The 112545-nt window shown below is 33.9% G+C and overlaps 23 protein-coding genes across 26 annotated transcripts; 9 read left to right on the forward strand and 14 right to left on the reverse strand.

Moving 5' to 3' along the window:
• Positions 1–2208: 2208 nt before the first annotated feature.
• On the reverse strand, positions 2209–5615 carry BCIN_04g06740 (hypothetical protein). Its single transcript, XM_001549238.2, has 4 exons — positions 5346–5615; positions 5136–5293; positions 2550–5058; positions 2209–2499 (listed from the first exon to the last, which is right to left on the reverse strand). The coding sequence occupies exons 1-4, from the start codon at positions 5362–5364 to the stop codon at positions 2456–2458; spliced, it is 2730 nt and encodes a 909-aa protein (XP_001549288.1). The 5' UTR covers positions 5365–5615; the 3' UTR covers positions 2209–2455.
• Positions 5616–5673: 58 nt separating this feature from the next.
• Positions 5674–7263, reverse strand: BCIN_04g06750 (hypothetical protein). The gene has a single exon (XM_001549237.2). The coding sequence runs from the start codon at positions 7187–7189 to the stop codon at positions 6212–6214; it is 978 nt and encodes a 325-aa protein (XP_001549287.1). The 5' UTR covers positions 7190–7263; the 3' UTR covers positions 5674–6211.
• Positions 7264–7450: 187 nt separating this feature from the next.
• Bcalg11 lies at positions 7451–9437 on the forward strand. Its single transcript, XM_024692744.1, has 4 exons — positions 7451–7818; positions 7874–8009; positions 8063–9047; positions 9121–9437. Exons 1-4 carry the CDS (start codon positions 7463–7465, stop codon positions 9327–9329), a joined length of 1686 nt encoding a protein of 561 aa, XP_024548525.1. The 5' UTR covers positions 7451–7462; the 3' UTR covers positions 9330–9437.
• Positions 9438–9525: 88 nt separating this feature from the next.
• On the reverse strand, positions 9526–12477 carry BCIN_04g06770 (hypothetical protein). Its single transcript, XM_024692745.1, has 9 exons — positions 12127–12477; positions 11889–12064; positions 11781–11832; positions 11644–11718; positions 11455–11591; positions 11338–11398; positions 10555–11289; positions 10338–10434; positions 9526–10281 (listed from the first exon to the last, which is right to left on the reverse strand). Exons 1-9 carry the CDS (start codon positions 12128–12130, stop codon positions 9870–9872), a joined length of 1749 nt encoding a protein of 582 aa, XP_024548526.1. The 5' UTR covers positions 12131–12477; the 3' UTR covers positions 9526–9869.
• Positions 12478–14725: 2248 nt separating this feature from the next.
• BCIN_04g06780 (hypothetical protein) lies at positions 14726–18174 on the forward strand. Its single transcript, XM_001549234.2, has 2 exons — positions 14726–14900; positions 14981–18174. Exons 1-2 carry the CDS (start codon positions 14804–14806, stop codon positions 17737–17739), a joined length of 2856 nt encoding a protein of 951 aa, XP_001549284.2. The 5' UTR covers positions 14726–14803; the 3' UTR covers positions 17740–18174.
• Positions 18175–19576: 1402 nt separating this feature from the next.
• On the reverse strand, positions 19577–21843 carry BCIN_04g06790 (hypothetical protein). The gene is made up of 2 exons (XM_024692746.1): positions 21186–21843; positions 19577–20507 (listed from the first exon to the last, which is right to left on the reverse strand). The coding sequence occupies exons 1-2, from the start codon at positions 21439–21441 to the stop codon at positions 19972–19974; spliced, it is 792 nt and encodes a 263-aa protein (XP_024548527.1). The 5' UTR covers positions 21442–21843; the 3' UTR covers positions 19577–19971.
• Positions 21844–22921: 1078 nt separating this feature from the next.
• Positions 22922–27046, reverse strand: BCIN_04g06800 (hypothetical protein). 2 transcript variants are annotated; one of them, XM_024692747.1, is made up of 6 exons: positions 26823–27046; positions 26361–26654; positions 24912–26306; positions 24529–24848; positions 23913–24483; positions 22922–23854 (listed from the first exon to the last, which is right to left on the reverse strand). In XM_024692747.1, coding segments are annotated over exons 1-6 (3075 nt in total). In that variant the 5' UTR covers positions 26824–27046; the 3' UTR covers positions 22922–23360. The 2 variants fall into 2 exon arrangements, with proteins under 2 accessions (XP_024548529.1, XP_024548528.1); XM_024692748.1 differs by having other exon boundaries at positions 26361–27046.
• Positions 27047–28324: 1278 nt separating this feature from the next.
• On the forward strand, positions 28325–30222 carry BCIN_04g06810 (hypothetical protein). Its single transcript, XM_024692749.1, has one exon. The coding sequence runs from the start codon at positions 28451–28453 to the stop codon at positions 29996–29998; it is 1548 nt and encodes a 515-aa protein (XP_024548530.1). The 5' UTR covers positions 28325–28450; the 3' UTR covers positions 29999–30222.
• A 114-nt stretch (positions 30223–30336) lies between these two features.
• On the reverse strand, positions 30337–31698 carry BCIN_04g06820 (hypothetical protein). Its single transcript, XM_001549228.2, has 3 exons — positions 31520–31698; positions 31269–31446; positions 30337–31195 (listed from the first exon to the last, which is right to left on the reverse strand). Exons 1-3 carry the CDS (start codon positions 31679–31681, stop codon positions 30417–30419), a joined length of 1119 nt encoding a protein of 372 aa, XP_001549278.2. The 5' UTR covers positions 31682–31698; the 3' UTR covers positions 30337–30416.
• A 405-nt stretch (positions 31699–32103) lies between these two features.
• Positions 32104–36814, reverse strand: BCIN_04g06830 (hypothetical protein). Of its 2 annotated transcripts, XM_024692750.1 has the most exons (2): positions 33327–36814; positions 32104–33259 (listed from the first exon to the last, which is right to left on the reverse strand). In XM_024692750.1, the coding sequence occupies exons 1-2, from the start codon at positions 36439–36441 to the stop codon at positions 33132–33134; spliced, it is 3243 nt and encodes a 1080-aa protein (XP_024548531.1). In that variant the 5' UTR covers positions 36442–36814; the 3' UTR covers positions 32104–33131. The 2 variants fall into 2 exon arrangements, with proteins under 2 accessions (XP_024548531.1, XP_001549277.1); XM_001549227.2 differs by having other exon boundaries at positions 32104–36814.
• A 3429-nt stretch (positions 36815–40243) lies between these two features.
• Positions 40244–42304, reverse strand: BCIN_04g06840 (hypothetical protein). Its single transcript, XM_001549224.2, has 2 exons — positions 40768–42304; positions 40244–40711 (listed from the first exon to the last, which is right to left on the reverse strand). Exons 1-2 carry the CDS (start codon positions 42175–42177, stop codon positions 40340–40342), a joined length of 1782 nt encoding a protein of 593 aa, XP_001549274.2. The 5' UTR covers positions 42178–42304; the 3' UTR covers positions 40244–40339.
• Positions 42305–45202: 2898 nt separating this feature from the next.
• Positions 45203–46689, forward strand: BCIN_04g06850 (hypothetical protein). The gene is made up of 2 exons (XM_024692751.1): positions 45203–45533; positions 45607–46689. The coding sequence occupies exons 1-2, from the start codon at positions 45440–45442 to the stop codon at positions 46476–46478; spliced, it is 966 nt and encodes a 321-aa protein (XP_024548532.1). The 5' UTR covers positions 45203–45439; the 3' UTR covers positions 46479–46689.
• A 390-nt stretch (positions 46690–47079) lies between these two features.
• On the forward strand, positions 47080–49334 carry BCIN_04g06860 (hypothetical protein). Its single transcript, XM_024692752.1, has one exon. It carries the CDS (start codon positions 47192–47194, stop codon positions 48899–48901), a length of 1710 nt encoding a protein of 569 aa, XP_024548533.1. The 5' UTR covers positions 47080–47191; the 3' UTR covers positions 48902–49334.
• A 293-nt stretch (positions 49335–49627) lies between these two features.
• BCIN_04g06870 (hypothetical protein) lies at positions 49628–51307 on the forward strand. The gene is made up of 3 exons (XM_024692753.1): positions 49628–50195; positions 50269–50900; positions 50951–51307. Exons 1-3 carry the CDS (start codon positions 49722–49724, stop codon positions 51003–51005), a joined length of 1161 nt encoding a protein of 386 aa, XP_024548534.1. The 5' UTR covers positions 49628–49721; the 3' UTR covers positions 51006–51307.
• A 569-nt stretch (positions 51308–51876) lies between these two features.
• Positions 51877–55337, forward strand: BCIN_04g06880 (hypothetical protein). Of its 2 annotated transcripts, XM_024692755.1 has the most exons (5): positions 51877–51899; positions 52146–52370; positions 52452–52929; positions 53009–54355; positions 54409–55337. In XM_024692755.1, exons 2-5 carry the CDS (start codon positions 52368–52370, stop codon positions 55179–55181), a joined length of 2601 nt encoding a protein of 866 aa, XP_024548536.1. In that variant the 5' UTR covers positions 51877–51899; positions 52146–52367; the 3' UTR covers positions 55182–55337. The 2 variants fall into 2 exon arrangements, with proteins under 2 accessions (XP_024548536.1, XP_024548535.1); XM_024692754.1 differs by having other exon boundaries at positions 51877–52370.
• A 24-nt stretch (positions 55338–55361) lies between these two features.
• BCIN_04g06890 (hypothetical protein) lies at positions 55362–56360 on the reverse strand. Its single transcript, XM_001549217.2, has 3 exons — positions 55947–56360; positions 55812–55891; positions 55362–55689 (listed from the first exon to the last, which is right to left on the reverse strand). The coding sequence occupies exons 1-3, from the start codon at positions 56253–56255 to the stop codon at positions 55455–55457; spliced, it is 624 nt and encodes a 207-aa protein (XP_001549267.1). The 5' UTR covers positions 56256–56360; the 3' UTR covers positions 55362–55454.
• Positions 56361–57482: 1122 nt separating this feature from the next.
• On the forward strand, positions 57483–59242 carry BCIN_04g06900 (hypothetical protein). Its single transcript, XM_001549216.2, has 2 exons — positions 57483–57988; positions 58040–59242. The coding sequence occupies exons 1-2, from the start codon at positions 57773–57775 to the stop codon at positions 58850–58852; spliced, it is 1029 nt and encodes a 342-aa protein (XP_001549266.1). The 5' UTR covers positions 57483–57772; the 3' UTR covers positions 58853–59242.
• An 894-nt stretch (positions 59243–60136) lies between these two features.
• Positions 60137–61194, reverse strand: BCIN_04g06910 (hypothetical protein). Its single transcript, XM_024692756.1, has 5 exons — positions 60846–61194; positions 60648–60780; positions 60492–60598; positions 60292–60433; positions 60137–60229 (listed from the first exon to the last, which is right to left on the reverse strand). The coding sequence occupies exons 1-4, from the start codon at positions 60992–60994 to the stop codon at positions 60307–60309; spliced, it is 516 nt and encodes a 171-aa protein (XP_024548537.1). The 5' UTR covers positions 60995–61194; the 3' UTR covers positions 60137–60229; positions 60292–60306.
• Positions 61195–62827: 1633 nt separating this feature from the next.
• Positions 62828–65076, reverse strand: BCIN_04g06920 (hypothetical protein). Its single transcript, XM_024692757.1, has 3 exons — positions 64281–65076; positions 63282–64145; positions 62828–63223 (listed from the first exon to the last, which is right to left on the reverse strand). Exons 1-3 carry the CDS (start codon positions 64741–64743, stop codon positions 62889–62891), a joined length of 1662 nt encoding a protein of 553 aa, XP_024548538.1. The 5' UTR covers positions 64744–65076; the 3' UTR covers positions 62828–62888.
• Positions 65077–79138: 14062 nt separating this feature from the next.
• On the reverse strand, positions 79139–80030 carry Bclot6. Its single transcript, XM_001545324.2, has one exon. The coding sequence runs from the start codon at positions 79845–79847 to the stop codon at positions 79203–79205; it is 645 nt and encodes a 214-aa protein (XP_001545374.1). The 5' UTR covers positions 79848–80030; the 3' UTR covers positions 79139–79202.
• A 2660-nt stretch (positions 80031–82690) lies between these two features.
• Positions 82691–84899, reverse strand: BCIN_04g06970 (hypothetical protein). The gene is made up of 7 exons (XM_024692758.1): positions 84829–84899; positions 84493–84768; positions 83828–84431; positions 83482–83775; positions 83310–83435; positions 83099–83262; positions 82691–83037 (listed from the first exon to the last, which is right to left on the reverse strand). The coding sequence occupies exons 3-7, from the start codon at positions 83828–83830 to the stop codon at positions 82872–82874; spliced, it is 753 nt and encodes a 250-aa protein (XP_024548539.1). The 5' UTR covers positions 83831–84431; positions 84493–84768; positions 84829–84899; the 3' UTR covers positions 82691–82871.
• A 201-nt stretch (positions 84900–85100) lies between these two features.
• Positions 85101–86957, forward strand: BCIN_04g06980 (hypothetical protein). Its single transcript, XM_024692759.1, has 3 exons — positions 85101–85803; positions 85857–86490; positions 86541–86957. The coding sequence occupies exons 1-2, from the start codon at positions 85273–85275 to the stop codon at positions 85968–85970; spliced, it is 645 nt and encodes a 214-aa protein (XP_024548540.1). The 5' UTR covers positions 85101–85272; the 3' UTR covers positions 85971–86490; positions 86541–86957.
• A 1913-nt stretch (positions 86958–88870) lies between these two features.
• On the reverse strand, positions 88871–90261 carry BCIN_04g06990 (hypothetical protein). The gene is made up of 3 exons (XM_024692760.1): positions 89908–90261; positions 89374–89850; positions 88871–89315 (listed from the first exon to the last, which is right to left on the reverse strand). The coding sequence occupies exons 1-3, from the start codon at positions 90169–90171 to the stop codon at positions 89091–89093; spliced, it is 966 nt and encodes a 321-aa protein (XP_024548541.1). The 5' UTR covers positions 90172–90261; the 3' UTR covers positions 88871–89090.
• Between the last annotated feature and the right edge of the window lie 22284 nt (positions 90262–112545).

Genomic DNA, 112545 nt, shown 5'->3' on the forward strand with positions numbered 1-112545 from the left:
GGTTTCCTCGCTCTCACGGGCTTCTACGTTAATCAACTCTGGGCTTTCAAATGCGCCTAAATTTGACGCCAAGTCTATGTCCGCTGAATCATTTGGACGAAAGCAATTGAAGCAGCATATGGAAGATTTTTATATTTTGGTCGCGAAAGTCGAGGGGGAGCATCCTAAGCCCCGAATGCTCGAAGTGGATGAGGAACAGCTTGAACGGGGAGACTGTGCCGCAAGAACATAGGTTTTGATGGAAGTGAGAGATAGAACTTCTGATAATTTATTGGGGATTGTAATTTGATCATTATATATATTTGAATGTTGAATACAATTAGGATATTCAAATCGCCCTCGGATAATGAATGTGATTGAGATATTCCAATCATTTCAAGCATTGAAAACAACTAGGGTATACAAAGTATTTCAATCAATGAACACAATTGGAATACTCAAACCACTTCAAATACCGAATGCATTTGAAAGTTTACATCTATCCTATTCTATTCTATTCAACTCACCATCCCATTTAATCATTCACAACCAATGAGTAAAGTAACACTCATCTATTTGACTTTATATCTCAGATTCATACACGAAGCTTGTAGCCGGGCTTTAAAAACACAACAGTAACCGTGTGAACGAAGTGAATGACTTCAATTCAATTACCACTGTAATTTAGCTACTGTAATAAAGCCCTAAGCGAATGCGAAAGAGACTAGCTCTTTCAGTAAGTCTTCATAAGACTTACTACTTTCAATACGTAGCTAGCTCTTTAGACAGAATACAATTATTAGACATACAGGACCTACGCAATTCGTGGGTGCTATGTCTTCCGTATCCTTCTCGTACCAACAGTAACCCACTTTATTTCAACACCGCTTATAATACCAAGTCCCTTTTAATCAATTATTTTTGCACAGGGCCAAAATTCGTAACAAAATTGGTTTCTATAAGAGTATACGCAATATACTATACTATATATATATATATATATATATAGTGTCAACAAATTTTATCCATCTTTTCTTTACCCTTACCCATAGCAAATTTTGGTCACAACTAAAATCTCTGGTGTGGATTTCCACTCGATATATAAAATTGAAAGTCTAGACTTTTCCGATCAAGCTGTTTTCATTTCCATGGCTAATAATGGCAGTAAGTGTATATATATATGTATACTTTATACTTTGAGATTGAGATTGAATCTCGTGTCGATTCCTGCGCTACCTGACTGCACTCGTCGATGGTTTCTCAGTTGATGATATCTGACGTGATCAAATCTTTGCTTGTCAATGTATACTTCGCTGGACCTTTAACAATAAGCCAGTACAGTAAGTAGCCTTTAGGCGTACCCTCCCCCCTCCCCCCTCCTCGATTCTGTATGAATCTTTTTGCCCTCTGAATCAATACCCTCCCAGTACTTTCCCCAAATGAAAATTCATCGCCGCCATCACTTTCTCCAGCTACTGACTCATTTGCTTCATCATGATCGCTCTCGCCCGCTGAGTCACCGACAGTAGAATCCTTCCCCTTCTCAGCTTGATCGTTCACAACCGCTGATGCTGCATCAGTTTGACCCAACTCATCGTTGCGCCTTTGGCAATAAGCGCTCGATCACCTCGCACTAGCAACCCTGGCATCTTGCGTATCTTCACTACATTTGCTCAAAATGCTGAAAAGAGCATCCAATCCATTAAAAATTACCCTTGCAAATCTTAAGTTGCTAAACAGCTGGGTATAATTGACATGACTTTCGGAAGAGGCTGCGAAGTGTATATGTAAAGGTCCAAAAAAACATATGGTGATAACATATATATCAAAGGGCCAAATAGTAGCGATGAATTGGCAGGGGGATCAAGGCTTCTGATGCTATTTGCTGGATTCACAGAAGAATGAGTTCGATTACCTCGAATACCGAGGAAAGTCTGTTATTGTGTGAGAAAACTTGGAGACTGAGAGCAGAGCAGAGCAGGGCGGGGTATGGGAGTGGGAGTATAAGGGGAAGCGAATCAGGTGAATAAGAAGTTTTGAGAGAGAAGAGTGTGATAAGTCAGAGATGGGAGACGAGTGGAAGCGGGATGGCGGGGTAGCTGAATTCACATCTCTGTTAAATTGTTCTTGGAGGGTGTCCCCAAAGACAAAATATAATTGCACCATATCTTCACCACGTACACAAGCAATTCATAAAACAATCATAGCAATGAACTATCTCGACTAAAGTACTAAGTAACCTCTCATAATTGCATATGTTCCTCAAGACTAATTTCTTCCCGTAGTATCCCCAATTATTCATACAACATCGACATCGTACCTACATAATAACCATATTGTTTATCCATCCATCCATCCTGCCATTCCCATAAAAATGACAATCAATCAATAAATCAACGCCTTATTACCCCCTTCCCCCCAAAAACAAAAGCACCAAAGCGTGAGCTTTACTCATCTCTCATCTAGCATATCTATTCTATCCACTGCACATCATGCACTCCTCTTTGTTATCAATGCTACCTATGGGTTTATTAGTATGTGAAATACTTGAGAGAACATAGAAAACTTACATTGCAACTTGGCATCAGCATAGATATCATACTCTCTATCGGTACTGTCCTTGCCTTGATCCTCATCCTGGGTCTTCTTCTCAACGCTTGACTCAAGCAATTCTTCCTCCTTGGGAACTGCATCAGTGGGCTCAGTAGCGAGTGCCTTTGGACTATCACCCTCCTCTACATCAGCCTTAAAAGGAGTCTTAGCAACTGGAGTGTGAGTTTCCTTGCTTGACGCAGGTGGAGGTGTAATGCTTGGTGTTGGTACATCCTTTGGTGCGCCAATGGATTGTGCGGACGATTTACCTGCATACATAGGTCTTGGGCCACCGCCGTTGATTGACGAAGCGCTTGAGACGTAACCAGAAGATGGTAGAGTGCGCTTCTTCAAGGTACGTTCACGAGCAACGTTGGTGTCAGCTACAAGAAGAGCTTCTTGATCGACGGTGAATTGAATAGGTGCTGAAGCAGCCATAGTACGTAAATAGTACATTCCGGTCTTCAAGCCCAATTTCCAACCAGCAAAGTGCATAGAGGTGATCTTGCCCATTGTAGGATCCTTCATGTGAATGTTCATTGATTGAGATTGATCGATAAACGCACCACGATCAGCAGCCATCTGAACGATTGTTCGTTGAGAAATTTCCCAAACGGTCTTGTAAAGGGCCTTGATGTCAGCTGGAATGTTGGGGATGTTTTGAATAGATCCACCATCAGCGATGATACGGTTCTTCATGTTGTCAGACCAGAGACCCATATCGACAAGGTCCTTGAGGAGCCATGGGTTGACAACTTGGAACTCTCCAGCAAGAACACGACGGGAATAGATGTTCGAAGTGTATGGCTCGAAACATTCATTGAAGCCAAGAATTTGGGATGTACTGGCAGTTGGCATAGGTGCAACGAGGAGTGAGTTGCGAACTCCGTGTTGCTTGATGGATTGCTTCAAAGAATCCCAATCCCACAAGTCAGTAGGTGTAACACCCCACATATCATATTGGAGTTCACCCTTGGAGACTGGGGAGCCTTGGTAAGTTTCGTATGGGCCAAGTTCCTTTGCAATCTCGACAGACGAGGTCAAGGCAGCGTGGTAGATGGTCTCAAAAATTTGAATGTTGAGGTGCTTGGCTTCTGGGGAGTCAAATGGAAGACGAAGAGCCAAGAAAGCATCAGCAAGACCTTGAACACCGACAGCGATAGGTCGGTGACGGAAGTTGCTTTTTCTGGCTTCTGGAACGGGATAGTAGTTGATGTCAATAATCTTGTTCAAATTTCTAACAACAACTTGAACAACCTCATGAAGTTTCTGGAAGTCGTAAGTTCCCTCATTCATGTTGACAAAGGTTGGTAAAGCAATGGAAGCCAAGTTACAACAAGCAACCTCATCTGGAGCAGAGTACTCGACAATCTCTGTGCACAAGTTGGAACTGCGAATAGTACCAAGGTTCTTCTGGTTGCTCTTTTTGTTGCATGCATCTTTGTAAAGCATGAAAGGGTTTCCGGTCTCGGTCTGGGCCTCAAGAATAGAGTACCAAAGCTTTTGTGCCTTGATAGTCTTGCGACCCTTGCCTGCCTTCTCATAACTTTCGTAGAGAGCCTCGAACTCGTCGCCATAAACATCTGCCAAACCAGGGCACTCATTCGGGCACATCAAAGTCCACTCTCCGTTCTTTTCAACACGCTTCATGAACAAATCAGGAATCCACAAGGCATAGAAGAGATCGCGTGCACGAACTTCCTCCTTACCATGGTTTTTGCGTAGATCAAGGAACTCGAAAACATCCGCATGCCATGGCTCAAGGTAGACAGCAAAAGCACCAGGGCGCTTGTTACCACCTTGGTCAACATATCTGGCAGTGTTGTTGAAAACTCGGAGCATGGGAACAATACCGTTGGAGTTTCCGTTGGTACCAGCGATATATGCACCAGTAGCACGAATTCTGTGAATGTTAAGACCAATACCACCAGCATTCTTTGAGATCATGGCACAGATCTTCAAAGTATCGTAGATGCCATCAATACTGTCCTCCTTCATATCGATGAGGAAGCATGATGAAAGTTGTGCTTGTGGAGTACCTGCAGAGAAGAGTGTTGGGGAAGCGTGCGTAAAGTACTTGTTGGACATCAAGTTATAAGTTTCGATTGCACTTTCGATGTCATCACCGTGAATACCAACGGCAACACGCATGATCATCTGTTGTGGACGCTCTGCAACTTTGCCATCAAGACGTAAGAGATATGATCGCTCGAGGGTCTTGAACCCGAAGTATTGGTAGTTGAAATCTCGGTCATAGACTATAGCGGAGTTGAGTTCCTCTTCATGTCTCATAACACATTCGTAAGTTTGCTTGCTAATCATAGGAGATGCTGTGCCGTTTCTTGGGTTTGTGTATTGGTATAAATCGCGAATAACATGGGAAAATTGTTTCTTGGTTTGTTTGTGAAGGTTTGAAACTGCAATACGAGCAGCTAGAATGGCATAATCGGGATGGGTGACTGTCATATATGCAGCAGTTTCTGCGGCCTTTAGATAGAGTCAGCAGACTTCCTTGGGAAGAGAACTAGTTTCAATGTGTTGCTGCGAGGGAGGGGTCAACTCACGAGGTTGTCAAGCTCAATAGTATTAACACCCTGGTAGACACCAGAAATGACCTTTTGGGTAATGGCAGCAGCATCTATGTGATCAGGATCAAGACCGTAACACAATCTTGACACACGAGCTGTGATTTTATCAAATTGAACGCGTTCCTTGCGTCCATCTAAATGTAATGAGTACAGACCAAAGGAGGGGCATTTAAGCAGTGTACATACCTCTCTTATAAACATACATGATGGCGACGGGTTTGCTCGTAGATGCCGTTGTAAATTTTGGAGGGGTTGATCAAACCGGACGGTGAAGAAAAAAGATGAGTGGGAAGCAAACCACTATTAAATTAGAAATAATGAATAAACTTGATTACTGTCAAGTCTACAATCAATCAACCTTTGAATAGAAAAAGAGAGGATGTATTGTAGGTTGAAGTGTAGGAGGAAATCGTTCTTGAGGAAAAAACAAAGGAAGAGTTTATGAGAATGGATCCCAAGTGTTTTTAAGAGGGAACACTTTACGCGACTTTTCCACACTTTCGCAGGGACGCGTTGAAAATAAATGCTAATTGGTAATCTAGCGTGCACAATACTATGCTAGCGTGTTTTTATTGGAACAAGGATGAGCAGTAACTGGTTGGAACTCTGACTAAAAGGCTGAAAGGTTACATGAGTGAATCCAGTTGATTCATTATCGAGCTGTAATGGATGTCTATGGGAAGATGGGGGCAAGATACATTATACGTCGCAAATTGTCTAGATGTTGTAGATGTTGCTGAGGTACGTACTTTGACAGTTGTCCGGACCTGCTGTGAAAAAGCATAGCTATCTAATCGTAGCTTTTGCACTACTGATTTGCGTCCCCCAGTCGACGATTAGATTCGTCTCAAATTGTCCATTTGCCCGCACCAATGTTCCACTCCTTTTTGGCCGCCAATATGGGTTACGTTTCGCTGCTCAATCCCTCACGTCCGAAATCGCATGCTCCATTCCTTTCTTGACTCTTACGCCGATCATTATTCATCTCTCACAGGGTATATCAGTTGTTCAGATCATTACTGCCTATTGTCCATAGCAACCATACTATAGCTTCAACTCCTCTCCCTGGTACCTGCATATCTAACAGGCTGACCCCCTTTACATGGTACTACAGGTTTTCTAATCGGCATAAAAACATCCAACATCTTGGCTTGTCCAAAAGCAAGCAAAGAGGAAGATGTCCAATACACCAACATTGCACTCGGCATCTGCAATGTAAGTGGAATAATTGCAAGAGCAACTACCTTCAACGAATTCATCAATCTCTTCATGAATACACTCTTAGGTTTTCCCTGGCCTGTGAGATTCAATAGAATGGACCCAGAGAGCATGAAAGGTAGTATCAACATTGGATCCGAAATGAGAAGATTGGGAAACCACAATGCCCCTTCTGTCGCGAAGGTGGGCTCTAATAGTAGAGAGCCCAGGTCCAGATCCGTGGTAGCCGCCGCCTCATTTGCTTTACTCGATATGAACAGCGATTCGATCCATTTCAATAATCCATCGTGTGCGCCGCACATTTTTCGAATCGTCTCTACAGCGATCATCCAAACGGGCAATTGCAAAAATGGCAGATAATGTTTCCAAGTACCACAACTGTATCTTGAATAGAGTTCCCTCTTCTTCTTATTCATTTTGTCCTTAACAAACTGATTTGCTGCATCCGGCCCCAAATGGCCAACTTCTTGTATTGATTGTTTTCTAAATTGATGTTGCCATGCATTCATGAGGGGCATTAAGTCGATTTGTTTTTGCGCAGCTCGTCGTGAATTGATACCGAGTGGGAAGATAAGGACGGTCCGAATAGCTAAAGCAGTGAGAGGTAGTGTAAAAGCCCATGGCAGACCAGTAAAAGAGTGAAGTCCTTCTAGAACTCCATGTGTAGCTATCAATACAGAATCGAGAGACTGAGTTCGTGGGGAGGCATGGAATGATCGATAGGTCGGAGGAAGTTGTGAAAATACTCTGGGAATTTTGGAGCCGGTACAAGGGCGCATCAACGTGCGGGCCGGCTGAAACAATGTAGACATTGTGATTTGACTTCTATTCTCTACGCCGTAAAGAGACAATCAAGTCAAGAGCAACGGCCAATTTCTCAATATTCTTGTTAACATGGCTTGAACATTTGATTTTCTCAAGTCAGAAGTTCCGTTCACATGTCATCCTTGAACAGAGGTCCCGCATCGGTACAAGCGGCCGCACGCTCCACCGCCTGCGCGTCACAGCTAAAGTGACACAGTAACCCTGGAAACTCGAGATAAAATCCCCCTCCCCTCTCTTCTTACTTAAACGTGCAAAAAGTTATGGCGGAATCATGCAAAGCTCCAGACGGTAGCGATATGTGGACATTTGGGCTGGACACCAAATGGACAATTCTAGTAGCCTTACTTCTTGGTGCGACACCTCTGATTGTTCTTCTAGGAGGCCCGAAGCTTGTAGGTTATGTCGGACGCACGGTGGGGTTCTACTTGAGGCAAAAGACAGCTGGGAGGAAAGCTCAAGTTTTGGAAAGGGTGGAGATTGATCAGAAGGAGTATAAGGAGAATAAGGAAAAGAGTCGGGATAGTGATGATTGGGAGAATATAGAATCTTCGAGTGGAATGAGAGGGAAAGAGGATAAGGAGTGGAATGGCATCGTTGGATTCTTTCACCCCTTCTGGTATGAAGATACTCTCTTGCTTGAACTTATATTGGCTTGACTAACATTAACTTAGTAATGCTGGAGGTGGTGGTGAACGTGTTTTATGGGCTGCAGTTTTAGCAACTCAAAAACGATGGCCGAATGCGAAATGTATTGTCTATACTGGAGATCATGATGTGGATAAGTCGCAAATCATTGCTAGAGTGAAGGTATGGAATGGCTACTTTTCTTACAGAATGCGCCGGCTGATTAAAGCTAATAGGATCGTTTCAATATTCAACTCCATCCACCAACGATTACCTTCTTATACCTCACAACTAGACATTGGGTTTTAGCTTCTACATGGCCCCATTTCACACTTCTAGGTCAATCAATTGGATCTCTCATACTTGCATGGGATGCATTCTCTCTGGTTGTCCCCGATATCTTTGTGGATACAATGGGCTATGCTTTTGCGCTTGGATTCTGCAAGATTTTGTTCCCTGAAGTACCGACTGGAGCATACGTACATTATCCAACTATTTCGACAGATATGCTGGGCTCTTTGGATCCTACATCTGCCACTGGGAAGCAAGGTGTGAATGCCGGAAAGGGAACAGGATTGAGAGGAGAGGCAAAGAAGCTTTATTGGAAGATATTTGCGAAATTTTATACCTGGGTCGGAGCATCAATCGATGTAGTTCTCACAAATTCCAATTGGACACTCGATCATATAACATCATTATGGGGAGAATGGCGACGCGAATTAAAGAAACCCATCGCAACAGCAGTTTTCCCTCCCGTGGCCGTCGAAGAACTCGAAGAGAAGATCTCTGTTACCCCCGAATCCGAAGCAATACGTCAACCAGCTCTTCTTTACATTGCGCAATTCCGCCCAGAAAAAAACCATACACTCATTTTAACCGCTTTCGCGGCGTTCAAAGCCACTAAATCCCCCGCAACCAAAGGCGCAAAACTTATTCTTATTGGTAGTGTTCGCGATGACTCTGATTCAAAGCGGGTATATCAATTGCGCCTTCTAGCAAATGAACTGCAGGTCAAAGACGATGTTGAATTCCATTTGGATGCTCCTTGGCCGGATATTCTGAAATGGCTAGGCAAAGCCAGTGTTGGAGTCAACGGGATGTGGAATGAGCATTTTGGAATTGGAGTTGTGGAGTACCAGGCGGCAGGATTGATTAGTGTTGTTCATGACAGTGGTGGTCCAAAGAGAGATATTGTTACAAAGATTGATGGTTTGCCTACAGGTATGTTTTTACCTCTTTCTTCTTACCCCTTTCCATCTCGCTTGTTTAGAGCATAACTAATCCCTTAATGTAGGCTTTCATGCATCAACGGCAGAACAATTTGCTGAAGGTTTCGAGAGCGCACTAGCGCTCCCACGAGAAGATAAGATAGCAATGAGATTGAGAGCGAGGAAATCGGCTCAAAGATTTACAGAAGCGGAGTTTGCAAAGAAGTGGATTGTAGGTATGGAAGAGTTAGTGACGTTGAGGAGAAAATGGGAAGGGATTAGGAGAACCCAATAGAAATTCTAGATTGAATTTCATTTATATTATTCCATGTTATGACTTTTATTGGTAGTCGGGAATTGATAGAATACATATGCAAATAAATATATAGCAAATACCAAAACATATAAGAAACTGTTCACGTTATAGTTCAGACGATACTGTAACATTGTAGGCTTTATATATAGGAAAATAAAAACACCAGATCAACAACTCTCTCGTCTAAGATATATAAATGACTGATTGTATCTGTTCTATGGTTTCGCTGATGTGGTACCGATGCGAGACCGTCTGTCTTTCTAGGCAAATCTAGAGGTTGATCTGAATAATACCAGCTCTATTACCTATATCCATATTCTCTCCATATACCTCATCCAAGATTCTATCAGTGTCCCTGCAAAGAAAAGAAATTCTAGTGATCTTCGTTCTAGATCATGAGCTTCATATGATGAAGCTCAACCAAGGTTAACGGTCGTAAAAGAGGGGGTTCGTGCAATTTAACCGCGTGGAGCGCAGCTTCCTCCATCCGCCTCCACCAACTCAACTTCTTCAAGACACTCACACACCAGCTCCCCCACTCGCCTTCTGTCTCGGCTCCCCAATAGCCTCCAACCATCCTTCTCCAGTCAACCCTTCTCCCTCAATCGAGAGATCACCCCAAACTCTCACACCCTGTACAGCACTCTCTCTTCCACTTGCTCGCTCAACTTTGTGTCCTCTTTCCCTCAAAGATTCTTGTAATTCTTCATCAAACCCCGGCTCTACTGTTGTTTTTTCGGGTAGCAATTGATCGTGCATTCTAGGCTGTTTTAGTGCCTCTTCGAGAGACATGCCGTGATCGATTATGTTGATAATGGCCTGGATTGTTGACGTGGGGATTCGTGATCCACCGGCAGCGCCGATGGAAAGAAAGTGGGAGCCATTGGGGTGGGATATGTGAATGGGGGAGATGGAACTCATGGGGCGGGCACTGGTGTTATGGTCAATGAATGGTAGATCTGCATGCAAAGGGAGACTTGGACTTACCCAGGACGAACGTAGTTCATAGGTGAAGGGACGAAGCCAAAGAAATTGGGAACGCCAGGGATGGAGAAATCGTCCATTTCGTTATTAAGAATTACCCCTGTGAGATTGTTAGCAAAATTATTGAATCAACATGTTTCGAAACGTCGGTGAAGAGAGTCGGATTAGTTCTTCAAGTCATAAATTGAACACAAGAGAAGAATTGTTCAGGATAGCATACCAGTCTCAGGAACCATGACGGCAGAGCCGAAAAGTAAATTGACGGTTGATGTTGAGGTTATTGAAAGGCCAGAAGCATCGGTAGCAACCATATGCGATGTCCCATGGTTTTCCATGATATCCCACCTTTCTGGATTGTATTTTCCAACGTCTTGTGTCTTATCGTCTAAAATCTTTCGTCTATTAGAGTCTGCAGTCTCAGCTGAAACGATTCCTTCTTCAAATCTAGTCATCTCGTCAAAGAATGACGGATCTCCTAGCTCGGAATGAGCGGCATATGAAAAACGCATAGCTTCATCGAGTCGATGTGTATTCAGAGATAATTCGGATTCTGCATACATGTCATATCCTTCAATAGTCTTAAGAATGCTCAAGGCTATGGAACCACCCGAGGGAGTGCCAGTTGAATGGATAGTGTAGCCACGATAAGTGATGTTGATGGGATTACGAATCTTGATTTCGTAATCTTTGAGATCGGCCAGAGTCATGGTTCCATTTGTGGCCTTTATAGTTGCAATAGTTGCTTCTGCAATTTCCCCTTCGTAGAATGCCGAAGCCCCTTTGTTGGCAATCGTCTCTAGCGTATTGGCATATCGCTCTCTTTTCATTATATCACCCAACTCAAGGAGTGTACCATTCGGAGCGAAGTCTATAGCCCAGTTTGGATCCTCTTCAAGAAAATTCCAAGCAACTTGATTCTTAACTGCTTGCATGTAGTAAACTGTATCTTCCGTCACTAGCCCAAATTAGTGACGTACTTAAAAAAAATGTGAAAGCTACATACCAGGAAACCCATTTCTAGCAATATGTACAGCTGGATTGCAAACGATTTGCCAAGGTAGTTGCTGGAGAATATCAACATCAGTTAAGCGTCATCATCTCAAAGTGAAAAAGAGCTTACCCCATATTTATTATGAAGATATTCAAGTCCTCGAAGGTCACCTGGAACAGCAACTGCATCTCCGCCGACCACGGCTCTTCTGCGATCCTTTTTGAACATATCTCGATATGCAGCGGCTGGAGCTGTCTCTCTATAGTCTGCTGGGGTGTAAGGTAGGTGAAAACAAATGGAACCTTCCGTGGATCTTACCTATGGTTTCGTACTCCCCTTCTGAGCTACGTACTAGCATAAAGCCCCCTCCACCAATACCACTATGATACATTCCTTAAGAGAATTTGTAAGCGTAATACTGGGGGAGGTTTCTTAATAGTAAGAAACTGCCTTACCAATGACACCAACGCATAGAGTGGTGCCAACCATAGCATCTGCGGCATTCCCCTATACCACCCACGTGATAAGTCTCGGGTCAATCATCAATAAGGGAAGTCACTTACACCTCTCTCTATGAGTTCCGCTCCAACCTCACTGCATATCTTGCTTTCACTCGCCACTGCTCCACGATTGCCAGTGTTTGTGACGGCAGAAGAGCTAACACCATGTAAGATCCAGAGCACAAAGACCCAGCAAAGACGGCCTAAGCTTCTTCCACTCATGTTGAACGACTGTAAACCTAGATTGATTGTATCAGCAGATGGTAGGAATATTTACCTCATGCCAAAATAATTTGCATACCCATCGAACTTGTACTTCTCTAGATGATTTATTCCCTTGACCGCATGGGACGGACAAACAATGACTAAGACAAGACCGCTAGTTACTTCAAAGTGCCATAAACCCTTGAGATTATGTGACAAGAGTGGGGCTCTGGTGTTCTTTGGTCTAATATTGTTGAAACACTTCGAAAGTGATATGAGTGTAATTCACAAGCTTGAGATTTTAGCTTGGAGAAGAAGTTATGGAATGATAAAGAAACAAAGTCCGACATGATTGCGAAGTTTTGTCTTATCTCAGTCATGAGCTTATTTTGCTAGTGCCGCACAAGTCAGTCAAGTTCAAAGCATTACCTAGTAGTTATCGTTCCGCGAAACAATTATGGATCAGACTAGAGTTGAAGCCAGATAGCGGTTAACGCGTAAGATAGCGCTTGTGATTGGTTTTAAAATTGATGATTGGCCAAGTCTTTGATGCCAAATCTTAATCATGTGATCACGTGTCGCCACTTTCTTTCTTTTTTGATGCACTATCACTTTCAGACATATCTAAATACCACCATCACCCTCACCATCACAATCCCCGATGTGAGATGCTACACTCACTCATCCATCCACTTGATAACGCTCTCAACTCTGATATTAAGAAATTATAGATCAAGGCTTTTGGGAACCTTGGGCAAAGCCTGGAATATTCTTAGGCTGAAGTGCTTCAACCAGAAACCGTGTCACTTGCCAACAGTCACATCAAATCTCACCACATCATTTTTCTGCTCGTCACATTTTTGGCATGAGTAGGGCCACGGTCCGATTACCTATTAAATGGATATATATCACGCAGAAGATTCCGATTTCCTCGACCTCGAGTAGGACAAGACGTTCTCAGTGGCTTCCAAGGCGCAATTCTCATGATCACTGACACCCACGGGCAATTCCAATATCATATGAAGAGCATAAGATCATGTGGCTGTCGGATATTTACTGACATGCGTAGATGATCAATAGCTTTCTCAAGATAAGGCTGAAAATTGTATATTTGAAACAATGGAACAACACGTTCCGTGAAATGCGACACTTTCGAGGACACAGCATAGATTTTGATTCGGCTGCAAGGGCACGATAAGCTGAATAACCCGAATTTCAGCCTAGAACGTTATGGCGTCGCATAAAGAAAGCCCGGCCAGCAAGTATCCGTCAGCTTCATTTCGACAGTGGCTTTTTGCTGATGCTTACTCAACACAATCACAAGTCACAAGTCACGAGACTCGAAATTTGGGCTTAGAAGTAGATATCTGTGATTGATATGATGCTCTGACTGCTGGTAACAAACCTCTAAAAAGCGGGAGTGAAGGTCATGAAAGCTTCGAATGATTCGTGCCGCGCTTGCAGTGGAGATCAAACAGATAACAAAAATATTGAGTACAGAAGAAGAAACGATAGCCGGCTGGATCGTCAGAATCAGCCTGATTCAAGTTTTTTCTTACTCCCCAGATACTTGATGGCATGAATAGCTATTGTAAAGACTCACCTTACAGAGTGGTTGTGCGCAAATTATCAATGTTTTGTCCCTTGGTCGTTTTACGACCCAAACAAAATTGCTACTTTGCTTCAGCTTGAACGATGCCCCAATTTCTTGATTTCCCATGTCTATAAAATCATCTTCGAGAACAGTTTTGTGTTTTTTTATCTGTTCTAATGATTGACTAAACTTTTTTTCATACTTACTATTATACGTGCCTTGACTGTTCAAATAATGGAAGAATTAGTACTCAACCTGCAGAACTATCTAAGATTTGAAAATGGATCCAAGACGCTCTCATACAGCTTCTTTGCATTGATAATTATCTGGTTCACTTCATCTCCTTACACCTCTTGAATGGACTTTCAAAATATCCTTACATTCTGCAGTAAGCCAACACTTGATGAACTGCACACAGGCTGGCCGGCTTCATCAAAATTCCCTTCAGAATTAGTGTGTTGAATGGTTTGTAAGTGCAGGACCGTTAGTAGATTGTATGTACAAAAGAAGCACATCATAAAGAAATCTTCTCTTTTCTTGCGCCGTGTGCATTATCTTCTGACGTCCTGTACTATATGCCTGCGCGGTCATCATGTCTATAAAAAAACCTTTGAATTGGTCAACCTCTATGGAGCAGCAAGAAATTGGCCTACTAAACCTTATAAGATACACTGAACATCCTGTACAAGTCTTTCTATTCACAATGTGAAAAACAACTGAACTTTACCTTTAGAGTTCCTCCAATTATCTCGTCAGAGAAAAATGACTTATGTTTGGGTGGTCTATTCTTGGCAGATAATTCACGGATTGAAGTTGAATGTTTCCTTTACGTCTCCAAACTGCCGTAATGTTAACCTCGCTAAGCAAGCGCCAAACAAGTGCTGTAAGTATTTCCATTTAAGATAGCAACTAGGCCAGTTCTCTCAACTCGAATCAACTCAAAGGAATATTTTCAGAGATATCCAGACCTTGAAACAGTTGTCGAGAAACAATTCTAACTGTTTCCTTCCCATCATCAAACTACCTTGAAAAAGCAGTCGACTCTTGACTCTTGAGAAACATTCATCACCACTTACCTAATTAAGACTAAGACGCATCCTATGATGATAGCTCCCCTCCTTCTATTTATATCAAGAACATTGTGAAAATCACCACTGAGCTCCACGAAACTATCAGCAGAATGTCTTACAACCACAACGGAGAAGATGACCTCTCTTGGTACACCAACCAGCAAGTCTCTCACCCGATTGCTGCTTCGACTAGCAATGACGTAAATTGTAAGTTTACGAGTCTGTTGATGTTTCTTTAGCTTGCTCTCTTCGCATCGGGACTTCTAGTTGCTAATTGTGTCTTATAGCAGGAGTAAAAGTCGCCGCGAGCACCGACACAACCTCTTCGAGTCCGAACCCCACTAAGTTTCAAGCAGAGTGGCCCTATGAAAACAGCCAGCATGTAGATGGCTCATCTCAAGACTGGTATTCGACCTCGGATTCCAGCCAGAATACACATGCTTCCGCATTTCTACCTCAAATGCCACGATCGCCTGGTCAGCACAGCTCAGATGTAAACAACTTTGATACACAGGGAAGTGGAGAACTCCCAAACGTGACGGGTCTTGGGATCTATTCAACTCCTGACGAGATTCTCTACAACCCGAGCCTCCAGAACGCTTTCGGTAGTGATAGTTATTCTGTCCCGCAGCAGGATACTTTAGTAGGCGAGTTCTTAGACGACTGTAACGTGGATGCCACAGCTACTGGTTTTGGAACACCAGTTCCATCAAGATATCAGACAGACAATAATTTATCTGTTGGCAGTGATAATCCTGCAGATATACAATCTTCGGCTCAGGCTGAAAATTCTCTCTTTGGCACGTCCACTCAGTTTGCTAGCAGCACCCAAAGCGTTGAAGTTTCACAACAGGAGTCAATGCCTCAGGGTGAACAATATCAAGCTGGATTCTCCAATGGAGCAACAATAGCTCACCCTAACCGCCCACTGAGCGCGCCACCTGCAGGCAACTGGGTATTGGAGCAAGGGGTCTCATACACTGCTACTGGTCTTGGCATACAGTTACCTTTGAACTCTTTGCCCACAGCAACGCTGCAAAATGTTCCTCTCGCATATCCCGGTAACTGGCAATACGATGGCCAATCAACGGGCCCAGCTATTGACAGCGATGTCCCGTTAGCACAACAGTCCAATGGCACTCAAAATGCTTCTTCCGATACATTAGGTGACAATTTGTGCCAAGATCCTGGAACTATCCAAGAAGCGCAACTCCAACAGCAATTATCGCAAATTGATGGCTCGGGTCAGAATACTTTACCAGGTGCACGCCAACAGAGTGATGTATCGAGTACACGCTCGCCGATACGTTCAGATAGACGTAGACACAGCGATCCACCATCTGTTCCAATTCGAGATACGATGGAGTTACAACAAGGAGTACAGATTCAAAGCCAGTTTTCGGAGCAAGCTGCACAGTGTCAAACGACTTTTATCGATGCGTCACGCGCACATCAACAAGGCGGTGCATTAAATGAGGGCACACTGGGAGATGTACGTAGCCGCAGACTCGGCGAGACTTACCCCGTTCCAGCTCAAGAGCTCCACACTACCGATCCACCTCCTACTGGTGTCCGTACTGAGCCTCGGCAAATAAGTCAGAATCAAGCTGCAAGCCAGCCTGATCGTGTTGTACAGCAGATAAATGCACACCCTACAACTGTCCCTGAATTTCATGGCAGTCAGCCTGGCGTCGGGCCTCACACGACGTTTGCATATCCCGAGCGCTCACACCAAAACACCTTTCAGCAGCCAACTACACAATATACACAGGCAGCCATTACGAGCGGCAGCGCTAAACTGACGGAAATTGCAAGACCTTCATTGCAACTTGTTACAACTGCTCCACCAGCTATGACACCACAGCAGCCCACACAGGGAGAAAAGCAGCCAAGACAGCCAGGCCGACAATCTGATCAATCAAGTACTTCATCCGTACCACAGAGCCAACGTGTACCTCAACGGGGACCACCTCGAGTTCAGATTAGTCCACAGGCAAACTCTCCACAGGCTCAGGGTAACGACTCACAGCCGAGAATCCCAAAAAGCCGCTTTGATTGCACACTTCCAAGTAGATTGGAACACAAAACGGCTGCTTTTGCCAATGTCGAGCCAGCAGAAGACTTCGTGAAAACGGTCTCCAAGATGCCTTTTCTAGATAGAGTGGCGTGTATTGATCGATTGATGCGCGAAGACCTCTTCAAAGATTACTTGAAACCACATCTCTTCCGTGTATACAATACAGGTCGTGAGGATGGTTTGAAGTTTGCACTAGAGAGGCGTAGCAAGGGACCTTTGCATGGTATTATCGAAACCACAGAGATAAACCATGAGCGCCAGAGTATCAAGTGGAAGACCAAGTTTGATAACATGCAGATCAAGAACGAGCGCCGCAAGAGGGAACTTGCCGCTTGTAAAACTTCCGGTGGTATGACGACCGATACATCTGAAAACCTTGGAGTGGCTCCCTCCGGCATCAAGCGCAGTCATCAAACACTAGCATCGGCTCAGGATTCTCACTATGAGATTGATGACGACGAAATGATTGAGTCCGTCAATGGCTCCGATGACCAATCATTTGTCCACCTTCGAAATTCGCCAAAGAAGCCTCGAACTTCCGGGCCAGCATCTTCAGGACTTAGGCCTTCAAATATCACGGACAAATTCTGTTCGCATGCTGTCGAGAATATTCCATTCCTTCCTGATCCTATCCACAGCCAATTGCGCAGTCTCAGCATTGAGCAACTCATCATTCCAGTACAGAAATACATCAATCAAAATGGTGAGATCGCCGACACCAATGTTGAGCACTGGCGTGCTTGTGCAGGACAGGCTGCTGGTACCGAAATGGAGCAAGAAATGGCTTGCACACATTGCGCTGACCACGTGCAGGATGGATCTGTACCCTTTGCAAGCTGTGTCATTATTGGCGCCACCATCCCAGCTGGAAAGCACTTCAAAGGTGCTTGCATGAATTGTGTCTATCTTGGTAAGGATCAAGATTGCAGCCTTCGACGTGGCGAGAGTGAGGAAACTGAAGCTCAATGAATTTGAGATCAATAGGGCTAGGGAGCTGGGGGGCTGGAGAGAGCCGGGGAGGATCTTCTTTTTGTAGTCGATGAAGTTGAAATGTGGTCGGCTTGATTTCCATGGAGCTGGGCAAGTTCTTTGTTCAAACTGTTTCAGATTTTTTGAGGTGTAAGATTTTGCCGTATTCACTTTCATTATCGTGATCGGTTGATTGTTTTCGAGGGAAGACCTCGGGTCTCGGGACTATCACACCGACGAGAAAAGGGTATGCAGTGAAGAGGATTCTATGGGAACTAGGTACGAGGACTTCTACCGTCTATTTCAAGGCGACGGGGGAAAAAAGACAATATGAGACTGCCTATTGAACTATCCTAGCTTTCTCATAAGTATTGTCACGGAAGGATATTGACGTACTGATTTATTCTATAAATATCAATAAAAAGTTTCTGTCCAGACAAATGTGCAAGTGAGAAAGACATGACAATTTCGGTACCCATGCTTTCCTTAGCCACCTGTCGCTTTGTCATTGAGAACTTTGCAGTTGTGTTACCAGAGTGACGTCGAAGATCAGAATACTTCCACCTTCGAGGTGGTTGAGCTAGAACTAGTGTAGGACTGCCTGCGGTGAATCGGGAAACCCTTTGCAATTGACTTGGTAATATTGATTCTTCGACTTTGTTTCTGCTTTCATTTCTTGTTTCCCTTCATGATACTGTCCTGACTAGAACATTTTTCGTCCTACCCGTAGCCTCGAAATGCATTTCCGCTCGCATTGTTTGGAGTAAACACACAAGCCGAGGAGGTCAACAACGAGCGACATCCGTCATACCCATTATCAATTTCCTCCATATTGCACCAAATGTAACTTTAATACAAAAAGTGTAGCTTTTGTTTTCAATTCATTTCTCTAGGTTTTGGCGTTCATTCGTGGGGGATTGCATTCGACGACCATGAACATCCGAGAGGTTTCCGTGTGAATCGCCTTTCCACGATGCATTATAATCCCAATTTTCCTATCCAGAAGAGAGTCCAAAGCTTTCACCGGTATCTCACATGCGGTGCGCGAATCTCTCGTCCCGATTCTTCCCATCCCATCATCCATTGCACTTTGTTTTCACCACACTCCTACGTCCAGAACTTCCCAATTCAACACCCAAGCAAACATCATAAAAAGTCTCTAGAATCCACTTCACCTACTCAACACATGGAAATGACAAGATCAACCCGAATACCAGCGTTCATAACATCATTTCCTTGCCGTCAGCTGCACCGGTTGTCAGCCGGCAATTCATAATTGATACAACAGCAGTTCGTTCGTCCTTCAAACCATAATAAAACAATTACTTCACGGCGCCCACCAAAACTAAGAGCCTCTCTTCAAGTGCACACAAAAGTTTTTACCCAAAAATAACCATCGTAGTCAAAATAAACTCATCAATCATATCACCGGTTCCCACACCTCACCGGCAAAAAATTAGCCGGAGCCCCTTGTAATAATCGGCTAATTTTCATTTCCCCATGGCAATCCACAACTCCATACCGGCTAATCCCCCACAAACCCCCATCAAAAACGTCATCTCCTATCCGGTACGCGTAGATTTTTTGATTGATCAGAAATGCCGGAGCGGGTGGTATTTTGGAGGGGAGTTTTGAATTCCCACGCACGCAATCTGGAGGGGTTATGATGTTTTTCTATTCAACGGGGAATTTGGGGGTTCGGATCACCATTTTTTACGGCTATGGTTAGATGCGGTGGATTAAAGCTGTCACTGTAATGGCGTGCTCAAGTGCATGCAAGACTAAATATGAATAGTTATCTCACAATAATGTGTTTGTACGAATTAGGTAGGTAAGTTGTTATATGTTTGTTTAATTTCATTTCGTTTAGATGAGCTAACTGTCTAGTAAGCCGAGTTACACACCATGCCGTCGTAGCAGTGGTTGTGAATCTCAGCTGTAAATCTACCAGTAGACTTGAGAGATGAGAACAGGAGGAATTTCACTATCCGGAACTCCAGTTATGCTTTCATTCAATCATCCATCATCGACCACATGCCATCGTACTATCGTCTTCCGCCAACACATTCAAATATGTACCAATTCCAAACTGTGATATGTGTGAAAATTACCTCCCAGAAACAACCATGGCGCGAATTCAATCAAGCGCAAACTGGCGCAAACGCAAAACGCAAGAATAAACAAGAAACGTATGAGCACAAATGAACTAGAAAATCATCTTTGGAAGACAATTTAAGCTTCTGTGCCCACACCATCTTTGCGTTCAGCGCCTTTCCTGTCACCAGCATCCTTGTTGTACTTTTTCCATAATGCGGCGATGTCCTCCTTACTCTCATTCTTCTCCGTGATCAGATTCTTCAGCCATTTGTTCTCAGTTTCTAACTGGTTGATGCGTCCTTCCAAAGCTGCAACTTTATCGCTCATAGCTTTCGCTGATTGTTCAAGAGCTTGCTCGCGTTGCTTCTTCTTAACTCGGAAGCGAGCTGAAGCGGCCGTATTTCTTCGACGTTTGTCTTCTTCCGCAGCCATACGTGATGCATCTTCAAAGTCGGGGGATCGTCCATCGGATAAAGACTCAGCTTTTCGCTTTTCTCCAACTTGAGGGGAGACAAGAGCAGATGTAGGAGAACCGGCGGATGAGGGAGGAGGATTATAGATTTGATGATTGGTTTGAATTGGATGAATTACCGAAGGCATGCCGTCATGATTACCGAAATTGGTAGAGTGGTTGTTGGTGAAGGTGTTGAAGTCTGAAAAATTGAAATCACCTGAATGGAGCATCATGATGTTAGCTTTGCCTGCTTTTTTTGAAGAAGATGCTTCAGAAGGGAAATAAATGTGGAATTATATTATAGATCTGCAGGTAGACTGCAACAAGCGACGGCAAACGGGTAAGAGACGAGGATTAGACCGGATTTACACTAATGACTTTTGGGAAGACAAAAGAGTGGAGTAATCATCAACCACCCTAGTCATTGTTGTATGACTACACGTGATATGTCGCCATTACTCGGTAATTGTGTGCGCTTACCAAGCAGCACAATAAAAGGGTTACAAAGCATGTAAGAAGAAGGCAGGAGGGAAAGGTTCGAGGAACGTCGCAGAAAAGTAATGCAAGAGGATAAGAGCTATACTCATCCTATGCAATCTAGGTGCACGTGGATATGTGCAAGTAAAGGTATTGGCCAACAGCTGGCCAGTGGAATTTCTCCAATAGAGAATTGATCACAGCAATCCATGTGAAAGGGTCCTATCCCGATCATTTTGACATGATATACACGCTTGTGCTTAGAAAGTGTGTCTGATCTTCATCCACAAGATAGGGAGGAAACATATTGTCCCAAAGATACCGTGTAAAGGAAACACAAAGAGAAAGGAGAGAGCCGATATGATAGAAGTACAGAAATTCAACAGCAAAACAGTGGAGACATGGGGGTATCTCTAACCTGGAAGACTGAAATCTATGTCCTTTAAATCCAAATCAACACTATCCGCAGTGGATTGTGCTCCAACTCCATCAAAGTTTGGTGCCTGCAAGACTGAGTCGATGTCGTAGAATTCGGTATTCGTAAACATAGCCAATTCATCGTCTACATTGTATGTGTCCTGATTGGAATTGTGTAAATCTTGTGGTGTTGGGATTGCGTTGAGATTCGCGATGTATTCCGACACATTCGGACCCCGCCGACCATTGTATGCCATCTTGAACTATGTATTCTTCGAGGATATGGAGTGACTTTCGTAGGCTTTTCGTCTCTATGATATTGATGCTGCAGATGAAATCATTCGAAGGAGGTTTTTGGAAAGGTTGTAAGGTGGGAGGTGATGAGAAAGTTATTCGAATTCTCTTCTTTGTTCTCCGAATTGCGCCCGATTTTTTTAAAAGGGACCAAATTGAATTGATTGTCTCGTAGATCCGCGGATTCGAAGCGAATGATCGTGTGTATGACTCCCTTGGAAACAAAATGTATGATAAATCTCTTCGGTTAGTATGATCTGGGGAGAAGAATTGAGGATTGAGGATTGGGGATTGAGTTGTCGAGTTGTTAAGTGGAAGAGACAAATTCCGGAGTGATTACGGATTGTGGATTGTGGATTGTGGGCTTTGGTGGGTTTTCGAGATGTTTAGACTATTGCCCCACTCTGGATTGATTGATTGATGACAAATTTCAAAGAGTAAGAAAACATCTGCTGCTATTATTCAGCAAGATGCCTAGCGCAACTATAACAAGAGAGCTATCACGGAAAATGGGTTTTGTGAGGTATGTACGAAGTATAGCACTGGATTCTCTATCAGATTAACTGCCCTCTGCCATGGGAATTACTTTCCAGATTCAATACAAGTTGAAGGTCTCGTGAAGGTGCACCGGTGGGGGGTTTTCCACACACCTCTTGTTGTATTGGTGCTACATAAGGCGTGATTACCATTCACCTCTTTCTCTTTCTCTTTCTCCTTTTCTCCTTCTCTCCCTCTCTCTTTCTTACAGATTAGAGAGAAAGAGAAATCATTGAATATCAAAAGGTATCACAGTGCTTGATTAGTGATTGGCTAAGGCAATTGATTCTTATTTCATTGTGATTTCACAATTCCATTCACAAAGCTTCACAAGATCAAGTTTTCTTTCACTCCATCTTTCCGCCAAGTACGAGTATTGAGCAGTAAATTAGCAATAGTAGGCTTGAAATCATGACGAGTCCATTTTAGGTTGATCGTTTCTTTGAATCCCTCTCGCCTCTCTTTATTGTTGGTACGTACCGGTCGAGCCTCTCTCGCCTCGCCTCTTTGATGTCCTCTCCTACATCGTACACCTATAACAGACCTACCACAGCCTACTTCCCACATGTTGATGCCTTAAAATATCCTCGGGGTTTGAAGAAATCGGAGCTTTTGTGGATATTCCCAAGATATCTCCATCCAATTACATTACCTCTCGCATTCCTATATCGGGGTGAGGAATAATTTCATGCCGAGTTTATGACTTTGAAGATGCTGCTTTGATCAGTATTGTGAATCTTTGCCCAGGAAGTGGATTTTTTGGCCCAGATATATCCTCTTCACTATCAAGCGGCGCTGCCATTTCAGACGCTCTCAAGCTCAGAGAGGTTACATCTTCATGTAATAAAGAGGTCTGAGAGGCCGTAGCTAAAGCTCCGGAGTTATCCGTGTAGTGGGTCTAGATCTTGAGGCGGGTGATGATGAGATCTATTTTGGTCAAAATTCATGTTGGCAACTTTCATGCATCTTGTCGTCCAAAGCGGAGGTAAATCATCAGGTTGTAAATGGCATTTGGATTCATTGTTGCTAAAATTTAAAATATAGAAAGTAGAAAGTAGAAAGTAGAAAGTAGGCAATAATAACTCAGCTTGATGCTCCTATCTACTCGTCTCCGCATAAGATGTTGTTCCCGCTGCCCAACAAAGATTTCCCTTGATAAATAAAAAACAAAAATAATGGGAATAAAATCAACGCCGTAAGTGTCAGAATATGGATTTGACGAGCTTTGAAATGTAACGAAATGTCAATAAATGCGAGAAAGAAGCTTGCAGACGTGTTCATCTCCTTAAATCGATGATCCAGCTCTGATGGCGCACAATTCCAATGGTAAGACCACGATGTTAAATTACGAGTCTTCCATACCGTCACCGGTACTTTCGGCTTCTTCACTACCATCACTGTTATCGCCGACATCACTGTTGTCGCTGCTGTCACTATCATCACTAATATCATCATCCTCGTCGTTGTCCTCACTGCTGTCGTCATCTGGCTTTGTCTCTGTCCTCACCGAGAGAAAGCGATCCGTGGGCTTAGAAGTGCCTCTACCCAATGCCACTTCCAAGGTATCCAACTGTATAGTTAGCTCTTTGCGTATAGTCTTCCTGACATTCTCTCTGGTCTCATCGTCTTTCGCGATTGCCCACATTATCATATTTCTGATTTCTGTTCTGAGGTAGTGGGATGTTTGAGAATGCGCCTCTTTTAATAATTCCTCAAGATTGGTCGTCATTTTGTTCAATCTAGTATTGAGCAAATCTGACGAGTCATTATACATGACTTTATTGTTTTTCTTGATGTGGTCGAGGAGATGCTCTTTCATTCGGCCCAGAGCTCCTATTTCTAGAAAATTCATTTATCAGCGGCTATACAATGGCTCCGGGGATCGATTAATGCTTACTGGATTCCTGGCTACACTTTTCATATACGGGGCGCATATGATGCTGAATGCGTGGCTCAATTAGTCGATGAATTTCTTGTGCTTGACGTTGAGCCGAGCTCAAAGAACCGGATACTGCAGTCCTAGTCCTCTTCTCCAGGTAAGGTATCTTAGCCAAGAAATCTATTGGCGATTTAGATGCGGAGGCTTCCGACATACTTTGGAGGAGGGGTCTTATATCGGTTGAAAACACTCTAATTGCTCTAACCAAGTTCCAAGCATACCTGTCGTGTACACTCTGCATTTGTGAGTTGAATACTTTATCCCAAGGCTGGGCGAGTTCCCCCCAGAACGGCTGTAAGAATACGCCGATCCAGTCATACGTGGCGTTCTTCTTATTGTTAAATTTGCCAAATCTACGACAGATAGCTTTCCATGTTTGATAAGAAGTGTCTGCGTTCATGAGTTCCTTACAAGCCTCCTCGGCCTTTTCTGTACTCACGCGAATGCAGCTTCGTAAAGTTGGGAGGATCTCGGTCATGATGATCTCGCGGATACGCGATATTGCCACGGTCAAAGCATGACTGAAGGTCTGCACTAAATTAGATATTAAAACCATTATTGAAACAGGCCATACCTTGTGAAGAGTTTCTAACTTTTCCCCCAACATTTCATTGAGTTTGTCTGTTTGAGACGCGGACAAAGAGTTAGGCGAAACGTTTTCGGCCCATGATTTAATACTTAACTTGAGGAGATTGGACTCGGTTAAGAAGGAGTCGGCTATCTTTCCGCGGACTGTCAGAGTAGATGCTGCTGCATACTCTTGTAGTTTGGGAATACATGTATCTTTGATGGTTCCAAATCCGTTTGGCAACGGGTCTCTCTTGAAGCGACCACAAAGTCTCTGGTACCCTTTAGAGGATACACAAAAGATTTGGAGCTGTTCAGTGAGGCCTCCTGAATGGCAAACTTGCATTAGTTTCAAACAATCACTGCGAGTATTGGAATTGGAATACATACTCCGGTACACCAGATGTTTACTTTCTGCTTCATCCTCATTTCCAAGCTGCTTTTCATCATTGGCATCATCAGAAATATCCTGTTTCAACTCTCGCAGCCCATTCTCGAAATCCATCCTAAGATGCTCTTGAGTGTACCTGCTACGAGCTTGTGTACAGGCAGCTTTAATATCGTTTCTGATCGACTTGAGTATAAGTTTCAACCCAGTGAGCCTCTTTCCAAGCATCTTAATGGCCTTGGCATTATGGGCTTTCTTCTTAGTCAAGAGTCTTTTACTGGGTACGTCCATGTCCATGGGCTTTGAGTCACCTGATGGTTGATCTCCATCTCCTCTCCTGTCTTCCTTGGAATGTTTGCGTTTGCGTGGTGCGGAACTATCAGCTTTTGTCGATTCAGCATTACTCGAGAGTAACTTCAGTGCCCGTTTGATCTTTTTGAGTTTCAAGGATTTTCGAGCCAATGCTTGCTGGCCATCTTGTATGTCCTTCAAAATATCTGCTTCTCGGCCCAGAATATCCTTCAAATTCTTCTCACGGAGCTGCAATGACTCTATAACCTCTTCATTATTGATAATATCGGTCTTCGTCATGATGAAGGTGACATATTTATCATCGTACTTACCGTCCATGAGTAGTTGTCTTCTGAAGGATTTCCCCATTAGATCCTTCGCGACCTGATCATCGATTGCACGAACAATATCAGCCACGATCCATACGTAAGTAAGTCTCTTGGAATAATTCTCCGCGACCTGCGTTCGACCCGTGTTAGAGTCTCCTAGGCCAGGCAAATCGACTAATACGAGCCCATGTCGAAGGATCTCAGCTTTTGTGTATATGCGAACACAACGCACCAAAGGCCAGTAGGATATCTCATTCGAGGATTTTTGCTTGTTATTTGAATCGATGTACTTGCTGATCTCTCGTGAAAAGGGCTTGGCTTTGGGCTTTGCGATTTCCAAATGGCAATCCAATATATTAGAAACGCCATCGATTTGGTCAAAAAGTTCCTGCGAAGTCATACCCTTAAGTTTGGAAAGAGTGACGCCGGGCCAAACTGCAGATATCTTGGCAAAGGCGGTGCTCGCCTGGCTACCAGATTTAACAGAAACATCTTCTCCTTTAGTGGCATTCTTTAGATCATCTAACAAGACATCCATTTCTTCCTTCCATTCTGTTTCACTGATGAACTCTATTTCAGCGCGAAAGGCCTTTTCGGGATCATCAGAGTCATTCCATGAAATCTCTGTAACCACGGACGTGCTGGCGCGCATGGCATTCGCGGGAACTACCATTTCCTCATCGATGAGCGCATTGATTAGTGATGATTTGCCACTACCAGTATATCCAAGAACCCCGACAAGCACACGAGGGCTCTTGATGCCATTGAGAATTTGTTCTGCGAGTATGCCAAGTTAGTTGGATTCAATCACTCTAGTCAGGCAAAAAATACTCGTTTGATCTTGCCATGTTTTGAACTCAGGAAACATAGCCGTGTGTCCTGCCACGATACCTTCGACTTTTCCCAAGAAGAGAATGCTGTCGTTGACGGCGTTTTCTTTCCTCACAACCGTGATCGACTCGTACTGGGCGGTAGCAAGATCTGCTCCCTCGCTCACTGATGACGCAGAATCATCAATAATTTCAGGTTTGACCCCACTTTCTCTTAGTGAGGCCGCTGCATCAGCATCTGGTTCACCTTTTTGACTTGTAGATGGTTGACTCATGGTCGTGTAAGATTGGCCCACTTTGAAGTTAGTAGATCCAGCTTAACAACAATATATGAATTATTCTGTAGAAGATGAGCAAGGACTGTAAAATAGTGGTTTGAAGATCGCGGATGGTAATTAAAGAAAGAAAGAAAAGCGCGTGATGAACAATGATGCAAGATGATAATATGGTGATTTTCACTTACTGTGATGAGAAAAGATTACAAATTATGAGAAAACAAAGAGCGAAGGACCAGAAGACGTTTAGAGATCTGTATGTCGATCTTTAGGAAGACTGAGCAGGAAGCTGTACCTTCGAAGGTGAGAATACTGCGTTTGGGACCACTCCTCAAATTGAAGCTGTAGGCCAAACCCTAAGAACCAATATGGTTCCTTAGGAACTTGCGAAGGTTGAACAAGGGTTGATACCTTTGTGATAGAAATTAAAGAAACTAGAAAACTGTAACTGGAACGCTGTCGTGAGAGTTTCCTTGAGAGTAACAGGAGTAAGAGAGTGGGAAGTTGGGAACTCGAAGCGTAAACAGCTCGCTAGCGTGATTTTCAAAGGGGAAGGAGCTCCTCATTCATTATTGTAGGTAGATTAAAGCTGGTGCTGAAGTTACTCATAGGAAGGCGTTTGATATTTGACTTGTAAAAAGAGATCCTAACTCAGGGGCTTGCTGTGTTTATCGCACAAAGACATTGAAGCTCAAATTTCATGACGAAACTTTTTGATGTTATATTCATACATTGGTCTAGAATCTGTCATCTCTTAAAATTGGATTATCTGGAACGAGATATACAATTGTCCGCCTACCTTCTTGGGACAAACGTCTGATGGTGCAATCTGTACAGCGATTCAGTGTTGTCTGGTAACCTTTTAATGGGTGCTTTTTGCGGAGGGAATTACATGATCTTGGAATGACGACAGATTTGACATCGAGCAATGATCTGGGAAGTGCTATGTTCCGAGAATATATGGAGGATGCAAGTTTTATGCAGCTAATCAGTTTCAATAGATAGAGCTTGGTTCATTTTCCGTATGCTGCCGCCATCTCTGGTTCATAGATGACACCACCATCCGTTTGGGGCCCCCCAAATCTGGTTTTCACGAATGACTTCGCACTCTAGAGCTGCCAAATAAGAATAGATAGCCAAGACACAATATCTGGAACACTTGCGCTAAGAGGGAGAGATTTATACGACAACCCTAGTGTCATCGCCGTCTCAAAAAAAAAACAAGGGAAAGTGTTGTTGTCCAGTGCTTTGCACATATTCATATCATTTTGTCTTTGGCAATTTCTCTGGGGCCCAAATAAGAGGTGGTCCTAGTACTGTCTATGGGCTTATCCCACATACAAGTATGGAAAAGCCTGGCTAGTCACAGAATTCGACATAGATACTTATCATAATAGTGTTTGTTCTCACAAGATGTTTGAAGCCACTTCCTCGAACGTCGTTCCAAATCATCTAGGGTTCTCCTGACCGTTCTAGGACTACCTAGCAGTCTTGAGACTTTACGATAAATTCAGCCCATGAATGCCGGCTGTTGTGAGGAGGTTTGTTGTGGCCAATTCATGATTGCGCAGTTAATTTTATCTTGTGTGGAGATATTAGCTGATTGACTACTAGGTACAGGCTTGAATTTAGGGTCCGGCGCTAGTTCCACTGCATCAGCTGATCGTGATGATTTCGCGACATACAACGCGATAAACAAAACCAAATCGCAACATCAAAGAAAATACCCTGGAAAGTAACGAAACCGATGATGAAGGTGTCATCCAATTCCGAGATTTCTACCGCTTGATTAGTATCCACTCTATTTTCGTCGATCATGGCCGCAGTATCTATACCAACTACCTCTGCGCTTCCTCCCTCCCAACTTGTTCCTTCAACGCACCCCTCTGTACATAAACTTCTATCCCGCCTCTCGCGCCCTTCACTACTAACCTTAGCCCTCGACTGGCTCGACGAACGTAACCAAATTAATACCGCGCCATATCTTCTCGAAACCGACGATTCTGCCTCAGATTATGCGCAGGATCTCTATCCACCTCATGCTACTCTCGACTCTCTCAGTGAACTCTATACCTCTTTTACAACACAAAAAGGCAGTAAGCGCGATGTTCTTGATCGAATCCTAGAGGGAGACTGGAGACATGGAATCACACTATATCAATTGGCTATGGCAGATATGCAATATCTTTATGATCATCCTACATCACAGAAATGGACTGCCCTGAAAATTGTGCGGATGTCATCTTCATCTCCCGACCATGAAGTCCCAGAGGAGGAAAAGAAAGATACAGCAATACCCCGATTCCATCCGTCGACATTCTTACAAAATTTACAAAGAGAGGTGTTACCAGATGTAAAAGCTCATTACAATCTCGATCGTCATGCTACTTTACCGTTACTACTTCTAAGAATCTATATACTGGATTCGCCATATAACACATCACTTGCGCTTTCATCGGGCTCTAACAAACTGAGCATGGCATTTGACTCCAGTAAGACGTTTTACATTGCTTTCCCAGATGCCTCGCCTTATATTTATGTTTCCTTGAGTTCCACAGCAGGGAGCGCCAACGGAGCAACCGACACAAAGAGTCTACGGAAACTGACACTGGATGGAATCCCGAAAGCATTTAGCAGACCAAGAGAAAGGTACAAGTTAGAGGGTACTGGATTTTCCACGAAGAATTTGGAGGCATTATGCGAGAGGAGGGGAGACGGAAGACACAACGCAGCAGGAGGTGCTTGGGAAGTTTATGCAGGAGAAAATAAAAAGGACAATCCATTGAATCCGATATTACCAATACCAGAGGACTCTCCGACTGGAGAACAGTTAGAGAGCGCCGACAAAGAGAAATCAACACCGAGAAATATGAAAAGACCCAGAGAAGACGATGCGCCAGAATTGGCAAAGAGACGAAAGAATCTAGCAAAAGCTCGCTTTGGAAACTCCGCAAAACCTAATGACGGAAAGGGTATTGAAAGACTCGATATTCGTGTCGAAGACCCTTTTCCTTCTTTCGCTTCCACAACACCCGAACCAGAAAATGAGCCAATTACTGAGCGACAACGAGGGAAGAATAAAGGTCGAAGAAGTACCATCGAAGCAGAGTTTGATAGAATGAATAGAGAGGATAGTGAGGGAAGAAATGAAAGAGAAAAGGACCAAAGGGGGAGAGATGCATGGAAGCCAGATATCAGGATAACATTTCATGGAACTCATGTATTTGCAGGGATCCGAGAATTGGTTGAGGCAGGAATAGTGGATGGAGAGAAAATGCCAGGATGGATGACTGGTGAAGAGGGCGTTACTTTGGGAGTTGTAAGGAGGGGAAGGGTTAGGGGGTTCAAGGGAACTGGCGTCTGAGCATTACTCGCATTGAGTAATTGTGATTGTGTTGGGAGATTTCGGACTTTGGTGTTTGGCTGTTTGGTTTTGCTGTGATACCTGGAGTTGGAGGTTTCTTCTTCCCATTGAGGCATTACATGGCTCGAGATGTTTTGACACGATTTTGTACATCATTGTATTATTTGGATCATGAGAAGAACAACAATGTCAAATGTGGAACTAAATCAAAAGATATTGTGGCAATAACTCATCCTTTGTTACCATATGAATACATCCGGTTGATAGCTGTTTTAGTACGACGTAAAACCAGCTAATATCATAGCTCTCATTCACAGAAGCCTGATCGAACTATGAAGTGATTTCGTAAACAAATCTAGATTCTAGCCATCTAATAAAATGTACACAGTTATACTTTAGTCAAGCACACAAATGCTGTTCACGCTCTTAAGTCGAACATCTTGCAGCTATTATTCCATGCCGCCTCTCTCAGTTCTTTCACACTCACCCCTTTAACCCCTGCAACGACCCATGCTACCCGTCCAATCATACAAGGTTCATTTCTACCTTTAATCATGGCCCCATCTACCCATTTCTCCTTCTTCACACTCTTCCAACCCTTCCCACCCTCGAGAGATTTTTCGCCCTCAGTCATTCCTTCAGCCCCTTTCCCTTCTTCGAACCCCTTTAGCCATTTCGAACTTGCATGACTAGGTCTAATCTCACACCAAGGCCCGTCAGTCTCAATTTGGAGTCTCTCAATAGGTATTGCTTTCACCACTTCCAAGTTCTCTTCTGTTTTCAATGAACATCCATTTACCCCAATATCAAATCCTAAACTAACCAATTCCTCCATCTCCTCTTTCGTCCCAGTGAAACTATGAACCACTCCTCTCTTTGGTAACTCTTCCAATCTGGCCTTTAAGATTCGTACAAAATCCTCATGAGCAGCGCGTGAATGTAGAAAGAGTGGTAGATGTAGACGGGTCGCTATATCGAGTTGCTTTTCAAAGTATTCTAACTGGACATCTTTTGGGCATAGAGTAAGACGATCGTAGTCAAGACCAAACTCTCCAAATGCTACGCAGTGATTTGTATCCTTTGCTTCTAACGCCAATGACTCGAGTTCTTGAAGATATTTATCTGGAGTATTTGGGGCTTTGGTAAATTGGAGGCAGGAACAGGGGTGGACGCCAACGGTTGCGAAGAGTACCCCGGCTATGAGAATCAGCTGTCAGCTTCTGTTACTTCCCACTTTCTAATTTTAAATGTTTGAACTGAATATGCCTACAGTATTCCTTAGATAATTCAACAGCCTTCCGAGACTCTTCTAGATCGGATCCGGTAACGATAAGTTTCTGACACCCTGCAGTAAGAGCTCGGGAAATAACAGAGGGCAGATCGGCTGGATGACGTTGTGTATCATAGTAGATCCCAGAGTAGACGGGATCAGTAAGATTTATACCTATCTACTGCGAAAAAATGATCAGCTATGATGTCTGCGGTCGAATAGATGCTAAAGTCTTGGGCAGGAGAATGTACATCTACATAACGGGGTCTATCGCCTTGCCGAGCTTCGAGAACACCGTTGGTAGCTGTAGACATATTTAATCTGTGTTTGTGAATGCTTAGCAACGCTGCACGGTTCAATCGTGGTTTTAAAAGAGAGTTTGTGAGCCTGCCAAGTGGGCGAAGGCGATTCATGGAGTGAAATGAAGTACTGAATGTTAAGGAGGTGAAGAAGGCTGTGATGAAATTTGCGGGGTGATAGCCTTGCGCTAAGAAATACTAGCGGGGAACATCTCCCTCATCTTTTTTGATGAACAAGCCATGGCTGGCACGAATGCAGAGGTGTAAGGCTGAGCTCCTTCCCAATAACCTTGTGCATGCACTCTTCTATGTCGTAACGCAGTGTCTAATCTGCTGCTTTATGCCATGCCATTTTGCTCTTTGCACATGCATGGTTGTTAAAACCTCACTCCTTACATCAACGGAAAGAATCACTATTAATTGTAACCTCACTTTCCTTGGATTCTCGCATTGAAGAAAAGTGACAGGTTAGAGAACGGGGTCTTCACAACTAGTTCCCATTGCCATCCACGAACATTCATAGACCACAGGGAGTTTGAGACCAGATATCTTGTGCAAAACAATTTGGCATGCAACAAGCAAAGGGTATAGCTATACATAAGAAAAAATGCATCTAGTATCTAAACATTCTGGACCTTTTAGGTCATCATTAACCATCCTTCATTCCATTCATGTGCGCATATCATAATATCCATCCCAATTCATATTGAATGTAACCATGCCCAACCTGTACACCATTCAAATGCAAATATCATGCTCTTGCTCGCTCATTTTCATATGCTCATGCAACCATATCATGTCATGAAAAATAATAAGAAAAACAGTAAAAAAGTCCTCCGCAAAAAGAAAACGCCAACCAACTGATATCAATCCCCCCATAATGATCATGATAGACTTGAATGTCCTTGCGTGAAAGCCTGCAATCTCAAACCGCTCAAGGCAGGACCGTCCTTGGTACTACTGGCGTTGCTTCCACCCCTACTCCTCCTTGTCCCAAGTATACGGTGTTCACCAGGAATCTTTCCATTACCACCGACCAAAGTTTTACTATGAGTCAGATGATCCAAATCATCACTCGAATGAACAGCATCAACTAGATCATCAAATTTTCTAGAAGTTCCCGCGATTTTAGCGCCTATAACGGCCAAAGAGTCGCGCGTTCGTCTTAATCCATCAATGTTGTTGTGTGTTAATCGCTCGAGAGTAGTATGGATACCTCTCATCTCAGTTTCAATCTTTGGAAAAGTATAATCGGAAATTCCACGGATTCGTGTACCGTTATCATGAGCCAATTCGTCGAGTTGTGAAACTGCTTTGTCTAGTTCCTTGGTAAGTCGTTTGTTTCCTTCAAGAACAACGGATTTTACTTGTGCACCGGTTTCGAGTACACGATTGTCGATTCGGGCTAGCGCTGCCCCGTTAATGCGAACTGCGGTTGTGGTCTGGCCCACTGTTGAATCGAGGTTTAGAATATTCGAAGATAAGGTATGGATCGTTGAAGAGTTTATTTCAGCCGATGAAATCAAGTCGCTCTTGATGTTTGAGAGTAGCGAGGCGTTGTCGTTTATTTTTGTAGAGATATGTTCAATGGAGTCACGGATGGATCCAGTGGCGTTGTCATAGTTCTGCAATTTTTCCAAGGTTTGAGCATTGGACTCTCTTTGGAATGTTTGGAGGCTCGAGAGGGAATAGCTGATACCAGGAATGTCAGTATGGTTCAATGTATCCACGGTAGTATAAGTATTTAAAACTGTCTCACGGATGTTTGAAAGCCTCGCTGCGTTGCCTTCTACGGCACTAATGGTCTCCATAGCGGCCTTTGAAAGAGCTTGGTCCACGGCCTCAATTGCTTTTCCAATCTTTGCAATATCTCCTGAGATAAGGTACTTCATTTTGTAGTCCAGTTGAGACAAGGCCGATGCATGATCATTAGCGATTTGAATTATCTGGGGAACGGCCTTCTCGATAGAATCAACGGAGGCTTGGTTCTTGGCCGCAGCAGACTCGAGTTCACTGAAATCGATGGCCTGGATATCCTGGCGAATCAGGGGAACTTGTTTATCTAGAAGGAACCTAATGTCATTGGTACTTGTAGCAACACTTGACTTGATGTTTGTCAACATCTCAGTATTACCTTGAACGTCTCTCCCAGTCTCCTTGATTGCCTCATCAATCGAAGCTACAAATTTGGATATAGAATCTATTGACATGTTCATTGAAACGTTCTCGGATGATACATGTGATCTGATGTTAGTAAATGCTTCAGGGAGGGCGGCCAGATTTCCCGCGGTTTCTACAGAGGTCTTGTAGGTTGATTGAACATCTCTGCTCAATGCATCAATAGATGTGTTTGTTGGGCCAAGGTCGATGTTTTTAATATCCGATTTCAATTCGCTCGTAGTAGATGTCAATCTTGAGCCGAGATTTTTCATTTCACTCTCAAGTTCAGTAGCTACATCATTGATTGAAGCAACAAGCGCGGATTTGTTGTCGTTGAGGTTGGTTCCGATTGCCGAATGGAGGTTTTGGATGGCAGTAGTGACTGATTCTTCGCTATCCTTGATCTTTGTGTTGACGGAAAGGATTCCATCGTAAGCCGAAGCAAGAGATGTTGAGTTATTGTTAAGAAGTTCTCTAATTGCGAGTATTTCAACCAACGTTTTCTCGATGCTGGCATCCTTGATTTCCAAAACGTCGCTATGAACAGCTCCGATTGATTGGCTGTTAGAATCAGCAACCTTCATGATAGCTTCCAAAGCTTTCAAAACCTCTCCTTCTTGAGAGCCCGAGCCTGCTGTACTCGAAGAGGTATCGAGGTTCTTAATTGCCTCCATGATTTCTTCATCCTTGCTTCCGTCTTTAATGGTATCGAGAATGTTCTTCAAGGTAGCGATGTCTTGAATCATTTCGCTCTTTCTGTTGTCAGCTTTGACGGAGTCAACGAATTCCTTCATGATCATGAGTTGCCCAAGAATCTCATCGCTTCGTTTGTCCTGCTCCATTGAAGATTTGACATGCTCGATAGCGCCTAGGATCTCGTGGTTGGCGCCGCTCTGCTTGATGTCCCTCAAGACAACATCTTGATTGTCTAGAGATGTACCGCATCTTTCGAGTTGGGTATGCAAGCCTTGAATGCCTTCACGTCCAGTAGCTGTTCCATTTTCAACGTGCTGATCGATAGTCTCTAAGCTGATTGTGATTGTCTTGAGGGTTGTTTCAGTACCGGAATGGAAAGCAGAGAGATCATGAGAGATAGTATCGAGTTTAGTGGAGTTAGATGCCAAGAGTGTAGCGAGAGAATCATTGTATGACGCGGATTGAAGGTTGTTGAGTAAAATGGCAATGTCGTCCAGCTTCTTTGTATCTATGGGCAGAACAGTTTGCCTGTGAATATCCTCAAGAGAGTTGCTTTGAGTTTCAAGTCTTGCATCCAATTCTGCCCGCATATCTGATAGTCGATTGACCAAGTCATCAAATTTGGCCACTTCATTGTCTGGGAGAAGAGCTGAAGTTGTCTTCGATACACCATCTTGGATGCCAGCCATAGATTCAGCGAAACTAGTCATCATTGATGCGATCATTGTGAGCTTGTCTCTATGAGCATCGAATTGAGATGTATTCAAAGTTTTCACGTGTTGCTCAATTCGATCGATAGTGTCTTTCACGGTTGTTGTTGTAGAAGTAAGAGTATCCAATTTCTCCGAGTTCGAGGTATGTATAGATTGGTCATTCGCGGAGATATGCTCATTAACAGATCCGACCACTTCGTTGATCTTGGTGACTTGCTCAATGATGTTGCTGAGGCGTGATGTGTTGGTCGACAACAATTTCGAGTCAATGGATGCCAGCTGTCCCTGGCCTTCCAATTCCTTTCGAACAGTGATAATGCTTCTCTCGATATCGTCTAACCTCTTTGAATGGTGTTCCAGTGATGACGTGTTAAGGGAAGAGACGATATCACGGACTTCTTGGATGTTGCGAGCCAATCCTTTCTCTGTGCTTTGGATGGTCTTTTGGGAGTCTTCCAATTTTGAGACACTCTTCTTCAAACTTTCCATTCTATCAACCATTTGAGAGTTTTCATTCAACATCTCATCAAGCTTACTAGAGTTCGAGGACGATGAATCAAATTCCATAGAGGAAACCTTATTGATGACGTTTCGACTGGATTTCCCGAGATCCTCAACCATTCCAATCAATTTTCGGTGACTGCCATCAATCTTCTTACCCAAATCGCCTTCGACGGACCACAGTCTTTCTCCAAGCATCTTGTTTCGGTCCTGGAGTTCATTGGATAATTCGCCGAACCGGATGGCAGATCTTAAATCTGCGTTTACGATCTCTCCATCAAGGCTTGTTATTTTCTCCTCAAACTCATCAAATTTCGTGCCCATTCCAGTCAGGCGCTCATCAAGTGACTTTAAGTATTCTAAAATCTTCTTTTGGCCTTCAACGAGGGACTCAATGTCGTCCTCGGTGTCTGGAACATCGTCAATCAATTGACTGATTGGCTTTAAAGCAGGATCCAAGGTAGCTTTAATGTTTGAGGTGCTGAATGATGACTCGAGGTTCAATGTTGTAGCTTTCAAAGCATTCAACTTTTCTTGCTGTCGAGAAAGAGCAGCGGTCACGGGATCAATCTGAGACGCAATGACATTTCTGAAGGCATCACTATTGAGAGCATTTAAGACAGCTTCCTCGACAGCTTTCTGAAATGGTTCTTCTGAGCTTGGAGTGTATTCCGTCCAAGAGTTTAATCCGCCGGACGTGGTTGGTCTAGTCGCACCGGCCGTTCCAGGTGGTGCGGAAGCGGTGGACGAGGTACGTTTGTTCTTCCATCGGTTAAGAACCGATCGACTACCGTTCAACGACATATTGAGCGCCGAAGGTGTTTAGGATTTGGGTTAATTGAAGAGGAAATTGATATTGATCGCGAGAGAGGTGTTTGCTTGGGTTTTGATGATGGGTTTTACGTCTGGTGGATCTTTATCTTAAAGTTGTATGATTATCGACCGACTTTCTGGCTTGGTGTGATGGTCATGATGTTGGAAAGTTTTCCGTGAGGATGAAGGAGGTGAGGATATTGAGAGAATGTATAATAAAAATGAAGGGGGTTGGTGGAATGGATATCAATAAAAGGCCAATTTCGATAAGGAGGATGGATGAACTGTATACGAAGGATTAATGAAATGAAATAATTAATGCTCTTTCTCTTTTTTTTTTCTCTTTTTCTCTTCCCTCGTCTCCTCTATCTACATGTATATGTTTATGCTGTTTATGCTGCCATGCAAGCAAAGACCATGTGGCGCTGGGGAGTGGAGTTCGAGGTAAGACGTGTCAGATTGAATTTGGTTAGCATATCCCGTGATAATCCGTTGAAACTCATCTCTTTTTACGATATAAAGAATAATTCGTTGTCATTCATGCCTAAAAGTAACTAAAACAACACACAAATGATACTATTCGCCTCCGACTTGCACCTTGATTGCCTTGCTTGCAGTCGTGTTGTTGGATTTGTGGATTTGGATTCGAAGAATTCCCTGGTACTGCGGCCCCATCCATTATCCACTTGGAAGCAACTAAATACCAGCCAAAGTAACCAACCAATCCACTAAAGCCCATTGAACCCATCAAAGCAAGACACAGCATCCAATTAACAACTTGAGTTTGGGAAGAAATGAGCGCGAGAAACGAGTTGGAGTTATTGGTGAGCTAGAAATCTCGATCAGGACCAACGGCATACAGGGGCGAGGAGGGCAGGAAGGGCAGGAAGGGCAAGAAGGGCAAGAAGGGCAAAGAGAGGTAAGAGAAGGGTATCTCGGATATCGGTTTATGTGGGCGGCTACCCGTACATATACATGAGCACTGTACATGTTGATGCATTGCCTTGCATTTCCAGAATTTTGCCGATGTATTACTCCGTACTGTTACTCCATACCGTACAGCTGTACTCCATAAAAAGATGGCATGACTCCAAGTGATATCATTCAAATCCCATCTTTCGGGTTGAAAATGTCTGAGAAAGCTGGGTGTATACCTTTGGCAGAGTTTCAACGAGAATTGGGCCAAGTTCTTCCGAGATACTCAATTGCTTATCATCTAATTTCAGCATCCCCATTGATTTCGAACGGCTTGTACGTAGCAAGTAGGAAGGTTAAACGCTCGTCGCTCACGGTCAGGACTCAGTACCCTTGACATTACTAGTACACCGCTCCTCTTACCTATCCCTATCGATATATTCCCCTCACACTTCCAGCCTCATCTTTTCATTCGTTGGTAATTTATTGATTTCCTCAAGTATTTTTCACAACCTATCATGCTCTTTCAATACTGCATACCCAAGTACCTAGTCATTCTCAATTTTTACAAACAAGGCGACAAGGCGACAAGGCGAAGGTTGCACGTCAGGATCGACTGATCTTTTTCCTTGAACCCCAAGAAGTTCTGAAACATTCACGATTTAGAACCCTGAAGACCGCTCATCCACTTGTCGATTTTTGATTTGAGTAACAAATAAGTTTATGGAATTTATGAATCATTCTTATCTGTTCGACTTAGTGTACACTCCTCTCGCTCCTCTAGTTCATGTATCTGGAAAATTTTATCGCCTATCGTCTGTGCTTACCCCAGTTCTCAAGAGAGTTCGCAGTTAAGACTCAGTCTTAACAATTGAGACTCACTATGCCCTTGTTGTTACTCGATTGAGCTGGCAGAGTTTTTGTATGGAACGGCTGTTGCGGAAGAGCAACAAACTTCCATAAGGATTTTATTCAACGGATGGGCCAGCACACAAGAGTGTGACCGTCTTGAGTTTCAAACATTGGTATCTAAGTTAATTTTTTCAGAAATGAAGCATTAACTAGGTGGGATCCGCAGCGACAAAGGCTATCGCCCCACACCTGATTTTGGAAATGATACATTAGCTGGCTTGAAGACAAACGCTGTTGCTAGGTCGTCGTCAATGTATTTATGGCTCTGAGCGAATAAAGGATGGGGGTGCCGATGCTAAGGCTAAATATTGTATAGTGACAGAAGAATTTATAATTACATTAGGTAGAAACTGCTACTATCGCATTCCGGCCACTGAGGCTAACATAAATCGTTAGACCTGCGGTTTTCTGCTTGCCATAAGGATGCTCGACTTATGACAATCATTGGCTACATTTTCCTTTCACGTCCCCTATTTGTATGATCATAAACGTCTTTTCTCGCTAGAGGAACATCGGGAAATTTCCTACTCCATTCTCTTATGTGGTGGCCATCGAAGGGTCTGAGTGCTTGGTCGATTGCATGAGATGATGTGGGTACTTTGTCTATTGCATTTTTCATGTATGTGGTTCTCCACTATCGTCGAGTTATGTGACCAAGGTTGCAGCATAGGGTAGCTTTAAGTCTATGTACATGCGCACTGTTCATGTGATGTTCATCAAAAAGTTCTCACTGAGAATTTCACAGCCTTGCAAATACCTTCAAATCAGACATGGAACCAAATTCAGACATCCAGTCCGCACTTGCAATCATGGTAGAGACTCACTCGCCGGATACTCGAGGCGCTAGTTTGACATTCCATTTTTCCAGATTTATAAGTTAGTCAGGAACTACAGAGAACTGCAACCACTCACACTAATGACCCATTTGACGAAGATGATAGCTCCTGAATAGCTCAGCTGCCGATACTTATTGCGGCTGAACGGACTAAGTGACGCTTCTCTGAGGGTGATTGCCGCCGTAGAATAAGTTAGCCAGGCTGCCAACAGCACTGTGATTGCTCGCATGGCATGATGGTATACAAAGCCGCAAAGTTTCCTAGATAACGCCAGGTTAATTCATATTTGAAATTCATGTGTCTGACGTTTAGACGAACATTGAGATTTGCTAGGCCTCAGCGATAAGCAGAACTCTGTGCCTCGTATTAGCTAGATTATACCATCAAATACATTATACTTGCGGTCTATTCAATCTATATAAAGGTTCTCATCTCATGCGTAGACCCTATTGGCAATTCAAAGCCAGCAATCGTTGCCGGATGGAACACAGTTGTTACATCAGGAATCTAACGTCAGACAAAGTGGGATGGCCTCAGAAATTTAATTTCATCCAACTTCTTTGCATTCTACCTACTCGCATCCGTTGTGGAATAGATCAGAATGAGGCATCTACGTTGAATGAGACGGGGCATGACTTGGCTTGTATCAAATATGCGGTCGAGATATACAGACCTTGTGAAGTTGGGAAGCAAGGCAAAGTGAAGTTTGCATTAGCCTTCACCTTTCTATAGGATCTTCACTACCCCGAATTCCTTGAGCAATATGGCCCGGATGATCATGTTTTCTGCATTTCCTGACCCTCGACTTTGCGACGCGGGGATACATAGTTATCATATAAATATACCAGTAGAGCCAGCTCTGTCGTCACACTTCACTTCAATTTTCTCACTCCATGGAAAATTTGATATACCGCTTATTTCGGCGCTTCTCGTGTATGTTTGACAACACTTCTTCAACGCAGTCACAGATCATCCCTTACTCACTCGTTTGAAGAGCTTGGCAAATTTGTCAATTCAAAGTTACTAAATTCCATGCTCCCTAAACAAAACCAACCTAACTGGGTATCCGTGTAGACATACTTTTTGATCAATGTCAATCTGCCCCCCCCCCCCCCCCCCCCCCCCCAAAATGCAATATCCCATACGCCTCAGACAACTCCGATGCTCTACCAATGCCGAAGATATAGGAAAAGTTAATGATCCAATATTTCATCGCGCCACAAAGCCTACGGAAGTAATTTAGATTTACTTTCTTTCTCCACACCCTCTCCCACCTCATTTCCTCTACCTCCTATTCTTTTCCGTAATTTAATGCATAGACTCGAACGTGCCAAGGCCATTGAAATCAACATTATAGCAGCCCACATAAAAGGAAAAACTCTCATGGCTGTCAAATACTCTTCTGGGATACGAAGAAGTGTAGGAGAGGAGAGGCGATACATTTCGAGGATTTCCGTTGAATCTAATTCATTTCCGTCTTTGTCTAAAGCAATGGCTTGATAGAAAGCGGAGGAATTGGATGGTCGCACTCCAGTTTCGAATCCAGTCTTGGGCATGGTGAGAAGATGATGCATAGTGGTCGGAGAACTTCCTCCGTACTATAGAGATTTGTTAGCTTTAAGGGATAGAGGTCATATGAAAGCAAGGTACTTACTAAAGCCCAAGAATCAACCTCGGTAGCTCCATTCCAACTGATATATAAAATCTGCCTAACTTCAACCATGACTGGCTTCCATGAGGGTTGGGCAACCCAATCAAATTTATACACGCGGTACAAGTCGGTACCTCTACCAGAGGCGACATACCAGGGCCTGGTCTGAATTTCCATGGCAATTTCACCCGTTTCTGTGAATTCAACAAAACTAGGAACAACTCCATACCCAACTAAGAAATTCCCATTATCCAATGCGTGAATGCCACCCTCCGCCCATGCCTGTACGCTTTTCGGATGATAGAATTGATGTACAAGCTTCACCGTCATGTTGTGGTAATTAAGCTTGATCTTCATACCCCGAGAGCAATCCGTTGTGCAATTGGGTGTCGGCGAATTTATGTACATGTTGTGGTTATCAAAAAATGTAATTTCTGTCAGATCATCATTGACGAATCGTGCATGATGTTGGAATGCGAAATTCGTAGCGTTTCCATCACTCAAATCCGTAAAATCGTTGTTGTATCCGCCAACCTGCCATATTTTACTTCCATCGGTCCCGTTGATATATGCAATCATTCTTAAATGACGACTTGAAATCAAATAATGCCCTTCTCGGGTTTTCTGCAGACTGTTCATGTGAAACCAATCCCATCCCCACTCCTCGTCGACATAGGCTGTGAAGGATTCGTTTAAGCCGAAATGATCAAGTGCGTTCCAGGTATGCCGTACCCACCCCGTCTCGATATCAACCTCTTGAAATGACCCTGTCAAGACTTTCCCACCATTAGGACCGCCTACTGGTCTACAATCGGCAATAGTAGTATGGTAGTTATTCATCATCGCCCCTCCATCTTCGGTCAGTTGAAACTCGTGACCATCCGCACCCCCAGCTAACGAATTCACACTGATATTGTAGACCTTGTCATACGAGCTATTCAGCATTACCCCTCCACCAGACCCATGGCCTTGAAAGTCGATGCCAGACCAAAAGGTTAAATGCGGTTTTCCGTTGTAGAATTGTAACTTGGTATCTGAACCACCATGCCATGTCGGATCAGCGTAAACTAGACTCAAATCTTTCGCAGAAAATATCATGGGTGATTTTTCTTCTCCGTCCAACGTAGGCGACATGAAAATATGAGAATGATTGCTGGTAGCACTCTCATTCCATTTGTTGACAAGAAAACGGGGTGATGTTAAATCGGATGAATGATAATGCTGTTTTGGCCAATCGCCAAAACCTCCAATATTAAAGGTATCATAATTTACACTGGTGATCAAACCAGCATCAGCTCGAACTTGATAATGAGGGGTATTGCTTAGAAGAAATAACAATATCGTTATAGTGATAGCGATGTTGAATCCCATGAAAGAATACATATTTGTTGATCGATCATGAGTCTCGAACATAAAAGAACGACGATGGTGACATCGGAAAGAAAAGTTTCGTGATTTTGAAATCAGATTTGATCAAACTCGAATAGTTTTCCGCAATTTACAGAAACGATTGATAGACATGTAACCTTCCTGGGCCTCCATAGAAAATTCCCCAGAACGCGTAGTTCCATGATTGATAACCGCCCCTGTTTGAGTAAATAAGGGGCTTAGAGGGGTTTATGGAGCAATCAACCTTTGATGTGCGGGAAAGCAAATTTGATATTCCCCATCAAACCCCATCAAAACCCCCGATTGGCAAGACAGTCTATGTCTATTGCGTACATCAAAACGCGTAACAGGATCAATGCTAGCAATATATTATTCATGAACCTAGCAACTTGATTAAGTTGATTAAATTGATTTTATGAGAAACAACGAAGCGAAGAAAGTTTAGATCAATTCCATAAATAGATAGGAAATGGAACGTCAATCGTAGAAAAATGAAGAAATGTCAAAATTATATATGAAACAATGAAAGGACATTTTTCCGTTGTCAGATTAATTGCTTTGTACAGTGTACTTCGCGTACCACTTGGCGATGATAACCATTCGGGTATTTCGGTGCTTAAATGCTAATCTCATGAGGTTTCTGAGAAAACAATGAACTTTGAAGATTCTAGAAGCCCCGCAAAGCATGAAGCATTTGTATCTTTAATCGCCTACATCTCCAAGACCACGGCGGGCTGATAAAACCAACCCAAATTCTCGAGAAGTCTGCCGCTAGGCAACATTGATAGAAAAGCGACGATATCACAACAAGCAAGGACAGCATGAATGGAAACTCAACAACAGCCTCCCACAATCGCAGACGCGACAAAGCTAATAGATATCTCATCCGAAGCGTATAGAGCCCATTTGATTGACGCCAAACACCGCGGTATCTGCTCCAGATTCGAAAAATATAGAAGAACAATCAGTACATTGCTGATATCTAGGGAACGGCTTTTGTGGAAGGATATTGTCTCAGACTCTCTAATGCGTTGGGATTCTTATTTGTCTCGAAACAAGGAATCAACTACCATCCGAATACCATTGTGCCTATGATTATCAATGGTAATCTGCTTGATCTGAATCGGATACGGAATTCCTCAAAATGATTTCGCCATTATCTTAAAACAAGTTCAGTGGTGAACTATGTTGAAACTCTGCTAGGAATTCCTCGTTAAGAATGCATCTGGAAAGAAAACACTATTTGCCGTTTTACGCCGCTTCCTTCGTGCTCGCTTATACGCACTACATCCTAATATATACTTCACCAATTGTTTAACGAGGCTGCCCTCATGCTCTACTTGTATCGAGCGAGACAAACTAGTGATCATACGAGAACAGTTCGAGGATCACAGGATACATAGGTATGGAAGGAGAGATATTGAATCATGGGATTGTAATAGTGAGAGTTCTGATCACCATTATGATCTACTCTTGCGATTTGCCTTTCGTAAGAGGAATTTCAGCAATTGTTAGCGAGGGTTGGGGTGAATGGTAATGGCGCCATTCCATCTCGAATGGTTGAACGAGGACTCGGCCATGATTGCGAAGACACCAGGGTGTACACGAATACCCTGTCTGACCTACCCAAACCGACCAACTCACAAAGTCTAATCAGGAGGAGTTCAGACTCAAAAAACCGTGAGGTCTTCTTCACATCCTAATATGACACGAACGAGGTGAGAGGGGTGACGTACATGGAAGATGTTGATATTTTCACTTCTATTAATCATTCACATTCCTCTTCGCTTTTCATTCACTTTATCTAGTCTTATTAGGTATGCAATATAAAGTCATCAAACGAACTTTACGAGAAAGAAACAGTGAATCTTTGGGACTTAAAATCACGCCAAAGGAAAAGAATATGTTGCATTGAAGTTCAAGAACTTTCACGCATATTAAGGGAGAATTTTTATTCACCGCTTATACTGCGGGGAATGTTTAGCTACCTTCAATGCCGTTGTGTTTGCTGGTACGGACCTTGGACAGATTACTTTCGCAACTAAATCCTCTATCCGTCTACTTGATGATTCGACTCGAATTCAGGGTAACCGATCAGTGAATCGCTACAGTCTGAATCAGCGTTCAAGTCAGTAATTTCAACTACCATAGGGTTTCTGTCCAATATACTTGGCCGCTCGCTGCATTAAAAAAAAAGGTGATCTGCGAATGTTGCTTTCTATTGAGATCGTTCTCATAAATTCTTTGGCTCTTTGTACTCTGCATTTGAAAGCTGACTTTGATAGTACTGGTCCGTGCCGGTGGTGGAAGTTATTGCAGTGAGGTAGAAGCTTTTTCCTTCATCGATGGCAAGGTAGTTGCGCGCGAGAGATGGTGGTCTTTGGCTTGATTGACTTCAAGTCGATGGAAGTCAATTTAATCTGAAATATTTACAAATGAAGTAGCTTGGAAGAAGCAGCGAGTTTTGAACAGCTATACTGTGGCAGGACGCGATTCCTCAAAAGCAAGCCCGATTGAAGACTTCAAGGATTGATGAAGCGAACTATCGCGATGACTATCATTCCCGTAGATATTGATATAGTTGAATGCTGCTAATCCTCAACTATCAGCCGTAGTTCAAACGTAAGTCGTTAAGTGTAGAAAAGTGCGTGTAAATATCTCGCTCCCACATTCAAGCCAGTACTAGCAGATCACAGAGTGAAGGGCTTTCAGAGAATTGGAATGGCTGCAATAATCACAAAGCCGCAGAATAACCCTATTTTCCTCCCCGCAAATAGCAATGAACTTTCGGGAATGGCAAGAAAGATATTGTTTCGGTAGTTATAAATTAGTAGGCATTTGAGTAACTAGATGATCAAGATAATCACTTGAATTAATGAACGCTGAGACAACATCAATTCCATCTATCTTTTTGGTCTTTGTCACATAACCGAGATAACTTACATAAACAAACTGTTAGTGAATTAACAAACAGCTTGGGTAAGGTTTAATTTTTATACAAATGAATTATTTCTGACATTAGAAAGTATTTTTCATTCCACACTACTCAGCTACTACATAGATCGCGTCGCACCTGGCAAGTCTTGATGCTCAAGTCTAATGTTTCTTTCCATACTCTTTCAATGTCAAGAGAATGAACGTGAAAGTGCCTCGGTAAAGCGAGATGGCTCAGACTATTATTTGAGCTATCTTGGTATCTCAGATGGACGTCAAGCTTACAAGCTAGGCAATGCCATAATTTAGTGATTCTCCTCCATCCTCAATTGCTCCAAACAAAACTTTCAATATGCTCTATGGTTTCTTCGGCTTAGGAGGTGTACCCTTCAAACCTGAAAAAGATATCCCTGACCTTTCTGGAAAAGTCATTCTTGTTACAGGCGGTAAATTATCTCCCGATCCCACACAAGGATCAATCGTCTCCTCCCTTCACTCAGTGCTAACTGATCATCATAGGAAACGTTGGTTTGGGCTTTGAAACTATCCTCCAGCTTTCCAAGCACAATCCATCGCACATATATCTGGCCGCGCGATCTGAACCTAAAGCTACCGCCGCCATCAAAGAGATACAGTCCAAAGTACCAAGTGCTCCGATTACATTCATTCAATGCGATCTTACCTCCCTCCCATCAGTTCAGGAGTGTGCCAAACAATTCAATGCCAAAGAGTCCCGTCTCGACTTATTGTTCCTAAATGCGGGAATTATGGCGGTACCAGCGGCAACTACAGAACAAGGTTATGAAGTACAATTTGGCACAAACCATGTTGGACATGCTCTTTTGACGAAACTACTCCTGCCCACATTGTTGAAAACGGCAGAGCAAAAAGATGCAGATGTGAGAGTTATCTCCTTGAGTAGTTTGGGTCATACAATGGGTCCTGTTGGGGGTATCAAATTCGACGATCTCAAAACGGATATGAATGGGTACACAACAACTTCACGATATGGACAATCCAAGCTGTCAAACATTCTTTTCGCCAAAGGATTGAACAAGAGATATGGCGATAAGGGTATCACAGCTGTATCGGTTCATCCGGGAGTAGTCAACACAAATTTGTATGCAACCGCTTTGGAGAAGTATGGAGTGTTTGGAAAAGTCGGTGGATTAGTAAGAGATTTGGCTTTTACAAGTATGGCTGACGGAGCAAAGAATCAACTCTGGGCTGCTGTAGCAAACAAGGGAAATGCAAAAGGCGAAGTTTTGAAAGGCGAGTATTACACACCTGTTGGAATTTTTGGCAATGGAAATAAGTATGCAGGAGATGAAAAGCTGGCGGACGAACTGTGGGAGTGGACAGAGAAAGAGCTGGAGGCGTACAATGCTTGACTGTATTTTTACTGATCATGACATCCACTTGCGGCTTGTCTCGACTTTTGTTCATATGCCAACGTGGCTCATTTACTATATACTATGATTTTTTGTTGCTGTTTCCTAAACTCATTTTTCTACACGGATGCACTTCCTGAGTGATTACTAGCTTCAAGAATTCTCCCCAAAGATATGATAGGGATGAGATGGTAATTTTTATTATTGAACAAAAAAGTACCTCTAAAATTGATGCTAGTAATACTTCCCAATTTCAGAAGATTCAGGTATTGCCAGTGCAAATATCCCGCTGGAGTCGTCTATCTTCGCGTTGGTGATTGAATTAAATACTTACAAGTCTCGGGCTTAAGTAGGAACCATTATGAATAAACCTATAATGCGGTCCCGGGATACATAATTGAAGCTCACATCATGGGAGTCGATATTCTTGCTTTGATTGTAGCACAACATCTCGGGCCCCCGGTATTTAATCTTCAAAATAGGCAAATGGCTCGTTCCAATCATATCAAAATCCGTGGTGTGCTTACTCACCTTCCGAAAGAATTTATATGCAACGCTGCATGATGACAACTCAAGAATGATGCGGAGAGCGTGGGCGAAAGTGGATAGGACAGAAATGTAGTATGTTTCTGGAAAGATCTTTGAGACTCAATTGATCTTTCATTATCGTGTCGGAATTGTCCATTGAAGGACCCCCAAAATCTGTCTGGAAAATGTGTTCACATATAGGCCGAATTCAATTCTTCCTCTTCATCCTCATTCACGGAACGAGGTGCGATAGCATCTGGACATCCCTTAATCAAACACTGAATGGCCGATTACATGCTTCACGACCTTTTTCATATCCATGTTTTTCAATCTATGAAGGCCAGCAAGTTACTCCTAATCAATCACAATGTGCGGAAATTCAGCATAACTATACATTTTCAGAGTATCGAACTCAATTCTACAACGGATTCATGAACAACCAAGACGAGATTTGTTTTACTAATGTTACTGACCAATGTGTTCTTAATAACATCCTCCCAGCTGATGCAAATGCGTTCACAAATGTCAGCTGTAATCAAGGAATTGTTTCAGAGTACTATGTGCAAGTTGAGGAGGCTTCTGACGTTGTAGCCGCTCTTGACTTCTCTAGGAAGACTGGGTTAAGATTGTCCATAAAGAACAGTGGCCATGATTATCTTAGTCGAAGTAGTCGCAAGGGATCTTTGGCTCTTTGGATGAGAAAAGTATCAGGGATGAGCCATGAAACATCTTTTGTACCCAAAGATTGTGATTCTACTCCAGTCAATGTCATCACGACAACGGCAGGAGTAAACACAAATGATGTTTATGAGTTTGCAGAAACTCAGAACGTTACATTCATCGGAGGTTATGCAACAACAATTGGTGTAGCCGGAGGCTGGGTACAAGCAGGTGGTCATTCCGTTCTCTCGCCGGTCTATGGACTAGGAATTGACCGAGTTGTTCAATACAAGATCATTACCACCGATGGTGTCCTAAGAGTCGCCAATGAATGCAAAAACTCAGACCTTTTCTGGGCCTTGAGGGGTGGTGGTGGTGGAACTTTTGGGATCGTGATGGAAGTTACCCATCGCGTTGAGCCAAAAATTCAGCTGGCTGTGGCGTCCATTTCATATAATCGTACATCATCTAATGTTTTGGAATGGCTATCTATCTTAGTCAACAATTCTTTACCATGGGCGAACCAAGGCTGGGGTGGACATTATCAAGCTGCCAATTTGATAAGTGTGACACCACTTCTCAATCTCTCCGAAGCAGTTGAATCAATGGCCCCAGCTATTAAATTTGCGACGAAGAACGATGGCAATGTAGTCATTGAAATCCTTTCTTCCTGGTATGAATTTTATACAAAATATGTGACACCCAATGAGGCCGTCGTTGGCGGTCTTCACCCACTCGCTCCTCGACTTATACCGGCATCTATATTCAATAGTACAGAGGGCAGAGCGAAGATGATGGGGTTCCTTGAACGTCTAATTTCTCTTGGGTACTCGCCTTACATTCCCAACACTACGCCATGGCTCTATCGGTGGGATCCTGCCTCAACATCCTCTACGCCAGCGTGGCGAGATTCCATTTGGGAACTTTCATATGGTGGACCATGGGCATTTAACGAAACTCTGGAGCAACGAAAAATCCAGATTGATCTGGTTAATAATCTGACCGCAATGGTAGAGGAGTTTACACCGACAGGAGGTGCATATTTTAACGAAGCCCATCCATGGACCAGCGATTGGAAAGAAGCTTGGTGGGGTCTTCAAAACTACGAGAGGTTGGTTGAGATCAAGAAGAAATATGATCCTGACAATCTGTTGAGTTGTTGGAAATGCGTCGGATTCGATGAGGGGAACGCAGCAACAGATTTCCCTTGTTTGGATGTATCAGCCGGACCTTGAATGGATCTAGATATAGAGACCTTATAATGTTTGGGTATGATTCTAGATGTACAAAAGGTGATGGATCTGACAAGACCGTTTTAAATACAGAGAACTTGATGGGAACAAGCTTTTAAGTAATCTCATGAGAATAGTGACAATTAGACCCTGTTAGCTTTGAACAATAACGTGACTGAGACTGAAGCTGAGACTGGGCAAGCTTTCGGTACATTATGATAGAAAAATAGATCGACGAATTGTTTGAATTATACTAAAAGAGACGATAACTTAATCTATTTCGTTTCTAATAGGTTACCCCGAGAACACAGGAACTTGGTCTATGTAGGCCCTACTGAACAAAGAGAGAAATAGGTATACCTAAGTAGCAGGTGGGGTGGGTAGTAAGCTCACCCAGGACAGAAAACCGGGACATCAGAAAATAGTATTGTCTTCAATATTCTTTTATAAATCAATGAATAAATATTTTCGATATTTAATTGAACAAAAAACATCAGAAGCTCACAATTAATGATATATTTCTGTTCCGTCCAATTCTTGATATCCTTTTGAATTTTGATTTAATTTTAAAATAATAGTGTTGTAAAAAGAGTCTTGATTTTGGCGGCTTTGGCGTTCTTGTTTTTCCGTCCAGGGGTGAGGTAAGGCAAGGAAGCCAAGCCAACAACCCCGCATTTCCGAGGGTCACACTAATAAACTAACTCCCCCGCATAGCATTATCTCAGCTTTGATGCTGTCGAAGCCCTTGGAGCTCCACATTCATTTGAATCTCACCTACCCAGTAACTTACCAATAACAACTCAATTCAAAAAATTTAACCATTATGACACAAAAATTACGTTTAGCAGTTTCGCAATCTCATACACTCTCTACAACATCTGCCACTCTTGCTGCCCTCTCTACAACAACAGAACAAGCTGCAGCAAAATCGATTGATTTGATCTTATTCCCGGAAGCATATTTAGGAGGTTACCCTCGCACAGCAACATTTGGCGCAGTAGTCGGAGCTCGAGATTCAAAGGGTCGGGAACAGTTCCTACATTACTACAAAGATGCTGTTGATTTAGGGGATACACCAGAAGGCGCAGGAAGGAAATGGGTGAACAAAGAACTCGAGGCTAGAGATGATGGAAAACGCGGAGATGGCACAAGAGAGGAGCTGGAAAGAATCGCAAGAGATACTGGTGTATTCATTGTGACGGGATTAGTTGAGAGATGCGGTGGAAGTTTGTATTGTGGTGTTGTGTATGTTTGTCCCAAGTTTGGAATGATTGGAAAAAGGAGAAAGGTGATGCCGGTATGACTTCTCCCATTTGTTTTCATTATTTGAAGGGATTGGTCCTCTGCAACTAATTCTAATGGTGGCGTAGACTGGTAGCGAAAGGCTCATATGGGGTCAAGGACAACCTTCATCATTAAGAGCGGTTACAACTACGATCAGAGGTGTGAAACTTACGCTTGCGGCTGCGATATGCTGGGAAAACTACATGCCTTTGTTACGACAATCCCTCTATAGCCAAAATGTCAATTTATATTTGGCGCCCACAGCAGATGCAAAGGATACCTGGCTACCATTGATGCGGACGATTGCGTGTGAGGGTAGATGTGTAGTATTAAGTGCGAATCAATGTATGAAACGATCGGATCTTCCAAGCTGGATTACCGGAAACACTAAAGAAGACGGTGCTATTGAAGATGGTCATACGGATGGTTATGGACATGTTCAATCTAATAAGTCGAGGAGAAAATCTATATTGACGGATGATGGATGTGAAATTGCACTTCCACAGAGGATAGAAGGAATACCAGAAACCGCAGAAGCTCCAAAAAAGAATGCATCTGATTTCGTATGCGGAGGTGGTTCGTGTGTTATTTCGCCTTTAGGTGATGTTCTTGCTGGTCCGATATGGGATGATGATAATGGTTTACTCTCCGTTGACATTGATTTCGAAGATTGTTTGAGGGGCAGATTGGATTTGGACGTCGGTGGAAGTTATTCTAGGTGTGTCGAAACCTTTAAGTTCTGCCATCGGGCCTGCTAACAAGTTCAAGGAATGATGCTTTCAAACTTACAGTAGAAGGATTGGATCTGAGCCCTCCACCTTGATATTGGCCGTAGATGGCATCAACGAGATGTATTAACCTAGCAATGATGATGTATTGGCAGATATTTACATGTTGCATGTGGTATGATTTTCGGGGTAGGCTAATCACATTGATCTGATCCTAGGGTAGTGGATCTATCCAGACATCCACCTACCGCTTTATCAATCTACGTGGCTCGAACTTGGTTCACCAGCCACCCTAAGACTCTTTCCCAGAGCTCAACGTTGACGATTTAGAGGATGCAAGTTATGGGTAGTCCATTTCGAGAGAATCTTTTATTGCGTTAATTATTCCTGACCGTCACACAGTGTTAAATTAACAATGATGCTCCGTATACTTGTTTGTGCAATTGACCAATCAAAGGTAAGAAATAGTATTTGAAGAGCTATTATCGCACGTCTGACGCCCAAAATCCCAAATTAGGCGAGGATCGAGCTCTCTTAGATGTGTTTATCCTTGTATGATTTGCAAACAGGGTTCGGCACATCGAAATTATTGGCATGTTAAAGCTGATCTTCGTAAGCTAGTCAATTATTGGGAAGATTGCCGAATGTGGAAGCCAGGTCTTGGTGTTTTCCAGACATGATATACCATTTGGCGTCCACTTACGTAGTAACGTACCCGTCGTGCCTGCCACTTCTTCCTTCTTCAATTTTCACAAAGCATTCTTTCCCAAACTAAAACCTAGCTGGGTTGTCAAATTATCTTGGACCTTTTCATTGCCTGGATAATCGTACGTCAGCCTCGAAGTCAATTCTGCGAAAATCAAGTACTTTGATCAAGCGTTTGAAGTTTGGCTACGTCATATGAAATCATGTGTAGCTGAATATCTAGTACGGAGTATCTACCCAGGGTGTGATGTTTGATGTAGCGATGTGGCTAACACATGTTTAATGTAAGTTAATTGTTCTCTATCTTCTCGACGTAGTACTTTGACAGAGCACAAAGTACATGCGGAGTAAGTAGGTGGGTGATATGTATGCACATCCAGTTAAATTATTTTCAATCTGAAATTAACTATTGATTATCATACTGCACTTGTGCCATCCGAGCTCAATCAGCTAGCCAACTGCAGAACTTATTCTATCTAAAGAAGTTGATTTGGTCCTTTCTTTCCGTCCAACTAACCTCAAGCTTGAAGTTAATCAATCAAATCGTGCAAGTGCGAGTGCGGGGGTGACGAAGCTCGGTATTGTTGTCATTGAATTGAGAAAAAATTTGGTCTAGTTATTTATTTCAATTCACATCGATATCACATCACAATTAAAAATCTCCACGAGAAATTATTCATTCATAGAAAGAAAGATATTGGCATTGCGAAAAAGACTCTTGTTTCTCTTTTGCTTTTGCAATTATTTCCAAGATGGTCAGTATAATTATATTCCTATTCAACTCTACATTATGCATCTGGGTCGAACATGCAATTGCTAACTCAACACCCTTCTAGTCTTCTTCTCAGACTGCAGGGTCTGGAACATCTACTACCACATCAAGTTCTGCATCCAGTCTTGTTTCCACTTTGATACCTGTTGCCGCTCTTGCTGCGGTATATATCATTGCTTTCTTGGTCCTTCGCGCGAAATATTTACGCGTCTACCAACCTCGAACCTTCCTACCAACACTTCGTGAGGATGAAAGGACGTCGCGGTTATCTGACAGCAAATTCGGCTGGCTTGCTCCTTTCAGGAGTATTCCTGATGAACATGTTCTGGACCATCAATCTCTTGATGGTTACTTTTACCTTCGATTCTTCGGATTGTTGACCAAGATATGTTTTGTTGGTTGTTGTATAACTTTCCCCATCCTATTTCCGGTCAACGCGACTGGTGGTGGTGGCCAGAAGGAGCTTGATATACTATCTTTCAGTAATGTAATTGATAAGAATAGATACTATGCCCATACATTTGTTGCATGGATATTCCTCAGTCAGTATCTCTCGTACTAGTCTTTCGTTCTTGTCCAGATCTCTCCCACGTTTGTTCGAAAATCTGCTGACAACTCTAGGTTTCGTCATATTCATGATCACCAAAGAAACCATGTTCTTTATCAATGTTCGACACAACTACATGCTAGCCCCATTCAATGCTTCCAGAATTTCATCCAAGACTGTCCTTTTCACCTTTATCCCACAGGAACATTTGAATGAATCAGCATTGAAAGAGGCTCTTGGAGGAGATGCTGTTGTTGCCCGTATATGGATGGCTAAAGATTGCGAGAAGCTCACGGAAAAAGTAGAAGAGCGAGACACCGATGCAATGAAGCTGGAAAATGCCGAAATTAAACTGATCAAGGCCGCAAATGATAGGCGCCTTAAATGGGAAAAGAAATGGGCCAAGGCAGAAAAGAAAGGGAAGCCAAAGCCAGCGCGAAAGAATGTGGATACCGAGGCTGGACTTGTCTCCGAATGGATGAAGAAGACAGACCGACCATCACATCGTTTAGGGAAGATACCATTGATCGGAAAGAAAGTCGATACAATTGATTGGTCTCGAAACGAACTTCACAGACTCATTCCAGAAATCGAAAAGGAGCAAGAAACTGTAATGGGCCAAAATGGGACATCACTCCCTGCTGCCTTTGTCGAATTTAGATCCCAGTTTGAAGCCAATTATGCATTTCAAAGGTTAAGCGCAAAGAACTCCGCCAAGTTGGACCCTAGAGCTGTCGCAGTTAAACCCCAAGAAGTTATTTGGAAGAACCTTAAAATCAAGAAAATGCAGAGAAAGATGAGGGTGATCGCTACTGCAACATTCTTGACTGCTATGATTATCTTCTGGTCGATTCCTGTTGCTGTTGTCGGTGCTATCAGCAACATCAACTATTTGACTGAAAAGGTTCCTTTTTTGTCATTCATTAACGATATCCCAAGTGTTATTCTTGGTGTAGTCACCGGTTTGCTGCCTTCAGTCGCATTATCAATCCTGATGGCTTTGGTACCCATCGTCTGCAGGTGGATGGCCAAACTTAGTGGTGAAGTGACAACCCCGGCTGTGGAGCTCAAATGTCAGAATTGGTATTTTGCATTCCAAGTCATACAAGTATTCTTGGTTACCACATTTTCCTCTGGAGCGGCAGCTGTGGTGTCCGAAATTATTGAGGATCCTTCTTCAGCTACCACATTGCTTGCTCAAAGTTTACCAAAAGCTTCCAACTTTTTTATATCTTACATCATTGTTCAGGGTCTTGGAGTTGCAGCTGGAAATTTGATCAACATTGGCGCTCTAGTCATGTTGACCGTTGGTGGCAAATTCCTTGATAAGTCACCAAGAAAAATGTACAATCGATATATTACATTGGCTGGCCTCGGTTGGGGATCTTTGTATCCGAAGTTTGCTTGTTTGGGAGTTATTGGTATGTCCACGCAGTCCTGACAAACAGAATTTTCACTTCTAACAATAAATTAGCAATCTCTTATTCTTGCATCGCACCACTTGTTCTCGGATTTGCAACTATTGGGTTCGCAATTGTTTACCTTGCCGTCCGTTATAACATGTTTTTCGTTCTTTCCAACGATGTCGATACTCTAGGATCTTCGTATGCTAAAGCACTGCAACAATTGATGGTTGGAGTGTACATCTCCGAAGTCTGTCTACTCGGTCTATTCGCCATTAACACGTCCATAGGACCAATCGTTCTTATGGTGGTTTTCATTTTCTTGACAGCTGCTTATCATGCTGTGATGCGTCATGCTTTGAAGCCCTTAACCATCTACCTTCCAAGGTCCACCGATGGTGATGATCAAGTTGCTTTATTCGAAATGCCATCGAACAACACTCATGAATATACCAAGTCTGCACTTCCACCAACACAATCCGATGGCCGTGGAGACGATGCCAAAAAGTCTAAGAAGGCCGCGATGCTTGGAAAATTGTTTGATCCACGAAAATTCAAATCGCACGCGCGTGCAAAGAAGTTTGTGACTAGTCGTGAGGAGCTTCCATCGTATGAAGAAGCTGTTGAGAATGAGGCTTATCTCGACCCTGCCATTACAAGCCCCCCGCAAACCTTGTGGATTGTTAGGGATGAAATGGGAATTAGTCAACACGAGGTTGAGGCAACGATTGGGATAATCTCAATTAGCGATGAGCTTTCTACCTTCAATGAGAAGGGGAAGGTTGTTTGGAATCAAGATACAGTATTGCAGGCGCCAATTCGGGAAAAGAGAGTTGATTATTGATTGCCAAGTTCAATATCAAGTTTTGTATGATGTATGGTCGGAAACATGGAGATTACACAACGTATAATGACTGGTGGGTGAAGTGGTTTGGAAGAGTGTGACGATGAAGTTTTATGTTAGGAGAAGATGGACATACCCAAATGACTATTATTAGTACTTTTTTACTGCGCTATTTGCGTATGAATAACGTTTTGTAATTAATTATAATTTTATCCCTCGTCTGAATTTACAACTGTCTATACAACTTTGCATTTCCCATTCGGAGTGAATGCCTCATTTCATCTGACTCTCTGGTACCAATCTTACGCAGCTATTTTGATCCCGGTCATAGACAAAAGCATGAATCTGACAGTCCCATTCCTTCATTGCTTGCTGAACACTAGGTTGCTGTCTTAACCATTCTACTTCAGACAAAACGTAAAGTTCCGTGAAATGACGATTCCGTGACTGAGGTGATTGAGCAGCTGGTTCGAGTGCGTCAGACTCTTGATGAAGTTGGATGATATCACTGCATGTGTTAGTAGGATTCGTGTTGCCATAGGACTAGAAGTGAATGGAGAGTAGGTGATGAAGAGATTGAGGAAGAAAGGTGGCACGTGAGTGTATCTTGGCAATATTGGGGAGAATTACCGATACCAATTGTTACTGTCACTTTCTGATTCCTCAAGCAGATGACAATCATAGTGGCCGCATATTATGATATGTTGTACCTGATACCAATGACTTTAGCATTCGAGTTACACTACACAGCAGGCTTTAACATACCTTTAGAACATCTACGGCCCATTCAATTGCACTTCCACTGCTTGTATCTCCAACACTCACACGGTTTCCTAAGTTACGATGGACGAAAATCTCAGATCTCTTAACATTTGTGAGAGCATCAGTTTCTGATACGAGGGAGTCGGAACATCCTATCCAAAGTACATTCTCTTTTGGTTCTTGGGTATTGGTAGTTGAGTCCCGGGAAGGTGGAGGCGATGGTGGAGAAGAGGTTGATGGATTGTTGAATTGGAGTAGATTTGCTGGAACAGATTGAACAGAGTAACGGAGGGAGGGGAGTGGAATTGTCATTTTCACGAATTTCTTTGGTTAAAAGTTTGATTGGAAGATGTGTGTTCAATCAATGTTTATGAGAGAGAGAAAAGAACGTAAGATTGTTACTTTCATTCAATTCTCAATGTATATGCAATGGTAAGTGATCACAAGACAGTGGAGATTCACAATGCTTAGAAAAGGTTAGACCGTGAAAATGAGTCCCTAGCGCCTTAACGTGGGGTGACTTGTTACAAAAATCACGCCACATAGCATGCAGCATGGAGTTTAGTGAAAGCTTGTTTCCGTCTCTTCCAGTAGAATTGAAGGTGGATTTTGGAAAAATGGAATCTAGATGATTTATATAGTAGGATTGGGAAGGAATTCAAGAAACGATATCAGGCTGTGTAGATCTGTCTCGATAATGGTGGAAGAACAGAGTACAGTAGTACAGTCTCCAAAGTAGAGTGGGCTATTGGAAGCGATGTATGAGATGACAATATGTGCTGTCGATGCTTCAAGCTTTAATATGGGAATATAAAAACCTGAAATTCATGCAGACGGCAGATGAATGATTAACCTCCTTCCACCCTACTCCGCATATGAATAACTCGCTCTTAATGCATGGGGAAGTTGATCGCATCGCGACCTTGAAGCTCCACAATTACTGAGATCAAATTTTAGAAAGAACTGTATTCATGCAAATTTGATAGGAGAAAACCGGCCAAGAAAGTGACAGATACTGAGACTGTTGTGCTTCTAGCAGCATATAAGACGGCGATGTCATTGTCTATCACCACCAGACGCAATTCCATACCGGGGAGATATGATGCTCCTTTAAACAAAGACCTGTGAGGTTTTGCAGATTCATTCTCATATCCTCACTACTAGGTAAAGATAGAGATACTTATTATTGTTTGGACCGGCTTAATGTTTTCTAGAAGTTATTCAAGTAGAGAATTTGCGGACTTAGCCGACACCTGTGACAATTGGGGGCTAAATTCGCGGGGTAAAATAGTCTTGCCAGAATTACGCACCAAATGTCTAGAGATCATGGGAAAATTCTCATTTGCTCGGTGACTCCAAATTAAGATGGGTTTCCAAGTTTCTATCTACTCATGTTTGAAGATCTGGCTGAAGAAGAGAAGTATTCCATAATTACAGATGACGATGTGGTTGCTGGCGCGTCAGAGTCAGACTGTACACCGTATTCTGTACATTAAGAACAATGTGGGGTGGAGGTGTTAAACTAATTTCACCCTCACTGAAAATTGAAAAGGTTGCTACAAGAAGGTAGGCATTTCTTATCTGTGAAACCATCTCAACTCTTCACTATTCTCGATTTGCCTCATCGTCGCCAATTTGTTAGTCATCTTTCTTGTCCACTGTGATGTGAAGGATCTTCCAATGGATTGCCTTCTACATTGAAGGAACTAAGTCGCACTCCAGAAAGAAATTTGTCATGATGGGGGTTTCTCTACGCTATTGCGATATTATTCGCAAATCCAATCCAAACTTCAACTCCTTATTGCCACCACCTCTATCTTTTCACCGCGATGGCTTCTCCCTCTTCTGATGAGATTTTCGATAATTGGGCTGGAATAATAGAAGATGATTTCTCCAAAACAATACTCGAGACATTTGGACTATCCAGCGACGATAATTATGTGTATCGTGCCGAATCATTCGCGATGACATTGTCACAAATTCAAGAAACCACTAGTACGGGAAAATTGAAGTACCATTACCAAGATCATGGCAAGGTTGTTCAGGTAGGCTGCTTCTATTAACAACTTGTAGACTGATATTGACTGACTTTTAAGGTACCACTCGCAGACATCGATGCCTATACTTCGATATTCTCTTCCAAGACCGATACATCTAAAGCTCTAGTAGCATTCTCCTCCAACGCAAAGAAAGGCTCACCTCGAGAATGGGTTGCGAATTACCTCCAATCTCGTCGAATTCCTCCTTCATATAAGATACCGAAAGCAAAAGCACATACAAACCCATACTATGATATCTGGGCTCATACATGTCGGATGGTATCCTTCCTTGGACCACTTCCTGATGCACATTATGCAAATCCCGCGGCCGCAAAAATGACTCATCCGGTTCTTCCTGCTCTTTACCATCATTTTGGATGTGCCGTACCATCTCACGATTCTCTTTACATAATATCTCAGCTTGTGGAAGAGTCAAAAGCCGATGGAATTATTGATATGGCAAGTGGAAGTGGGTATTGGACATACATGTTACGTCGAATGAAGATGAAGGTCAACGCTGTTGATAATATGGCGAGTGAATATAGAAATATGTGGATATCTGATACTGAGAAGGCAGATGGGGTGGAATATTTGAGGAAGAATGCTGGAGGAAAGAAGAAAGTTTTGTTGATGGTATACATGATTACGGCTGGGACATTCACGAAACGGGTGTTGAACGCTTATAAAGGGGATATAATTGTGGCAGTCGGGACACAAAACGCGAATCGATACACGGGATTTAGCGACTGCAGTATGGAAGAGTGGTTCCAGAAGGAGATGAGTGATTGGGAGCTCACTTGTAGGATCTCAATGCCAAGTTTCGCAGGCAAGGATGAAGGGATGTTTGTATGGAAGAGAAAGAGTTTGTGAGGATTGTGAAAATTGACGAGAGCGTGGAATTGGACGGGACTAGAGGATTCTGATATATGATGGTTTATCTATGGATTCATGTCCCGGGGATGGGGAATTCCTTTGGTGCTAGCATCGATCCTGCCCTTAGAATGATAATCTGGGTGATGCGTAACCTTTTTTATCACTTCCAAATACCTTTTCTGACTTGTTGCCAAGATCCTTCCAATGATGACTTGAGCACCCTTCTTGGAGCTTCAGTAAATATCCATGTCAAGGTTGGACAGTCTTATGACCTGCGACAAGTGTTGATCATTACAGTGATAAGTTTGTGAGTGATACTTTGGGAAGTGATGAAGCGAGAAGGAATATCATGGTAAAGAATGAACTAAACAAAATGGAAGCCTTTCAGAATTTTGATTCAACAGCTATTGAGTGTTATCTTTCACCTCAGGATTTTGCAAGTAGTTCATGCAGTATAGCTAACCTGTAGAAAGCGCGAAAAGTTTCTTCCCTTAGCTAGTATCTCTAGCTCTAGACTACTATTAGATGTCACAAGAACCTACCAGTCAAGCATCACCAACCCTACACCTATCACCTATGTATGAAGGTTCTTTGGTATGGCCACCGAGTCGTGGTAGGCCACACCATACTAGTCTTAGCATAAAGAAGCTAGTACTCCTTACTTAGAATCAGTATCAATTAGTACTCTTTTACTACTTGATACTAAATACACGTCAAAGACGCTGAAGTCACTTAGGTATCATACTACTTGGCTAAAACTTTGCTTTCATGATTTAACGACTGATCTGCTTAACCCTTTTTCCGTTTCTTGTTAGATCTACTATCGATTCCTTAAAAGAAAGCCAGCCCAAATATAGTACTAGCTACGAATATTCTGCCAAAAATGCATGTTTTTTGTCATCAATCCTAAGTAGAGGATGTCTGAATATTCAAGATTCTAAGGATTTTATAGAATTCAAGCGATTGCTTGAGTACTAAACAATCTTAAAAGCTAAACGTGACTATAGCTAGTCGAGAAGGACAATCCAAATGATGATAGTATCTTTGAAATCGAAAATCTTAATAATACACTTACAGTTAACTTCATAGTTCCACCACTTCCTCGTGATCAATTCTCCTACTTCCCAAAACGCCATACGATATGAACTCTTCCAGTATATAAAGTACGAATAATCAAGCACCTCCAAAGAAAGAAACAACAAGCCTATACCCCTTCCACTAGCACATAGCCTCTGCAACCATTGCACTCCCCCTGAACCGCGCTCCCTCTCGCCCACCTGTTGACAAGACAAGTCTTAATCAATATAAATTTCTGCTGAAGATATTATATATAGGCAATATTCATTAATGACGCAGCTCCTTGGAGGCTTACTACTAAGCAAGTTTCAGCTCAGATTAAAGAGAGACGGCATTGATGATAAAGAATCTACACGTACAAACCTCCATATTGCCTAGAAAGTATCACAGGATTGGCTAGAAGCAGTCTGCTCTATGAGATTCAATGCAGTAAGGGAACCCGATCGTGGCTTTAGGTTTGCACGGCAATCAACATCCTGGATAGTAAATCTGGTCTCGTAACTGAATGGAAAAGTTAGGACCTCAGATGAGACACCTCATGAATAGCGAATCCACGGACCTGTCAACGCCGCAAGTTCCATTCTCATAGTACCCTTTTGTGAGACCAAAAATATCAAACACTGTATCAGTAGTGTCTTTGTTTGCAGTGACATTTACAGGGTAGTGCTGAGATTTATGTTAATCTTTGAAAGTAAAGATATTAATGAACACATACGATCCTGACGGTCAATCCATCAGTGACATCTTGAGCTGGGTTCCATCCTCCAAGATTGATGGTGGCATTACTGCTGAAGAATTCAGAGTATCCACATGCAGTGGTGTTGGTAGCTTCTGCAGCAGTATAAAATCTAATTCAATAATCGTGAGTAGTTGTAGTAGCAAGAATGGCTTTGGCTAAACATCTTTAACTTACTCATTAATCCAATTGGCGAAGGCTGGATCAACACCTGGTTGAGGAGAATAATATGTCAAATTGCTACCAGCGACGGAGCTGAAGAGCAAAAAGAGTCCTCCTAGAACGCTAAGTCCGGCTGAAGACGAAGTAGATGCGGAAGATGGCATTTTCGATGTTTGGTTTTACTGAAAGAGGACGAAGAATGTAAAGACGTGAATGGTCAGCCGGTTTGAGTTTAAGTTGCGTGCCATTGGATCTTTATAATACCAATAGGGGTATGACGGCGACGCTCTAGGCTGTACCAAAGTGGCTGTGTTAAAAACCTAGATTTCATTATTGAACTAGTTCCGGATTTAATAAAACAATCGAATTACCGAGCCCATGGTCAACCACGCCGATTTGCAAAGCCAGGATCTAGTAGTTGTTGTGGTACGCAAGTCTGGTGGTGATCAGAGGGCCGGGAGGAGGTTGGGGACTGCGATTTAGGTACAGTTACAGTAATACCGGTCAACCACGGAGAGAGAATTTCGTTGAAAATATAGTATCTCGGTTACGATTCGGCCGGGAGAGCACGGCGAAGCCCAAAGATTAAGTTTAAGTTTGCCCTCCACTTTCCGGAGACCCCACCTCTTCGGTGAAGAAACAACAGGCCGAAATTGAGTATTCAAAATACGCATTGTTGCAGTAGTCTGCACAATACTCATTTCTGGCCGCTTTTTTCTTCCCTGAAGAGTCCTATGGTCGTTTGCTACGCGCCCTAATTAGCGCCTTTAATTCCCTCGGCGTAAAGAATTTATAGGCATGTCTGCTCTAATGACATGCATCACAATACTCATCATGCGACTAAATGTTTTCTGAATTGATCTTATTCAGTCCTAAGAACTTGCTTTCACAAGAGAAATTGCTCGCCTGTTGACTTTCGTCTTTGCTCTTTTCTCCCAATCTCCCTCTTCTCTTTGTCGCTACCTTCTCAAAAAGAATTTTCCCATTTATTGTAAAATCTAAAACAAAACGCAAGGGATTCCTTCCAATTGAGAATACTAACCCTAACATCGATATCTCTGGAGATTAGAGCCTGCTGCAAGAATCCAAGACACGAGTATTGCTCCTGTTTGACGAACTTTCAGAACGGGCAAAGGATAATGAGTGCATTCTCTCTAATTGGAGACCTGAGACAAATTCCTATTGGGAATGATTCAAGAGTATGGAATATCTTCACGATGGATCAGGCAACATATACACTCATTTCTTCGCAGCGTTATGGATGATTATGCAACTCGTCTCCTTTGCTTGAAACTCGATTTCCTCGGAATCCTCATCTGACCAGCCTGTACAGATTAACCCATCGCTCAATTCTTTGCCGCCTTGGTTGCTCTTTTCTCGAAATCCTTCCAGGCTCCCAAGATGTGACCCTTCTGTGGATTAGTACTTTCTGTTATGGCATCTTCGGCATTTTACCCTATTATTATAAAGATCTCTCAAGTTGGCTGGTCTCAAGCGAACGCTGAGTGTGGAGCTTCGTTATATAGCTTTGATATTATCATCTGTTTGTGCTCTGTAACAATTTATGCTGTAAGTTTACTTTCTTCCCTAATTAGAGGCTTGTGATTTGTTAAAATCGCTCACAGCTGTGAATTACAGAGATTTGGAAACCTGTATATTCTGACATTTGGGATCATTCCTATCAGATATTCCATGCGGGTATAACGATTGGGCTTACAAGACATTTCCTGGCCTTTTTCAGGGCCGTTGATCAATTCTATATTGTTAAGCATGGCCAATGCCCGGATTAAAGATTTTGAGTAGTTGGCTGCGGCTGTTCATGTGTTTCTTTGGTCACATCTATACCTGTTACTTTTCTTGTGACTTCTATGGTGTTCACCAGCTCGAACTCCCGTTTAACAATTAAATTTCTTAAAATATTCAACACCTTGCAAAATTTTGAAATTGTTTCAGCAGTTGAGATGTACTCAATTATAGAATTGAGTTAAAATATTGAATGTAAGACGTTTTTTTTATGGCCGAACCACTTCATCTCAAGTCCGTGACCTGTCAAATTCTCTAGTAAGGAGTTTGTTGTCCAAAATAGCTCATAATTAGATCAACATTGGCAGTTGGAGAAACAGTGTGATTACCCCAACCATCACCCAGCTCCATAACGTAGTTGGATGTACCATCGTTAGGATACCAATGGGCCAAAGTACCATTAGTATACGCTCCGCCAGTGTTAGGGTCACCAGTTCTAATAAAGTTAACCCAGTAGCCAGTCATCAACTCGCCGATGTAGTAATCTTCATCAGTGAAAGGGTATTTGTCAGTATTGGCGTATAGCGCATTCAATGCGTACATGATTTCACTTTGGTGGAAAGCACCCTGGTCCTGTCCTGGTGGAGCATCTACGAAGGATAATTAGTACTGATTCTCTGTGATTATGGAGCAATGAAGAGCACTTACGGTCCCAGTAGTAGGTGTAGATTGGGCTTGTGGCAGACTCAATCCACTTGTTTGCATAAGCCCAAGAACTGACAAGCGAGACATCTCTTTGAGCAGCGTTCCAAGCCATGTTGGCCAGAGTAACATTACCATCTGCAGGGTAAAGTTTGAAGTATGTGTCAGAGAGATTGCCCCATCGAAGAGTGTTGTATTCTTTGTATTCAGTGAGATTGTATAAGGTAAGAGATGTAGAGGCACCGCTCTCGTCTTTAGTGTTTCCAGTGATAAGTGGAACATCGTTGGCAGGGCCTGCGATGAGTTGATCCAAGTATTTCATGGGTAGGACATAACCATCGAGAACAGGCTTGAAGATAAGGGGGTCGTTGCATAGCAAAGCGGTGATATACCAGACGCTACTGTCACGATCGGTGGATCCTTGGATGATATCTGAGAGAGGCAGTTTACGGAGTTCCGCAAGAGTACTGACGTTTTGAGAAGCTGTGTAGTTAACACCGAAGGACAAAGCTCTCTCCATAGTGACATAAGAAGTAGCTAGACCAGCAAGTAGTGTATCATATGGATATCTAATACCGGATTGTGAGATACCACGGTGGAAGTAACCAGTGAAAAGCGGACTATTGATTGCATGGTAAACTTGCGATGAACCGAAAGATTGACCCGCAATTGTAACACTGTCTGGGTCACCACCAAAGTTGGCGATGTTGTTTTGAATCCACTTCAAGACCTCAAGTTGATCAAGAATACCATAGTTACCGGAAGTATTGTAACCAGTGGAAGCGAGACCCTCTGCATTGAGTTCAGGAGTGGCGAGATAACCTAGAACATCATCACGACGGTTGAATGTGACCATGACAACATTTTTCACTAAAGTGGGGCATGTCAGTATTCATTCGATGCAAGCAATGCAAATAGAGCTCTACCACTATCTAGAAAAATTTCCAGGTGTAGAAAGTTTGCTCGAATTTGAACCTTAGTTGGTGGAAATCGTTGAAAACTTACTGGCCATTCCGCCACCATACCACCAAGAATTGTCACTCTCTTCCTCAGAGCCCTGGTTCCAAAGCAAGACTGGGAGCTTATCACTGGAAGAGTTTGCGTTCGTCCAGATGTTTAGACTTAGACAATCCTCACTCACATATCCAGTTGCACTACTAGTAGGACAAGCAGGGCCGAAGCTGGTAGCTTGTAAAGTTTCATTCCATGGCTCTCTAGGTTGAGCTGGCTTCCATCGGTTCTCGTAGCCAGTATCGGCAGCATAAGGAATACCCAAGAAAGCGGCAACATTGCTGGAAGAAACACCAAAGTATTCCTCACTGATGTTGGGAGTGAAGTATTTGTATCCTTGAACGGGACCCAAAGTGGTTTGGATTGTTTTGTTATAAAGCTGTGCATTCGTAGGTGTAGCTGCTAACAAAGCCGAGGAGGCCAGAGTCACGGCAAATTTGGAAGAAAAGAACGGCATGGTTGATTGAATCGTCTCGGAATGAGCGACACTTAGTAAAGACTGTCGTTATAGATGTCTGGCTGACCAGTTGTTGAATGTTTTGCTAACCCCTATTTATACCATAGATCGATTGCCTCATTGAAGGTGCCGCGTAATTTCGGATGAACGTACAACTAACTGCAAGTGGGCACTTACGCACAATGAATGAAGGACTCCGGGGACCTTTAGTTCCTGATGCCCCACAGACGTTGCAATAGTGCCACTTATGATTCTTAAATAGAATATCCATCTATTAATGGGCGATTTACCATTGTCCATTGTCTACAGACCGATGCATTTTGATTCTAGACCGAAATGATAATCGTTGCCTCCATGTATATATTTCGGCTTAGAGAGCTATAACAGGAAAGCCGCTCATGGTATTCTACAAAGGTAAATGCTACAGGAAAGAAGGTACTTGACTATTGTCTTTCATGAAAAGTATTATTTATGATGCCAATTCCTCTTGGCAAAGAATTTGGGATTTCGGGACCGTGTCGGAGGTTCCTTAACCACCGAACATGGATCTCCTCTTCCGCCAAGCCACAAACTCAATAAAAGCTACAACTGCCGTGTACTATGTCCAAGCACGGCAATGGAAAATAAATTTAGTGTCGAACAGGTCCTATCATTTGAATTGGAATGCCAAGCTTTTATCTCGAAAGAATACGCGTCATCTAATACATTCGGACCCGAAATCGAAAAATCTTGTTTCGACATACTCTATTTGAGCATCACATTAGTAATAGTAGCTAGAAAACATTGCAGTCTTGTAAACAATTTAATTCGGGTTTGTGTTTTCATAGGAAAAGAAAGTTCGGCGTTTCTCCAAGACCGTTCTTAATCTGATAGCAGTAGTATACATAATGCGCTTCTGTAATATCTATTAGATTCATCGCGTTCACCCCTGTGGTGGCAGAATCCGCGATTGACAAAGTGACCGCTTTGTTAGCCCTAGAAAATATTCAATATTTTTATAATATATTGAAAAAAGCATTTTTCAATTATTAATTAGAGAGCTTTTTCTTTCGTAAATGATTAAAAAACTTTACTTCAAAAGGACTTAATGAAATTCTTGAATTCTAATTTGAAATAATCAATATTTTATTCATATTGAATTCGATTAGTAATTGAATTGAATATGAATATATAGATTAGAGTTAAATAGAAAATGTATATAAATAGTATATTCTGTATAGTATGGTATAGTAATAAAACTTCTGATTGAAAAAGAAAATGAAAGTGAAATAAGTGAGTGATTTACCTTTCACTTCCTTTTCCCTTTAAGCTTTCGGCTAATGTCTTTCACCTACTTTATAACTCTTACACTTACTTCCCCCCTTCTCCTAACTCTTATATTTGCTTCCCTTCTATTTACCTTTCCTTCAACTTTTATATTCATTGAATTCTGAAAGCTTTAAAGCTTTTCAAAGCTTTTATTTTCTTTTTTTCTATTAAAAGTCAATATTAAACAGGTTCCATTTAGAGCAGCGAATATTCATTAATAATGAAAAAGCTATTTTGTTATTGATAAAGAGAATATATTATAAATGTAATGTATGTATTAAAATTTGTATGGGGATTTATATTGAATTTCTTTTCGTCGAAAGTATTAACTTGGCCACCACAGGGCACCTGTACAATTCAATTTTGACAAGTTGATTTCATTGTCGGCATTAACACCACGCTATGAAAAGTTCCGATGACGATATTTTGGCATGGGGAGAGAGGGTGCATGCACACAAATGGCTCGCGTCGGCATATAGCATACATCAGATGTTTTGCACTCGTAGAAAGGCGGTGAAGGAAGTTAACAACGTTCTTATCAAATTCAATAAGTACGCAGATTCTTAAATAGTCCTCAAGGAGGATAAGTTGAAATCATGCTCAAGTTCCCCGAATGGAGATATTTCCTATTTATGAAATTCCATAATAGGTAACGTAGTTTAACACCGAGTGGCCCATATCATCGAGTGGCCCACTTCAAAATACACCAATATTAAGCTTTTTCTAATATTTATATTTTAATAACCAAACATTATTTTTGTAAAAGAAAAAGATATTAAATAATAATAAAAAATTAGTTTTTTAAAAATCTAGTTTTTATATAAATATTTCTATTATATTTTAAAAAAAATCGAAATTGTTACGATTTTCGTTACAAAAATATTATTTCAATAATAACTCATATATCAATTTGAATTTTCCAAAACAAATTAGATTTTTATAATATTTATATAATCAAATATTCTAATTTCAATTTTTTAAAAATTCTATCGATAAATAAAGAAAGTGCACAATTATACACGAACGAATTTTGTATATATTTTGAAATGGGCCACTCGATAATATAAACCATTCGATGTTAAACTTATCAGGAAACAATCATTTGATTAAATATATATAATAGATTCACTATTTCAAAAGCATCTAGAATACTTTACACTTTTGTGAATCAATAAGAAAGTGGATTACTTCTAATATTATATTCCAAATACAAAGATGTCTTATTCTGAAATTCTTATTTGTATAAATTTGAGTAAGGATAATTGTATTTTGAATTCAATCTCAATAATTGATTCAATTACAACTATTGTATTTCTAGTATTCTATATTTATAGAATCCTGTATTTATAGCATTACTAGCTCCTTCCTAATTGACGTATATCGAATAGATCTATATAAGATGGAAATGAATATCAAGAAGCGATTATTTGATTAAGTATATATAATAGATTCATTATTCCAAAAGCATTTGGAATATTTTATGCTTTTGTGGGTCAATGGGAAAGTGGATCACTCCTGATAAAACTACATTATAGTAAATCAATTATTAATATATTACTAAGACGCTATATTATTATATAGTATATATATGAATAATATAATATTGCATTATATATTTATATAATAATATCATACTATAGTCATATCTCTTATGAGATTGATTTATAATGAAATAAAATGAAATAAAACTAAATGAAAGCATATAGAAAATTATCACTAAATTAATTAAATATAATTAATTACAATTTCCTTTTATTTTATAAAATGATTCTATAAGATTCGATTTAAATCAATCTTATTTATAAGTATAAAATATATTAGAATTTCATTATAAACTATATAATTTTAAAATATTCTTTAGAAAAAACCTAGAAAAATAAGCAAAATTCGTTTTTATTTTAATCTCAATATACAATTTGACTTCAATTTATTATATATTCGATTTGTTTTTTATAAGCTAAATTGAACTAAGTCTTTTATATTCATTTTTATTATAATATTTATTATTATATATTATAATATAAGATTTTATTTCCTTTAGATTATAAGTCTGGCTAGTTTTCACTAGTTTTAAAAAGGAATAAGCTCGATTTAAGGTTATATATTGATTATTGAACTATCGAATATCGAAATTTCGAATATAAATATATCAATTTTATATCGATTTTTCTTTCGAAATTATTTATAATATTAAACTCTATAGTCTGTATTCCTAAAGCTAAATTTAATTGAATAAATAAAATTAGATTTCTAGATGATATATTTATATTATAAACTATCTAAAGCAGGTGATATATCAACATCTTTTATATTAAGATGCCCTAATTTATTTAATCTTTATTTTATATGAAATAAAATAAAAAATTGATTTAAAAGGTGGTTGGCTTAATAATCTTTTTAATCAAATAATCAATGTAAATTTGATTTATTATTAAAATTCATTTATATTTTAATATTATTTTAAATATAAAATAACATTAAAATAATAATCAATTTATAAATCTAATTAATATATAAATCAAATACTTAAAATAATTTCTAATATTTCTTTTAAATTTAATCCTTTAAAAAACAAATCTAATTATATTGAATAATTAAAAAATATTAAGTTTTTTTTGTAAATTAATAATTTTATATAATATCTTAATAGAAAAGCAAGACTATTAAATAAGTCTTTATATATAAAAATATCAAAAAAAGCTATTTTTTTTGAATTAATAATTAAATATAACAAAAGGCTTATAGAATTTAAAGAAAATGAGGATAAAGTTTTCAAAGTTTTAAGATTTATAATTAATTATAAATTAATTGAAAGATTTAGTAATAAAATTATAATTAAAAACTTATAGGATTTTATTAATTTAATTTTTGAAATATCTTTTTTGAAATAATAAAAAAATATTTAAATCAATTAAATAAAGTTAATTATATTAATTCAAAAAGAATAAATAAATATATTAATTTTATCTAATTGGTTTATAATTATTTAAAATCAATAAATTGTATTCTTTTAAAATTAAAATAGTATAATATTTATTTAAAGGCTTATCTAATTTCTTCAATATTTTTAGTTTTAAAAAATTCGAAGGATTAATTAAGAATATAAATAATATTGATTTAAATAAATTATTTAATAAATTGATTTTTGAAAAAGCTAAAATACAATCGAATATTGATTTAAATATTGATAAAATAAATTTTAAAAATAAAAATAATAAAATTTCAAATTATAATTATTATAATAAAAAGAATTATTTAAAGTTTAAATATTTTTTAAATATTCTGAATTAAAAAGCAATAAAGGATTTAATAAAAAATAATTAAATAAAAGTCCGAATAATTTTATTTCAAGTAAGTAATTGATGATTATAAATTATAAAGGTTTAGTTAATTATATATATAAATTTAAATATAGATTTATATTAGATTCAAATATTATAAAGTATCATTTATTTAATAAAGAATAATTTATTAATTATAAATTATTAAATAATTATCTTATTATAATAATTAATAGTGAAAAGTTATAAATTAATGGAATAAATGATATTTTTATTTTAATAAATAAATTAGAAGTAATTTTATAGGGAATATATTATATATTAAAAATAATTTTAATTCTTATAAATTTTAATAAAATAATTCAAAAAGAATGAATTAATTATATTATCCTTTTAGAAAATAAAATCGATATTATTAATAAAAATGTTAATATTCGAGTTATTGTTTTTTGAATAAATAATATTTATTATTTGAATTTTAAAATTAATATTAAATATTTTAAAAATATGAATATTTTTGAAATCGAAAAAGAAATTAATTTAGAATTGAATTTATTATTGAATAAAATCGATTTAAATTTAGTTTATTAAAAATTAGATTATATAAATAAGGATTATATAATAAAATTCTCAAATATTTAATTGAATAAATTTAAATCCGATTTAGAAAGTTATGAATTTTATAAATTTGGAAAATTCTATTAGAAAATAAATAAGGATTTCTTGGAAATCTTTAATATAAATTATAAATTCGAAAAATTCAATTTGAATATAATTAAATCTTTTCGAATTATAAAAATTAAAAATGAAAAATATTTTTTAATTTTTATTGATTAGATTATTAAAATTATTTAAATATATTTTATTAAATTTAAATCCTAGATTTACAATATTCTAATAGATTTTTATAATTTAATTAAAAATCAATTCAATATTAATATCAAAAAATTGAAATTAAATAATGTTTTCGAATTTTTATTCAATAAATAAAATGATTTTATTAAAAGTTATAAAAATATATATAAATATATTAATTTATATATTTATTTTCAAAATAAAATAATCGAAATATCAAATAAATATATAATTGAAAGATTATTATATTTAATAAAAGAAAAAGAAATTTCATTATATTTATAATTATATTTAATATAGATTATAATTTATATTAAAAATAAAATATATAGTAGTTTTATTAATAAATCACTATTCAAATTGATATATAATAAAAAATCTGATTTAAATTATTTTAAAATTCTAAACTTTTTTATTTATATTATTAATAATAAAGAAATTTGTAATAGAAAAATAGATTTTCGAATTTGTAAAGGTATATTGATAGGATATGATATATTAAATAATTATTTTATTTATATTTTTATTAATAAAAGAATAATTAATATTAGAGATATTGAAATTCAGGAAAATCTAATATATTCAAATTAATATAAAAATTAAGATTTAAATCTTTTGAAAAAAGAAAACTTTGATTTTGAGTTTATTTAGAATAAAAGAAAGGATAATAATTTTAATAAAAAATAAATTAATCTCGAAATTATTAAAATTATTGAAATTAGTAAAAGTAATAAATTAGAAGATGAAATTTTAAATAATATAAAAATCAATATAAATAAGATAAATTTTATAAAATCTAATATATAATATTTTAAATAAATTAAAGAATTAATTTTAAAAAATAAGGATTTAATTGAAAATAGAAAAAATGTAGTATTTTATTATGAATTTGTTTTTTCTAAATATTTCAATTCAATCAATAAAAGAATGAATATCGAGATAAATTAAGATTTAGAATTTCAATTAGCTTTTGATATTAGATTTAATAATAATTATTGTTTATAATATTGTTTTTATAAATAAAAATAATAATATAATATAATATTGATATTTTTTAATTTATATATATATATTCAAGTAAGAATAAAGTAATTTTCATTATGAATTCGAATTATAATTTAATAATGAAAGATTGAAAGATATATAGATCGATTGGATAAAATCGATAAGATAATAATTAATTATTTAATTGTTATTTCGAAAAAATGAAAGAAAGATTAGATTTTTTATTTAAAAAATAATTAAATTGGGAAAAGGATTTTAAATAAAGAAAGCTGATTTTAAACGAATAAGTATAAAAAAGAATTTAATCTTTCAAATTGTAAAATAAGAAAGTTAATCTTATATAATTTTTCAATTAAAATCTGTTACGACGGATTGGTAACAGGTCAACAGAAGTCACGGAATAATAGATCAATTTTGGAATTAAAAGGAATATAACTTTGCAAACTTTTTATAAAGTTATATTTAGAATTAGAAATATTTTATAGAATTAATTTCAAGGATAAGAATAATAAATTAAGATATTGGAATTTATATAATTTGGGTATATAATAAAGTGTTAAAGAATGTTAGTGCTTTTGGAATGTAATATAATTTATTGTAATTTATTATATTGAGAGTATTTGGGGATTAGTATATTGAGGATAAAGATTTATATAAAAGAATGGGTTTCATTATAATATAAAGTTTTGTATTTAAGATAATAATTATTAATTTCATTATTATAATTATGAAAATTGTAATTAATTATAATCTTATTGAATTTCTATTTGAAGTTTAGTTTAAATTATTTTGAGAGATTTTTAGATATTTTTATATGACTTTAGAGGTAGTTCCTGTAATATTTTGAGTATTATTTTTGTTTCAAATATTAATTTGATAAATAATTGTTAATATAGTATTTAGAGATATTGTTATAGATTAATTTGTTGAAGATATTAATAATATTGAGATAATCGATATTTTAAAGGAGATTATTATTAATGAAATATTTAAGATTGTTTTATTAGATAAATATTAAAGTAGTTGATAAAAGTTTGATATTTTTCTTTTATAATTTGAGATTTATTTTTGATTCAATGAGGATAAATTTATTATTAAGGAATTCAAGAGTATATGGATTGTATTATATTTTTGAGGTGAAATAATTAAATGGATTCAATTATATTTATATAATTATTTTGAATATAATGATAAAGATTGTATGTAATTTATTTGAATAATTTTTAATAGTTTTGAAGGATTTAAGATAGAGATTTGTAGAATTTTCGAAAATTCTAATAAATTAGAGGTAATGGAAGATAAGATTTTCAATTTCAAGTAAATAGGATTAGTATTGAAATATGTTATAGAATTTCAAAGATATATTGGAATAATTAAGTAAAATGAAATCGTTATTATGAGTTATTATTGTAAGGAATTCAAATCAAAAATTAGATTGGAATTAAAAAGATTTATTGAGAGTATAGATTTGAATAATTTAATTTAGAACTTTATTGAATTAGATGATTGTTTTTATAAATATTGATAAAATTAAAGATTATATAAATTTTAAGGAAATCAAAAATAAGGGTGTTATTGTAAAAATAAAGATAAATTATATTACAATTTATAAAGATATAGAGATTTTATAAAACTAAATATTATATATTATATAAATAGAAATAATGATTCAAAAAAGAAATGAAAATAAAAAAACAATTTATATTTTGAATATAAAAAAACAAAATATCGAATAATAGATTATTGAAATAAAAAGATAAAAGAAAAAAGAAGCAATTTCAAATCTAAATTTGATAAGGACCAATTTAATATTATTTTTATAATTCTAGAAAATCTAATTAAATCCAAAAATATTGAGATTTTCATTATTAAAGAATTCCAGCAATTATTAAAGGAATTATTATAAAATAAAAAAAGTATAAATATAATAGATTTATAAGAATAAAAATATTATAAAATCCTAATATCCTTTATAATAGAAAAAAGTTATTAGAATAAAATAGAAACAGATTATATTATAATAAATTGAATAATTTATTATAATGAATTCTATAGAATCTATTAATTAAATAAAGAAATAATTAAATAGTTTTTTAAAAAAAGAAAAACAAAGAATTATTAAAATAATATAATATATGAAGATTTAATTTCCAATATAACTTTATAAAAAGTTTGCAAAGTTATTTAATAATTGAATATTATAGAATAAATAGAATAAATATATTGTAAGGTTTAAATAAATGAATATATATAATTAGTTATAATAGATTCAGGGATTATAGGAAATTTTATTATATTAAAAGTAGTAAAGTATTTGGAAATATTATTTTAAATGAAATAATATTTTTATTGATTATAGTTAATTGATAAATAATTAATAGAATTTGATGGAAAGATTTTGTAGGAAACAATTCTAATATGAATGGATATAATTTAATATATAGAGATTATATAGTTTGATATTATATTATTGGGTTAATAATAGATTATTTTAGGAATGTTATAATTGAAGGTATATAATTCGAAAATAGATTGGGTATAAGGAATTGTGATATTTGATTAGTGTAAAAGTGGTTATAGAGATATGTTAAAAGTGTTTGTGAAATATAATATATATCAAAAAGAGTTGAATGTAAATAATATTAGTAATGTAGGATATTTAATTCAAAATTTTTTATTAAAAGTGAAGGTTAATATATTTTTTTTATAAATATAAAAATCAATGATATAGTATGAAATTGTAATCAAGGTAAAAGAAAAGTTTATGATATTAGAATAGTATAAGAAATATAAATATATTTTTAAAGAATTAAAGATTTATAAAGCTTTATTGAAATACAAGTTATAGAATTATGAAATAATATTAAAGGAAGGTAAGATATTTATATATATTTTAATTTATTTAATATCAATTGATGAATTAAAAAGGTTTAAAAAATATATTAATAATAATTTAGTTAAAAAATAAATTAGGAAATTTATATTTTAAATAGTTAATTCAATTATATAAATATTCAAAAAGGATAGATTTGATAGATTAATTATAAATTATAAAAAGTTTAATGTATTTATTAAAAAGAATCGATATTCATTTTTATTAGTTATAAAATTAAAAGATTGATTAAATGGAATTATAATATTTATTAAAATAGATTTATATAATGGTTATTATTTGATTAGAATAAAGGAAAACGAAAAATGGAAAACTATTTTCAAAATAAAATATAGATTATATAAATATCAAGTTATATTATTCAAGTTAATTAATATATTAATTACTTTTATAAGGTTTATAAATAATATATTATTATAATATTTGAATACTTATTGTATATACTATTTGAATAATATTCTAATATATTCAAACAACAAGATTCAATATATTAAAAACATTAATAATATTTTCGAAAGTTTATTCAAAATAGATTTGCTATACAAACTAAACAAATGTAAATTCTATATTACAAAAACAGAATTCTTGAGATTTATTATATCAAACTAAAGGCTTAAAATAAGCAAAGATAAGATTAAAACAATACTCAAATAGAAATAGCCGATTATAATTAAAGAAGTATAATCCTTTTTAGGATTTATTAACTTTTATAAAAGATTTATTAAAAATTATTCAAAGATTATTATATCTTTAATTATATTAATCAAAAAAGATTAAGGAAATTTTGAATGAACTACTAAAATATAGGAATTATTCGATATATTTAAACAAGTAGTAATAAAAGAATCAATATTATTGATTTTTGATTTAGAGAAAGAAATCATAATGAAAATAGATTTCTTAGATTTCATTATAAAAGTAATTCTAAATCAATTGGGCCAGAATAGAAAATACTAATCAATTGTATTCTATTTTCAAAAACTATTACTAATTGAATTAAATTACAAAATATATAATAAAGAATTATTAACAATAATTAATATATTTAAAGAATAATGAATATATTTGAAAGGATTGAAATATATAATATAAATATATACAAATTATAAGAACTTGATTTATTTTATTACAATAAAGTAGTTAAATAAATAATAGATTAAATAATCGAAGATTATAATCAATTACAATTTCAAAATTTCATATATTAAAGGATTAGAAAATATTAAAGTTGATACTTTTAATTGAAAATCAAAATATCAAGAAAACAAAATATATAAATTATATATTATATTCAAAAAAGATAATGAATTATTAATCTATAATATATTATAACTTATAATAATACATTTATTGAAAAACAATCATTTCAAAAAACAAATCCAATTATATTACAATAAGGATATTATTACTATATATATATACAAAATAATAAAATTAGGATTCACTATAGAAAATAATACCATATATTTTTATAAAAAAGTATACATTCCGAATCAAATAATTAAGGAATTTGTAACAAAACAATATAGATTGCTAATATATAAACATCAAGGAATTGCAAGGATATTTACAAAAATATAAGAAATCAATTACTTTTTATAAATGAAAACGATAATTGAAAAAATTATTGAAAATTGTAATACTTATATATAAAACAAATTATTATAATATACTCTATATAATTAATTTCAAATTTTAAATATATCTTTTCAATTATGAAAATTTATTATATAAGATTTTGTAATTAAATTATTATTTTCAAAGAATCCTATTATAGGAATAGAATATAATATAATATTCAATATAATAAATAGATTAACGAAATTTATATATATAATATTATTTAAAGAAATATAAAATATTGAACAATTAATATATATATTTCTAAGGATTATAATAAGTATATATAAAATACTAAATAAAATAATCTCAAATCGAAACAAACTTTTTATTTTGAAATTCTAGATTACCTTATTAGTATTTATAAATATCAAAAAAAAACTATTAATATTTTTTCATTTACAAATAAATAGTTAAACAAAAAGGATCAATCAAATAATAAAAGTATATCTTAAATATTATATAAATTATCAATAAGACAATTGAATAGAACTATTATTTATAATACAATTCGTATATAATATATTGGAAATGGAAATTACAAAAATTATATCAATACAAGCTAATTTTGGATTTAATTTATAAGTATATAAAATCTCGATATTATAAAAAGTTAATATCAAATCAATAATAATATAAATCGAATAATTGAAAAATCTTTAAAAATAATTGGCTTTTAATTTAAGATTCATATCTTTTAGAATAATAATGTATTATAATATGAAATATAATATGGAATCTATATTTAAAGAAGGGGATAAAGTTTATTTATTATAACGAAATATTGAAATCAAAAAATCAAACAATAAATTCGATTATAGAAAATTAAAACCATTCAAGATTGATAAAATAATAGAAACGATTAATTATCGATTGAAATTATTAAATATAATGAATATCCATTTAATATTTTATATATCTTTATTCGAACTAATATTATTAGGAATATTAAATACATCATTTATAAAAATTGAATTAATCAATTCAAATGTTATATACAATATCGAAATAATATTAGATTATAAATATATTAGAAATAAAATCAAATATTTGATCAAATAATTAAATTATTTATATTTAGAAAATATATGGGAATTCAAGGAAGATTTCAATTATTCTGAGAAATTATAGATATTCTATTTGAAATATTCATATTTACTAATAAAATTTTAAGATTTGCTTCAAACAATTCAAACAAAAAAGGATTAAAGAAATCGAAAAAAGAAAAATCAATAAGAATAGATGTAATATTAATATTTGCTATTCCTTTTTCAATATACTCCTTTTCAATCTTTTTCTTTTCTAATTTCTTTTTCTTTTTCACTTCTACTAGCTTATTGAAAATTTATAAATTATAACAAAGTATTTTAGATTTATATTTCAATAAAAAACGTTTCTATTTTTATAATTATAGGATTTTAATTATTACTTTTTGAGAAATATTAATTGTATATTTCTTCTCCTCATTTAATTTAACCTTTTGATAATTCAGATTATCCCAATCATTCTCTATAAAACTACAAATATCACATTTTCATCTTTGATAAATACATTTGATATATTATAAAGAATCTAAAAAAGAAACAATATATTTATATCTTTAATATTTATATAAAAAATAAAAAGATATTTCGAAATTATAGGATTCAATAAAACGAGCTAAATATAATCTTTCCTTTTATTTATAAAAATTGTTAATCATATTGAATAAAAAAAGATTATAAAATGATAATATTTCAAATAGAGTAATATGTTTTATATAAATACTTGGGATAAGTGTTAGATTAAGAAGAGAATAGTATTACAATGGATTGATAATAGATTAATAAAAGTTACAAAATAATAAATCAATCTTGGAATTAAAAGGAATATAACTTTGCAAATTTCTTGCGAAGTTATATTTAGGATTAGAAATGTTTTATAAGATTAATTTCAGAGATAAAAATAATAAGTTAAGATATTGGAATTCACATGATTTGGATATGTAATAGAATATCAGAGAGTGCTAGTACTTTTGAAATGCAATGCGATCTATTACAATCTATTATATTGAAAGTATTCGAAGATTAGTATATTGAGGATGAAGATCTATATAAGGAAATGAGTTTCATTATAATATAGAGTTTTGTATTCAAAATAACAATTATTAGTTTCATTACTATAATTATAAGAATTGCAATCAATTATAATCTTATCGAATTCCTATTTGAAATCTAATCTAAACTATTTCGAGAGATCTCTAGACACTTCTATGTGACCCTAAAGGCAGCTCCTGTAACAAAATCATATGTTATACTGTTTATATAGTCCATTAGTTATTCACCCGAGCATGCTTCCATTTTATATATATATATTATATATATATAATCATCTTTCATATGCTTTCGACCTACGACAATAATAATAAAATTATTATAAATAAACCAAATTATATATTAATCAAATCGAAATCCTATAAAAAAGTTATAAACTTATCAAAGAAAAATTACTAATTAAAAGTTATAAATTACAAAATAAATATTCTAAAATTAAATAAAATATAAAATATTATCAATAATTTAAATAATAATAAAACTCTAAAAACTCAATAAATATATAAAATTAAAGATTCAAATAAATTTATAAAATTTAAAACTAGATTTGTTATTAAAAGCTTTAAATAATAATATAAATTAGATTATATTAATATATATATTTTTATAATTAAATTAATAATTTAAAAGCTTTTATTTGTATTAGTTTTTTAAAATAATTAACTAATTTATAAAATCAATATAATATTAGCTTTTATATAAAATGATATTGATATACTTCTTTTATTAAATCTATTAAAAGGATTTAATAAATTAAAAAATAAAGTTTTAAAATTAAATAAAGTTTTATATAATTTAAAACAATCTATTAGAACTTAATATTATTGTTACAAGTATATATATATAGTAGTAAGCTATCAGGACTTCGATCCCTGATACTGTGCCTTTTGGACAGATTGCGTATGTGGCGTAGTGGTAAAGCTTACAACTCCTATTGTATCTGCTTACGTAACAAATTTCACAACGATTGAAAATTGATTTTAAATACTATCGTTTTCATATCTTATGTGAGGTCTGAATCTGAGCAGGAAGAATTATAATCAGGTCACATTGTAGATGCGATTGAGACCAATAGTAATATACATGATGCAGTACCCGGGGAATGATGTATCTATCATGAATAGGATACTCGCTTGCCTGAAGTGTTAAGAAAGTGTTCGCTTATTTCCCTAGTTTAAACTTTTGAATGAATCATTTATTGACTACCAATCAACTTGTAAGAATCGAAAGTGTTGCAATTCGAGTAAATATACACCCATTAGCACATGCTACCAAATACAAAGTAAAACTATTCTGAATTATAAGATCACGAAAGCAAGGTATGAGACTACTCCCGGTTTTGAATACTCAGCAGTGCGTATCTTTATTTTAAATCCTAGCAAGACGTATTTCTTATGTGTAAATTTATATTAATTCAACAAGTTCCAAGAACCTTGCTTGCAGTTCATCTTCTACATTGTCAGATTTCCAAATTTGGAGACGTTCTGACGAAAATTCTCCGGATTCCAAATGCTGACAAGATTCCTCGAGATTAATTTGATATCCCACGGTTTGAAAAAGTGGTCTCATCCTGAGCCCTTGACACACTTGAACCAGCTGCGCTGCTGCTTTGCCTCCACCATGACCTCCATAACTCACGACAAACACGGGCTTGCCAGCCCACTCATGATAGAGATAGTCCATGGCGTTCTTGATCACTGCCGGATAGCCCCAATTGTACTGAGGAATGACGAAGATGAAAGCACTATGTTTGAGAACCTCAATAGACCATTCACGAGTATGTGCTTTGGTGTAATGTGGAGTTGGGTTTGCTGCTGGAAGTTTGGAGGGCACTCCTGGTTCATCGAGAAATGGTAGCATATGCGAAAGCATATCAATGGATGACAGATGAAGATCATTTCTGTCGAGCTTGGAGAGGTGACAGCTGAGTTCGACGATAACGTGCTGCGCGATCAAATGACCAATACGAGACGGGCGTGTGCTGCAGGTGATCACCGCGATGGACTTGGATGCTCTGTGGTATTCATCGTGCAAATTATTCGTAGACATTTAAATGAGATCTTTGCTGGCAGGTGTGTGTAGATGAAAAAGATCCAGGCGCGTGAAGTTGAAGGTGAGGCGCAGGACTCCTGCAACGTCCGTGTTATCCGCCGTCAATGGGGGAAATTTTTAGTAGCTGACACGAACTCTTGGCTGACAAAAACTGTCAAAGTTCTATTTTTTTTTTGATTCTATGTTTATGAAGCAATGAGAATAATCGATATCTGAGTCTTATATACAGTCGTGATTGCTTCCGCAATACCCGCAACATACGCGCTCTACGTAACTATACTTTTTACGAAGGCACGATCCCTAATTTTAGTTTCAAAGGATTTTTATCAGATAAATATATCGCACAGTGAATGGTGTCCAATTCTGCATATTGTAACTGCTTCAAAAATGACATCATAAAGTTGAAGTTAAACATCATTATCCTTCAATTCCTAATTGAGCTTTATTTCTGCATTAGAGAGAAGTTTAGATCACAACTTTGCTTATATTTTGGCTTAGGGGAGTTTGTCCTTTCAGAATTCCTACTAATTATATATTGATTCAGGTTGATCTAAAGCTTTTGTACAGGTTTGAGAATATGTGTCGCCGTATCAAAAGTCTTTGCACAATGAATAGAGCTAGTTAGCTGAAAGTCTCACACTTAGTTCAGTAAAATGGCCGAGCAAGTAACAAATTGGTTGATTTATTTCTGAAAGATACAGTGTCCCCACGAATTTCAAGTCAGTAATAAGATCCTCTTTATAGATAACAAGATATCTCTAGAAATGTCTGAGTATCCCTTGAGGAAGCCGAAGAGTACAATCCGCCACCCTCGCCAGAAACAATGTACCATGGGCTCTAGCGAAAATTGAAGACCTTGGCACTTGACTTTCCAGCGTTGCTAATGGCCTTCATCCCCTTGCGCATAACACTCATCCACATGTTCGTCAGCTGGATGTTTCCTTTTCACTTCGTTAATATCGTAGAATTGGCTCAGGAGTTCGGCACGCTGGTCGGTTTATTACCAGCAGCATGTTGGATTCTGGGCGTGTGGAAAGTCTTCAACGAGACAAGTAATTCAGGCCTGTTTGTGGCATATGATGCAATACAGCTTTTAATTTTTCTTATCGGGCCATTCCTTTTGCTTAAGGGTGTATTTTTAGTGCAGAAAAACCGAGCGATTGGTTTAGCTTAATCTAATATCCATGTTAAAACGTACGAGCGACAGAAAATTAGAGCAGCTGCAGCAAAAGCGACTTTTCGGGATCTGAAATTATGTTTAAATCACATTTGGGTTGGTGAATTTATACCTTTTTTTGCGGGTCATTATGCCCCTGTTGAAAATGGGTTTAATTAATGATGACTACTAAAAAGAATCCTTAGAATAATAGTTAGATTTATCCGAATTGAAATATACAAAGTAGTTCTTTTTAGTAGAAAAATACGAAGGTATCTAGGAATAGTTCATTTGACGTGATCATATGTATATACACCACCCCGCTTATATCGAAGTGTGAGTAAGAATAATTAATAAAATTAGCAAAAGTTAAAATGTACATTAATCAGTGTTTGACTTTTTTGAATTCTCTTAATGTGCACGGAAAGCATGTAACTTACAGATTACATAACAAGAGCATTTAATATTTATAATTCTTTCTTTTGTAGATTAAAAAATCTATTGATTTTACTCTCTCCTATTTTGACTCTATATTACATACTAGCCGTCGGGGAAAAAGAATTTTTCAGACTGTGGATTCATAGAAGTTTTTTTTTTTTTAAGATATATAAACTTTTATTTTTATTTCTTTAATCTTTATGGGGGCCAGCCCCCAAGCCCCCGATCCTCGCTACGCTCGACATTTAATTAATAATAATAATAATAATGATAATAATAGTTTATTAGTCTCTTACTTCTAGTATATATAAATATATTAGAAATATGATTAAACTTTAAAACCTTAAAATCTTATAATTCTCTTTTCTTTTTTAATTCTCTTTTTATTCTCTATCTAATTCTCTTTCTAGTTCTCTTTTTTATTTTTAGAATCTGATTCAAATTCTAATATTGAAAAACATCAAGGCAATTATACCTAAAACATTTATATTTTCTACTTATTAATATATTTTTAGATATATTTTCTTCAATTCAATCTATTCAATTTATTGATTCAATTATTATTATAGGGCTTATTTTAAAATTAATTAAATTATTAAAAAGCTTTTAATTGTTTTAATTTAATTTTTTTTCATTGAAATTTCTTTTCTTTTAAAATTATATATTAAATTGAAATAGTTTTGTATAGTTTTTTCTTTTATTCAACTGAAAAAACTGAGTTCCATATAGTTTTTCCTTTTGTTTGATTGGAAAAATTAAATTTTAATTAATAAAAGTTTTATGTATTATTTATACTCAATTAGAAGGGGTTTTATGAATCTGCAAATATGAAAATGGTCTACTATATAGATATATAAGTATATAATTACTTGGTTTGCTTCTACGAATCCATGATTACATAATACATGAATACATTTCCACTCCGTTTGCTTCTACGAATCCATCAGGTAGATTTGTACAAAATAAGAATGAATATTAGAAAACGATTATCTAATTGAGTATATATAGTAGATCAACTATTCCAGAAATATTCGAAACACTTCACGCTTTTGTAGGTTAGCGATAAAGTGAATCACCCCTGACACACATTAGAGTGACAGGGTTAATTTCTTAAAGAAAAAATGTTCGAGCTTATATACTATAGTATAAAATGTCCTTCGTATAAGAGATAGGCGATTTTGTTATTGTCTTAAGAAATTTGAGTATAATGAGATATCGAGAAACCTCTAATAACGGCTTTAAAATATCGCATTCTTTACTATCTAGTTCCTCCTCGTAAAGAAAACTATACTTATAATAGCTATCTCATGAAAATTCTCTTTAGATTGATACACAATAAGACAACCCATCATCTCCAACCCTTATTCAAGAATGATTCTTGCTGATAATAAATCCATTTATCCTCTACATAATCGTTCACTAACGAATCATGAACGTTCCCCCCGAATGAAAACTCGTACACCAATTCCCTCAAATGACGTTGTAAAACAGTCAAGTTGATTCATATCGCTCTTCGTCATACTGCTGTCGAGAGACATATCAAGACATCTAAACAATTTTGACGCCACGATACGCAGCTCAGCGTAGACTAAACTGGAGGTAATGGTCAGCCAACGGGATTTATTTGGGTGACAACGCAAAATTTTCAACATACTTGATTCCTATACATTGTCTTGCACCCTTCCCAAATGTGACCAAAAACTTCTCAAGCTGCTTCGAATCAGGACCCAACCACCTTTCTGGCTTGAAAACTTGGCTATCAGGACCCCAGATAGATTCGCTGTGATGCATCGTTGTAGCGGACATTCCAACAATTGACTGTATGATGTTAACGTGAGAAGTGAAGTTGTTCAGATTTAACTTACCCCAGGTGTTATAACCTTTCCATCAACTACAAACGGTAAAGCACCTTGCTGTGGATAAGGAACGATTTGCGGAAGGCGTTCTTGAAGAGGCAATCCACAGCGAAGAGTCTCCTTGATACAGGCAGTCTAATCTTCGTGGGCTAATTTCAACCATACTGGAAGTATTGCTGACCTGGTATTCAAATCTTTCAAGCTCTAATAAAGGCCAATTCGCTTTCTTATCTGGAAGTCCAGCATCCAGCTCAGCTCTCAATTTCCGCAAGATATCGGGATTCGCAAGAACACTGTTGATTAGATATCCTAAGGTTGTTGCAGTTGTGTCTGAACCAGCGGTTATGATATCAATGGATTCGGAATGTGTCTGCTTTTTAAATAGACTTGAAAGTGAGTCAAAAAGAGCTACACGTTCGAATTTCTTGCCATTGGCGTGCGCCTCATCGAATGATGCCTTGGCCTCTCTCAAGGTCTGTGTCATCAGATTAGTATTGGCAGAGTATCAGATCATTTTCGTAGCTTACCATCTCTAGCTCCTGAATTTTGAAATTTTTTGATCTAAAGCGGCCATTAATGCTGCAGGCATCCAGTTGCTAAATAGTCGCAAGATTGGAAAGTAGCGGAAGTTTAGTAAGCCTTCTAAAGTCAAATCGAAAGCAAGGAGAATGTCAGGCCGAAATGTGCGATCCTTGGAATTCTCCAGAAGGCCAAAAGACTGTCCAAATGAGTGCTCGGCAATGAAGTCCATAGTCAAGCATCTGTATATCAAGGCGTTCAATTAGCAAAAGACAAGACCTCGAAGAATTCAAAGCCACCGGATGGCACTGTAAAGGTGAATAGCTCCATCCTCTTCGAATCCACGCATCTTGTTGATCATCAAGTTGGCTTTGGCGTATATAAGGGATTGAACTGCGACAATACCTTGCCTTGAGAAAAAAGGATTTATCATCTTCCGGCGTTCACGGTGAACAGCTGGCATGCACTCAGAAAAAACGGTGTTCGGTGCATTGAAGGAGGCATAGAAGCCAGGCTCCTTCAGAAAACGGTACCTTTGGGAGTAGATCTCGTCGTAGACAGAGACATCGTCGATGTGCAGCTCGTTCGGCCCGATACGAACAATATGAGTGTCTATATACAATAATTGTCAGATAAAATGTTGGCTGAGTGCATCGGAATATGTGAATGTTACCATATTTTTGGTGTAAGACCTTCAAATTTTCTTCGACATGCCAGCCTTTTTCCTCGTAATAGAGCCACCATACTGAAATAGTAGCCAGCCAAGGACCAGGAAATGAGGCCAATAGATGAAAGGTCAAACAGTAAACGATACAAAAAGTCTAGAACACTACATGCACGGACGACAGGGTAACGGCAAGGTGCAGTAGTTGGGAAGCAAATTCCAATTCATTGGTTGAGAAAATTTGGGTCAAGATGGCCATTTTGCCTGTCGATAGCGATTTTGGTTCTGAGGAGGTAGCGAATAGTGAGATAGTATAGTGGGATAGTATAGCTAGGGAACACATACACATATAGAGCTAATTTACACGGGTAATGTTCTGTACTGCACCCGATTATATCAAATCTGTTTCATTAGTCTAATAGGTACAGTAAGTAATCCAGCAAAAAACTTCATGATATTTTCCAAAAGCGGACATTGACAAAATGCAAGACAGCGCAAAAAAGATCCAAAAGGTGTTGTAGGAAAGAGCGAACCCCACCTTCGAATAATATAGTCAAAAAGGCTCGGACTTTTTAAATCGGGATTTTTTGCTAATAAGTCCATCGGATGCTCTGCGCGGCAAATAATTTTATTGTAATTGTTACAGTAAGGAATAGTGCGATGACGCTGCTTTCTCCCTTGCGCCCGCGTTCTAGTATCAATCAATCCTATTTATGTGTCAATCAATCTTCAATATAAATCAGTTCAATTCAGTCCATTCGTTTTTCCTGTTTTCGATCTTCAATCAATATGTCGACCTTCAAAGTCATTATAATCGGCGGCGGTCTTTCAGGTGCCCTGCTTGCCAATGGGCTAATAAACAATGACGTGGATGACATGATTTATGAAAGAGACAAGGAGGAAACGAAGCGAGGAGGATATCAGATCAGACTCGGCGAACCAAGCCTTAGTGCATTCCGAGCTTGTCTGCCGCCTGCTCATGTCGTGACTATTGAAGAGAAATTCGGCGTGTCAGCGAACGATGAACGAACACAAAATTTCTATACCGCTCCATGCATCTACTCCACCAATTTCAAAGTTCTATTGGATCTGGGAAAACTTCCCACCTACACTATATCCACAGCCATCAGTAGGTTAGTCTTGCGCAATTTCTTGGTTGACCCAGTCAAACGAAAGGGCCGTATTGAATTCGACAAGCGGTTCTCTCACTATTCCATAGTTGAAGATAAAGAGTGTGGGGACAAGGTTCAAGTACATTTTTCTGACGGATCAACCGACATTTGTGATGTACTGGTTGGTGCTGACGGCAGTGCGTCGAAGGTCCATCTTTTGCAATCCACGGAACCATAATTCGATGCTAATGTTTGTGGTAGATCAACCATCAACTTGGCTTAGATAATATCCAGGAGATTAAGTCACATTTCACGTTCGTGTGCAAAGGAAGCCTGCCCCCAAAGCGAGTTGAGCAACTTCCAGCCAGCCTTTAGAAAGGGCCCATTGTACTGTTCCACAAAGGAAACACTCTGTATTATTCTCGTAGGTTTTCTCTTCATGTAATCGATGCATTGCTAAGTTTGCAGTTTATATGCCTCCTCGAATTGGGTCTGAAAACAAACTGAATGTTCTCGATTACGACGATACCGAAGCATCTTTTTACTAATCCTTGATGGTATCGAAAGTTAATATTAATTATGAATCTGTGAGGGAAATATCAGACTGTATGCAAGTTTATCTAAATACTGTTAAAGACTGAACTCCCGAGTTGTAAGTATTCTAATTGTTTCGACTTGGAATACTCTGACTTTCAAGCAGCACTACGATGCTCTCGATTGGCATTGAAGATAGTGATGATAGCATAGTGACTGCAATTCCCCTGTGTGTAAGTACAAAGCCATCTAGCACATAACGCGAAGATGCACATCGGCAATCAGGGGATAGATTCAATCCAAAGGGCTATCCACGCGTGTGCCTTATTGGAGATTCCATGCATGCCATGCAGCCAAATAGGTGCGTCAATATTTCAACATATCCAAAACTAATCACTAACAACTTCTTAGAGGAATGGGAAATAACCAGACTATGTTTGATTGTACAGAAATACTGCCTCCACTAATTGAATTGAACAAGATATCTAAGTCAGGAGCATCGCTTTCTTCACGAGAAGTTCGGACGGCGCTGGAAAAATATGAAGCTCTAATGATCGAACACAGTTTCAAGTGGGTAAAGAAAAGCGGTGGTGTGTCTGTCCCAGTAAATATCGAGTGCTGTCAAAGTGAATAAAATAGCAATTGACTGATACGCTTTGTTTCCAGAATGTTGACCTTCAAAGTGGTATAATTGGACTTTCTATTATAATAGCTCGACTTATAATACTCCCTGTCTTAGGTTTTCTTAACTCTGCTTTTCAAACTTTTAAAGCTCTATTTAAGTAGGCAGTATTATGTATTATTTAATAAAATAATTTTTATCCCCTAAGGGGCAAACAGAAGATAACTCGTTTAAAATAATTATTTTGAATATAAAGCTTTATATTATAATTAAATATTATTTGTTATATTCACCTTTATTCTTTATTCTAATTTCAAAAACAATTTTGAAATATTATGGGCTGGGTTTCTATGAGATCAGAAACCCGGAACTATTTATATAAAGAAGACCTTTTTTCCCTTATAGTTTTAATCTCTTTATAAAAATAGAATCTTAAATTAAAACAAAGTTCTTAACTTAACACATCCCTATACTCTTAGAGATGTCTTTCAGATATAAATCAATACTACTACTACTATAAAATCAACCTCTAAATTGATGAGAATTCTCAAAATACTGATGATTTGATTGGTCAGTATGATCCCTGTATAAGCGAGGTGTCCTAAGTTGACGGTCTAGGGAATATATGACGAGCGAATCATTGAGGACAAAGGGCTACGTTTAGGTTTACAGGTTCAGGGCTTAACGTATAACTTGGCTATATTTATAATATACTCAATTTGATGGGGCTTTTAGAGAGGAAGTCCAAATCTACTCTTAATGCAGGTTCAATGCTCGAAGAATTCTTATTCATAGTTTCAGATTTCTACATTATACCGATACCAACCAACGCTCCAAGGCTCATTACTGTCAAATATGCTCAAAGGATTTTCGAAATTTGATACAAAGCGTTGATTTTGAAGTCTTACGGGCCACATTACAGGATGTACCAAACTTCGCTTCCGATATACTTCAAATGTTCATCAACGATCCTCTAAAGGGTTATTGTCATCATTATCGTTCAAACAAGAGAGCAGATATACTTCAGGCGCGATGTGTTGGCTATAGCAAGGGAGAAATTTTGATGGCATTTTAATGAGATTTGCATAATTGATTGAATGGATGACAAGTTGATTCAAAAAAGAAACGTGTCATTTCTTTCGCCAACCTAGGTATTGTAGGGTATTCAAATCTAATCCCATCAGATTAGAGCAGAAACCGCTTTATCATATGAAACAAGAGAATGAAATTTTTTCTATAATGGACAACCTTCATATGAAATAAAAAGTTTATATATGATTTATATAGTTATGGTAAACTTAAGGTTTTTCCCTAAATTTTGATTGCATCACAACTTTATTAATAATAATCTTCATCAGCGTCTTCATAATCACTACAATCTTGACCCCACCAAGCTTACCAAATGATCGTTCCAAGTAACCGAGTTTTTATCGCCCTTAAACGCTCGCTGGATCTGCTGTCCTGTTGCTGTATCCTAGAGCCGTTATATAGATGTGAACTATCTTCATCATCAAATGCAGAAGCCCTATAAGATCAGATTCAAAGCTATTAAATTTCCTCAGTATAATAAAAATATACTTAGACTAGTTATTCAGTAATTATTTCTTTTCCAAACTCATCTCCAAATCGTCAAAATTTCCGATTGCATATTCGCGATGACAAGCAGTAATGGATATGCGATTATCAGAGATACGGTCGCTGTTGAATTAGTACAACAGGCAGCAGATAAAGCTCCAGTCGATTTAGTGGTTAAAGTAGACCGGGAGATCTAGAAATTCACAGAGTTCAAGGCATCTAGTATATGCATTGGTATTCAAGAAGGATGCATGAAAGTAAGTTCATGTATTCCATGTTCAATCATAACATAATACTAACAGATATAGATGTATAGCGAATACAGCGACCTTGCGGAGCTGCTCGAAACAGATAAAGTACCACCTCTAAAATCAGTCAAGATCGGGATATTCCGCCCAACAACACCGGACCCAAAAAGAATGAAGGCTGGGCTGAAGAGAGAGGTCTACGTCACTATCGCGCTCACAGATCTCAACCTTGCTACCAGGTTCTTCATCTTCCCAGGGAGGTCACATAAACGTACATTCGAGAGTAGCTTAAAAGTTGAGGGGAAGGAAAGTCGTCTTTGTCAATAATTTGAGAATTATATACATGGAATGTTGAACATAAAACAGGCAAGCCCGCGATAAATATTGTCAGTTACTAGCCGGACCGGAATATTAACAAGAAATGAATCTCCGTCCTTCTATCTATCGACACCCACCGCACACCCATAGCACCACTGGAACCTTCGAACTCTAGCATACCCGAGTGCGACAGTCCGCCTAGGAAAGAACCGGCCATCCAGATGAGAAAGACACCTTGTTGATACCAAGCTTCTTATCACCATCAGCATATCCTACAGTGGTATCGACATAGTGATAGAAGATAACTGGTCCATGAGTTGGGTCCATATAGAGACCTTGTCCACCCGGAGCGTACACATGATCATGGCTAGCAAGAACCTCAGTTCCACCATTCGCTCTGCAATCTTTACCATTCTTGTCGACCTATAGCAATTTTTAGCTTATGCGGAGATGGTATCGTTGAAAGAAAAGTAACACTTACATATCCACCATTGACCTTGTTAGAGCGGCAGACCATTATTTTGTACTCCTCACCTTTAGCAGGACGATTTTTGTCGAGGTTGCAGCAAGAGCCACTGGAGAAGAAAAGGTAGAAGTAATCACCCCAAGTAAAGACGAAAGAACCTTCCGAAGGACGTGTACCGGTACTGTTGAATTCGATGTTGTATGCTGCACCCGAGGACGAGATAGGTGGGTTCTTCATAGGCACTTGGTAGATATCTCCATAGAAGGAGCCAAAGTTCATGTAGAATTTGGAGCCATCCCAGATCAAGTTGCCGTCAATGGCATTATAGGCTTTGCCACTGCTGGACGAAACGCCGGAGCTGCCGTGGTCGGTCCAGGAGCCGACGTCCATAGTTGATGAGGTTGCCACACCGATAGTGGATTTTTGAGAGCCGAAGGATGAAGTAGAATAATACATGTAGTAGGTGTTGCCGACCAAGGTCACATCCGGGGCCTAGTCAATGTTAGCATCATATTCGCCTGCTAGGATGAAGACATGTAGGGAACGTACCCAGAGATCAGTGTTGCCGTCGATCTTTGAAGACTTCAAAGCATAGCCTTTGTAGGTCCAGGGACCAGTAAGAGCCGGTGCAGTATGAATAGCGATGCCTCCACCAGTCGAAAAACGGTAATAGGTACCAGCTTTGTTCTGCAAGATCGAAGGGTCGTGGGCATTACCACAGACACCAGAACATGCCATAGGATTAGGGGAAGCCTGCGCGAGCCCAGCCACGAGCATCAGGCCGGCGCTGAGGATACGAAGGAAACCGAACATGATGATCGACGAAAAGAATGACCTGCGATCTCGACTTGAGACGCTTTTAAAAACAATATAGGCGAATAAAACAAAAGCGTGTAGTTTTGCAGAGTATGAAACAAAGTAGAGAAAGCCAAATCCTTATATTCTTACAGCATGCAAAGTGCTTCGAAGTACCGTAGCACAGTCCCATTATAACGGCCATATCCGATTCGTTGACGACGCGCCACCATATTGGGCAACTGCACCGTGTCTTGGCACTATAAGCATAACGATAACGTTAACTACCCCGTATTAATGTATAGCTATACGGAGGTATAATAGATAGAAGGAGATTAGGAGAATACTGTGTAGTGCTAAGTGTGGAGCCCCATCTGTTCCTGAGAAATTTCCCGAAAAGTTGGCGTTTTGTTTAAGGGGAGTTTTGCAGCGTAGCACAGAATCCAGAGGTTGATAATAAAACAAGAAAGCAACCAAACTATCAATTTGCAGTATTTGGATGATCTGGAAAAACTATTTACGACTTAATGTCCCATAGCTACTCAGTAGAAAAGATTGCTAAACTTCAGCGAATTGTTCCAAACCGGCCTGATTTATCTACACCGCTTAGACTATACTGCAGGTGAAACAGTTGGAAATCACATGGGTAGCACGTGTGAGGCACGTGCACACCATCATAAAACACGATCTTCCGGGCTTTCCGGACATATAGGCTTAACTGTATATTCAATATATCAAACTATATGCGTAACTTGCTGTATATTTCTGACAGAGACAACTCTATCTAATTAATCTAATCTCAAGGCTAAATCGGCTCAATTTTGATTCGAGAATCATATAACGTGAAACCCTACTAAATAATTCACTTCTTATCTATATTCGACTTTAATTCTTAATTAAACAGTGATAAAGATTAAAATTAAACAAGCCTATATAGAAGTGCTTAGGATAGGGTCTATTACTCGATTAAGACAGGTCCTTTAATTGTGTCTTAGTTGTTTATATATTTCATATCATAATTGAGTTGATAATATTACTTGAAATTCTCCCCCCTTTATAATTATATTATCTTTTATCTAATCAGCTATCTCTTTTTAAACTAAAACTCATTAGTTTTTTCTATAACAATGGATTCGTAAAAGCAAACCAAGTAATTATGTACTTCATGTATCTATAACCGATATCCCGACATCTTGTACAACCCTAACTCCTATACACCTGGTATTAACGTTTTATCTGGTATTAACTCAAATTTGAGGGTTTTAAAGTCTTTTATATATATATAATTATATTTTTAAAATTTTGAGAAAAATTCTGATTTAATAATGATTTTTTTATTTTACTAGCGTTCTTCCTTATTAAGTTCTATTTTTAGAATTTTATTTGATATTAACTAGTATCTCGTTTAGTTTTAAAGCTAGCTTATTAAAAATAACTTTTTTGAACTTTTCAAAATAAATCGAATTGAATGATATATATTTTGTCCAAATCGGGCTTAATTCGTTTTTGACTTAGAAAAATTATAGTTTCTTAATTTTTAATAAAACTTATTTATGGTTTAAAAGCTTAAGGATTAATATTTTCGAAAAAGCTATAATATATTACTATAAATAGATTTGAAAGCTGAATATTTTAATATAGTTTTTATTATATATATATAAAATTTTATTTTTATTTTTAAGATTTATTTAATATTAACAAAAATTATTTAATATTAACTCATTTCTTACATAATATTGAAGCTGGTGTAAGAGTGAGAACACGTGACTTTAGAGTCACGTGTTACCAACATTTAGTATTTATAGCTTCACTTCTATAGATCTAAAAATATTATCGAATTTTCTATCTTTTAAAGTTGTTTTCTAAAGAATTGAATATTGAATTTTTATTATCTCCTTTACCTCATTATTATGATATAATAATTCATTTTATTTTATTATATATAATTATTTATTTTATATTTAATATATATAAAAGCTTTTTTTATATAATTATTATTACCTTCTATTCTTTTATATTAATAATTTATATAAAAAAGAAAATATTAAAAGATTAGATAGTTATATACAAATTTGAGCTTTTGAATTGTTTTTAGAAAGCAAATAGTTATTAAATACAATAAGTAGATTGAAATAATAAAATTATTAAAATATTTATAAATAATATAATATTGTAATTTGTAATTGTTATAATAAAAGAAATATTATTTTTTTAAAAACTTAAAATTGATATATAATCTTTTAATATAAAAATGAAAGGGAATAGAAAAAACTTTATTATTATATTTATATTTATTATAATATTGAAAGAATATATTATAATTATTTTGAACAAAATAGTTTTTTATAGAATCACTAATATCATTTAAAAATTAAATAAAAATCTTTGTTTTTTTAATTTATAAGTTATATAAATAAAAGAATATTAGGATAAATAAAATGAAAATTCAAAAATCTATAGAACTAGAAAACTCTTATAGAATTTTAATTATATATAATTAAAATAAAAATGGATTAATTATTATTTGAAGAATATTTATTAATAATATAAAAATAAATTCTCTTTTATTTAATAATAAAAAAGAAATAAAAAATGGAAATATTTTTTTAATTAAGAACTATTCCGAAAATTTAAAAAAGTAGAAGATTATAAATTAAAGAAAGTTTAATATTAATATATCAAAAAATAATGAAATATTGATTAATTATAAATATAATAGATTTCTTTATAATTTTGTAAACTTTTTATAAAATTATAAAAAAGAATAAAAGATTTCAAAATTATATAAAAATAATAATATAAAATCTTATTATTCTTTCAAAATTACAATCTATAATAATCAATTAAAAATAAAATATTAAAAAAAAGGAAAAAAAATCATTTCAAATAATATAGAATTTATCAAATTCAAAGAAAAGATTAATCAAATATAAAAAAGAAATTCAATCTCTGATTCCATTTTCGATATATTAAATCTAATTATTATATTCAATTTTTAAAAATTGAAAAACTTCTTTAAAATTTCAAAAAAAAAGGATTGCTTTTTTAATAAATAAAAAAATGATGAAAAATCGAAATTATCAAATAAAAGCAAAGTATTAATATGTTTTTATAAAAAGAGTAACGTAGTTTATCAGTGGGTCGGTCATATCAGTGGATCGGCTATTTTTATCTTGAATTATTATTTTATATTCAATATGCATTTTCTTTATAATTAATTATAGAAAATCATTCTAAAGAAGTATGTATAATTTTAATTATTCAAGTTATTGAATTAGATAAAAAATTATTAATTCGAAAGACAGTTTAGTTTTATTGTATATCTCGAATTATATTGGGTGATAGAATTCGAGGTAAATCTAATATGATTGAAAATCAATCAAAAAGTTATAATTTGATTGAATTAGAAGAGGAAGTATTTATTCAATATATTCTTGATATAGATTTGAAAGGTTTTTTATTTAAATTCAAGAATGTGGAAGATATAATAAATTATATTTTTGAATTGAAGGGTGTGAAATATGTTGGGAAGTTTTGGATATATTGATTTATAAAGTATTGAATTGAATTAAAGATGTATTTTAATTATATTTATAATTTTCAAAGAATTCTTTATAAGAATTTTAAGTTTATTAAAAAGTAGTTTCAATTAATTATAAATATATAAATGAAATATAGTATTTTGGATAGAGATTTCTATAATTTCAATGAAATAGATTTTATAATGGAAATTATATATGCAGCAATAATTATTATTAATATTGAAAGATATAATAAAAGTAAATCTATATAATCAAGTAATTGAGAATAGATTATAATAATAATATATAGGAATAAAGAAAGCAAAACTATTCCTTTATTTCTATTGGTTTAGGGACAGATCCATCTTTTTAATTAATATATCGAAATCGATTTTCCTACAAAATAAATTATTAAATCTATATTTAATAAATAAATAAATAATAAAACAAATTTAAAATAATTGAAATACTTCAATAAGTATACTAAGAATCGAAGAAAAAGTAAATATCGAATATTAATACTAAATAAACATAAAAGCTACAAATCAATAACTTTTCAAATATATTATAAAAAAAATAATATTATATATTTATATTTACTACCAAATTTAAATTATTTAATTCAACTATTTAATATTGATTGTTTTAATAATCTAAAACATTTATATAATAATCAAATTAATAGATTTATCAAAATATATATTAATTATATTTGGAAAATTAAATTCTTTATAACTTTTAAAACTACATACAAAAAATCAATCACCTCTCAAAATATAAAATCAGAATTCCGAGGAATAAGTTTAATCCCATTTAATTCTAAAGTTATACTTTCGAAATTAAATATTCAAATTTGTATATCTACCCCCCCCTCTTTCAATCTAAATCAATAGATCTTTCAAACCCTTTATAATCCAATTAAAACTTTTTCTCAATCAATATTAATTAAATTTCAAATAACTTATCATCAATTAAGCTTTTCTATATTTATATTCAAAACTATATTAATTTTAATTAAAAGTATAAAAAGATTAGCTTATAAAAATACACTTTTAAATATAAAGAATTATATACTTCAAATAGCAAATGAAGTATTAAGTAAATATCGATATACAAAAAAAACCTAATTATATCAAAGAGGAATATTCATTGAATAAAAGATTTTTAATATATTATTTCAATAAAAGGTTGATATTTAGATTCAATACAATGAATATCAAAAAAAGGGAAATTCTAATAAAGAAGCATTTTCTAATTGACATTATAATAAATGTAAAAAGACAAATCATAATATAAGAATCTATCAAAATAATATAATAAATTCTAGATTATTAAATTCTTAATAGTTTTAATCAATTGATTTAATTGTTATTGAATAATATAGCTTTGAAGTAATAATTCGAGGTAAAAATAACCGATCCATTAATATGACCGATCCACTGATAAACTATGTTATATTAATATTATACAATTTACTATTATTTTGGAATAATTGAATAAAGTAAATATTTTATTATTATTCCTTTTTGGATAAAAAGAAATATTGTAATTTCAAAATTCCAATATTATAAAATAATATAAAGATATAAAATAATTTTGATATAATTATAAAATAAATAAAGAAGATTTCCATTTTTGAATTTCATTATAAATAAAAAGAATTCTTTAAAAGAATATTAAAATTATAAAAGAATAATAATAAAAAGATTGAAATTAAAAATATAAATTCAAATCTATATTTTTTAAAAAGTATTTAATAAATAATATTCATTAGAAAATATATTCGAAAAATTATATTTATTGTTTTGTTAAGAAATATAAATAGAAAGGAAAAGATAATATTAATATATTTATATACTTTATATATCAATATAATCAAATTGTTTAATATTTAATTAAAAACAAAATTTCAATTAAAAACAAGATTATTAAAACTTTTTTAAAAAATATTTTTAAAAAAGCTATTCGTAAATATATTATTAAATTTAAAATAGATTTGAAGAAATCTAATATAATAAAATAAAATAAAGTTTTTTAATAAATAATATAATATATAAATAATGAATTTCAATTTAGAATTCTCGAAATAAGCGATTTTGAAAAAGATTTGGATTTGAAAGAATTAATTAATATTATTATTTCATTTAAGAAAATCAAAATGCAAATTAAAAATTTTGTTATCCCAAAAACAAATAATATTAAATAAATTATAAAAATATTTGAAAGCTTTTTTATAATAATCTAATAAAAAAAAGCTTTTAAAAAAATAAAAAGAAAAGTATAAATATTTGATTTCTATTTAAATTATAAAATTCTTTTTACTATACAATTTCAAATATTAATATATTATTTTTCTTTAAACTCAAATAATATATAAAATAATATAAACAATAATATAAAATATATCAATATCATTTAAAAAAAATATTATTACTTTTATTAAAACCAATATTCTAAAAAAGAAAATTATAATTTCAAAAAGGATTATTCTATTTTCAAAAAGTATATTAACTATAAATATATACATTATAATCAATATAATAAACTATTTTAAAAATCAAAAAATACAAAAAAAAATTCCTTATTTATCATTCACAATTATAAAATTTAAAATTCCTTTATTAAAATAATAAACTTAAAAACTAAATCAAATAAATAAAATCAATTATAAAGAGAAATAAAACAAATATAATTAATTAAAAATATATATATTACAGAAAATCTCAATATTAATAATCCAAAAAATTTCACTATAAATAAATATATTAATACAATCAACTTTGAATCTAAAAAATGCAATCAATCTTTATACAATTTTAATAAAGTTTATAAAATATCTATCAAAAATATAAAAAATCAAAACTCTATTTTTATTTCAAAGGTTTTTAAATATACTCATTTGATATTTTCTAAAAAAAATACTCTTAACTATAATAGAATTAAATCAAATATTAAATCTATAGATATTTAAGATTCTAATAAATCAAAAATTATTTATAAAAAGATTATTAACAAAATTAAAAAATCAAGGAAGAGAATAATATTTAAACTTATAATGAATATTTTTGGTAATATAAAAAAATTTAATAAAGATATTTTCTTATTAATTATTAATATATTTTTAAAATTAATATTCAAAAAATATTTAATTATTTAAAAAAAATGGATAATTAAAATAGATAATTCTATTATATTTTTAAAATTGAATAATTATTTGATTAATATTATCAATTAACTTTTTATTAATTTCCGATTTGAAATTTTGAAATAAATAAATTATATTAATTTAATATATATTATAAATAAAAATAAAAAAAGCTTTTTGAAAATTAAAATTAATATCAACAATTTAGATTCAATTAATATAATCCCAAATTTAAAATCTACAATCAATCTAATCGATTTTATTTTGATTAAAAAATTTAATCTACCTATTAATTCAATTTAGATAACCATTATAAATATTAATACAGATTCCTTAAATCTAAAAGGAATTTATAGAAATATTTGTATTGTATTGGGAGGAGTTTCAAATATAATCAATATTTATATTATAGAAAATACTTGTAACAAATTATTACTAAATATATTATAATTTATTGTAGAAAAGATTAGCTTTATATATTGGAATGGTGTATAATATCTTACAATTATAAATAATAATAAAGATATTCAAATTAATATTTGAAATATTAGATAGAAATTTTAAATAATAATATAATCGAAAAATTAAGTATTGATATATTGAGGGGATAATATATTGGCAATTTCTTTAATTCCTTTAATTTTTATAATTTTATAAACTTTTTATAAAATTATAATAATAACAAAATAAAGTATTTTATAAGAATATATATTTTCTTTAATATCAAATTTCAGGAATTCTATTTCAATATATTAAAAAGATTAAATAAAGAAAAACACATTATATTCTTTCAAATTTTTAAAGAATTATTTAATATTTATATTATAAATAATAATATAAAATAAATAAATATAATATATAAAAATAAAATTATAAAGATCCGTCTCTCAAATTAATTAAATAATATTATTAGAAAATCTTCTAACAAAAAAAATAATTGATTTGAATATAATTAATTAAGAAATCTATATTAAAAACTATCCAAAAAATAAAAAGAGTTTCTTATATCTTATTTTAATAAAGAATTTAAAAAATATCAATTTATTCCAAAAAGAATAAAAACAATTGATTATAAAAATCTTTTAATAAATTTGAAAAGAGATATATTAATAATTTATTTCTTTAATCAAAAAAAGGCCTTAATATTCAATTAAATATATATTAAACAAGTATAAAAAGATATAGCTTTATTATAAAAAATTAAAATTGTTTTTTATAAGATTTAACAAACTTCTGATTTCTTAGTTTTAAAAGCTTTAATAGAAATGATTTTTATTATATTTAAAAATAAAATAAAACAAAAAGTCTTCGAATTATATAATAGACCCTATTATAATTTATAATTTTTAATAAAAAAGAAGATTTCAAATGTTTATCGAATTATTAATATAATAATAGAATTGAATTAATATATAATTCGAAATACAAATCTATTATTTAATATAAATATATTTATAAAAAATTTTATAGATTATATAATAGCTTTATTAATTGATTTCTTTTTTAATTATAATTAAATATTTTTAATTTTTAAAAGCAAAAACTTAATAATTTTTCAAATTCTATTTAACTTTTTTCAATATATTATATTTTTCTAAAAAGTAATCAATTTAATAACTCAATTCTATTATATTATTATAAAAATTCTTAATAATTTGATTTCAATAATAATAATATCCTTTTTAAATAATATCAATATTAAAGAATTGAAAATAATATATAATAATAAAGAAATAATATTTGATATATGAAAATTCATTTTGAAATACATCCAAATAATTAATAAAATCCTTAAATATTTTAAATATATAAATTGTATTATTAATACAAAATTCAAATAGTATTATAATAAAATAGAAATGGTAGATTATATAATTAAATTAAAAGAATAAAAACCTATGGAAGTCAAAATTAAAAAGATTTTTAATTAACCAAAATCCAAATCAATAATAAAAGTTTGAATATTTCTAAATATTTATATATATTATAAAATATAAATTGAAAAGTTTATATAGAAAGTAAAACTATTATATTATTTATTTAAAAAGGATATTAAATTTTTATAAATAATTGAATAAAAATAAATAATGAAATTGTTAAAAAAGAATTTAATTAAATCTTTAATTTTAATATTTTTAGATTATAGAAATATAATAATTATTGAATAAATTGTTTTTGAAATGAATATAAGTTTTAATGGGTAAAAAGTATATTTAGGATAAGAATTTAAAGGAAAATATATTATTATATATTTTAAAAATAAATTATAAAATAATATTGAAAAGAATTATAATATAATAAAAAGGAAGTATAAAAGAATATTAAAAACTTTTTAAAAATATCAATTCAATTTATATAGAATATATTTTATTTTAAAAATAAATATTAAAATCTTAATTATTTAATCGAATTAAATAATAATAAATCTTTTTGGAGCTTTTGTTATTTAATAAATTATATAAATTAAATTATTTGATTTTAAAATATAATATATTAAAAATATAATATATTAAAAATACAATTTATATTATTATTAATAAATTATTAAAAAAATTAATTATATTTTTTAATATATTTAAAAAAAATAAAAAAAAAGATATTGATAAATAAATTATAAATTAATTCAATAATATAAAAGATATTTTTATTTTATATAATTTTATAAACTTTTTGTGAAATTATAAATTAAATAAGAAATATAATAATAAAAGTTAAAAGATTATTCAATATTTAATTAATTTATAATATTCTGAAAATATAATAAATCAAAAATTTTTGAAATTCAAAAAGTATATTTTAGAATTTTTTATATATAAAAAATGTTTATATAAAAATGGAATTTGTAATATTGTTACGGGAGCTGCCTCTAGGGTCACGTGGAAGTGTCTAGAGATCTTTTGAGGTGGTTTAAACTAGACTTCAAATAGGAATTCAATAAGATTGTAGTTGGTTACAATTTTTATAACTATAATAATAAAACTAATAATTGATCTTGAATACAAAGTTCTATATTATAATAAAATCTATTCCCTATATAGATCTTTATTTTAAAGTCGATTGATAAATCGATTGGCAAATCGATTGATAAATCGATCGACTTTTGATTATATAATACTTGTCCTATAATTCCTATTATCCTAATTTATCCTTTTGTTTTAAAATTAATCTCCTAAAATATTATTAATATAATTTTGCAAAAAGTTTGCAAAGTTGTTTAATATTTTCTAAAACTTATTATCCTAGGAATTGTATTCTATATTTCTAGAATATTTTATAATTAATATTATATACATACCTAAAACTTTTCTTAAATATCTGGTATCCCTTAATATACTATAGCTGAATCACTAAGGCCTATAATATCATTATAATCTATATATTGGTGATTTTATAACCTATTATTAATCTGTTGTAATACTATTCCTTTTTTAATCTAACATTTATTCCAAACATTTATATTAATATATTTTCCTTTTTATATATTTTAATAATTATAATATTTCTTTTTTAATATACCTCTTATATGAACAATTTTTATTTACAATATTTTTAATTTGATTTGTTGTATCGAGTGTTCTAATATTAAAAGAGATTCTTATAATTTGTATATCAAATCCAATCGTTATTGTATTATTGATAATAATTTATTATAACATTATATTGAGTATATTCATTATAAAAAAGATCATTACTATTTTGAATCAAAAATACCTATAAATTATAAATCTTTAAAGTAATAATAAAAGTTATTATACTTGAAAAAAGAAAAGGCTTTTATTCAATTGTAAAAAATTAATATCCGGATTCTTTGATTATATAAATAATAAGAATTTCTTTACAAATATAAAAAGGAAATAATTCATCGAAATCTTTATATATTAGAAAAACTTGATCTAGTTGTTACAAGTATATATATATAGTAGTAAGCTATCTGGACTTCGATCCCTGATACTGTGCCTTTTGGGTCAGATTACGTGCGTGGCGCAGTGGTAAAGCTTACAACTTCTGTGTGCAACCATACACGTGACACTAGTTGAAAAAAATGAAAAATTGGAAAAGGAAAAATTGAAAAAGAAATGTGTGGAAAAAGAGATAGCAATCACTATTATTATATCTACTTCTAATAATTCTTTTTTTGATTTCTTCAATCCCTTATTGTTTTTGTTGTTTAATATAAAGTTTAAAGCTTTATTAATAAATATAAATACTTCAAATAAAATATTTATAATTTTTCAAAACAGTTAAAATCCTCCTTGAATTCCTATATATTTTTTAAATATAAATAGTTTAATTATTTAATCAAATATTTAATCTTATTTTTAATATATTTATAATCTAATATCATTTCAATATTATATATAATATTTGAATTGATTAATTCAATTTTTATAAATAATGCATTTGGCATTCCTAATAATATTAATTCGAACAAAAATATATAAAATACTAAATAAATATTCATTATATCTAATAATTTCAATCAATAATTAATTGTTTTTATTACCTTATCAATTTTAAATAATCCTAATTTCCTATAATCAAATTTATTACTTGGTTTTTTAGTTTTGATATTTCATTATAGCAAATAAACTTTATCCCCCTCTTTAAATATAGATTTCATATTATATTTTATATTATAATATACTATTGTTTTAGAAAATATAAATCTTAAATCAAAAATCAATTATTTTTGAAAATCTTTTAACTATTCAATTTATATTATTATTGATTCAATATTAACTTTTTATAATATTGAAATTTTATATATTTATAAATTAAACCCAAAATTAATTTATATTAATATAATTTTCATAATTTCCATTTCCAATATATTATATACAAACTATATTATAAATAATAGTTTTACCCAATTATCTTATTAATAATTTATATAGTATTTAAAATATACTTCCATTATCTAATTAATCCTTTTTATTTGATTATCTATTTATAAATAAAAAAATATCAATAGCTTTCTCTTAATACCTATAAATACTAATAAAATAATCCAGAATTTTGAAATAAAAAACTTATCTCAATTTAAGATTATTTTATTTAATACTCTATATATATTTATTATAATCTTTAAAAATATATATATTAATTGTTTAGTATCCCATATTTCCTTAAATAATATTATATATATAAATTTCATTAGTTTATTTATTATATTAAATATTATATTATATTCAATTTTTATAATAAAATCCTTTGAAAATAGTAGTTTGATTACAAAATCCTATATAATAAACTTTTATAATTAAGAAAGTATATCTAAAGTTTGAAACTGATTATACAAAGTATATTGTAATAATTTATTTTATATATAGGTGTTATAATTTCCAATAACTTTTTTAATTATTATTTTTATTTGTGGGAAATAATTGATTTTCTATATTCTTATAAATGTTTTTGTAATTCTTTAATATTTATATATTAGCAATTTATATTATTTTGTTACAAATTTCTTAATCATTTAATTCGGAATATATATTTTTTTATAAAAATATATAATATTATTTTTTATAATAAATTTTAATTTTATTATTTTGTATATATATATAATAATAATATCCTTATTATAATATAATTGAATTTGTTTTCTAAAATAATTGTTTTCCAATAAATATATTGTTACAAACTGTAATATATTATAGATTAATAATTTGTTATCTTTTTTAAATATAGTATATAACTCATACATTTTGTTTTTTTGATATTCTAGTTTTCAATTAAAAATATCGATTTTAATATTTTCTAATCCTTTGATATATAAAATTCTAAAATTATAATTAATTATAATCTTTAATTATTTAATTTATTATTTATTTAATTATTTTGTTATAATGAAATAAATCAAATTCTTATAATCTATATATACTTATATTATATATTTCGATTCTTTTAAATATATTTATCATTTTTTAAATATATCAATTATCACCAATAATTCTTTGTTATATATCTTATAATTCAATTCAATTAATAATAGTTTTCAAAAATAGAATACAATTAATTGATATTTTCTATTCTAATCTAATTAATTCAAAACTATTTCTATAATGAAATCCAAAAAGTCCATTTTTATTATAATTTCTTTTTTTAAATTAAAAATCAATAATATTAATTCTTCTATTATTATTTATTTAAATATATTGAATGATTTTTATATTTTGATAATCTATTCAAAACTTTTTTAATCTTTTCTAATTAATATGATTAAAAATATAGTAATTCTTAAATAACCTTTAATATCTTTTATAAAAATTAACAAACCTTAAAAAGAATTATACTTTCTTAATTATAATCGATTGTTTTTATTTAAGTATTGCTTTAATTTTATCTTTGTTTATTTTAAATCTTTAATTTAATATAATAAATCTTAAGAATTCTATTTCTATAATATAGAATTTATATTTGCTTAATTTACACAACAAATCTATTTTGAATAAACTTTCAAAGATATTATTAATATCTTTAATATATTGAATCTTATTATTTGAATATACTAGGATATCATTTAAATAATATATATAATAAATATTCAAATATTATAATAATATATTGTTTATAAACTTTATAAAAATAATTAATGTATTAATTAATTTGAATAACATAATTTAATATTTATATAATCCATATTTTGTTTTGAAAATGGTTTTCCATTTTTCGCCTTCCTTCATTCTAATCAAATAATAATTATTATATAAATCCATTTTAATAAATATTATAACTTTGCTTAGTCGATTTTTTAATTCTATAGTTAATAAAAATAGATATCGATTCTTTTTAATGAATATGTTAAGCTTTTTATAATCTATAATTAATTTATTAAATCTATTCTTTTTAGATATTTATATAATTGGATTAATTATTTGGGATATGGATTTCCTAATCCATTCTTTAGCTAAATTGTTATCGATATATTTTTTAAGCCTTTTTAATTCATTGGCTGATATTAAATAAATTGAGATATATATAGACATCTTATTTTTCTTTAATATTATTTTATAATTCTATAATTTATATTTTAATAAAGCTTTATAGATTTTTAATTCTTTGAAAACATATTTATAATTCTTATATTGTTTTAATATCATAAACTTTTCTTTTGTTTTGATTACAATTTTATATTATATCATTAGCTTTTATATTTGTAAAGGAGATATATTAACCTTTGCTTTTAATAAAAAACCCTAAATTGAATATCCTATATCATTAATATTATTCATATTCAACTTTTTTTAATATATATTATATTTTACAAATGTCTTTAATATATTTCTATAATTGTTTTTGTATTAATCAAATATTACAATTCCTTATATTCAATTTATTTTCGAATTATATATTTTCAATTATAATATTCCTAAAATAATCTATTATTAATTCAATAATATAATATTAAGTTATATAACCTCTATATATTAGATTATATTTATTTATATTAGAATTATCTTTTATAAAATCTTTTTGTTAAATTTTATTAATTATTTATCAATTAATTACAATCAATAAAAGTATTATTTCATTTGAAATAATATTTCTAAATATTTTATAGTTTTTAATATAATAAAATTTCCTATAGTTTTTAAATCTATTATAATTGATTATATATATCCATTTATTTGAACCTTATAATATATCTATTCTATTTGTTTTGTAATATTCAATTGTTAGATAACTTTGTAAACTTTTTGTAAAATTATATTAAGAATTAAATCCTTATATATTATATTATTGTAATAATTCTTTGTTTTCCTTTTTTTAAAGAATCATTCGATTACTTTTTTATTTGATTAATAGATTTTATAGAATTCATTATAATAAGTTATTCAATTTATTATAATGTGATTTATTTCTATTTTATTCTAATAACTTTTTATTATGGGAGCTGCCTTTAGGGTCACATGAAAATGTTTAGAGATCTCTCAAAATGATTTAGATTAAACTTCAAATAGGAATTCGATAAGGTTATAACTAATTACAATTCTCATAACTATAATAATAAAACTAATAATTATTATTTTAAATATGAAACTCTATATTATAATAAAACCCATTCTCTTATATAAATCTTTGTTTTACTTAAATAGCTGGAATAGCTAATCGCTTCTAAAGCACTATCGTTTCTAAGCTATCTATTACAAAACACTAATTCTATAACTCTTAATATCCTAGCTTATTGTTTTGTTTTAAAACTAACCCTTTGAGATCTTATTAATATAACTTTACAAGAAGTTTGCAAAGTTATATTCGATATTTCCTAGAACCTATTATCCTAAAAACTATATCCTATATTTCTAGGATATCCTATAACTAATACTATATACATACCTAAGGCTTTCCTTAAATACCTAATATCCTCCAGTATACTACAGCTGAATCATTAAGGCCTATAATACCATTATAGCCTATACATTAGTGATTCTACAGCCCATTACTAATCCATCGTAACACTTTTCTTTGTTATAGAGGATATTGGGATTTTATAATACTTTTATTCTTATAAATCTATTGTATTTATATCTTTTTTATTTTGTAATAATTCTTTTAATAATTATTGGAATTCTTTAATAATAAAAGTTTTAGTATTTTCGAATTTAATTAGATTTTCTAAAATTATAAAGATAGTATTAAATTAGTTTTTATTAAATTTAGATTTGAAATTACTCCTTTTTCCTTTTATCTTTTTGTTTTAATAATTTATTATTTAATGTTCTATTTTTTTATATTCAAAGTATAAATTGTTTTTTTATTTTTGTTTTTATTTTGAGTTATTGTTTTCATTTGTATAGTGTGTAATGTTTAGTTTTATAAGATCTTCATATTTTTGTGGATTATAATATGGTTTATTTTCATTTTTGTAATAATGCTTTTATTTTTGATTTCTTTAGAATTTGTATAATTTCTAATTTTGTTGATATTTATAAAAACAATTATTTGATTCGATAAAATCTTAAATTAAATTATTTAGATTTATATTCTCGGTAGATCTTTTTAATTTCAATTTGATTTTTAATTTGAATCTTTTGTGGTAATAATTTATAATAGTGATTTCGTTTTATTTGGTTGTTTTAATATATTTTTAAAATTTTGTAATATATTTCAATATTGATTTTATTTGTTTGAAATTGAAGATTTTATTTTTTATTATTTTTAATTTATTAGAATTTTCGAAAATTTTATAAATTTCTGTTTTAAATCTTTTAAAACTATTAAAGATTGTTTGGGTAGGTTGTATATAATTTTTATTATTATATTCAAAATAATTGTACAAATATGATTAGATTTATTTGATTGTTTTATTTTGAAAGTAAAATACAATCTATATATTTTTGGATTTTTTGGTAATGAATTTGTTTTTATTGAATTGAAAGTAGATTTTAAATTGTAAAAGGAAAATATTGAACTTTTATTGATTATTTTAATATTTATTTGGTAAGGTGATTTTAAAAATTTCATTGATAATAATCTCCTTTGAAATATTAGTTATTTTAATATTATTAATATCTTTGATAGACTAACCTATAATAACATTTCTGGATATTATATTAATGGTTGATTATTGAATCGATATTTGAAATAAAAATAATATTCAAAATATTATAGAAATTGTTTTTAGGGTTATATAGAAATGTTTAGAAATCTTTCGAAATAGTTTAGATTAAACTTTAAATAGAAATTCAATAAGATTATAGCTAGTTATAATTTTTATAATTATAATAATAAAATTAATAATTGATTTTAAATACGAAGTTTTATATTGTAATAAAATCCATTCTTTATATAAACCTTCGTTTTGAAATCAACCAACAAATCGATTAGCAAATCGATCAATAAATTGATTAGCTTTTGATTATATAATATTTGTCCTGTAATTTTTATTATTCTAATTTATCCTTTTATTTTAAAACTAATTCCTTAAAATATTGTTATATAACTTTACAAAAAGTTTACAAAATTATTCAATATTTCTTAAAACTTATTATTCTAAAAACTATATCCTATATTTTTAGGATATCTTATAACTAATATTATATATATACCTGAAACTTTTCTTGGATATCTAATGTTCTTTGTTATACTGCAGTTGAATCATTGAGATCTATAATATCATTATAGTCTATATATTAGTGATTCTATAGTTTGTTACTAATCCGTTGTAACAAATATATTATATTATAAAATTATTAATAAATAATAATAAAGAATATTATTAATTGATAATTTATATAAAATATATAATTATAAAGAAATTGAAAATATATTTAATAAAGTATATAAGTTTTATTATTGAAATGAAATATATGAAAATATTAAATAATTTATTAAATTCTATTTCAATCATTAAAAATAATAATTTAATATTTAAAAAGAATTTTTGTATTTTATATAAATAAATATTTATTAATAAAAATATAATTTAAATATTATATATATATTTTTGAATAATAATTATAAATATTTTGTTTTTTTATAAAATAATTTATTAAATTAAATTAAAATTAAATTATTAAGAAATATAATATTACAAATTATTATTGTTTTTATTTGGAATATTATTTATAGATATTTAATTTTTAATAAGGTTTTTATAAACAAAGGATTCAAAAACAAGGTATATATCGAATATTTCTTAAGAAAATATAGGATCAAATAAATGTAGATTTTTATTTATAATTTGAAAGCAAATAATTAATTTGAATAAGAATATAAATCTATAATTAATGGATTAATAAAGATAATAAATAATAAAAGTAAATAGCTATATCATTTGAATATAATATTGTTTATTAATAAAATAATTATATACTAATTAATTAATCTGATTTCATTTTATATAATTTATAAATATTATTTGATATTATCTATAAAAATGTAATATAATATATAAAGAATTTTAAATTGGGAAAAGATTATTTTTTATAAAGATTTATTAATATTATATCTTTATTAATTAGAAATATATAATTTAAATATAAAGAAAATAATAATATATAAAAAATAATATTATTTAAATAGAAAAATATATTTTAATAAAAATAATAATATAATTGATAATAAAATTATTATAAAAGATATTGTTTTTCAATTTGATTTATAATTGAAAATTGATATATTTAAAAAAAGGAAATTTGTATATTAATGATTTGATTTATATTATATAAACAAAGTCTTATTAAATAAGAGTATTTATATTTTAAAAGAAATAAATGGAATTCTAATTAATAGAATTTATTTAAAAATCTATCTTAAGAAATTTGTTAAAAGAAAGAAAAAATATATTCTAATTGAAAAAGAAGAAGAAGATATGGGAGATATTATTGAAAATGAATTTAAAGATTTTTTAAAAATATTATTAAATTCAAAAAGAAATAAACAAATCATTCAATATTTTATAATAATAAAGGATATAATAGATTATATATAAAAAAATCAAAATATTATATTATTAATAAATATTAATATTTATATTATAATAGAAATCCCAATTATTAATTTATTAATATAATATGCTTTTTCAATAATATTAAAGTAATTAATAAAGTATTAATTATATATTAAAATAGAATAGAATAATAAACTTTATTTGTTTTTATTAAAAATCGAGAATTTCTTTATTCGAATTAAAAATACTCTTCTTTATATTATACCTTTTCATTGCTTTTATAATTAAATTATTTAAAAAATTATATTTAAATCTAGAAAAACTAGAAAAGCTTTATAAAGAAAAATAGAGTTTTCATTTTCTTTTTTTATTTGAAATTTAAAATATTATAATCCTTTATTAAATAATTTTTTATTTCAAAAATATTTTTTTTGTTTTCTTTAAATTCTATTTTTTATTAATTCTTTTTTTTTATATCTTTTTTTAAAAATATTTTTATTTTTTTTATAAAATATGATTTTATAAACTTTTTATAAAGTTATATTTAATATAGATTTTTATAATATTGGATAAAAATAATAATATAAATTCAAATTATTATTTATTAAATAATCAATTTTTAATTTTTAATAGTAATAAGGAAGAATAAGATTAGATTATAATAATTAATATATTAAATATATAATTTTAATATATGTGATATAATATAATAATAATTATAGAGAATAAAGCTATATTAATAATAATAAAGATTTATAAAGTTATTTAAATATTTCTAAAAAAAGAATAATATGTTAAGTATTTAAAATTCAATAATTGAATTAATATTTAAAAAGATTATATAAATAATTTAAAAGAAATATTTATAATCAATATTATTTGAAATAATCTTTATATTAAAATTAATATATTAATAAAGCAAATAAAGATTAATAATAAAAAGATTTTTATAAAAATAAAAAAGATTTAATATATATAATAAAAAACTATTAATAAATTCAATCTATTATAATATTATTTTTATAAAAATATTATTTTCATTATAATCTTTATTATAATATATAAAATTAGGTTTCAATATAAGCTAATTAAAGTAATTAAATTAATTAATTTTAATATATTATTAAAAATAATTAATAAAGAATTTATATATTGATTAATAAGCTTCTTTAAACTTAAAATATAGATTAATAAATATTTAATACTTTTTAAATTTAAAATAATTTTCAAAGTTCTCGATTCTAAATAAAAATTTAAAGTTTTTAAATAGAATAATAAAAATCGAAAACAATTTGATTTAAAATACAATATAATTGAAATACTTAAAAAGAAAAGTTTCAATTATTTAAAAGAAATCCTATCAATAAAAAACTCATATATTGAATTCAATATTATATTATTTTTATCTTTTAATAAGGAAGTAATTATAAATTTAAAAAGATAATTAAGATTGAAAATTACAATAATTAAAAAAAACAAAAAGCTATAATAAAATTACTTAATAAATAAATAAATTATAAAACAAACTATATTATTAAATAATAAAAAGGAGATAGAAAATATAAAACAACCCGAATTATATAAATATCCATCAAAGATTCTAATATTAAAAAATTAATATTTAATCTTGAAAGAAAAATTTATAATTAAATAAATTGATTAAATAATTATAGCTAAATTAATTCTATATAGATTTAAAGAACTTTGTAATTTCCATTTCTATTATTTAACAAATATATTAGATTTCAAAACTATTTATATAAAAAGCAAATATTTTATTTATTATTTCAAAATTATATATAAATATAGGAATTATATTAATAATATATAAATATATAATAAATATTTTATTTAATTTAAATTTAATAAAGGTATAAATAAGAAAAGGAAAAAAAGGATTTTTAAAATTTTAAAGTTTCGATTTTTAAATTTTTTAATTAATAAATCAATATTCGAATTAAAATTGTTTATTATTTTTATAAAAGTTTATAAAATAAATAAAGAATATTGATTATTAATTTAACTTTTATTATATTAATAAATCAATATTTCAATTTTGTATTTATATTAATAAAAATATATTATTATTATAATCGATATAAAAAATAGAAATTTTATTTCGTTTATTATTATTATTATATTTTTTAATAATAAAATTATAAATAAGATTTAATATTTTAAAAAGAAATGATTAAATAATATATAGATTAGAAATATCATTTGATAATGATATTATTCTTTATATTTATTATTTAAATAGAAAAAGATTTTGATTATATTTTTGTATATAGAAATATTAAAAATCTATATACTATATTCGATTATAAAGTAATAAATTATATTATAATATATATTATATATTTCTATAACAAAAATAATAAGAATATATTATAAATTGAAATTATATATAAAAGAATTAAACTTTTCATTTTGAATAATATAAATTAAAGAATTTTAATTGAAAATATATTTAACAAAAATAAAATGATTTTTGATTATAGATTCTTTTATAATATTATAATTAAAAAATAATATCAAAATTATATCAATTTAATAAAATCCAATTAATATATAAATGAATGAAATAACTTATAGATATTTATAATTAAAGGAAATTCTATTTCCATTTAATTATATATAAATATATACAAAAATAAATCATTTACAATTATAATTGTTTTATATATAATTGTAAAAAAGAAAAATAATAGAATTTTGAATTTAATTCTTAAAAATAATATAAAGTATTAAAATCTAAAAAATATTTATAATAATTTGAAAATAATTTTTAATAAAACAATTATATAAAATAAATAATATAAAATCTTAGAATTTATTATTAAATACTATTTAATTATTAAAATCTTTATTGAATAAATTTTTATTAAAAAATTGTTATAAAATAATTATTTTGTTTTTATTAAAGCTTTATATTTATTCAAAATGATTAATAATAAACTCTATAATTAATATTGATAATATCAAAAAGAAATTTGATATTAATATTATTTTTAAAGAATTAATTTATAATAAAAAATTATATTATTATATAATTTTTAAAGAATTAATAATTAAATAAAAATAGAAATATATTTCAATTAATAAAAAAAAAGGAATACTAGAATTCTTTATAAATATTAATAATAAAAACATTTTTTTTTTTTAATTATTTTAATTTTTAAATTGTATTCCTTTTTCTTTAAAAATTAAATATATAAAATAAAAAAGATATAAATTTATAAAACAAAATAGAATATTAAATAATAAAAAAAATAAAAATAAAAAAATTATAAATATAATAAAAAATAATCTTTTTAATAATCGAAATTTTTTTGAACAATTAAAAGGTTTAAAAAGAATATATAAAGTTATTTTTAAAAAAAGATATAATAAAAAACTTACTAATTAAAATTCTTAATTAAAATTATAAAGAAAAATAATAAATATATTTTATAATTTTATAAACTTTTTATAAAATTATAATTATAATAAAAAGAGTATTCATTTGAAAATATTATTTCTTTTTAAAAAAAGCATTTAATATATTATAATTCCTTTTACTTTTTCTAACTTTTTTTATTTATATTTTTAAAGAATTATATACATTATTAATTTTAATTAATCAAAAAATCAATTAATTAAAATGGAAAGGAATATAAAAATAAAAATATATAATTTTAAAATTATATATTATTAATATTTAATATTTATAATTTTATTTTTATAAATCTAAAAATATTATTGAATTTTCTATTTTTTAAAATTGTTTTTTAAAGAATTGAATATCTAATTTTTATTGTTTCTTTCATTTTATTATTGCGATATAGCGATTCAATTCATTTTATTATATATAGTTACTTACTTTATACTTAATTTATGTAAAGGCTTTTCTTGTGTGATCATTACCACCTTCTACTCTTTTACACTGGCAATATAATAATATTTTTTTTGAAATATTTGAAGAATTCTAAATTATATAGCATTTTCAAATTTTTCAAAAATTAGCTTTGAATTTTAATCACATAATAATCATATAATTTTATAAGGTTAGGATTAAATTTAAATATTCGAAAATCTGAAATTGAAATGAATTTTATAATTTGAAATTTATATTATAATAATACTCTATTTAAAAAAAACAATATATTCAAGGAAATATTATATAATATTAATTGAACTTTTAATAGAATACAATTTTTGAAATTAATATGAAAATAAATTGATTGAATTTATTAGGGTTAGGGTTAGGGTTAGGGTTAGGGTTAGGGTTAGGGTTAGGGTTAGGGTTAGGGTTAGGGTTAGGGTTAGGGTTAGGGTTAGGGTTAGGGTTAGGG

The sequence above is a fragment of the Botrytis cinerea genome, chromosome 4 (genome assembly GCF_000143535.2).
Source record: "Botrytis cinerea B05.10 chromosome 4, complete sequence".
NCBI classification, from domain to species: domain Eukaryota; kingdom Fungi; phylum Ascomycota; class Leotiomycetes; order Helotiales; family Sclerotiniaceae; genus Botrytis; species Botrytis cinerea.

Excerpts from the sequence above, each read along its gene's own strand:
- BCIN_04g06970 (XM_024692758.1), bottom strand. Across the intron at positions 83,436-83,481 it reads TTGAAAGATTTGAATACCAG|ACTGCCTGTATCAAGGAGAC; the intron begins GTCAGCAATACT and ends CACGAAGATTAG. Across the intron at positions 83,038-83,098 it reads AGACAATGTATAGGAATCAA|TTTAGTCTACGCTGAGCTGC; the intron begins GTATGTTGAAAA and ends CATTACCTCCAG.
- BCIN_04g06770 (XM_024692745.1), bottom strand. Across the intron at positions 11,719-11,780 it reads TCTATGCGTTGGTGTCATTG|GAATGTATCATAGTGGTATT; the intron begins GTAAGGCAGTTT and ends AATTCTCTTAAG. Across the intron at positions 11,290-11,337 it reads TGCTAGAAATGGGTTTCCTG|TGACGGAAGATACAGTTTAC; the intron begins GTATGTAGCTTT and ends AATTTGGGCTAG.
- BCIN_04g06870 (XM_024692753.1), top strand. The coding sequence starts at position 49,722 with ATGACACAAAAATTACGTTTAGCAGTTTCGCAATCTCATACACTCTCT. Across the intron at positions 50,196-50,268 it reads AAAGGAGAAAGGTGATGCCG|ACTGGTAGCGAAAGGCTCAT; the intron begins GTATGACTTCTC and ends ATGGTGGCGTAG. Across the intron at positions 50,901-50,950 it reads GTCGGTGGAAGTTATTCTAG|GAATGATGCTTTCAAACTTA; the intron begins GTGTGTCGAAAC and ends AACAAGTTCAAG.
- Bcalg11 (XM_024692744.1), top strand. The coding sequence starts at position 7,463 with ATGGCGGAATCATGCAAAGCTCCAGACGGTAGCGATATGTGGACATTT. Across the intron at positions 7,819-7,873 it reads GGATTCTTTCACCCCTTCTG|TAATGCTGGAGGTGGTGGTG; the intron begins GTATGAAGATAC and ends ACATTAACTTAG. Across the intron at positions 9,048-9,120 it reads GATTGATGGTTTGCCTACAG|GCTTTCATGCATCAACGGCA; the intron begins GTATGTTTTTAC and ends CCCTTAATGTAG.
- BCIN_04g06890 (XM_001549217.2), bottom strand. The coding sequence starts at position 56,255 with ATGACAATTCCACTCCCCTCCCTCCGTTACTCTGTTCAATCTGTTCCA. Across the intron at positions 55,892-55,946 it reads GGGCCGTAGATGTTCTAAAG|GTACAACATATCATAATATG; the intron begins GTATGTTAAAGC and ends CATTGGTATCAG. Across the intron at positions 55,690-55,811 it reads GACAGTAACAATTGGTATCG|TGATATCATCCAACTTCATC; the intron begins GTAATTCTCCCC and ends TAACACATGCAG.
- BCIN_04g06880 (XM_024692754.1), top strand. Across the intron at positions 52,930-53,008 it reads TGTTGCATGGATATTCCTCA|GTTTCGTCATATTCATGATC; the intron begins GTCAGTATCTCT and ends TGACAACTCTAG. Across the intron at positions 54,356-54,408 it reads TGCTTGTTTGGGAGTTATTG|CAATCTCTTATTCTTGCATC; the intron begins GTATGTCCACGC and ends ACAATAAATTAG.
- BCIN_04g06820 (XM_001549228.2), bottom strand. The coding sequence starts at position 31,681 with ATGAATCGCCTTCGCCCACTTGGCAGGCTCACAAACTCTCTTTTAAAA. Across the intron at positions 31,447-31,519 it reads ATAGACCCCGTTATGTAGAT|ATAGGTATAAATCTTACTGA; the intron begins GTACATTCTCCT and ends TTTTCGCAGTAG. Across the intron at positions 31,196-31,268 it reads TGAATTATCTAAGGAATACT|CCGGGGTACTCTTCGCAACC; the intron begins GTAGGCATATTC and ends TGATTCTCATAG.
- BCIN_04g06860 (XM_024692752.1), top strand. The coding sequence starts at position 47,192 with ATGTGTTCACATATAGGCCGAATTCAATTCTTCCTCTTCATCCTCATT.
- BCIN_04g06910 (XM_024692756.1), bottom strand. The coding sequence starts at position 60,994 with ATGCCATCTTCCGCATCTACTTCGTCTTCAGCCGGACTTAGCGTTCTA. Across the intron at positions 60,781-60,845 it reads TTCGCCAATTGGATTAATGA|ATTTTATACTGCTGCAGAAG; the intron begins GTAAGTTAAAGA and ends TTATTGAATTAG. Across the intron at positions 60,599-60,647 it reads ATGGATTGACCGTCAGGATC|CACTACCCTGTAAATGTCAC; the intron begins GTATGTGTTCAT and ends CATAAATCTCAG.
- BCIN_04g06920 (XM_024692757.1), bottom strand. The coding sequence starts at position 64,743 with ATGCCGTTCTTTTCTTCCAAATTTGCCGTGACTCTGGCCTCCTCGGCT. Across the intron at positions 64,146-64,280 it reads GTATGGTGGCGGAATGGCCA|TGAAAAATGTTGTCATGGTC; the intron begins GTAAGTTTTCAA and ends GCCCCACTTTAG. Across the intron at positions 63,224-63,281 it reads CTACACCTACTACTGGGACC|ATGCTCCACCAGGACAGGAC; the intron begins GTAAGTGCTCTT and ends TATCCTTCGTAG.
- BCIN_04g06990 (XM_024692760.1), bottom strand. The coding sequence starts at position 90,171 with ATGTTCGGTTTCCTTCGTATCCTCAGCGCCGGCCTGATGCTCGTGGCT. Across the intron at positions 89,851-89,907 it reads ACGGCAACACTGATCTCTGG|GCCCCGGATGTGACCTTGGT; the intron begins GTACGTTCCCTA and ends AACATTGACTAG. Across the intron at positions 89,316-89,373 it reads ACAAGGTCAATGGTGGATAT|GTCGACAAGAATGGTAAAGA; the intron begins GTAAGTGTTACT and ends AAATTGCTATAG.
- BCIN_04g06740 (XM_001549238.2), bottom strand. Across the intron at positions 5,059-5,135 it reads CTATTGAGCTTGACAACCTC|GCCGCAGAAACTGCTGCATA; the intron begins GTGAGTTGACCC and ends CTCTATCTAAAG. Across the intron at positions 2,500-2,549 it reads TGCTGATGCCAAGTTGCAAT|GTAGCATTGATAACAAAGAG; the intron begins GTAAGTTTTCTA and ends ATAAACCCATAG.
- BCIN_04g06780 (XM_001549234.2), top strand. The coding sequence starts at position 14,804 with ATGTCTTACAACCACAACGGAGAAGATGACCTCTCTTGGTACACCAAC. Across the intron at positions 14,901-14,980 it reads GACTAGCAATGACGTAAATT|CAGGAGTAAAAGTCGCCGCG; the intron begins GTAAGTTTACGA and ends TGTGTCTTATAG.
- BCIN_04g06790 (XM_024692746.1), bottom strand. The coding sequence starts at position 21,441 with ATGGCATACAATGGTCGGCGGGGTCCGAATGTGTCGGAATACATCGCG. Across the intron at positions 20,508-21,185 it reads CATAGATTTCAGTCTTCCAG|GTGATTTCAATTTTTCAGAC; the intron begins GTTAGAGATACC and ends TGCTCCATTCAG.
- BCIN_04g06980 (XM_024692759.1), top strand. The coding sequence starts at position 85,273 with ATGTCGACCTTCAAAGTCATTATAATCGGCGGCGGTCTTTCAGGTGCC. Across the intron at positions 85,804-85,856 it reads CTGACGGCAGTGCGTCGAAG|ATCAACCATCAACTTGGCTT; the intron begins GTCCATCTTTTG and ends TGTTTGTGGTAG.
- BCIN_04g06840 (XM_001549224.2), bottom strand. The coding sequence starts at position 42,177 with ATGTTCGAGACTCATGATCGATCAACAAATATGTATTCTTTCATGGGA. Across the intron at positions 40,712-40,767 it reads AGGTTGATTCTTGGGCTTTA|TACGGAGGAAGTTCTCCGAC; the intron begins GTAAGTACCTTG and ends AAATCTCTATAG.
- BCIN_04g06850 (XM_024692751.1), top strand. The coding sequence starts at position 45,440 with ATGCTCTATGGTTTCTTCGGCTTAGGAGGTGTACCCTTCAAACCTGAA. Across the intron at positions 45,534-45,606 it reads AGTCATTCTTGTTACAGGCG|GAAACGTTGGTTTGGGCTTT; the intron begins GTAAATTATCTC and ends TGATCATCATAG.
- BCIN_04g06800 (XM_024692747.1), bottom strand. Across the intron at positions 24,849-24,911 it reads TAAACATCTGGTGTACCGGA|GAGGCCTCACTGAACAGCTC; the intron begins GTATGTATTCCA and ends TTTGCCATTCAG. Across the intron at positions 23,855-23,912 it reads AAAGTGTAGCCAGGAATCCA|AAATAGGAGCTCTGGGCCGA; the intron begins GTAAGCATTAAT and ends TGAATTTTCTAG.
- BCIN_04g06900 (XM_001549216.2), top strand. The coding sequence starts at position 57,773 with ATGGCTTCTCCCTCTTCTGATGAGATTTTCGATAATTGGGCTGGAATA. Across the intron at positions 57,989-58,039 it reads ATCATGGCAAGGTTGTTCAG|GTACCACTCGCAGACATCGA; the intron begins GTAGGCTGCTTC and ends CTGACTTTTAAG.
- BCIN_04g06830 (XM_001549227.2), bottom strand. The coding sequence starts at position 36,441 with ATGTCGTTGAACGGTAGTCGATCGGTTCTTAACCGATGGAAGAACAAA.
- BCIN_04g06810 (XM_024692749.1), top strand. The coding sequence starts at position 28,451 with ATGGCCGCAGTATCTATACCAACTACCTCTGCGCTTCCTCCCTCCCAA.
- Bclot6 (XM_001545324.2), bottom strand. The coding sequence starts at position 79,847 with ATGTCTACGAATAATTTGCACGATGAATACCACAGAGCATCCAAGTCC.
- BCIN_04g06750 (XM_001549237.2), bottom strand. The coding sequence starts at position 7,189 with ATGTCTACATTGTTTCAGCCGGCCCGCACGTTGATGCGCCCTTGTACC.